The following is a 104,719-nucleotide window of genomic DNA, read 5'->3' as shown; positions in this document are numbered from 1 at the left end:
CAGGGAAGATGTTACAATTGATGGGAAGATGGATGGAGCCAAATACAGGACCATTCTGGAAGAAAACCTGATGGAGTCTGCAAAAGACCTGAGACTGGGACGGAGATTTGTCTTCCAACAAGACAATGATCCAAAACATAAAGCAAAATCTACAATGGAATGGTTCAAAAATAAACATATCCAGGTGTTAGAATGGCCAAGTCAAAGTCCAGACCTGAATCCAATCGAGAATCTGTGGAAAGAACTGAAAACTGCTGTTCACAAATGCTCTCCATCCAACCTCACTGAGCTCGAGCTGTTTTGCAAGGAGGAATGTGAAAAAATGTCAGTCTCTCGATGTGCAAAACTGATAGAGACATACCCCAAGCGACTTACAGCTGTAATCGCAGCAAAAGGTGGCGCTACAAACGATTAACTTAAGGGGGCTGAATAATTTTGCACGTCCAATTTTTCAGTTTTTGATTTGTTAAAAAAGTTTGAAATATCCAATAAATGTCGTTCCACTTCATGATTGTGTCCCACTTGTTGTTGATTCTTCACAAAAAAATACAGTTTTCTATCTTTATGTTTGAAGCCTGAAATGTGGCAAAAGGTCGCAAAGTTCAAGGGGGCCGAATACTTTCGCAAGGCACTGTATTTAGGCAGGTTACCTTAGTGTTCTTGGGCACAGGCACTATGGTGGTCTGCTTAAAACATGTTGGTATTACAGACTCGGACAGGGAGAGGCTGAAAATGTCAGTGAAGACACTTGCCAGTTGGTCAGCGCATGCTCGCAGTACACGTCCTGATAATCCATCTGGCCCTGCGGCCTTGTGAATGTTGACCTGTCTAAAGGTCTTACTCACATCGGCTGCGGAGAGTGTTATTACACAATCTTCCGGTACAGTTGGTGCTCTCATGCATGTTTCAGTGTTATTTGCCTCGAAGCAAGAATATAAGTAGTTTAGCTTGTCTGGTAGGCTCGTGTCACTGGGCAGCTCTCAGCTGTGCATCCCTTTGTAGTCTGTAATGGTTTGCAAGCCCTGCCACATCCAACGAGCGTCAGAGCCGGTGTAGTACGATTCAATCTTAGTCCTGTATTGGTACTTTGCCTGTTTGATGGTTCGTTGGAGGGCAGAGCAGGATTTCTCATAAGCTTCTGGGTTACAGTCCTGCTCCTTGAAACCAGCAGCTCTACCCTTTAGCTCAGTGCGGATGTTGCCTGTAATCCATGGCTTCTGGTTGGGGTATGTACGTATAGTCACTGTGGGGACGATGTCATCAATGCACTTATTGATGAAGCCAATGACAGATGTGGTGTACTCCTCAATGCCACTGAAGGAATCCCGGAACATATTACAGTCTGTGTGTAACGTCTGCTTCCAACTCACACTCTCAAACACATAGATCCCCTGAACGCAGCTCACTCTCCAGATCCCAATCACCTGAATTATGATCACCTGTTCACACACCTGTATGTCATTTACACACACTATTTAGTTCAGTTCTTTGCACCCCATCATTGTGAGGTATTGTTTGTTGTGATACACGTTCTATTCGTGGGCTCTGTTTATTTCCATATTAGTCCTCCCGTGTATCGTAGTTTTTGGCCATCCTCACTAACGATGCTTTTTTGCCTATTACCTGCCTGTACTTTTGCCAATCAGATTTCCTGTCGTTAATCTCTTGCCTGATCTCCTGGACTACGTTATTAGCCTTTTCCCTGCCTGTACTGTTACCTTGTTGGAGTCCCTGTGTATGACCTTCTGCCTGTCCCAAGACCCAGCTACCTGCCTCCTCCTGTGTATGACCTTCTGCCTGCCCCTGGACCCAGCTACCTGCCTCTTCCTGTGTATGACCTTCTGCCTGTCCCAAGACCCAGCTACCTGCCTCTTCCTGTGTATGACCTTCTGCCTGTCCCAAGACCCAGCTACCTGCCTCTTCCTGTGTATGACCTTCTGCCTGCCCCAAGACCCAAGACCTGCCTCTTCCTGTGGTCGTTTGCTAATAAACACCTGCTGCGCCTTGAAACCAGCACTCTGTCTCCCATCATATTCATTAGCCTAATAAATACGACGGGTCCCCAGGGAGATTTCTCCTGTACCTGTACATAGACCATCACCGCTCTGACTTCACCTCTGACAAAGACAGGGTGGACTTCGTCATCTCCCTACTCACAGGCAAAGCTCTTCCTTTTGTTCTGGAGGTTGATGCATCCAAGGTCTGTGTAGGAGCGGTTCTCTCTCAGCGGGCAGGGACACCTCCCAAATTACACCCATGTGGCTTATTTTCCAAGAAACTGTCACCCGCTGAGAGGAACTATGATGTCGGGAACTGAGAGCTCCTCGCCATTAAGCTGGCTATCGAAGAGTGGCGCCACTGGTTAGAGGGAGCTCTTCACCCATTCCTGGTCCTTACCGACCACCGCAATTTGGAGTACTTAAGAAGAAGTGCTAAGAGGCTCAACCCCAGACAGGTTTGCTGAGCACTCTTCTTCACCTGACTCAACTTCAACTTCACCGTCACCGATCTGCCAGGCAAGACAAATGTGAAGGCTGACTCCTTATCCCGTCTATTTGCCTCCCCTTCCTCTAACCCAGCTCCCGAGACCATCCTGCCTCCATATTGTGTCGTCAGACCCACACAGTGGGAAATCCAATCAGACGTCCAAGAGGCCCTACGCTCCGACCCAGCACCTCCCGATACCCCTACACGCAAGACCTACCTTCCGACGTCAAGACCCCAACTAATGCAGTGGTGCCCTACCTCGCTGAGTTCTGGCCATCCCAGGATCACCCGGACCACGGAGCTATTAACAAGCAAGTTCTGGTGGTCATCCCTAACAGCAGACGTACGAGATTATGTTATTTCCTGTCCCGTCTGTGCATGGGAAAAGATCCCTTGCCAACTACCTACCGGTAAATTCAAGCCTTTACCTACACCAGACCATGGTCCCACATTTCCATGATTTCCTCCCTGATCTGCCAGACGCTTCGGGCTGATATTTTTCTTTCACTAATTGATCTTTTGACCATTCAGATCAGCTCTCAAAAGATCTGATGTGAAAAGATCTGATGTGATATGTAAAAATATCAATTAGTGGGCAAAATATCAGAATTGGGCTGCCTGTGTAAACGTAGCCTCAGTGTACATTGTATAAACCCCCCCCCCCTACTCAATAGGTGGGCCGGACCCAGGACGGGGACAATGGGACTGCAGGTCCCGGCAAAACATTGTATATATTGTCAGGCTTCGACCACTGGTATCATAAAAATACACAAGACTTGGCAAGATGTGTAGAATTACAGCAAATTAGCATTAAAACTGCAGAACATGTCATTCATGTCGATTTTTTCAGATCTATCAATGTATTGTTTTACTGTCAAAATCTATCTTTCTCTCAAGACTGCAGATGAGTTTAAACTAACATGCCTAACCCCAGGCCACAATCAACTTGTCATGCTGTAAGTGAGTCCGTATGAATCGTTCTCAGGTTTTGCCGTGGCCAGTCTGAATCTAACCTGCATTTGAAACTAGAAAACACTGCTGCTGAGGCCCGCGTGGCAGGGATTGGGGACGTGCAAAATACTGGGTCTACCTTTTATAGGAAACTGCCCTACTGTCAAAGTTTTGATTAACAAGATACCTTTCGAGGGGCTCTTAGACACAGGCTCACAAGTGCCAATGATGAGACAGTGTGTGTTTGATCAAAATGTCCCTGCTGGTTCCATGGACACAGGAGAGTCCCCGAATAAATGAACATGAAGGCTTTGCAGTGACGGACTTTGAGGTAAATGGTGTACAGAGCCCTAGTAGAGGAATTGTGAGTATTAATGACCGAAGATGAAGTGCTCCACTACTCTTAAATGTCATTAACTCTTGCAGGAACACCCTGTTTAATGGGCCTGAGAGTCGTACGTAACCCTTTCCCAGGATGCAAAGACTAAACGGACCTGGATTCAGGCCAGAAAGTTGCTGCTGTCGAGGAGCCGGATGGCCACCGATCCGCATTTGAACCAGGAACTCTTTTCCCCTGTCCAAACAGCTTGCCCAGCTGTCCAGAGTGGAAACAACTGACATGCATGGAGAAAATAACCTCCGCTTGACGCCACAAGGGGATGGTGAAGATAGAAGCAGACCAGAGGTCTACACGGTGAAGGTGGAAGCAGACCAGAGGTCTACACGGTGAAGGTGGAAGCAGACCAGAGGTCTACATGGTGAAGATAGAAGCAGACCAGAGGTCTACACGGTGAAGGTGGAAGCAGACCAGAGGTCTACAAGGTGAAGGTGGAAGCAGACCAGAGGTCTACATGGTGAAGGTGGAAGCAGACCAGAGGTCTACATGGTGAAGATGGAAGCAGACCAGAGGTCTACATGGTGAAGATAGAAGCAGACCAGAGGTCTACATGGTGAAGATAGAAGCAGACCAGAGGTCTACACGGTGAAGGTGGAAGCAGCCAGAGGTCTACATGGTGAAGATGGAAGCAGACCAGAGGTCTACATGGTGAAGGTGGAAGCAGACCAGAGGTCTACATGGTGAAGATGGAAGCAGACCAGAGGTCTACATGGTGAAGATAGAAGCAGACCAGAGGTCTACATGGTGAAGGTGGAAGCAGACCAGAGGTCTACACGGTGAAGGTGGAAGCAGACCAGAGGTCTACACGGTGAAGGTGGAAGCAGACCAGAGGTCTACATGGTGAAGATAGAAGCAGACCAGAGGTCTACACGGTGAAGGTGGAAGCAGACCAGAGGTCTACACGGTGAAGATGGAAGCAGACCAGAGGTCTACATGGTGAAGATAGAAGCAGACCAGAGGTCTACATGGTGAAGATAGAAGCAGACCAGAGGTCTACATGGTGAAGATGGAAGCAGACCAGAGGTCTACACGGTGAAGATAGAAGCAGACCAGAGGTCTACACGGTGAAGGTGGAAGCAGACCAGAGGTCTACACGGTGAAGGTGGAAGCAGACCAGAGGTCTACATGGTGAAGATAGAAGCAGACCAGAGGTCTACACGGTGAAGGTGGAAGCAGACCAGAGGTCTACACGGTGAAGATGGAAGCAGACCAGAGGTCTACATGGTGAAGATAGAAGCAGACCAGAGGTCTACATGGTGAAGTTAGAAGCAGACCAGAGGTCTACATGGTGAAGATAGAAGCAGACCAGAGGTCTACATGGTGAAGATGGAAGCAGACCAGAGGTCTACACGGTGAAGGTGGAAGCAGACCAGAGGTTTACACGGTGAAGGTGGAAGCAGACCAGAGGTCTACATGGTGAAGATAGAAGCAGACCAGAGGTCTACACGGTGAAGGTGGAAGCAGACCAGAGGTCTACACGGTGAAGATGGAAGCAGACCAGAGGTCTACACGGTGAAGGTAGAAGCAGACCAGAGGTCTACACGGTGAAGATGGAAGCAGACCAGAGTTCTACATGGTGAAGATAGAAGCAGACCAGAGGTCTACATGGTGAAGGTGGAAGCAGACCAGATGTCTACACAGTGAAGATAGAAGCAGACCAGAGGTCTACATGGTGAAGATAGAAGCAGACCAGAGGTCTACATGGTGAAGATAGAAGCAGACCAGAGGTCTACACAGTAAAGGTGGAAGCAGACCAGAGGTCTACATGGTGAAGATAGAAGCAGACCAGAGGTCTACATGGTGAAGATAGAAGCAGACCAGAGGTCTACACGGTGAAGGTGGAAGCAGACCAGAGGTCTACACGGTGAAGGTAGAAGCAGACCAGAGGTCTACACGGTGAAGGTGGAAGCAGACCAGAGGTCTACATGGTGAAGGTGGAAGCAGACCAGAGGTCTACATGGTAAAGATAGAAGCAGACCAGAGGTCTACACGGTGAAGGTAGAAGCAGACCAGAGGTCTACATGGTGAAGATAGAAGCAGACCAGAGGTCTACATGGTGAAGATAGAAGCAGACCAGAGGTCTACATGGTGAAGATGGAAGCAGACCAGAGGTCTACATGGTGAAGATAGAAGCAGACCAAAGGTCTACATGGTGAAGATAGAAGCAGACCAGAGGTCTACATGGTGAAGATGGAAGCAGACCAGAGGTCTACATGGTGAAGATAGAAGCAGACCAGAGGTCTACATGGTGAAGATAGAAGCAGACCAGAGGTCTACATGGTGAAGATAGAAGCAGACCAGAGGTCTACATGGTGAAGATGGAAGCAGACCAGAGGTCTACACGGTGAAGGTGGAAGCAGACCAGAGGTCTACACGGTGAAGGTGGAACCAGACCAGAGGTCTACATGGTGAAGATAGAAGCAGACCAGAGGTCTACACGGTGAAGGTGGAAGCAGACCAGAGGTCTACACGGTGAAGATGGAAGCAGACCAGAGGTCTACATGGTGAAGATAGAAGCAGACCAGAGGTCTACATGGTGAAGATAGAAGCAGACCAGAGGTCTACATGGTGAAGATGGAAGCAGACCAGAGGTCTACACGGTGAAGATAGAAGCAGACCAGAGGTCTACACGGTGAAGGTGGAAGCAGACCAGAGGTCTACACGGTGAAGGTGGAAGCAGACCAGAGGTCTATATGGTGAAGATAGAAGCAGACCAGAGGTCTACACGGTGAAGGTGGAAGCAGACCAGAGGTCTACACGGTGAAGATGGAAGCAGACCAGAGGTCTACATGGTGAAGATAGAAGCAGACCAGAGGTCTACATGGTGAAGATAGAAGCAGACCAGAGGTCTACACGGTGAAGATGGAAGCAGACTAGAGTTCTACATGGTGAAGATAGAAGCAGACCAGAGGTCTACATGGTGAAGGTGGAAGCAGACCAGATGTCTACACAGAAATATAATATATGCCATTTTGCAGTGGCTTTTATCCAAAAGTGACTTAGTCATGCGTGCTAACGTTTGGGTGGTCCTGTGAACGTAGTCAACAGGTCAACCTAACGTTTGGGTGGTCCTGTGAACGTAGTCAACAGGTGTTTATTATCTATGCATAGTCACTTTACCCCAACCTACATGTACACATTGCCTCAACTAACCTGTACCCTCGCACACTGACTCTGTACCGGTACCCCCTGTATATAGCCTCCACATTGACTCTGTACCGGTACCCCCTGTATATAGCCTCCACATTGACTGTGAACCGGTACCCCCTGTATATAGCCTCCACATTGACTCTGTACCGGTACCCCCTGTATATAGCCTCCACATTGACTCTGTACTGGTACCCCTTGTATATAGCCTCAACATTGACTCTGTACTGGTACCCCCTGTATATAGTCTCTACATTGACTCTGTACCGGTACCCCCTGTATATAGCCTCCACATTGACTCTGTACCGGTACCCCCTGTATATAGCCTCCACATTGACTCTGAACCAGTACCCCCTGTATATAGCCTCCACATTGACTCTGTACCGCTAACCCCTGTATATAGCCTCCACATTGACTCTGTACCGGTACCCCCTGTATATAGCCTCCACATTGACTCTGTACCGGTACCCCCTGTATATAGCCTCCACATTGACTCTGTACTGGTACCCCCTGTATATAGTCTCTACATTGACTCTGTACCGGTACCCCCTGTATATAGCCTCCACATTGACTCTGTACTGGTACCCCCTTTATATAGCCTCCACATTGACTCTGTACCGGTACCCCCTATATATAGCCTCCACATTGACTCTGTACCGTAACACCCTGTATATAGCCTCCACATTGACTCTGTACTGGTACCCCCTGTATATAGCCTCCACATTGACTCTGTACCGGTACCCCCTGTATATAGCCTCCACATTGACTCTGTACCGGTACCACCTGTATATAGCCTCCACATTGACTCTGTACTGGTACCCCCTGTATATAGTCTCTACATTGACTCTGTACCGGTACCCCCTGTATATAGCCTCCACATTGACTCTGTACTGGTACCCCCTGTATATATCCTCCACATTGACTCTGTACCGGTACCCCCTGTATATAGCCCCCACATTGACTCTGTACCGGTACCCCCTGTATATAGCCTCCACATTGACTCTGAACCAGTACCCCCTGTATATAGCCTCCACATTGACTCTGTACCGCTACCCCCTGTATATAGTCTCCACATTGACTCTGTACCGGTACCCCCTGTATATAGCCTCCACATTGACTCTGTACCGGTACCCCCTGTATATAGCCTCCACATTGACTCTGTACTGGTACCCCCTGTATATAGTCTATACATTGACTCTGTACCGGTACCCCCTGTATATAGCCTCCACATTGACTCTGTACTGGTACCCCCTGTATATAGCCTCCACATTGACTCTGTACCGGTACCCCCTGTATATAGCCTCCACATTGACTCTGTACTGGTACCCCCTGTATATAGCCTCCACATTGACTCTGTACCGGTACCCCTTGTATATAGCCTCCACATTGACTCTGTACCAGTACCCCCTGTATATAGCCTCCACATTGACTCTGTACCGGTACCCCCTGTATAAATCCTCCACATTGACTCTGTACCGGTACCCCCTGTATATAGCCTCCACATTGACTCTGTACCGGTACCCCCTGTATATAGCCTCCACATTGACTCTGTACCGCTAACCCCTGTATATAGCCTCCACATTGACTCTGTACCGGTACCCCCTGTATATAGCCTCCACATTGACTCTGTACCGGTACCCCCTGTATATAGCCTCCACATTGACTCTGTACTGGTACCCCCTGTATATAGTCTCTACATTGACTCGGTACCGGTACCCCCTGTATATAGCCTCCACATTGACTCTGTACCGCTAACCCCTGTATATAGCCTCCACATTGACTCTGTACCGGTACCCCCTGTATATAGCCTCCACATTGACTCTGTACCGGTACCCCCTGTATATAGCCTCCACATTGACTCTGTACTGGTACCCCCTGTATATAGCCTCCACATTGACTCTGTACCGGTACCCCCTATATATAGCCTCCACATTGACTCTGTACCGTAACACCCTGTATATAGCCTCCACATTGACTCTGTACTGGTACCCCCTGTATATAGCCTCCACATTGACTCTGTACCGGTACCCCCTGTATATAGCCTCCACATTGACTCTGTACCAGTACCCCCTGTATATAGCCTCCACATTGACTCTGTACCGGTACCCCCTGTATATATCCTCCACATTGACTCTGTACCGGTACCCCCTGTATATAGCCTCCACATTGACTCTGTACCGGTACCCCCTGTATATAGCCTCCACATTGACTCTGTACCGCTAACCCCTGTATATAGCCTCCACATTGACTCTGTACCGGTACCCCCTGTATATAGCCTCCACATTGACTCTGTACCGGTACCCCCTGTATATAGCCTCCACATTGACTCTGTACTGGTACCCCCTGTATATAGTCTCTACATTGACTCGGTACCGGTACCCCCTGTATATAGCCTCCACATTGACTCTGTACTGGTACCCCCTGTATATAGCCTCCACATTGACTCTGTACCGGTTCCCCCTATATATAGCCTCCACATTGACTCTGTACCGGTACCCCCTGTATATAGCCTCCACATTGACTCTGAACCAGTACGTACCCCCTGTATATAGCCTCCACATTGACTCTGTACCGCTAACCCCTGTATATAGCCTCCACATTGACTCTGTACCGGTACCCCCTGTATATAGCCTCCACATTGACTCTGTACCGGTACCCCCTGTATATAGCCTCCACATTGACTCTGTACTGGTACCCCCTGTATATAGTCTCTACATTGACTCTGTACCGGTACCCCCTGTATATAGCCTCCACATTGACTCTGTACCGGTACCCCCTGTATATAGCCTCCACATTGACTCTGTACTGGTACCCCCTGTATATAGCCTCCACATTGACTCTGTACTGGTACCCCCTGTATATAGCCTCCACATTGACTCTGTACCGGTACCCCCTGTATATAGCCTCCACATTGACTCTGTACCGGTACCCCCTGTATATAGCCTCCACATTGACTCTGTACTGGTACCCCCTGTATATAGTCTCTACATTGACTCTGTACCGGTACCCCCTGTATATAGCCTCCACATTGACTCTGTACCGGTACCCCCTGTATATAGCCTCCACATTGACTCTGTACCGGTACCCCCTGTATATAGCCTCCACATTGACTCTGTACTGGTACCCCCTGTATATAGTCTCTACATTGACTCGGTACCGGTACCCCCTGTATATAGCCTCCACATTGACTCTGTACTGGTACCCCCTGTATATAGCCTCCACATTGACTCTGTACCGGTTCCCCCTATATATAGCCTCCACATTGACTCTGTACCGGTACCCCCTGTATATAGCCTCCACATTGACTCTGAACCAGTACGTACCCCCTGTATATAGCCTCCACATTGACTCTGTACCGCTAACCCCTGTATATAGCCTCCACATTGACTCTGTACCGGTACCCCCTGTATATAGCCTCCACATTGACTCTGTACCGGTACCCCCTGTATATAGCCTCCACATTGACTCTGTACTGGTACCCCCTGTATATAGTCTCTACATTGACTCTGTACCGGTACCCCCTGTATATAGCCTCCACATTGACTCTGTACCGGTACCCCCTGTATATAGCCTCCACATTGACTCTGTACTGGTACCCCCTGTATATAGCCTCCACATTGACTCTGTACCGGTACCCCCTGTATATATCCTCCACATTGACTCTGTACCGTAATATACTGTACATATACCAATACAGTCGGACAAATATGATGGAGATAACATTGTAAAAAAAAAAGTGGTTTACTTTTCAAGTGCAGTAGTCAGCCGTGTGTTCCTATAGTCAATAATTGTTGTTTACATAATCCCAAAACCATCCGTTTATAAATTACAATCTGGGTCAGGTGGGCATGATTTGAAAGCTTGGTCTATTGCCAACTAAAGTAGCTAAGTTATGAAATATGATCTCACAGGGGTTATGCTTTTATGACCTGATGTATAGCATGTTACTGGACAGCCTGACCGGATGTATAGCATGTTACTGGACAGCCTGACCTGATGTATAGCATGTTACTGGACAGCCTGACCTGATGTATAGCATGTTACTGGACAGCCTGACCTGATGTATTACTGGACAGCCTGACCTGATGTATAGCATGTTACTGGACAGCCTGACCTGATGTGTTACTGGACAGCCTGACCTGATGTATAGCATGTTACTGGACAGCCAGACCTGATGTATAACATGTTACTGGACAGCCAGACCTGATGTATAACATGTTACTGGACAGCCTGACCTGATGTGTTACTGGACAGCCTGACCTGATGTATAGCATGTTACTGGACAGCCTGACCTGATGTATAGCATGTTACTGGACAGCCTGACCTGATGTATAGCATGTTACTGGACAGCCTGACCTGATGTATAGCATGTTACTGGACAGCCTGACCTGATGTATAGCATGTTACTGGACAGCCTGACCTGATGTATAGCATGTTACTGGACAGCCTGACCTGATGTATTACTGGACAGCCTGACCTGATGTATAGCATGTTACTGGACAGCCTGACCTGATGTGTTACTGGACAGCCTGACCTGATGTATAGCATGTTACTGGACAGCCAGACCTGATGTATAACATGTTACTGGACAGCCAGACCTGATGTATAACATGTTACTGGACAGCCTGACCTGATGTGTTACTGGACAGCCTGACCTGATGTATAGCATGTTACTGGACAGCCTGACCTGATGTATAGCATGTTACTGGACAGCCTGACCTGATGTATAGCATGTTACTGGACAGCCTGACCTGATGTATAGCATGTTACTGGACAGCCTGACCTGATGTATAGCATGTTACTGGACAGCCTGACCTGATGTATAGCATGTTACTGGACAGCCTGACCTGATGTATAGCATGTTACTGGACAGCCTGACCTGATGTATTACTGGACAGCCTGACCTGATGTATAGCATGTTACTGGACAGCCTGACCTGATGTATAGCATGTTACTGGACAGCCTGACCTGATGTATAGCATGCTACTGGACAGCCTGACCTGATGTATAGCATGTTACTGGACAGCCTGACCTGATGTATAGCATGTTACTGGACAGCCTGACCTGATGTATATTATGTTACTGGACAGCCTGACCTGATGTGTGGCATGTTACTGGACAGCCTGATGTGATGTATTACTGGACAGCCTGACCTGATGTATAGCATGTTACTGGACAGCCTGACCTGATGTGTTACTGGACAGCCTGACCTGATGTATAGCATGTTACTGGACAGCCTGACCTGATGTATAACATGTTACTGGACAGCCTGACCTGATGTATAGCATGTTACTGGACAGCCTGACCTGATGTATAGCATGTTACTGGACAGCCTGACCTGATGTATAGCATGTTACTGGACAGCCTGACCTGATGTATAGCATGTTACTGGACAGCCTGACCTGATGTATAACATGTTACTGGACAGCCTGACCTGATGTATAGCATGTTACTGGACACCTTGACCTGATGTGTTACTGGACAGCCTGACCTGATGTATAGCATGTTACTGGACAGCCTGACCTGATGTATTACTGGACAGCCTGACCTGATGTATAGCATGTTACTGGACAGCCTGACCTGATGTATAGCATGTTACTGGACAGCCTGACCTGATGTATAGCATGTTACTGGACAGCCTGACCTGATGTATAGCATGTTACTGGACAGCCTGACCTGATGTATAGCATGTTACTGGACAGCCTGACCTGATGTATAGCATGTTACTGGACAGCCATTTCCAACCTGTGTACAGGTATGAGTGTAAAGGGTTAAGCAGAGAAGGGGGCACTCGTGTTTCTGGGATATGTATTGGAAAGGCATGTGACAGCAGGTGGTTGTGGGACCAGGACACAGCGATAAAAGACTATAAAGTAACAGGAAGTAGCTATGCAGATTCAGGAGGTGGTGATAGGAGTATAAATTAACAGGAAGTAGCTATGCAGATTCAGGAGGTGGTGATAGGAGTATAAATTAACAGGAAGTAGCTATGCAGATTCAGGAGGTGGTGATAGGAGTATAAAGTAACAGGAAGTAGCTATGCAGATCCAGGAGGTGGTGGGACCAGCACACAGTAAGATATAGGGGCTCCCGAGTGGCGCAGCGTTCAGGAGGCGTCACTACAGACCCTGGTTCGAATCCAGGCTGCATCACATCTGGCCGTGATAGAGAGTCCCATAGGGCGGCGCACAATTGGCCCAGCGTCGTCCAGGTTTGGCCCGGGGTAGGCCGTCAATTGTAAATAAGAATTTGTTCTTAACTGACTTGCCTAGTTAAATAAAGGTTAAATAAAAATAATATATATATATATATATATATATATATAAATATAGAAACATGTCCATCATGACTGTCAGGGCTAAACCAGACAAAAGGTGTGTCTATAGATTGGGATTAAACCTTAGGTCAGAGATGATATATATATATAAGACAATATCTTAGGTCAGAGATGAAGCAACTACTTTTCCACGTACAGACAGCCTGACCTGCCGTTTTATTGTGTGCAAAATGATGCGATATCAACACAATCCTGAACAATGTGTCATCTCAATACTTAACTGATTTCCAGTTATAAATTCTTACCCTGCACTGACTCTGACTGCTCAATAGAGGAGGGCATCAGTTGCAACACCATGAGATGGCGTCATCTCTTTTGGGATCTTCCCAAACTTTAGTCAGAAAGACCACAACCTCCATTTGTTCTCCGTCAACAAGCTCGCAACCAGTCACATACAGTGCCTTGCGAAAATATTCGGCCCCCATTGAACTTTGCGACCTTTTGCCACATTTCAGGCTTCAAACATAAAGATATAAAACTGTATTTTTTTGTAAAGAATGAACAACAAGTGGGACACAATCATGAAGTGGAACGACATTTATTGGATATTTCAAACTTTTATAACAAATCAAAAACTGAAAAATTGGGCGTGCAAAATTATTCAGCCCCCTTAAGTTAATACTTTGTAGCGCCACCTTTTGCTGCGATTACAGCTGTAAGTCGCTTGGGGTATGTCTCTATCAGTTTTGCACATCGAGAGACTGACATTTTTTCCCATTCCTCCTTGCAAAACAGCTCGAGCTCAGTGAGGTTGGATGGAGAGCATTTGTGAACAGCAGTTTTCAGTTCTTTCCACAGATTCTCGATTGGATTCAGGTCTGGACTTTGACTTGGCCATTCTAACACCTGGATAGGTTTATTTTTGAACCATTCCATTGTAGATTTTGCTTTATGTTTTGGATCATTGTCTTGTTGGAAGACAAATCTTTCTTCCAGAATGGTCCTGTATTTGGCTCCATCCATCTTCCCATCAATTTTAACCATCTTCCCTGTCCCTGCTGAAAAAAAGCAGGCCCAAACCATGATGCTGCCACCACCATGTTTGACAGTGGGGATGGTGTGTTCAGGGTGATGAGCTGTGTTGCTTTTACGTCAAACATAACGTTTTGCATTGTTGCCAAAAAGTTCAATTTTGGTTTCATCTGACCAGAGCACCTTCTTCCACATGTTTGGTGTGTCTCCCAGGTGGCTTGTGGCAAACTTTAAACAACACTTTTTATGGATATCTTTAAGAAATGGCTTTCTTCTTGCCACTCTTCCATAAAGGCCAGATTTGTGCAATAACAGTCTCCAGTATCCCTGCGTTGCTTTCAGGTCAATCGCTGGTCTCTCAGACGATCTTTTCAGCTGCAAATAATTTGATGACCGTTTTCCTTTTTAAAACAATAATACAAATAATGATTTGTGATGGACTAAATGGTAATTTGCAAGGGTATTACTTAAACCCTTTTGCTCTTTGGGGAGTGTAGGTCATACATGAACACACAGAGGCACACAATATAGCTGGGTCATCCCGTCACCTAGCATCTAAGAACGAGTTTCTGTTTGATAACAGTCTCCAGTATCAATGCGTTTCTGTTTGATAACAGTCTCCAGTATCAATGCGTTTCTTAGATGCTAGGTGACACGTGTTTTGTTTGATAACAGTCTCCAGTATCAATGCGTTTCTTAGATGCTAGGTGACACGTGTTTTGTTTGATAACAGTCTCCAGTATCAATGCGTTTCTGTTTGATAACAGCCTCCAGTATCAATGCGTTTCTGTTTGATAACAGCTGTTTGAATGCTAAATGACGAGACAGAGGCATTGATGCGAGTAACCAGTCTTGTTCAGTACATCACAACACATCCGGGTATCTCAAGCACCCCGGTAAAACACAAGAGTTGCAGTAATGAACATTTACCAACAGATGGCATCACTGTGCCATCTTCCACCCATAACATCTTCCCTTTAATAAAATAGGACAGTAGGTGTCAATTCACTAACAAAACAAACCTAGTAACAATTTCCAACATGAACAGTTTAGTATTTTTTTTTTTTTTTTTTTTTTTTTCCAGAACAACAACACATTTTGATATTCTCTTCACTTTTATCTCTGTCAACAATCCCTGATGGGAAACCTACAGATTAAGTATTTTTGGTGGCTGGGACAGACGCCCGCATCGTGAAAAAACAGGGGGCTTGTCTGCGAGGACTGCGGGTTTCCGCACAGGCGTGTCACCTGAATGTCTAAGGGGAGAATTGATGGGCGAGGGAGCGGCCGACCTGTGATCCCCTGGCTCTTCGCCCAGTGCCTGAGGCCCCATGTGACTTGCTGGGGTTCTGTCTTTTGTCATGCGACCCCTTTGACCATCAGGGTTCTGAGTAGGTGCTGGCTCAGCAATCCGAAGGTCAACCCTGTTACGACGGTACAGTGATCCATTCACTTCGACCAAGCAGGAGCGTGGTGCCACTTTCTGTACACAGGATCCGAGTCTCCAGAGGCCTGTCCGGTCCCCTGGTAGTGGCTTCATTCGCACCGTTTCACCCACCCTGAGCTCAGGTAAGTCTTTTGCTGATTTGTCGTAGATGAACTTGGAGACCTGTCTTCTGTGACGTAGCTTCACCAGCACGTCTGTCACCACACATGGCTCCAGGAGAGTGCTGGCTACTGGCAGAGCTGCTTTTAAGCGCCGTGCCATGAGGCGCTGTGCCGGGCTGCTGTCCATGCCTTCTGTCGGGGTATTGCGCCACTGCAGGATTGCTTTCCAGGCATCTTTGCCCTCTCGCAGAGCCTTTTTGCAGAGGTTCTTTGCGATTTTTACTGCGGACTCTGCCTTCCCATTAGCTTTTGGGTGTCGTGGTGATGAAGTGACGTGCTCGAATTCCCATCCTGCAGCAAATTTTCGGAACTCAACTCCGGAGAATTGGGGTCCATTGTCTGAAATTACCCTATCTGGCTGGCCATAGCGGGCAAACTGAGCCTTGCAGCGTTTGATCGTTGTCTCTGCTGAGAGGTCGGGGAGGAGGTCGATCTCCCAAAAGTCTGAGTAATGATCGACTACCAGCAGAATGTCTTTGCCACTGTGCTGGAAGAGATCTAGACTTACTATCTGCCAGGGGCGCATCGGTAGCTCGTGGGACATCATCGTCTCTCTCTGTTGCTCAATGGCATATTCATTGCAGATTGTGCATTTACTGACATAGTCTTTGATTTCACTCTGCATTCCTGGCCAATACAGTGTGTCACGTGCTTGTCTGTAACAGGCCTCACCTCCTATGTGACTTGAGTGCACACACGCCAACATCTCAGGGCGCAGAGACCGGGGAATAACAACTCTCTGACTCTTGAATATTACTCCGTTTTGAACACTGAGCTCCTCTTTGACTGGCCAATATTCTCTGACGGCTAAAGCAGTTTCTTCCCTGCAGTCGGGCCAGCCCATCAGAATCACAGACCTCAATGCCTGGAGTTGCCCGTCCCTGTCTGTGTGCTGTCTGATTTGTATAAGGCGCTGGTCCGTAACATTAAGGTAGTCAGCCTGGTTGATGTGTTCAACATCCACTTGCTCTGTTTGTAAGCTGCACACTGCGTGTTGTTCATGCATGGAGCGTGTGTGAGTGCCTGATGCAGTAGCCCTGCTGAGCGTGTCACTCACATACATCTCTGGCCCTGGCTTATACACCACCTTGAGGTTGTAGTTTTGTAGGGCCAGTAGCATGCTCTGCAGTCGTTTTGGGGCATTCAGGAGAGGCTTGCTGAATATAGCAATAAGGGGCTTGTGATCTGTCTCTGCGGTAATATTGTCGCGCCCGTACAGGTAGTGGTGGAAGCGTTGGCATGCAAACACAATGCTGAGGCACTCCTTCTCTATCTGGGCATAGTTCTGCTCTGTTGGGGTGAGTGCCCTAGAGGCGAATGCCACAGGCTGGCCCTCCTGCATGAGGCAACAGCCAAGTCCATACTGGCTTGAGTCACTCTGAATCGTGACAGATTTTGACACATTGTAGTATCGCAGTACAGGTGTCTGGGTGACCAGTTGTTTTATTTCCCTCACCGCTGCGTCATGTTTTGGGAGCCAATGCCAGATGGTGTCCTTGTCCATGAGCCTCCTCAGTGGCTCACACACTTCAGAGAGCCGCGGTAGGAATTTGGCCAGGTAGGTGACGAATCCGACGAAGCGCTGCACTCCCTTCACGTCAGATGGGTGGGGCATTTCCAAGACAGCCTTCACTTTTTCAGGATCCGCCTTCAATCCGGTGGAGGACAAGATGTGCCCATGAAAGAGGACCTCTGGCACTTTAAACTGAAGCTTTTTTATGCTTAGCCTTAGCTTGACCTGTCTGCATCTGACCATCAGGGCCAGCAGCTTGGCGTCATGGTCACATTCTGCCTCCTCATCACTGTCCCCACAGCCCACTACGAGGATGTCATCTGCTATGGGTTCCACGCCACTGAGTCCCATCAACAGCATGCTGTTTCCGCTGATACACCTCTGGAGCCACGGAGACACCAAACGGAAGCTTCAACCACCTCTTCCTGCCCCAGGGTGTCCAAAAGGTGGTCATGTAGCTGCTGGGCTCGTCAAGCTTGCACTGCAGGAAGGCATCTCTGGCATCCACGAGCGTGAAGACTCTGGCCTTTGGGAGCTTGTAAAGAACATCCTCCAACGTGGGCATAATGTAATGTGAACGTCGCAGAGCCCGGTTGAGGTGTTTAGGATCAATGCATATCCGTAGCTTGTCTGGTTTCTTGACGATAACCATATTACTTATCCAGTCCGTAGGCTCGGTGACGGATATGATGTGGCCATCTGCTTCGTATTTGTCAAGCTGAGCCTTCGTAGCTGCTTTCATGGCCACTGGTACATTGCGGGGTGCACACTGGACAGGCTGGATTGCTGCGTCCAACTCAAAGTGGACTTCCCCAGGAACTGACTCGACCGGTGCGTTGAAGACATCATGGTACTTGCTTAGGAGTGTCTCCTTGCTCAGGGGCCCAGCCTGGACTTTGTCTATAATGCTAAGATCAGCTGGGATGGTGAAGTTAATAAGTCCAAGGCGCTCGCATGTAGAACCTGACAGTAATGGCTGTTGACTAGCCTCAACTATTTCAAACTCAAGGGTGTATTTCTGGCCACGTAAAACACACTCTATCACAAACAGGCCTAAAGAGGTCATGAACTGGCCTGAATACAGTTTCAGCTTGGTGCTATTCTGTGTGAGTTTGTCTCTGGGCGTGAGCCTCCTTTTGTCTTTAAGGCTCATAACGTTGCATGTGGCCCCTGAATCTAGCTGGCATTGCTGTGGTTTATTATTAAGTAGCAGAGTGACAAACCACTTTTGTCCTTTTGCCCTCACTGCCCCTATGCACTCGCTAGCATATACATCCTCTGTGCTGTCGTTCCCTTCATCTGTGTTTGTTTCCATGGAGTGCACTTTACCCTCCTTTCTCTTGCTTTTCATGCAGACCCTTGCGAAGTGATTAGCTGTACCACAGGATTTGCATATTTTTCCATAGGCTGGGCAGTGTTCTTTTCCTCGTCCATGAGAAATGCCACAATATCGGCATGTATTGGGGTTGTCTACTGCAGAGTTGGCTGTAGTATTAGCATTAGCTGTTGCAAAGGGGAATTTCTTTACTGGCTGCCTGAATGTAGCATTGACATTGTCCGTATGTTGCCTTTCTAGCTCCATGGACCTTATCCGTATATCAGTAAGCTCTGCTGCACGGCATGTCTCCACTGCCAAGGCCAGCGTCAGGTCACGTTCTCTCAGCAAACGTCTGCGGGTGCCCTCATCCGTTATGCCAAGCACAATCTTATCTCTGATCAGTTCATCTCTTAAAGCACCATAGTCACCATAGTCACATGCAGCCTTTACCCTTAACCTAGTGACAAAGCTGTCAATGGACTCCCCGTCCTCCTGTTTGCAACGACCAAAAACATAACGGTGGCTGTTTAACAGTCTGATGGCCTTGAGATAGAAGCTGTTTTTCAGTCTCTCGGTCCCAGCTTTGATGCACCTGTACTGACCTCGCCTTCTGGATGATAGCGGGGTGAACAGGCAGTGGCTTGGGTGGTTGTTGTCCTTGATGATCTTTTTGGCCTTCCTGTGACATCGGGTGGTGTAGGTGTCCTGGAGGGCAGGTAGTTTGCCCCCGGTGATGCGTTGTGCAGACCGCACTACCCTCTGGAGAGCCCTGCGGTGCAATTCCCATACCAGGCGGTGATACAGCCCGACAAGATGCTCTTGATTGTGCATCTGTAAAAGATTGTGAGTGTTTTAGATGACAAAGCCACATTTCTTCAGCCTCCTTAGGTTGAATTGACGCTGATGCGCCTTCTTCACAACGCTGTCTGTGTGGGTGGACTATTTCAGTTTGTCCGTGATGGGAACTTAAAACTTCCCACCTTCTCCACTACTGTCCCGTCGATGTGGATAAGGGGGGGGATGCTCCCTCTGCTGTTTCCTCAAGTCCACGATCATCTGCCATTAATCTACGGTTTCTGGTTGGGGAAGGTTTTAATAGTCCCAGAGGTTATGACATCTCCGATGCACTTGCTAAAAAAACTTGCTCACCGAGTCAGCGTATACATCAACAAATGTTGTTGTCTGAGGCTATCCGGAACATATCCCAGTCCACGTGATCGAAGCAATCTTGAAGCGTGGAATCCGATTGGTCAGACCAGCGTTGTATTGACCTGAGCACGGGCGTTTCCTGTTTTTAGTTTCTGTCTATAGGCTGGGAGCAACAAAATGGAGTCGTGGTCAGACTTGCCGAAGGCGTGGCGGGGGAGGGCTTTGTATGCATCGCGGAAGTTTGAGTAGCAATGATCCAGAATGCTACCAGCTCGTGTCGCGCATTCGATGTGCTGATAGAATTTAGAAAGTATTGATCTTAGGTTAGCTTTGTTAAAATCCCTAGCTACAATAAATGCAGCCTCAGGATGTATTGTTTCCAGGTTACATAGAGTCCAGTGAAGTTCTTTCAGGGCCGACGAGGGATCTGCTTGGGGGGGATATACACGGCTGTGACTATAATCTAAGATAATTCTCTTGGTAGATAATGCGGTCGGCATTTGATTGTAAGGAATTCTAGGTCAGGTGAACAAAAGGACTTGAGTTCCTGTATGTTGTTGTGATTATACCATGAGTCGTTAGTCATAAGGCACACACCCCCGCACTTCTTCTTACCAGAGAGATGTTTGTTTCTGTCGGCGTGATGCGTGAAGAAACTGGGTGGCTGTACCAACTCTGACAACGTATCCCGAGAGAGCCATGTTTCCTTGAAACAGAGAATGATACAATCTCTGATGTCTCTCTGGAAGGCAACTCGTGCCCTAATTTCATCCACCTTGTTATCTAGAGATTGGACATTGGCGAGTAATATACTCGGAAGCGGTGGGTGGTGTGCTCGCCGTCTGAGTCTGACCAGTAGGCTGCTCCGTCCGCCTCTCCTGCGGTGACCGCGTTGTTTTGGGTCGGGTCTCTGGGATTAGATCCCACGTCCGGGGTTAAGGTCCGAACACGGGAAAGACGTGTTCCTGGTCATAATGATGGTTAGTTGTATTCCTGGTCGTAATGATGGTAAGTTGTATTCCTGGTCATAATGATGGTTAGTTGTATTCCTGGTCATAATGATGGTTAGTTGTATTCCTGGTCATAATGATGGTAAGTTGTATTCCTGGTCATAATGATGGTAAGTTGTATTCCTGGTCATAATAATGGTTAGTTGACATCACTTTTATATCCAATCGTTCTTCCCAGCTGTATGTAACAACACTTGAGATTTTCTGGGCTAACAATGTAAGAAATAACACATTAAAAAACAAATAACGGCATAGTTTTCTAAGGACCTGAAGTGAGGCGACCTTCTCTGTCAGAGCCATCTTCCTCTTCCAAGCCCAACAGTTCAGCTCAACCTTTAAAAGTTCATCATCTTTTGATAGTAACATCAGTGTTCCTGTTTTCAGAGGAGAATGAGAGATTGGTGAGATATTTTGATGAAAGACAAGAAGCAGAGGAAGTGGTAAGTACTATGACAGTCATGTAGTCAATGACTGGAACGAACTGCAAAAATCTCTGAAGCTGAAGACTCATATCTCCCTCACTAATTTTAAGCACCAGCTGTCAGAGCAGCTCACAGATCACTGCACCTGTTAATAGCCCATCTGTAAACAGCCCATCTATCTACCTCATCCCCATACAGTATTTATTAATTTATCTTGCTCCTTTGCAGCCCAGTATCTCTACTTGCACATTCATCTGCACATCTACCATTCCAGTGTTTAATTGCTATATTGTAATTGCTTCGCCACTGTGGCCTATTTATTGCCTTTACCTCCCTTATCCTACCTCATTTGCACACATTGTATATAGACTTTTTCTACTGTATTATTGACTGTATGTTTGTTTATTCCATGTGTAACTCTGTGTTGTTGTTTGTGTCGCACTGCTTTGCTTTATCTTGACCAGAGGTCGCTATTGTAAATGAGAACTTGTTCTCAACTAGCCTACCTGGTTAAATAAAGGTGTTCTCAACTAGCCTACCTGGTTAAATAAAGGTGTTCTCAACTAGCCTACCTGGTTAAATAAAGGTGTTCTCAACTAGCCTACCTGGTTAAATAAAGGTGTTCTCAACTAGCCTACCTGGTTAAATAAAGGTGTTCTCAACTAGCCTACCTGGTTAAATAAAGGTGTTCTCAACTAGCCTACCTGGTTAAATAAAGGTGTTCTCAACTAGCCTACCTGGTTAAATAAAGGTGTTCTCAACTAGCCTACCTGGTTAAATAAAGGTGTTCTCAACTAGCCTACCTGGTTAAATAAAGGTGTTCTCAACTAGCCTACCTGGTTAAATAAAGGTGTTCTCAACTAGCCTACCTGGTTAAATAAAGGTGTTCTCAACTAGCCTACCTGGTTAAATAAAGGTGATCTGGCCTACCTGGTTAAATAAAGGTGAAATAAATATAAAATAATAGGTTAATATCCAAATCAATTTTTTTAGCACGTAATCATTGATTTTCTACACCAGGGGGCACTAGTGAGCTGTAACGGTTCACTGATTTAACCTGGATTACATAGACCTGCTACTGGCATACAGGTTAAATTCACCTCTAACCAGTACTACCATTGAACTGAGTAGACATTTCACTTATGATTTGTTTAAATGGCACGTGTTTCTCATTGGTCAATCTCCATATCTGTATTGTACTGTATGTAGATGATGTGTCTACAGCATTTTCTCCTCAGAACGAACACAAGTGTGAGTCTACTGACTTTACATAGTGTATAGTGGGAGGTTGCCCCTAGACGCTGATCTGAGGGGTCAGTTTTGCAATTTTCCCACCACTAATGGTTATGGTTACAATTGGGGAAAGGGGAAGTTGATCCTAGATCTGTACCGAGGAGTAACGTACATGCACCATTCACCTTAACCCTACAGTACGATGAGTAGTGTAGGGTTAAGACAACGTTCCTGAAAGGGGACCCAATGAAGAACATATTCAGGGCTTACAGCTTATTGCACTTTCCATGCAGGTATTGATTGATTATTACTTGATTGATTTATATTATATTATCTGTTTGGTTTCAGACCTTTAGCTTCAGTCTCAGAGGGCCTTGCTGCTCCAGGGACACGAGCACCTGAACAACGGCAGTCAGAGTATAGAGAGGAGTTAGAGCATCGCCGCCGAGACAGACCAGATCGCTGCCGAGACAGACCAGATCGCCGCCGAGACAGACCAGATCGGCGCAGACATCATCCAAGAGCTGGGTAATCAGAGAGAACAGACGAAACCGCATCAGAGACAGAGTGAGTCAGTAGGAAGAGTCTGGAGACATAAGGCTCTGAGTGGGAAGGTATTGGGGAAGCTTCTCCTGGTAGGAGTGCTGATCTAGGATCAGTTTTGTATTGTATATCATAATGAATGAGATGATATGGACAGATCCTAGATCAGAATGAATGAGATGATATGGACAGATCCTAGATCAGAATGAATGAGCTGATAGGGACAGATCCTAGATCAGAATGAATGAGATGATATGGACAGATCCTAGATCAGAATGAATGGAAGATGATATGGACAGATCCTAGATCAGAATGAATGGAAGATGATATGGACAGATCCTAGATCATAATGAATGAGATGATATGGACAGATCCTAGATCAACACTCTTACTTTGAGATGCTTTGTGGATATGGGCCTATGTGTCAGAACTATGGCAGCCTGGTCTCGAGTCTCTCCTAGCCTGGTCCCGAGTCTCTCTCAGCCTGGTCCCGAGTCTCTCCTAGCCTGGTCCCGAGTCTCTCCTAGCCTGGTCCCGAGTCTCTCCCAGCCTGGTCCCGAGTCTCTCCTAGCCTGGTCCCGAGTCTCTCTCAGCCTGGTCCCGAGTCTCTCCTAGCCTGGTCCCGAGTCTCTCTCAGCCTGGTCCCGAGTCTCTCCTAGCCTGGTCCCGAGTCTCTCCTAGCCTGGTCCCGAGTCTCTCTCAGCCTGGTCCCGAGTCTCTCCTAGCCTGGTCCCGAGTCTCTCCTAGCCTGGTCCCGAGTCTCTCCTAGCCTGGTCCAGAGTCTCTCCCAGCCTGGTCCCGAGTCTCTCCCAGCCTGGTCCAGAGTCCCTCCCAGCCTCCTCCACTACACTATCTGTCTATCTAGACCTCCTCCACAACACTGGTTATTGTAAGGACCGACGCCGGCCATGAGAAGCAGGTACAGGGAGTCAAACATTTAATCAGGAACAGACATAAAACAAGACAGGAACAACGTCAGTACGCGGGAAAACAAGGACATAGGACAATCAATGCTGCAGCAGGGAACAGAACGGGGAACCAGACAGATATAGGGGAGGTAATGACAGACGTTATTGAGTCCAGGTGAGTCCAATAATCGCTGATGTGCGTGACGAGGGGAAGGCAGTTATGGGTAATGATGGCAGGAGGGCGCAATGCAGGTTAGCCTGGCGCCCTCGAGCGCCAGGGGGGAAGTGCGGGAGCGGGCGTGACAGCACCCCTCCCTCTAGCGGTGCCATCTGGGCGAGCCTGACGAGCCGGCTGGGCGGGAAACCTTGACGAACTGGCAGAGGCGTCAAAACCTGACGATCCGGCTGAGTCAAACGGGGCAAGAAACCTCTTAAGCCAACAAGGGCGTGACAGCCCCACAAGCTGGCTTAGGCAACCCCGGTTGCATCGGTGTCGAGCCCCGTCTCCGACGTCACCACCAACCAGAATGTCAGCACACCCCGATGTTTCGTATGGTGGCTACTGCTTTCTGTAAGGACCGACGCCGGCGATGAGAAGCAAGGACATAAGACAGTCAATGCTGCAGCAGGGAACAGAACGGGGGAACCAGACAGATATAGGGGAGGTAATGACAGACGTTATTGAGTCCAGGTGAGTCCAATAATCGCTGATGTGCGTGACGAGGGGAAGGCAGTTATGGGTAATGATGGCAGGAGGGCGCAATGCAGGTTAGCCTGGCGCCCTCGAGCGCCAGGGGGGAAGTGCGGGAGTGACAATTATATCTGTCTATCAAATCAATTCAATTCAAGGGGCTTTATTGGCATGGGAAACATATGTTAACATTGCCAAAGCAAGTGAGGTAGATAATATACAAAATTGAAATAAACAATAAAAATTAACAGTTAACATTACACATACAGAAGATTCAAAAGAATAAAGACATTACAAATGTCATATTATGTATATCTATCTAGACCTCCTCCACAACCCTGGTTATATCTGTCTACCTAAACCTCCTCCACAACCCTGGTTATATCTGTCTACCTAGACCTCCTCCACAACACTGGTTATATCTGTCTACCTAGACCTCCTCTACAACCCTGGTTATATCTGTCTACCTAGACCTCCTCCACAACACTGGTTATATCTGTCTACCTAGACCTCCTCCACAACACTGGTTATATCTGTCTACCTAAACCTCCTCCACAACACTGGTTATATCTGTCTACCTAGACCTCCTCCACAACACTGGTTATATCTGTCTACCTAAACCTCCTCCACAACACTGGTTATATCTGTCTACCTAGACCTCCTCCACAACCCTGGTTATATCTGTCTACCTAGACCTCCTCCACAACACTGGTTATATCTGTCTACCTAGACCTCCTCCACAACACTGGTTATATCTGTCTACCTAGACCTCCTCCACAACACTGGTTATATCTGTCTACCTAGACCTCCTCCACAACACTGGTTATATCTGTCTACCTAGACCTCCTCCAATGAAGTCATTGTATCGTGGTTACAAATACAACAGGGGCGTGGTGTGGATAACAGCATGTTGTGTTGTTAACAACACCTGTTACTATCCAATGACTTCCCACACGTGGCTGATCAGTTATTATTTTGTGTGTTTTTCCATTCAGCGTCACTCCCAGGGAAATATAGTTTAGAGATACAAACTAACTCCCTTTAATAAATATGAACACGAATGACTGTATTAAGGAAGTAATTCAAATACGGAGCTATAATGTATGCTCAAAATATTTGGCAAATGATATTATTTTATACTAATACAATTGCTCAGAGAAATATATTTTGTTTAGGGGAGAGTGGGGGTAAATTGAACCAAAGGTGTTAAGTTAAGCCCCCTTGAACCGTTCTCATCCGATGGGTTTTGAAGAGGCGGCAAGGATTTTTACCATGGTCTTCTCACGATTCCTTGTGTCCTTTACTTGAAATCCTCTCCTTGCTTCCTACTGAAGTTGAGAGAGAAATGCGGGGAGAGGACAGATGGAAAGACTATATAATGACAGTCTTTAGAGTATGTGATTATTCCAGAACATATCGGTGCCTTGTAGCCTCATGAAACCAGACTGGGCACACTGAACACTCCATATATAGACCTGGTTATATAAGACTGAACATTATATAATAGAGTAAAACCAACTAGATTTGCTCTGCCAGTCATAAAGCCACGCGTCTCCGCGGTAACTAGTAATGAACACACATCTCCGTGGTAACTAGTAATAAACACAGACTGACGTCGTTGTGGAAAGACTAAATTACTTTATTTAAAATACAGATTTAGTGGTCACATCAAAAGGCATGTTTTTACATTTAGTAAATAAAATAATATTACTTCACTCTTATCAGCATTTACCATATCCATTACGTACAGTACTTTTAACTGATATAAATTTACTGGAGAAAAGCGTTACCTAGTCATTTAAAACTGACAAATGTATAAACATACAGTAAATATATAAACATGGATTCATAAGTGATTATTCAATGTAAAACTACAAAACACAATACTTCTAATACAATGTGTCAAAACCACATCTGGTCCAAAAGTGCAAAAGCATCCCTACGACAACTCAACTGGCACAGCATCCCTACCAACTGGCACAGCATCCCTACCAACTGGCACAGCATCCCTACCAACTGGCACAGCATCCCTACCAACTGGCACAGCATCCCTACGACAACTCAACTGGCACAGCATCCCTATCAACTGGCACAGCATCCCTACCAACTGGCACAGCATCCCTACCAACTGGCACAGCATCCCTATCAACTGGCACAGCATCCCTACGACAACTCAACTGGCACAGCATCCCTACCAACTGGCACAGCATCCCTACGACAATTCAACTGGCACAGCATCCCTACGACAATTCAACTGGCACAGCATCCCTACCAACTGGCACAGCATCCCTACGACAACTCCACTGGCACAGCATCCCTATGGCAATTCAACTGGCACAGCATCCCTACCAACTGGCACAGCATCCCTACGACAACTCAACTGGCACAGCATCCCTACGACAACTCAACTGGCACAGCATCCCTACGACAACTTTAACTGGCACAGCATCCCTACGACAACTTCAACTGGCACAGCATCCCTACGACAACTCAACTGGCACAGCATCCCTACGACAACTTTAACTGGCACAGCATCCCTACGACAATTCAACTGGCACAGCATCCCTACGACAACTCAACTGGCACAGCATCCCTACGACAACTCAACTGGCACAGCATCCCTACGACAACTCAACTGGCACAGCATCCCTACGACAACTCAACTGGCACAGCATCCCTACGACAACTCAACTGGCACAGCATCCCTACGACAACTCAACTGGCACAGCATCCCTACGACAATTCAACTGGCACAGCATCCCTACGACAACTCAACTGGCACAGCATCCCTACGACAACTCAACTGGCACAGCATCCTTACGACAACTCAACTGGCACAGCATCCCTACGACAATTCAACTGGCACAGCATCCCTACGACAACTCAACTGGCACAGCATCCCTACGACAATTCAACTGGCACAGCATCCCTACGACAACTCAACTGGCACAGCATCCCTACGACAATTCAACTGGCACAGCATCCCTACGACAATTCAACTGGCACAGCATCCCTACGACAACTCAACTGGCACAGCATCCCTACGACAACTCAACTGGCACAGCATCCCTACGACAACTCAACTGGCACAGCATCCCTACGACAACTCAACTGGCACAGCATCCCTACGACAACTTTAACTGGCACAGCATCCCTACGACAACTTTAACTGGCACAGCATCCCTACGACAACTCAACTGGCACAGCATCCCTACGACAACTTTAACTGGCACAGCATCCCTACGACAACTCAACTGGCACAGCATCCCTACGACAACTTTAACTGGCACAGCATCCCTACGACAACTTTAACTGGCACAGCATCCCTACGACAACTCAACTGGCACAGCATCCCTACGACAACTCAACTGGCACAGCATCCCTACGACAACTCAACTGGCACAGCCACTTCGTATTTTAGCTGAGGTATATGTCCAAACCAAACAGTGTCTGGGGTAATAATAACAGTCTGCACCTAAACGTAGTTTTGAGGCAGTTTCATGCTTGTCGTTGTGTCCGGCTTCATACAACCCCATTACAGAACTGCAGGGTCAAGTCGTCAGCAACTAGCCGGCAGCAGGCGGCCTAGTGGTTAGAGCGTTGGACTAGCAACCGTAAAAGTTGCAAGTTCATATCCCCCGAGCTGACAAGGTACAAATCTGTCGTTCTGCCCCTGAACAAGGCAGTTAACCTAGGACGTCATTGAAAATAATAATTTGTTCTTAACTGACTTGCCTAGTTAAATAAAGTGTATGGCATACCGCTGATCACTATGTCTATGGCATACCGCTGATCACTATGTCTATGGCACACTGCTGATCACTATGTCTATGGCACACCGCTGATCACTATGTCTATGGCACACTGCTGATCACTATGTCTATGGCATACCGCTGATCACTATGTCTATGGCATACCGCTGATCACTATGTCTATGGCATACCACTGATCACTATGTCTATGGCACACTGCTGATCACTATGTCTATGGCACACTGCTGATCACTATGTCTATGGTATACCGCTGATCACAGTCAAATACAGTCAACATTTCCCTAGTGGAGCTAGGGAGGCTGTCTTTCCAAAGGCCAGGGAGACCAGCTGATCACATCAATTACAGTTGACATTTTAGATGAGAGCTTTCTATAGCCTGGGTACCAGTCTGTTTGTGTGACTATTTTGTGCGATTCCTTGTCCTGCCAAACAGATGATATGATAGCAAAGATCTGGGCCCAGGCTAAGTTTTTCAAGTCATCTTAGTAAATAAGGCGTATAAAGCCTTTAATTGGGCTTATTAGTTATTATAAGTTCAGTCATGATTGAAGTTTGACTGTCTGTTGGACAGGTTGCCATACAGCACCATACACACAGAAGATGTAACAAAACACTTTCCAACTACTGCATCAGTGTGTGTATGTAAAGTCTTTTAGAATTCAGGAATGCCAAGTGGTCACATGTTGAAAGTTCTTAGTCTTCTAGAAGCTGTGTGTTCCAGAAGCTGTGTGTTCCAGAAGCTGTGTGTTCCAGAAGCTGTGTGTTCCAGAAGCTGTGTGTTCTAGAAGCTGTGTGTTCTAGACGCTGTGTGTTCTAGAAGCTGTGTGTTCTAGAGCCGGAGCTGTTCCGTGTCCTCTTTAAGCGTTTGTGACTCCTGAGTGATGGGACCTCCCTCGCGGGTCTGCCCTAGGGCGGATGCGATGACGTCCACCGCCATGGAAGCAGTGCTCTCCACCGCCTCACGACTCGCCCCCAGGTCTGGGTTGACCTCAACAAGGTCCATCACTGACAACAACCCTGGAGATTAAACACAATCTATTAGTTTCAGTTCCTTTGGTAGAACGTTGCAGACAGAAATCAGAAATTTTACTTCAAACAAAGAAACTGGACGTCGAACAATGTTTCAGATCGAAATGTTACTTCCTAGACAACGTTTATATTCTCATCGTACCACAAGTATAAATATAATAAAGGTTACGTACCCACTATTCTCATCCTACCAAGAGTCGGCCATAACCTAGAGGAACTAAATCAAACATTCTAAACTCCTTGCACACAGAACTCCCAGCTGGTGATATAACCGAGTAGAACAATCCTTCTACACCAGACTGACAACATTACCTACATCCTTCATCCACAGAACACCCAGCTGGTGAAATAACGGAGTAGAACAATCCTTCATTCCTACTTGAAGAAACTTCTCCAAGTTTAACGACAGACCTTCCCTCCTTATTTCTTCTGAATGTGTTTGTGTGACAGTTTCTTTGTTTGAAGTAAAAATTTCTGATCATTATCCATGTATTTCAGTGTCTATGTGTAACAGTTTAGACCTTACGTCCGTCCCCTCTCCCCGACCCGGGCGCGAACCAGGGACGCTCTGCACAAGTCAACAGTCACCCCTCGAAGCATCGTTACCCATCGCTCCACAAAAGCCGCGGCCCTTGCAGAGCAAAGGGGGAACCACTACTTCAAGGTCTCAGAGCGAGTGACGTCACCGATTGAAATGCTATTAGCGCGCACCACCGCTAACTAGCTAGCAATTTCACATCGGCTACGTATGGCTGCCATGTGAATATATATATTTTTTAAACTCCCTCTTCTCAAAACAGAATAATTATAGCCCTAACATACCTGTGTTGTGGATCATTATAGCCCTAACATACCTGTGTTGTGGATCATTATAGCCCTAACATACCTGTGTTGTGGATCATTATAGCCCTAACATACCTGTGTTGTGGATCATTATAGCCCTAACATACCTGTGTTGTGGATCATTATAGCCCTAACATACCTGTGTTGTGGATCATTATAGCCCTAACATACCTGTGTTGTGGATCTCCTCTGTGATCCAGATTCCTTCTCTGTAGGTCAGTCCTCCGTTCACTGGTGTTCCTGTGGCGGGGGCCAAAGACGGGTCCATCGCATCAATGTCAAAACTCAGATGGATCGGCCGCTGCTTCCTGTTGGACAAGAGAAGAAAACGGGTTCGGAATACAGTTCGGCGAATCAACTTTCAACTCAAATTCAACTGTCAACTGAATGCATCCAAATTGTCAACTAAATACATCCAAACGATCAACCACAATGGCTAAATACATCCAAACTATCGACCACAATGGTATGGTGTAATTAAATGACCTTGACAAGAGGTGGTGGAAAGTGACTTCCATGACTCTCTGGATGCCGAGCCTGTCGATGTCTCTCATTGTGAAGTACTGGACACCCAAGTCCTTCAGGATGTCGCTGTGAGGAGAAAGGAGAGTAGAATGTCATTAGTATCATGTCTGGAAGTATATTTGGATGTAAATAAAAAATAAGTCAATTCATATTTGAGTCAGTTAGCAGACAATCTTATCCAGATCAACTTTACTATCAGAATACAGAAACACAAAGACGAAACCAAGTGACTGTGGTTTACCTGTGGTATGACTGGTATGTGGTTGTCCCACCTAGCTACCTTAAGTTGAATGCACTGTGAGTCACTCTGGATAAGAGTATCTGCTAATGACTAAAATGTAATGGAAGTGTATACTACTGCTACAATACACTACAGCTATAAGTTTGTTTGTTTGTTTATTTGCATTGTTTGTAACTTATTATTTTTTTAAACTTATTTTGTACATAATTTTGCCACTACCGTCTCTTATGACCGAAAATAACTTCTAGACATCAGGACTGCGATTACTCAGCATGGACTAGCAGAATCATTTTTTGCCTTTAATGAGTCTGACGAGCCCGACGCGAACAATATACTGCTTTCTCGGGAACAGGCCCAGATCCCCGTGATTTGCGTGAAGAGGAGGAAGAGAAAAAGGGGCAAGAAGGCAGGCTGCCATCTGAGAATTCCTAGGCGATTGAATAAACCGCCACTTCCTTCCATTCTGCTAGCAAACGTTCAATCTTTGGAGAATAAAATAGAAGACCTACGTGGAAGATTAAACTACCAACGGGACATTCAAAACTGTAATATCTTATGCTTCACAGAGTCGTGGCTGAACGACGACATTATCAACATACAGCTAGCTGGCTGTTATACACTGTCTCGGCAGGATAGAACAGCGGCGTCTGGTTAGACAAGGTGCGGCGGACTATGTATTTTTGTAAATAACAGCTGGTGCACGATATCTAAGGAAGTCTCGAGCTATTGCTCACCTGAGGTAGAGTTTCTCATGATAAGCTTTAGACCACACTATCTACCTAGAGAGAGTTTTCATCTGTGTTTTTTGTAGCTGTCTACATACCACCACAGACTGAGGTTGGCACTAAGACAGCATTGAATGAGCTGTATTCCGCCATAAGCAAACAAGAAAACGCCCATCCAGAGGCGGCAAACCATCATTGACTACAGCTCAGCGTTCTACACCATAGTGCCCTCAAAGCTCATAAATAAGCTAATGATTTTGGGACTAAACACCTCCCTCTACAACTGGATCCTGGACTTCCTGACGAGCCGCCCCCAGGTGGTAAGGGTAGGTAACAACACATCCGCCACGCTGATCCTCAACACAGGGGAACCCTCAGGGGTGCGTGCCCAGTCCCCTCCTGTACTCCCTGTTCACTCATGACTGCACAGCCAGGCACGACTCCAACACCATCATTAAGTTTGCAGACGACACAACAGCCTTATCACAGACAACGACGAGACAGCCTATAGAGAGGAGGTCAGAAACCTGGCAGTGTGTTGCCAGGACAACAACCTCTCCCTCAACGTGATCAAGACAAAGCAGATGATTGTGGACTACAGGAAAAGGAGGACCGAGCACGCCCCCATTCTCATCGACAGGGCTGCAGTTGAGCAGGTTGAGAGCTTCAAGTTCCTTGGTGTCCACATCACCAACAAACTATCATGGTCCAAGCACACCAAGACAGTCTTGAAGAGGGCACGACAAAATCTATTCCCCCTCAGGAAACTGAAAATATTTGGCATGGGTCCTCAGATCCTCAAAAGGTTCTACAGCTGCACCATCGAGAGCATTCTGACAGGTTGACTATTTTCATCCCCCCCCCCCTTATTTTACACCACTGCTGCTCTCTGTTATCATCTATGCATAGTCACTTTAATAACTCTACCTACATGTACATATTATCTCAACTAACCGGTGCCCCCGCACATTGACTCTGTACTGGTACAACCCTGTCTATAGTCTCACTATTGTTATTTTACTGCTGCTCTTTAATTACTTGTTACTTTTATCTCTTATTCTTATCTGTATTTTATTTAAACTGCATTGTTGGTTAGGGGCTTTTCAGAAATCATTTCACTGTACGGTCTACACCTGTTGTAATCGGCTATACTACTATACTACTACTTAAACCAAGGGTTTAACTGTGTGTTATAATCCAGATTATTGTACTTAGTAGTGTACAGAGAAGTGTACTTACTACTCTCCCGGGTCTACGTCTCTCAGGCCAATGTAGACCAGGTCTTTAGCCGACAGGAAGGGCTTCACCCAGGAGAACCCTGGGAGCTCTGGCATCTACAGACAACAATAACAAGGAGGTGAGTATCAGGGCAGAGGAGTTTTACTGTCGTAAAGTGTAGCATTGTTGTAGTGAGAATATATCCTGCTCCCAGAACATGACATGCCAATAGGAGTAGGTTATACAGCACAAACAGATCTGGGAACAGGCTTGTCCTGAGACATGGCTGTAGACTCCTATGGTATCTAAAAGAAGGTTATGCAGCACAAACAGATCTGGGACCAGGCAGATAGTTATAATAGTCTACAGGCATGTCTCAGGGGAAGAACCAGGCTAGTGAGAATGCCCCAAGGCCCCGTTCTCTGACCTTGTTCTGCAGCTCTTTGAGCATGAAGGCCACCGACTGTCCGTGGAGGTTGCCTGAGGGAGAGGTGAAGGGCGTGTTTATGTCAGCGTGGGCGTCGACCCAGATCAGACACAGGTCAGGACACTGCTTGGCGTGGCCTTCCACTGAACCAATGGCTAGGCTGCGAGGAGAGAGATCAGGAAGTGAGTTAGTATCCAATCACCATTATTCGACCCTCCTTGGGAACACTGACCTATATGTTGTCCCTATCATAAAGAAGCTGCTTACCCAGTTTACTCTCGCTGTGTCTAGGGTCCTAAGCCTAATACTTCATTTCCTAACACTGTCAACGTTGACAGTTCTATAAGTCGCTGTTGCTAAAATAACCACAGTGTTCTCCGAGAACATGAAGGGTTGTTGTTCTGATGTGTACCTGTGGTCTCCTCCCAGCATGATGGTAGTGTGTCCGGCTCCCACCGCGTTGCTGACGGCCCCTGACAGCAGTTTGTTAGCTCTGCCCACAGTGCGAGGGAAGGGGACGTGCATGTAGGGCTCGTCCTTCTCCAGATACTGGAAGCTCAGGTCTCCGAAGTCATGCACTGGGTAATCTGCACAATGAAATCACATAAATGTCTGATGAAGAAATTAAAGTTATTTTTTATATTCATTATTGTTTTTAAAAAATAAAAACTGGATTAATTTAACAGCAAATGGAGGAACATTGTTCATGGCTAAGTGCATAACTGATGGATTCCTGAGACCTAGAAGGATCTAGATCCCAGATCGAGAAACAGGCCTTGGCTTTTCTGGGTTTGTTGGACGGACGCTGCTTTCAGAGCTTGTTGTGTTGAAGGGAAGTGAGTTTGTGGCCCAGACGGTTGTGGCAGAATTTTCACTGTCACATTAAGCTACACACACACATACATACATATATACTTACATACATATATACACATATACAGTTGAAGTCTGAGGTTTTTCAACCACTCCACACATTTCTTATTAACAAACTATAGTTTTGGCAAGTCGGTTAGGACATCTACTTTGTGCATGACACAAGTCATTTTTTCCAACAATTGTTTACAGACAGATTATTTCAATTCCAGTGGGTCAGAAGTTTACATACACTAAGTTGACTGTGCCTTAAACCAGCTTGGAAAATTCCAGAAAATTATGTCATGGCTTTAGAAGCTTCTGATAGGCTGAGTCAATTGGAGGTGTACCTGTGGATGTATTTCAAGGCCTACCTTCAAACTCAGTGACTCTTTGCTTGACATCATGGGAAAATCAAAAGAAATCAGCCAAGACCTCAGAAAAAAATTGTAGACCTCCACAAGTCTGGTTCCTACTTCGGAGCAATTTCTAAACGCCTGAAGGTACAAACAATAGTACGCAAGTATAAACACGATGGGACCAAGCAGCCGTCATACCGCTCAGGAAGGAGACGTGTTCTGTCTCCTAGAGATGAACATACTTTGGTGTGAAAAGTGCAAATCAATCCCAGAACAACAGCAAATGACCTTGTGAAGATGCTGAGGAAACAGGTACAAAGTATCTATATCCACAGTAAAACGAGTCCTATTTCGACATAACCTGAAAGGCCGCTCAGCAAGAAAGAAGCCACTGCTACAAAACCGCCATAAAAATGCCAGACTTCGGTTTGCAACTACACATGGGGACAAAGATCGTACTTTTTAGAAAAATGTCCTCTGGTCTGATGAAACAAAAATGGAAAAGTTTGGCCTTAATGACCATCGTTATGTTTGGAGGAAAAAGGGGGAGGCTTGCAAGCCGAAGAACACCATCCCAACCGTGAAGCACGGGGGTAGCAGCATCATGTTGTGGGGGTGCTTTGCTGCAGAGGGGACTGGTACACTTTACAAAATAGATGGCATCACGAGGCAGGAAAATTATGTGGATATATTGAAGCAACATCTCAAGATATCAGTCAGGAGTTAAATCTTGGTCGCAAATGGGTCTTCCAAATGGACAATGACCCCAAGCATACTTCCAACGTTGTGGCAAAATGGCTTAAGGACAACAAAGTCAAGGTTTTGGAGTGGCCATCACAAAGCCCTGACCTCAATCCTATAGAACATTTGTGGGCAGAACTGAAAAAGCGTGTGCGAGCAAGGAGGCCTAGAAACCTGACTCAGTTACACCAGCTCTGTCAGGAGGAATGGGCCAAAATTCACCCAACTTATTGTGGGAAGCTTGTGGAAGGCTACCCGAAACTTTTGAGCCAAGTTAAAGAATTTAAAGGCAATGCTACCAAATACTAATTGAGTGTATGTAAACCTCTGACCCACTGGGAATGTGATGAAAGAAATAAAAGCTGAAATAAATAATTCTCTACTATTATTCTGACATTTCACATTCTTAAACTAACGTGATCCTAACAGACCTAAGACAGGCAATTCATTTTTAATAGGATGAAATGTCAGGAATTTTGAAAAACGGAGTTTAAATGAATTTGGCTAAGGTGCATGTAAACTTCTGACTTCAACTGTATATATATATTTTTTACCTTTATTTAACTAGGCAAGTCAGTTAAGAACAAATTCTTAGTTACAATGACGGCCTACAGGGGAACAGTAGGTTAACTGCCTTGCTCAGGGGAAGAACGATAGATTTTTACCTTGTCAGCTCAGGGATTCGATCCAGCAACCTTTCGGGTTACTGGCCCAACTCTCTAACCACTAGGTTACTCGCCACCCCAAAGGGTCTTTCTCCAGGCTCTGATGTCCAACCCCCTCTACCCTTGCTCTCTTTACACCCCCTCCCCCTCTCATAGCATCTCTGATTGCCCGAGACGGAGTCATTCAAGCTGTAGCTGGAACCCCTGTATGTCTGACTGGGCACTACTTTCCACGTGTCCCATTTCCCATGTGTGTCCTCTCAGGTTTCTCCAAGACAAGATCACCTCCCTGCTACCACTGCTACGGTTGCGACGAAATTGAGTTGCAATGCACCCCAATCTACTAGTATCGGCACCTCGGACTAATGACTTACGAGTTGAAGTAAACAAGGGATTTGAAACAACATCTGTGGGTGACAATATTCCACTGGATTGGTGGGTGTAGAGTTACTTTGCTGATCAAGACCAATGTGGTACCTCGTTATGTCTAACACACCCCCATGTTACCATCTTAGACCGCTGGACAGGAATAGCTGAATCCTGTACTCGGGAGGGGGTGGGGGGGGGGCATCTCTGTTCATGCAATCATGATCTAATACAGTATGTATTTACACTTGACACAACGTCAGTGATATTCAATGCAGTTCAAAGGGATGTTTCCCCATCTTGAAAAGTGCACAATGACTGAACATCTCAGTCTTCAATGACTGAACATCTCAGTCTTCAATGACTGAACATCTCAGTCTTCAATGACTGAACATCTCAGTCTTCAATGACTGAACATCTCAGTCTTCAATGACTGAACATCTCAGTCTTCAATGACTGAACATCTCAGTCTTCAATGACTGAACATCTCAGTCTTCTAGATATTAAAAGGAGGATTTTCATTTTTTAGTCTCCTTGTTGCCAAATTAGCATCAGAAAAAAAGTTAATTTACTTTTCATGCTTTTTGTTTTTAATAAACGTCTCATCTCAGCAGTTTAAGTCCCCCTTTTTCAAACAACTGAAATAGCACTATATTACATAGCAAGTGAATGATTTTACAAGAGATCATGAGTCATATCAACAAGGCACGTGCTTGGACACAGCAGGAGATGAACAGAGCATTGTTCTCAAAGATTGACTAAAGGCCTTAAGGATGAGTAAACCGGAACATTTTCTTCCCAATGAGCTGCAAGTTACAACAGAGGTCACAAATACTTATAAATGTACCAGTAGTCTGGGCTCATATAAAACTAAAAATAAAAGCACTTAAATGCCATAAAATCCACTTGGATTCGTGTATTTAAAAATGTTGGTGTTTCTTATGGGGTTTGATGTCTTGTTAAAAGTATGCCAGTGGTCCACATCCGACAACAGAGAGAGAGAGAGAAAACACACCATCTAAAGATAGGCTTCTCATATTACACCACAGACCGTCTCTGGGAATGGTTGACTGGGTGGGACGGTTGATTGGGTAACTGCCCAAAAAAAAAGCACCATGAGTGCAAGCTGTTGATCTGTCCCACAGCTGAGTGCTCAGGGATGAGATGAAGCTAAGATTACAGGAAATGACTTGCACATTCCAGAACTGAACCTGGCGTTCTCTACACTGGAACATTTGTGTCTCACTTAAACGTTTACACTCAACTAGGCTTGCTGCACTTCATTCAGCTGTGTTGTGTGTGCTGAGAATTTGCCATTCTCTGGGACATCATAGGACTCGCTATTTATGACCTGACAATAATCCCATTGGTTAAGAAGTGGAATCATCTTGTCTGAGGAAATGAATGAGCCTCTGCTAAGACCCGGTCCATATAGTGTCCTTAGGCAGACAAGTAGCCTCACACATGGACAATGTTCTACGATTTACCAATTTACTGCTCTACTGTTTTGCTGAGAAAAACTCGTTCTGTGTGGCCTAGCCTAGCCTGTGTAGATTATTTTATCTTTTCACAATTAAGATCTGACCCTTTTAATTATTTAATTATTAAGTATTTGGAAGTGTAAGAATATTGTCTGAGGCAATTTGTGACCATGGTTTACTCTGGATTGGAACACAGTCTGTATATTACCAAAGACATTAACGTTACAGTATGCAGTCACGTGGAGCCGGATGGGTGATATAATCTCACTGTTAGGTTTACACAAACTTTTTTCGTTTCATCTTTCAAACATTCAAGACAGCGATAGGGCCTCCAATTAATCTATTATAGTCGCGAGCGTACAAAGGGAGAGCTGTAGTCCTACATGGGAGGAGAGAGTTCGCTTTTTCGGGGAAGGTTCTGTATGTGCGTAAGGCGTGACGACAGCAGAGACTTGCTCATTCTTTCTCGCCCATGTGGCCCAATAAAACCGCTCTTTTACCGTTTTATTTACGAGATAATAATCGTTTTAGATTAAAAATAAATAAATACATCTGTTTAGATCGCCAGCATTCAAGGTCTAAACAATATCCTAAATATGATTGTTTTCTTTGTTTGGCAACATTAGCTTAGACCCATTTATTGTAACAGACTGATGTAATACATAATGCTTTTACTTCCCGTAATAGAAGGAAAAGAGGAAGCAGCTCTCACATTAAACATTAACCTATTTCAAGGTTAGAATACGTTTTATACACAATTATTTTAATCCACCAGTACATTTCTAAGTTTGTTTTATAATTTTAAGATTTTCCATCACTTACCCAGATGTGAAAGTCTCTCGATCAGACCAGCATCTCTGATGGCTTTGGGTCCATTTTCCACCCCTCCCCTTTTCTAAAAGAAAAAACGACAACGTTCAATAATTCTGGTAAACGAAATAGCCCAATCAAATAATCATTAAATAAATTAATCCTAATAGTATATGAGCTTTTTCCTTACCTGTCCTTTTGAGAATGGTGCTCCTAAAACAGCCACAGAATGCGCTCTGCTCTGACAGGTATTGTTGAGTTGCGTCCGTAGGAGACGACACAGTGGCCCTCTTAAAGTCATGTTTAAATCCTATTTAATTTATCCGTTAACTTCAAAATAATTGATAACAGCCGTTTAACGACCAAGGCTGCGATTCAAAAGGTCTTCTGTAAGATCCCCCCCTCTCTCTTATGATGTTGATGCTCTACCGGGGGCTGGTCTTATGCTCCCCTTTGATCTCATTAATATTCATGAGAGGATGCCAAGAGCACGATCAACTGAAATGTGTAATCCTTCATTTGTTTCTAAGCATCACTGGGCAGTATAATTATAATTATTATTATTTTTAAACCACAAATCATGATTGAACCTTTATTTAATTAGGCACGTCAGTTAATTAAGAACAAATTATTATTTACAATGACGGCCTACACAGGACAAACCTCATTGGGGAACGTGCGTCAATACCGCATGCCACACCTTCGCACAAGCCAATGAGATGAGTCCAATAGATGGGTTTGTTCCGAAGGAGTGTCTTGTGTTTCTGAAACGCACCCATGATCCCGCAATTTCGCAGGGGCGGAAATTTCCACCAACACAGCAAACTGCGGTTGACAAACATGTTGCTTGACCTCGATGTCTGCTTTCCATAGTTGTGAAAAACATATTAGATATCAGTCTGTACCCTCTGTTTACTTACAGTGGAGTGCGACCGATTGACCATATACCAATTTGCTCTTTCAATAAGCCAGTTTTTTTTTTGGGGGGGGGGGGGGGGGGCTAGGATAGGCTTATTAAAGTAGCAAATAGGTATATTTTTATTATGGGCTATACAGTAAAAGTCAACCATTGTTTTATTTTGTGGAAATACAATAATTTAGATGAATTGTGTTGTTGTTATTGAAGAACATAATGTAACAGAACGTTGCCCATGGGTACAGCTTCTCATCACCTAAACACAGTGGTTTGTGTCTGTTCCGTTGACATGTTATGGAGCAAAAACATGAAAAAAACTAAACGGGGGTATTTTGGACCGGTATGTACCCCTGTCGCCCCCAAGTGTTGAAAAATTGTAAACTTTTTAATTTATGTTTCAATGGCATATCCCATAATGCATTGCAAAAAACACAGGTCCTTGTTAGAGGCATAACGTAGCTAGCAAGTTAGCTATTGAAAGACCGATCAAATATCGTTCATATAGTAATTTAGACTGACTTATATGAAAACAGATATAATACGTTGATTACAAGAGTACATTGTGTGCACGACGCCTGTTTTCAGGTATGTTAACACTAAACTATTTTAGTATATAGTCCATAACGTTAGCTAGCTAGCTAACTTGCGTGGTAGCGGTGGTATCTACCAGCCAGCAGGGAATGTGAACTAGCAGGGAATGTGAAATCAATGTTGTTGTATTGATTAGCTAACCAGCCAGTATGTAGAATTTAACCTTCTATGTGGAATGTTTAAATGCATGGCTTTTTTTTTAGGTTGTGTAGGCTAACCAAATACCTAAGGATAGCAGTAACATAAGCTAGCCGGTATAGCCAGCCTAGCTAGTTTATCCCCGCAGGCCAGAATCTATCCATGGGTACCCCCATGGTAGTCCCTAAACCTGTGCGTCTCTTCTTGTTCCCCCAGGTCACTCCACCTCCCAAGATGTCGTACCCCCCTCACCTAAACCGCCTCCCCCAGTTGCCCCCCGGGATTCGCCCTCCCCACTTCGCAGGGTTCCCCCAGGGAGTCCCAGCAGGTGGGTTAAAGTCTAGTAGAGCTGGGCAATATGGACAAATATCCATAGCGCAAATAATTGCCTGAATTGATGCGATAACGATACATGGAACGTTTATAACATTAATGTGCACCACCGTAAAAAATAATAATATATATTTCAAACAACTAGTTTGTTGTAGTCATTTTTATTTATTTTACCTTTATTTAACTAGGCAAGTCAGTTAAGAACAAATTCGTATTTTTCAATGACGGCCTAAGAACAGTGGGTTAACTGCCTTGTTCAGGGGCAGAGCAACAGATTTGTACCTTGTCAGCTCGGGGGTTTGAACTTGCAACCTTCCGGTTACTAGTCCAACGCTCTAACCACTACCGCCCCTCATCAATTGTCCCATTAACAATCACCCATATTAGCAAACATATTTCATTAAATATCAGAACATTCTTCGTCCACTTTAAGGGATATTGACATTCAGCTCTACCGAGGGGAGAGTTTGAAGGTGATAGATTATGATGATGTCTCTCGGTTTTCTTCCAGGTACACCCATGATTCCAGTCCACATGGGGATAATGACCTCTGCACCTACGGTGAGCTTGAACTGTTATTAACACACACACACACACACAGGTATACGTTCATCACACTGGCTGGCAGACAACTCTATTTCCTAATGTGTGTATTGTGTTGTAATGCAGGTCCTGGTTCCTACCACAGTGTCTATGGTCCAGAAGCCTCCTGCTCAGAGGAAAGAGCTGAACCCAGTCAGAGCCAAGGAGAACCAGGAGGGGGGAAGTGGTCCCACCACCACAGTGTTTGTAGGGAACATCTCCGAGAAGGCTTCAGACATGCTGGTCAGACAGCTGCTAGCGGTAAGCAAGCCTGGGATTGGAAACACGGGTTAGAATTTTATATAGAAATAATACTTTTGTTCAGCTTAACCAAGTCTCACACACGGGGGTTAAAGCTCTCAGTCACACAGAGGGGGGGGTGTGGAGATCACACAGAGGGGGGGTGTGGAGATCACACACGGGGGTTAAAGCTCTCAGTCACTGTGACGGATTTCCGTCATATGGATTCTGGAGAGGTCGTTTTTGAGATCACACAGAGGGGGGGTGTGGAGATCACACAGAGGGGGGGTGTGGAGATCACACAGAGGGGGGTGTGGAGATCACACAGAGGGGGGTGTGGAGATCACACAGAGGGGGGGGGTGTGGAGATCACACAGAGGGGGGTGTGGAGATCACACAGAGGGGGGTGTGGAGATCACACAGAGGGGGGGGTGTGGAGATCACACAGAGGGGGGTATGGAGATCACACAGAGGGGGGTATGGAGATCACACAGAGGGGGGTATGGAGATCACATAGCCTAATACAGAAGCATGTCTGTTCTACAAAATATATTCCTGAATAAATATATTCCCTTTATTAAACATATTCCGAAATAAATATATTCCCTTTATTAAATATATTCCCGAATAAATATATTCCCTTTATTAAATATATTCCCTTTATTAAATATATTCCTGAAATAAATATATTCCCTTTATTAAATATAATCCCGAATAAATATATTCCCTTTATTAAATATATTCCCTTTATTAAATATAATCCCGAATAAATATATTCCCTTTATTAAATATAATCCCTTTATTAAATATAATCCTGAATAAATATATTCCCTTTATTAAATATAATCCTGAATAAATATATTCCCTTTATTAAATATATTCCCGAATAAATATAATCCCTTTATTAAATATAATCCTGAATAAATATATTCCCTTTATTAAATATAATCCCTTTATTAAATATAATCCTGAATAAATATAATCCCTTTATTAAATATAATCCTGAATAAATATATTCCCTTTATTAAATATATTCCCGAATAAATATATTCCCTTTATTAAATATATTCCCTAATGTGTTCTCAAATATGAAATTTTCTCTGTTACGCTGTGTGCACGGCACTGACATGCATGATTGTTGCTGACACTCCGATGTTCAGATGAAAGGAATCAAACCATCTGTAATGCTTACCACGCGGCGCTCCACTCAGACAGTGGTGTGTAGCCTAATGTAGCCTGCTGGCAAAGTCATTCAAAGCCTCTACTTTATCACTCAGGTCTCAGGATGTACCTTTCCAGTCGACTATATTTTTGCATGTAATGTTGTTATTAAGAACAAACTCGGCCAACCCTATAGAATAGTTGGCCTGTTTACTTAGTCGACTTGTTCAATGCCAGATAAAGGCTGAAATTCCTATCGAGGAGCATTGAAGTTGCAAGAGCCAACCCTGTTTCTGGAGAGAGACTCTCCTGTAGGTTTACATCTATCTAGGCAAGGGCTCTCCAACCCTGTTCCTGGAGAGATACCTACTGTAGGTTTACAACTATCTAGTCCAGGACTCTCCAACCCTGTTCCTGGAGAGATACCTACTGTAGGTTTACATCTATCTAGGCAAGGGCTCTCCAACCCTGTTCCTGGAGAGATACCATCCTGTAGGTTTACATCTATCTAGTCCAGGACTCTCCAACCCTGTTCCTGGAGAGATACCTACTGTAGGTTTACATCTATCTAGGCAAGGGCTCTCCAACCCTGTTTCTGGAGAGATACCTACTGTAGGTTTACATCTATCTAGTCCAGGACTCTCCAACCCTGTTCCTGGAGAGTCCCTCCTGTAGGTTTACATCTATCTAGTCCAGGGCTCTCCAACCCTGTTCCTGGAGAGAGACCTACTGTAGGTTTACATCTATCTAGTCCAGGGCTCTCCAACCCTGTTCCTGGAGAGATACCCACTGTAGGTTTACATCTATCTAGTCCAGGGCTCTCCAACCCTGTTCCTGGAGAGAGACTTACTGTAGGTTTACATCTATCTAGTACAGGGCTCTCCAACCTTGTTCCTGGAGAGATACCTACTGTAGGTTTACATCTATCTAGTACAGGGCTCTCCAACCCTGTTCCTGGAGAGATACCTACTGTAGGTTTACATCTATCTAGTCCAGGGCTCTCCAACCCTGTTCCTGGAGAGATACCCTCCTGTAGGTTTGCATCTATCTAGTCCAGAGCTCTCCAACCCTGTTCCTGGAGAGATACCCTACTGTAGGTTTACGTCTATCTAGTCCAGGGCTCTCCAACCCTGTTCCTGGAGAGATACCTGGAGAGCTGCCTACTGTAGGTTGACATCTCTCTAGTCCAGGGCTCTCCAACCCTGTTCCTGGAGAGAAACCCTCCTGTAGGTTTTCGGGCCAACCCCAGTTGTTACAAACCTGATTAATCTTGTCAACCAGCTAATTATTAGAATCAGGTGCACTAGATTAGGGTTGGAGCAAAAACCTACAGAACGGTAGCTCTCCAGGTACAAGATTGGAGAACCCTGGGCTATATTATTTTAATTTAATTTAACCTTTATTTAATTAGGCAAGTTGGTTAAGAGCAAATTCTTATTTACAATGACACCCTACACTGGCCAAACCCGGATGACGCTTGGCCAATTGTGCGCAGCCCTATGGGACTCCCGATCACGGCCGGTTGTGATACAGCCTGGATTCGAACCAGGGTGTCTGTAGTGGCGCCTCAAGCACTGAGATGCAGTGCCTTTAGACCCCTGCGCCACTCGGGAGCCCCATATCCATGGTCCAATATTTAAAAATAATTTTTACCAATATGTTATTGGGCTCATTTCTAGAGGTGAAAAATGATAGTTTTGATGATGTCAGCATAATAAATAAAATAAATTCATTATAGAGAAGAGAATCCCCCGGAGTCCTTCAGCAACGGGACTGGAATTGGTCAAACTCGCAAAATGTACAAAATGATCCTCTTTCCCTAAAAACATGACGGTCATGACTTTCTGACATGAAAGGGTTAACTTTGGCCCCAGACAATCCATCTGAGATCAATATGAGTTTCAGTCATATTACTGTAAACCCCACACATAATGTATCTTCAAGAAAATGACCCATTTCTAGTTTGTGTTTGTTCTGGTTCTTCTTGCGTTTTATTTTTCCTTTGGGCACTTTTCTTCTGCCTGTTCTTTGGGTTCTAGTCCGTGTTAAAATGTAAAACACTTTGTGACAACCGTTTTACATAAAAAGGGCATATATTAAGTAGAGGTCGACCTCTAATATTAAGTAATGTGATTGAATGATGATGGATCACTCTGACATTGGTGTTTAGTCTCAGATGAGGTCCCCTCCTTTCCTCCATCCTGTAGAAATGTGGCCTGGTCCTGAGCTGGAAGAGGGTCCAAGGGGCTTCTGGGAAACTGCAAGGTAAAAACAAAACAGGTACAATACTTCTACTATACTTTCCCCCCTTTCCTTGTTGTGTTGTTACCGTGTTGTTACCTCCAAGCCCGTGTTGTTACCGTGTTGTTACCTCCAAGCCCGTGTTGTTACCGTGTTGTTACCGTGTTGTTACCTCCAAGCCCGTGTTGTTACCGTGTTGTTACCGTGTTGTTACTGCCAAGCCCGTGTTGTTACCGTGTTGTTACCCGCCAAGCCCGTGTTGTTACCGTGTTGTTACCGTGTTGTTACCTCCAAGCCTGTGTTGTTACCTCCAAGCCTGTGTTGTTACCGCCAAGCCTGTGTTGTTACCTTGTTGTTACCTCCAAGCCCGTGTTGTTACCGTGTTGTTACCTCCAAGCCCGTGTTGTTACCGCCAAGCCCGTGTTGTTACCTTGTTGTTACCTCCAAGCCCGTGTTGTTACCGTGTTGTTACCGTGTTGTTACCGCCAAGCCCGTGTTGTTACCGTGTTGTTACCTCCAAGCCCGTGTTGTTACCGCCAAGCCCGTGTTGTTACCGTGTTGTTACCGCCAAGCCCGTGTTGTTACCGTGTTGTTACCTCCAAGCCCGTGTTGTTACCGTGTTGTTACCTCCAAGCCCGTGTTGTTACCGCCAAGCCCGTGTTGTTACTGTGTTGTTACCTCCAAGCCTGTGTTGTTACCGTGTTGTTACCGCCAAGCCCGTGTTGTTACCTCCAAGCCGGTGTTGTTACCGTGTTGTTACCGTGTTGTTACCGCCAAGCCCGTGTTGTTACCGTGTTGTTACCGCCAAGCCCGTGTTGTTACCGTGTTGTTACCTCCAAGCCTGTGTTGTTACCGTGTTGTTACCGCCAAGCCCGTGTTGTTACCTCCAAGCCTGTGTTGTTACCATGTTGTTACCTCCAAGCCTGTGTTGTTACCGTGTTGTTACCGCCAAGCCCGTGTTGTTACCGTGTTGTTACCTCCAAGCCCGTGTTGTTACCGCCAAGCCCGTGTTGTTACCGTGTTGTTACCGCCAAGCCCGTGTTGTTACCGTGTTGTTACCTCCAAGCCCGTGTTGTTACCGTGTTGTTACCTCCAAGCCCGTGTTGTTACCGCCAAGCCCGTGTTGTTACTGTGTTGTTACCTCCAAGCCTGTGTTGTTACCGTGTTGTTACCGCCAAGCCCGTGTTGTTACCTCCAAGCCGGTGTTGTTACCGTGTTGTTACCGTGTTGTTACCGCCAAGCCCGTGTTGTTACCGTGTTGTTACCGCCAAGCCCGTGTTGTTACCGTGTTGTTACCTCCAAGCCTGTGTTGTTACCGTGTTGTTACCGCCAAGCCCGTGTTGTTACCTCCAAGCCTGTGTTGTTACCGTGTTGTTACCGCCAAGCCCGTGTTGTTACCGTGTTGTTACCGCCAAGCCTGTGTTGTTACCGTGTTGTTACCGCCAAGCCCCGTGTTGTTACCACCACGTCTCTAGAATGTCATGGTTGACCAGCCTCATGATGACTGTTTACATAGTGAGGTGATGAGACCAGCTTCATGTTTAGTTAAGGAGTTGGCTCTGGTTCTGTACAACAGATGGTTTTTAGAAACAAATGCACTTTTTTTTTTGATCGCTGATGTTCGGTACTCTTGTCCTGTCTTTTCCCCACCTGAGTGTACACTAGTAACCACTCTCTGTTTGTAACGTTAGTGACATCTTCCATGTCTCTCTCTCTCTCTCTCTCTCTCTCTCCCCCCGTCTCCATCTTCCCCTCCCCCCTCTCTCTTTCACTCTCTCTCTCTCTTTCTCCCTCGCTCCCTTCTCTCTCTCTCTCTCTCTCTCTCTCTCTCTCTCTCTCTCTCTCTCTCTCCGTCTCCCCCTCCCCCCTCTCTCTCTTTCACTCTCTCTCTTTCTCCCTCGCTCCCTCCTCTCTCTTTCACTCTCTCTTTCTCCCTCGCTCCCTTCCTCTCCCTTCCTCTCTCTTTCACTCTCTTTCACTCTCTCTCTTTCTCCCTCGCTCCCCTCCTCTCTTTCACTCTCTCTCTTTCTCCCTCGCTCCCCTCCTCTCTCTTTCACTCTCTTTCTTTCTCCCTCGCTCCCTTCCTCTCTCTATCGCTCGCTCTCTTTCTCCCTCCCTCTCTCCCTTCCTCTCTCTATCGCTCACTCTTTCTCCCTCGCTCCCTTCCTCTCTCTATCGCTCGCTCTCTTCCTCCCTCGCCCCCTTCCTCTCTCTTTCGCTCTCTCTTTCTCCCTCGCTCCCTTCCTCTCTCTATCGCTCGCTCTCTTTCTCCCTCGCCCCCTTCCTCTCTCTTTCGCTCTCTTTCTCCCTCGCTCCCTTCCTCTCTCTTTCGCTCTCTCTCTTTCTCCCTCGCTCCCTTCCTCTCTCTTTCGCTCTCTCTCTTTCTCCCTCGCTCCCTTCCTCTCTCTTTCGCTATCTCTCTTTCTCCCTCGCTCCCTTCCTCTCTCTTTCGCTATCTCTCTTTCTCCCTCGCTCCCTTCTCTCTTTCGCTCTCTCTCTTTCTCCCTCGCTCCCTTCCTCTCTCTTTCGCTCTCTCTCTTTCTCCCTCGCTCCCTTCCTCTCTCTTTCGCTCTCTCTCTTTCTCCCTCGCTCCCTTCCTCTCTCTTTCGCTCTCTCTCTTTCTCCCTCGCTCCCTTCCTCTCTCTTTCGCTCTCTCTCTTTCTCCCTCGCTCCCTTCCTCTCTCTTTCGCTCTCTCTCTTTCTCCCTCGCTCCCTTCCTCTCTCTTTCGCTCTCTCTCTTTCTCCCTCGCTCCCTTCCTCTCTCTTTCGCTCTCTCTCTTTCTCCCTCGCTCCCTTCCTCTCTCTTTCGCTCTCTCTCTTTCTCCCTCGCTCCCTTCCTCTCTCTTTCGCTCTCTCTCTTTCTCCCTCGCTCCCTTCCTCTCTCTTTCGCTCTCTCTCTTTCTCCCTCGCTCCCTTCTCTCTTTCGCTCTCTCTCTTTCTCCCTCGCTCCCTTCCTCTCTCTTTCGCTCTCTCTCTTTCTCCCTCGCTCCCTTCCTCTCTCTTTCGCTCTCTCTCTTCTCCCTCGCTCCCTTCCTCTCTCTTTCGCTCTCTCTCTTTCTCCCTCGCTCCCTTCCTCTCTCTTTCGCTCTCTCTCTTTCTCCCTCGCTCCCTTCCTCTCTCTTTCGCTCTCTCTCTTTCTCCCTCGCTCCCTTCCGCTCTCTTTCGCTCTCTCTCTTTCTCCCTCGCTCCCTTCCTCTCTCTTTCGCTATCTCTCTTTCTCCTTCGCTCCCTTCTCTCTTTCGCTCTCTCTCTTTCTCCCTCGCTCCCTTCCTCTCTCTTTCGCTCTCTCTCTTTCTCCCTCGCTCCCTTCCTCTCTCTTTCGCTCTCTCTCTTTCTCCCTCGCTCCCCTCCTCTCTCTTTCGCTCTCTCTCTTTCTCCCTCGCTCCCCTCCTCTCTCTTTCGCTCTCTCTCTTTCTCCCTCGCTCCCTTCCTCTCTCTTTCGCTCTCTCTCTTTCTCCCTCGCTCCCTTCCTCTCTCTTTCACTCTCTCTCTTTCTCCCTCGCTCCCTTCCCCTCTCTTTCACTCTCTCTCTTTCTCCCTCGCTCCCTTCCTCTCTCTTTCACTCTCTCTCTTTCACTCTCTCTATCTCCCTCGCTCCCTTCCTCTCTGTCTGTGTCTCTGTAGCGTTTGGTTTCTGTGAGTACAAGGAGCCAGAGTCCACCCTGCGTTCCCTTCGTCTGCTACATGAGCTGTTGCTGGGAGACAAGAAGCTGCTGGTCAAGGTGGATGCTAAGACCAAGGCCCAGCTTGAAGAATGGAAAGCTAGGAAGAGGAACTCCAACGGGGTGAACACACACACACACACAGAACATGGGGTGATCAGTAGACCTATGTCCTGTCTATCATCAGAGGTGATGAAGGACCGACTCAGATTTAATTACATATTTAATTTAACCTTTTATTTAACGAGGCAAGTCAGTTAAGAACACATTCTTATTTACAATTACGGCCCTACCACCGGCCAAACCCGGGAAGAAGCTGGGCCAATTGTGTGCCGCCCTATGCGACTCCCAATCACGGCCGGTTGTGATACAGCCTGGATTTGAACCAGGGTGTCTGTAGGGACGTCTCTAGCACTGAGATGGAGTGCCTTAGACCGCTGCACCACTTGGGATACAACCTATGATTCCATTTACAGCCAAGGTAAATATCATATCCTTTAGAAATGGGAATTCATAATGAGAACCATCCGTCTCCGCTTTCTGTTTCTGTCTCATAGGGAGCCATGTCAGAGGACGGGCTCAAGGAGGAGGAAGAGGAAGAGGAGGAGGAGGATCTTGATGAGGACACAAAGCGCCGTGACCAGATAGTGAAAGGGGCCATCGAGGGGTTGATCCGGGAGTACGGCAGTGAGCTCAACGCCCCTTCTCAGGACGGAGACAACCAGCCCCGCAAGAAGAAGAGAGAGAAGAAAGAGGAGGTAGTAGCGTCCGTTCCGCCGGAGAGAGGAGGTAGTAGCGTCCGTTCCGCCGGAGAGAGGAGGTAGTAGCGTCCATTCTACTGGAGAGAGGAGGTAGTAGCGTCCATTCCGCTGGAGAGAGGAGGTAGTAGCGTCCGTTCCACTGGAGAGAGGAGGTAGTAGCGTCCGTTCCACTGGAGAGAGGAGGTAGTAGCGTCCGTTCCACTGGAGAGAGGAGGTAGTAGCGTCCGTTCCGCTGGAGAGAGGAGGTAGTAGCGTCCGTTCCTCCGGAGAGAGGAGGTAGTAGCGTCCGTTCCACTGGACAGAGGAGGTAGTAGCGTCCGTTCCACTGGAGAGAGGAGGTAGTAGCGTCCGTTCCACTGGAGAGAGGAGGTAGTAGCGTCCGTTCCGCTGGAGAGAGGAGGTAGTAGCGTCCGTTCCGCTGAACAGAGGAGGTAGTAGCGTCCGTTCCACTGGAGAGAGGAGGTAGTAGCGTCCGTTCCTCTGGAGAGAGGAGGTAGTAGCGTCCGTTCCACTGGAGAGAGGAGGTAGTAGCGTCCGTTCCACTGGAGAGAGGAGGTAGTAGCGTCCGTTCCACTGGAGAGAGGAGGTAGTAGCGTCCGTTCCTCTGGAGAGAGGAGGTAGTAGCGTCCGTTCCACTGGAGAGAGGAGGTAGTAGCGTCCGGTCCTCCGGAGAGAGGAGGTAGTAGCGTTCGTTCCGCTGGAGAGAGGAGGTAGTAGCGTCCGTTCCGCTGAACAGAGGAGGTAGTAGCGTCCGTTCCGTTGGAGAGAGGAGGTAATAGCGTCCGTTCCGCTGGAGAGAGGAGGTAGTAGCGTCCGTTCCGCTGAACAGAGGAGGTAGTAGCGTCCGTTCCACTGAACAGAGGAGGTAGTAGCGTCCGTTCCACTGGAGAGAGGAGGTAGTAGCGTCCGTTCCTATGGAGAGAGGAGGTAGTAGCGTCCGTTCCGCTGGAGAGAGGAGGTAGTAGCGTCCGTTCCACTGGAGAGAGGAGGTAGTAGCGTCCGTTCCGCTGGAGAGAGGAGGTAGTAGCGTCCGTTCCGCTGGAGAGAGGAGGTAGTAGCGTCCGTTCCGCTGAACAGAGGAGGTAGTAGCGTCCGTTCCACTGAACAGAGGAGGTAGTAGCGTCCGTTCCACTGGAGAGAGGAGGTAGTAGCGTCCGTTCCACTGGAGAGAGGAGGTAGTAGCGTCCGTTCCGCTGGAGAGAGGAGGTAGTAGCGTCCGTTCCGCTGGAGAGAGGAGGTAGTAGCGTCCGTTCCGCTGAACAGAGGAGGTAGTAGCGTCCGTTCCACTGAACAGAGGAGGTAGTAGCGTCCGTTCCACTGGAGAGAGGAGGTAGTAGCGTCCGTTCCTATGGAGAGAGGAGGTAGTAGCGTCCGTTCCGCTGGAGAGAGGAGGTAGTAGCGTCCGTTCCACTGGAGAGAGGAGGTAGTAGCGTCCGTTCCGCTGGAGAGAGGAGGTAGTAGCGTCCGTTCCGCTGGAGAGAGGAGGTAGTAGCGTCCGTTCCGCTGGAGAGAGGAGGTAGTAGCGTCCGTTCCACTGGAGAGAGGAGGTAGTAGCGTCCGTTCCACTGGAGAGAGGAGGTAGTAGCGTCCGTTCCTATGGAGAGAGGAGGTAGTAGCGTCCGTTCCACTGGAGAGAGGAGGTAGTAGCGTCCGTTCCACTGGAGAGAGGAGGTAGTAGCGTCCGTTCCACTGGAGAGAGGAGGTAGTAGCGTCCGTTCCTCTGGAGAGAGGAGGTAGTAGCGTCCGTCCACTGGAGAGAGGAGGTAGTAGCGTCCGTTCCTCCGGAGAGAGGAGGTAGTAGCGTTCGTTCCGCTGGAGAGAGGAGGTAGTAGCGTCCGTTCCGCTGAACAGAGGAGGTAGTAGCGTCCGTTCCGTTGGAGAGAGGAGGTAATAGCGTCCGTTCCGCTGGAGAGAGGAGGTAGTAGCGTCCGTTCCTCCGGAGAGAGGAGGTAGTAGCGTTCGTTCCGCTGGAGAGAGGAGGTAGTAGCGTCCGTTCCGCTGAACAGAGGAGGTAGTAGCGTCCGTTCCGTTGGAGAGAGGAGGTAAAAGCGTCCGTTCCGTTGGAGAGAGGTGGTAGTAGCGTCCGTTCCACTGGAGAGAGGAGGTAGTAGCGTCCGTTCCACTGGAGAGAGGAGGTAGTAGCGTCCGTTCCACTGGAGAGAGGAGGTAGTAGCGTCCGTTCCGCTGAACAGAGGAGGTAGTAGCGTCCGTTCCGCTGGAGAGAGGAGGAAGTAGCGTCCGTTCCGCTGGAGAGAGGAGGTAGTAGCGTCCGTTCCGCTGGAGAGAGGAGGTAGTAGCGTCCGTTCCACTGGAGAGAGGAGGTAGTAGCGTCCGTTCCACTGGAGAGAGGAGGTAGTAGCGTCCGTTCCACTGGAGAGAGGAGGTAGTAGCGTCCGTTCCGCTGGAGAGAGGTAGTAGCGTCCGTTCCGCTGGAGAGAGGAGGTAGTAGCGTCAGTTCCGCTGGAGAGAGGAGGTAGTAGCGTCCGTTCCGCTGGAGAGAGGAGGTAGTAGCGTCCGTTCCTCTGGAGAGAGGAGGTAGTAGCGTCCGTTCCTCTGGAGAGAGGAGGTAGTAGCGTCCGTTCCTCTGGAGAGAGGAGGTAGTAGCGTCCGTTCCACTAGAGAGAGGAGGTAGTAGCGTCCGTTCCTCTGGAGAGAGGAGGTAGTAGCGTCCGTTCCACTGGAGAGAGGAGGTAGTAGCGTCCGTTCCACTGGAGAGAGGAGGTAGTAGCGTCCGTTCCACTGGAGAGAGGAGGTAGTAGCGTCCGTTCCACTGGAGAGAGGAGGTAGTAGCGTCCGTTCCGCTGGAGAGAGGAGGTAGTAGCGTCCGTTCCGCTGGAGAAAGGAGGTAGTAGCGTCCGTTCCGCTGGAGAGAGGAGGTAGTAGCGTCCGTTCCGCTGGAGAGAGGAGGTAGTAGCGTCCGTTCCGCTGGAGAGAGGAGGTAGTAGCGTCCGTTCCGCTGGAGAGAGGAGGTAGTAGCGTCCGTTCCGCTGGAGAGAGGAGGTAGTAGCGTCCGTTCCGCTGGAGAGAGGAGGTAGTAGCGTCCGTTCCTCTGGCGAGAGGAGGTAGTAGCGTCCGTTCCACTGGAGAGAGGAGGTAGTAGCGTCCGTTCCACTGGAGAGAGGAGGTAGTAGCGTCCGTTCCACTGGAGAGAGGAGGTAGTAGCGTCCGTTCCACTGGAGAGAGGAGGTAGTAGCGTCCGTTCCACTGGAGAGAGGAGGTAGTAGCATCCGTTCCACTGGAGAGAGGAGGTAGTAGCGTCCGTTCCTCTGGAGAGAGGAGGTAGTAGCGTCCGTTCCACTGGAGAGAGGAGGTAGTAGCGTCCGTTCCACTGGAGAGAGGAGGTAGTAGCGCCGTTCCACTGGAGAGAGGAGGTAGTAGCGTCCGTTCCTCCGGAGAGAGGAGGTAGTAGCGTCCGTTCCTCCGGAGAGAGGAGGTAGTAGCGTCCGTTCCGCTGGAGAGAGGAGGTAGTAGCGTCCGTTCCGCTGGAGAGCGGAGGTAGTAGCGTCCGTTCCGCTGGAGAGAGGAGGTAGTAGCGTCCGTTCCGCTGGAGAGAGGAGGTAGTAGCGTCCGTTCCGCTGGAGAGAGGAGGTAGTAGCGTCCGTTCCGCTGGAGAGAGGAGGTAGTAGCGTCCGTTCCGCTGGAGAGAGAGGAGGTAGTAGCGTCCGTTCCGCTGGAGAGAGGAGGTAGTAGCGTCCGTTCCGCTGGAGAGAGGAGGTAGTAGCGTCCGTTCCGCTGGAGAGAGGAGGTAGTAGCGTCCGTTCCGCTGGAGAGAGGAGGTAGTAGCGTCCGTTCCGCTGGAGAGAGGAGGTAGTAGCGTCCGTTCCGCTGGAGAGAGGAGGTAGTAGCGTCCGTTCCGCTGGAGAGAGGAGGTAGTAGCGTCCGTTCCTCTGGAGAGAGGAGGTAGTAGCGTCCGTTCCACTGGAGAGAGGAGGTAGTAGCGTCCGTTCCACTGGAGAGAGGAGGTAGTAGCGTCCGTTCCTCTGGAGAGAGGAGGTAGTAGCGTCCGTTCCACTGGAGAGAGGAGGTAGTAGCGTCCGTTCCACTGGAGAGAGGAGGTAGTAGCGTCCGTTCCACTGGAGAGAGGAGGTAGTAGCGTCCGTTCCACTGGAGAGAGGAGGTAGTAGCGTCCGTTCCACTGGAGAGAGGAGGTAGTAGCGTCCGTTGCACTGGAGAGAGGAGGTAGTAGCGTCCGTTCCACTGGAGAGAGGAGGTAGTAGCGTCCGTTCCACTGGAGAGAGGAGGTAGTAGCGTCCGTTCCACTGGAGAGAGGAGGTAGTAGCGTCCGTTCCACTGGAGAGAGGAGGTAGTAGCGTCCGTTCCGCTGGAGAGAGGAGGTAGTAGCGTCCGTTCCGCTGAACAGAGGAGGTAGTAGCGTCCGTTCCGCTGGAGAGAGGAGCTAGTAGCGTCCGTTCCGCTGGAGAGAGGAGCTAGTAGCGTCCGTTCCGCTGGAGAGAGGAGGTAGTAGCGTCCGTTCCGCTGGAGAGAGGAGGTAGTAGCGTCCGTTCCGCTGGAGAGAGGAGGTAGTAGCGTCCGTTCCGCTGGAGAGAGGAGGTAGTAGCGTCCGTTCCGCTGGAGAGAGGAGGTAGTAGCGTCCGTTCCGCTGGAGAGAGGAGGTAGTAGCGTCCGTTCCGCTGGAGAGAGGAGGTAGTAGCGTCCGTTCCGCTGGAGAGAGGAGGTAGTAGCGTCCGTTCCGCTGGAGAGAGGAGGTAGTAGCGTCCGTTCCGCTGGAGAGAGGAGGTAGTAGCGTCCGTTCCGCTGGAGAGAGGAGGTAGTAGCGTCCGTTCCGCTGGAGAGAGGAGGTAGTAGCGTCCGTTCCGCTGGAGAGAGGAGGTAGTAGCGTCCGTTCCGCTGGAGAGAGGAGGTAGTAGCGTCCGTTCCGCTGGAGAGAGGAGGTAGTAGCGTCCGTTCCGCTGGAGAGAGGAGGTAGTAGCGTCCGTTCCGCTGGAGAGAGGAGGTAGTAGCGTCCGTTCCTCTGGAGAGAGGAGGTAGTAGCGTCCGTTCCACTGGAGAGAGGAGGTAGTAGCGTCCGTTCCTCTGGAGAGAGGAGGTAGTAGCGTCCGTTCCACTGGAGAGAGGAGGTAGTAGCGTCCGTTCCACTGGAGAGAGGAGGTAGTAGCGTCCGTTCCACTGGAGAGAGGAGGTAGTAGCGTCCGTTCCACTGGAGAGAGGAGGTAGTAGCGTCCGTTCCACTGGAGAGAGGAGGTAGTAGCGTCCGTTCCACTGGAGAGAGGAGGTAGTAGCGTCCGTTGCACTGGAGAGAGGAGGTAGTAGCGTCCGTTCCACTGGAGAGAGGAGGTAGTAGCGTCCGTTCCACTGGAGAGAGGAGGTAGTAGCGTCCGTTCCACTGGAGAGAGGAGGTAGTAGCGTCCGTTCCACTGGAGAGAGGAGGTAGTAGCGTCCGTTCCGCTGGAGAGAGGAGGTAGTAGCGTCCGTTCCGCTGGAGAGAGGAGGTAGTAGCGTCCGTTCCGCTGAACAGAGGAGGTAGTAGCGTCCGTTCCGCTGGAGAGAGGAGCTAGTAGCGTCCGTTCCGCTGGAGAGAGGAGCTAGTAGCGTCCGTTCCGCTGGAGAGAGGAGGTAGTAGCGTCCGTTCCGCTGGAGAGAGGAGGTAGTAGCGTCCGTTCCGCTGGAGAGAGGAGGTAGTAGCGTCCGTTCCGCTGGAGAGAGGAGGTAGTAGCGTCCGTTCCGCTGGAGAGAGGAGGTAGTAGCGTCCGTTCCGCTGGAGAGAGGAGGTAGTAGCGTCCGTTCCGCTGGAGAGAGGAGGTAGTAGCGTCCGTTCCGCTGGAGAGAGGAGGTAGTAGCGTCCGTTCCACTGGAGAGAGGAGGTAGTAGCGTCCGTTCCGCTGAACAGAGGAGCTAGTAGCGTCCGTTCCGCTGGAGAGAGGAGGTAGTAGCGTCCGTTCCGCTGGAGAGAGGAGCTAGTAGCGTCCGTTCCGCTGGAGAGAGGAGGTAGTAGCGTCCGTTCCGCTGGAGAGAGGAGGTAGTAGCGTCCGTTCCGCTGGAGAGAGGAGGTAGTAGCGTCCGTTCCACTGGAGAGAGGAGGTAGTAGCGTCCGTTCCGCTGGAGAGAGGAGGTAGTAGCGTCCGTTCCTCTGGAGAGAGGAGGTAGTAGCGTCCGTTCCACTGGAGAGAGGAGGTAGTAGCGTCCGTTCCACTGGAGAGAGGAGGTAGTAGCGTCCGTTCCACTGGAGAGAGGAGGTAGTAGCGTCCGTTCCTCTGGAGAGAGGAGGTAGTAGCGTCCGTTCCACTGGAGAGAGGAGGTAGTAGCGTCCGTTCCACTGGAGAGAGGAGGTAGTAGCGTCCGTTCCACTGGAGAGAGGAGGTAGTAGCGTCCGTTCCACTGGAGAGAGGAGGTAGTAGCGTCCGTTCCACTGGAGAGAGGAGGTAGTAGCGTCCGTTCCACTGGAGAGAGGAGGTAGTAGCGTCCGTTCCACTGGAGAGAGGAGGTAGTAGCGTCCGTTCCACTGGAGAGAGGAGGTAGTAGCGTCCGTTCCACTGGAGAGAGGAGGTAGTAGCGTCCGTTCCACTGGAGAGAGGAGGTAGTAGCGTCCGTTCCACTGGAGAGAGGAGGTAGTAGCGTCCGTTCCGCTGAACAGAGGAGGTAGTAGCGTCCGTTCCGCTGGAGAGAGGAGGTAGTAGCGTCCGTTCCGCTGGAGAGAGGAGCTAGTAGCGTCCGTTCCGCTGGAGAGAGGAGCTAGTAGCGTCCGTTCCGCTGGAGAGAGGAGGTAGTAGCGTCCGTTCCGCCGGACAGAGGAGGTAGTAGCGTCCGTTCCGCCGAACAGAGGAGGTAGTAGCGTCCGTTCCGCTGGAGAGAGGAGGTAGTAGCGTCCGTTCCACTGGAGAGAGGAGGTAGTAGCGTCCGTTCCACTGGAGAGAGGAGGTAGTAGCGTCCGTTCTACTGGAGAGAGGAGGTAGTAGCGTCCGTTCCACTGGAGAGAGGAGGTAGTAGCGTCCGTTCCACTGGAGAGAGGAGGTAGTAGCGTCCGTTCCACTGGAGAGAGGAGGTAGTAGCGTCCGTTCCACTGGAGAGAGGAGGTAGTAGCGTCCGTTCCACTGGAGAGAGGAGGTAGTAGCGTCCGTTCCTCTGGAGAGAGGAGGTAGTAGCGTCCGTTCCACTGGAGAGAGGAGGTAGTAGCGTCCGTTCCACTGGAGAGAGGAGGTAGTAGCGTCCGTTCCACTGGAGAGAGGAGGTAGTAGCGTCCGTTCCACTGGAGAGAGGAGGTAGTAGTATGACTGGTCTATTAACTAATTCACCGCCTGGTGATGTCACAGTGGAACGACAAAACTCCATCCCACCAAAACAGGTAGACATTTCTGTTTGTTCTTTTCAAACAGCTCTTACACTAAATGGGCATGATCATAATTTTCGCAATTTCACAGTATTATTTTAACCTATTAGTGTGGAAATATATATCAAACACAGGATATCACATTTTAAATGCGCTGGCCCTTTAAATTCTTGAGTCACCATTTTGTGAGAGATTGTCATCTTATCAATCTGATTTGCATACGGAGTGTGTTTGTTTGTTTACTTACTTGAACCTTGAAAAAGTATTCATCCCCCTTGGCGTTTTTGGGGTGAATAGTTATGCTCAAGATTTCAGTTTTTTTATGTCTTATTTGTTTTGTTTCACAAAAAAATGTTTTGCATCTTCAAAGTGGTAGGCATGTTGTGTAAATCAAATGATACATCCTCCCCCAAAAATGTATTTTTAATTCCAGGTTGAAAGTGCAACACAATAGGAGAAATGCCAAGGGGGGGTGATTACTTTCGCAAAGCGCTGTATGTTCCAGGAGGACATCGACGCCGTAGAGATGAAATGAAGTTGGTCAATGTAAATAAGTGTATTAATTCAGCCCGACTGAGAGCTACCAACAAATGCTACTACTATTAGTGATTCTGGTTGACCTGAAATCATAAAGGTGTTCTCACCCCATTGGTCAAATTTAAATACTAGCGAGTTGCCATTTTATGGCGAGAGAATGCCATCTTATCAAACTCATTTACATACATTTACCGGTACACTCATTCAAATTAGTGGGTTTTGGATATTTCAGCCACACCCGTTGCTGAGAGGTGTATAAAATCGAGTACGCAGCCATGCAATCTCCATAGACAAACATTGGCATATCGGCAGTAGAATGGCCCTTTACTGACGGGCTCAGTGACTTTCAACGTGGCACCGTCGTAGGAAGTCACCTTTCCAACGAGTCTGTTCGTAACATTTCTGCCCTGCTAGATCTGCCTCGGATCAACTGTAAGTGGTGTTATTGTGAAGTGGAAACGTCTAGGAGCAACAACGGCTCAGCCGCAGAGTGGTAGGCCACACAATCTCACAGAATGGAACCACCGAATTCTGAAGCGAGTAGCGCGTAAAAATCGTCTGTCCCCGGTTGCAACACTCACTACTGAGTTCCAAACTGCCTCTGGAAGCAACTTCAGCACAAGAACTGTTCGACGGGAGCTTCATGAAATGGGTTTCCATGGCCGAGCAGCCGCACACAAGCCTAAGATCACCATGCTGAATGCCGGGCGTCGGCTGGAGTGGTGTAAAGCTCGCCGCCATTGGACTCTGGAGCAGTGGAAACACGTTCTCTGGAGTGATGAATCACACCTTGCCATCTGGCGTTCTGACGGACGAATCTGTCAGGTGGCCACGTACTTTTGGGAATGTTAGTGTATGTACAGTAGTCCGTTTCGTGACTTGTCTTCCTGTACTGTATTACCTCCAGCTATTGGATAACCTGTTTCGTGACTTGTCTTCCTGTACTGTATTACCTCCAGCTATTGGATAACCTGTTTCGTGACTTGTCTTCCTGTACTGTATTACCTCCAGCTATTGGATAACCTGTTTCGTGACTTGTCTTCCTGTACTGTATTACCTCCAGCCATTGGATAACCTGTTTCGTGACTTGTCTTCCTGTACTGTATTACCTCCAGCTATTGGATAACCTGTTTCGTGACTTGTCTTCCCGTACTGTATTACCTCCAGCCATTGGATAACCTGTTTCGTGACTTGTTTTTCCCAGGAGGACATCAATGTGATGGAGATGGAGGATGACAAAAGAGACCTGATATCCAGAGAGATCTCTAAGTTCCGGGACACTCACAAGGTAACACAGCCCACTGTTCTCTTACCTTACCACTCACATTAGGCTTTGGAGAGAAAAGAACTACAATACCCACATCTACACTACACCTAGTGTAGTTTCAACATCCTGTTACCTATTGGACTTCAAATTCATGTATTGAACACCCTTCCTAAGATCATTCATTCATATTGTCAACAACATTAGTTGATATTTCCTCATTTTGTGCATTAGATCAATTGAACTTATAATATATAATATAATATTTTATAAACAATATGTATCCATCAGTCGACAATGTCCTGCTATTTCAGTAGCCCCAACATCGTAGGATCAACTGTTAACTAATAGTGACTTGAGATGAAACTACGCAGTAGAACTACCAGCTAGAGAGTAAGGTGGATGTAATGTAATGGTTCTTTTAAATCTATTGATTATAAACCCCCAACCATTATGGTAGACGATATATTGATGAATCTCAGAGCTTTGGGGATGATGTAAGCATCATCTTTTAATTCCTCCTCTCTACGTCTCGGGCGTTCCTTTCTGGAGGACTTGCGTAGGGGCAGCTGGCTCTGAGACTGTTACTGCACTATATATATATATATATATACGCTATGCACCCGACGCTGGTCAAAAGGAGTGTAATATGTTTATTATATCTTCATTTAACAAGTCAGTTAAGAACAAATTCTTATTTTCAATGACGGCCTAGTGGGTTAACTGCCTTGTTCAGGGGGCAGAACGACAGATTTGGACCTTGTCAGCTCGGGGATTCGAACTTGCCACCTTTCGGTTACTAGCCCAACACTCTAACCACTAGGCCGCCTCCATGTAGGGAATAGGAATGTGAACCCTCACCCCAGTCTGAGGTCCTGAGCGCTCTGGATCCTTGGTTTTCATCAAGGATTACTCTGTACTTTGCTCCGTTTATCTTCCCCTCGATCCTGACTGGTCTCCAAGTCCCTGCCGCTGAAAAACATCCCCACAGCATGATCCTGCCACCACCATGCTTCACCGTAGGGATGGTGCCAGGTTTCCTCCAGACGTGACGCTTGGCATTCAGGCCAAAGAGTTCAATCTTGGTTTCATCAGACTAGAGAATCTTGTTCCTCATGGTCTGAGAGTCTTTAGGTGCCTTTTGGCAAACTCCAAGCAGGCTGTCATGTGTCTTTTCCTGAGGAGTGGCTTCCATCTGGCCACTCTACCATAAAGGCGTGATTGGTGGAGTGCTGCAGAGATGGTCGTCCATCTCCACAGAGGAACTCTGGAGCTCTGTCAAAGTGACCATCGGGTTCTTGGTCACCTCCCTTACCAAGCCTCTTCTCCCCTGATTGCTCAGTTTGGCCGGGTGGCCAGCTCTAGGAAGAGTCTTGGTGGTTCTAAACTTCTTCCATTTAAGAATGATGGAGGCCACTGTGTTCTTAGGGACCTTCAATGATGCAGACATGTTTTGGTACCCTTCCCCAGATCTGTGCCTCCACACAATCCTGCCTCAGGAGCTCAACGGGCAATTCCTTCAACCTAATGGTTTGGTTTTTGCTCTGACATGCACTGTGAACTGTGGGACCTTATATAGACAGGTGTGTGTGCCTTTCCAAATAATGTACAATCAATTGAATTTACCACAATTACAATCAAGTTGTAGAAACATCTCTAGGATGATCAATTGAAAGGGGATGCACCTGAGCTCAAATTCGAGACTAATAGCAAAGGGTCTGAATAGTTATGTAAATGTATTTCTGTTTTAATACATTTGCAAAAACCTATTTTTGCTTTGTCATTATGGGTATTGAGTCAATGTGGGGTATTGAGTCAATGTGGGGTATTGAGTCATTGTGGGGTATTGAGTCATTGTGGGGTATTGAGTCATTGTGGGGTATTGAGTCATTGTGGGGTATTGAGTCATTGTGGGGTATTGAGTCATTGTGGGGTATTGAGTCATTGTGGGGTAAAGAGTCATTGTGGGGTAAAGAGTCATTGTGGGGTATAGAGTCATTGTGGGGTATAGAGTCATTGTGGGGTATAGAGTCATTGTGGGGTATAGAGTCATTGTGGGGTATAGAGTCATTGTGGGGTATAGAGTCATTGTGGGGTATAGAGTCATTGTGGGGTATAGAGTCATTGTGGGGTATAGAGTCATTGTGGGGTATTGAGTCATTGTGGGGTATTGAGTCAATGTGGGGTATTGAGTCATTGTGGAGTATTTTGTGTAGATTGATGAGGACCATTTTTAAAATTCAATCTATTGTAGAATAAGGCTGTAACGTAACACAATGTGGACACAGGGGAAGGGGTCTGAATACTTTCCAAATTCACTGTATAAATCAAATCACATTGTGTTGGTCACATACACGTGTTTAGCAGATGTTATTGCGGGTGTAGCGAAATGCTTGTGTTCCTAGCGCCAACATTGCAGTTGTATCTAACAATTCACACATCTAAAAGTAAAAATAATGGAATGAATTAAGATATAGATATTAAATCGAGCAATGTCGGAGTGGCATTAACTAAAACTGAGTATGTACATATGAGATGAGTAAAGCAGTATGTAAACATTATTAAAGTGACTAGTGACATGTCTATGTATGTAGGGCAGCAGCCTCTTAAGGTGCAGGGTGGATGCCGGCTAGGGATGGCTATTTAACAGTCTGATGGCCTTGAGATAGGAGCTGTTGCGTAGGGAGGTGTTCAGTCCCAGGGCTGTGAGCATTGTGGTGAGTTTGGTAAGTCGATGTACAGCATCCTCACTAATGCATTCCTTTTGTCCAGGTGGGTAGTGGGCATCGTCCGTAGGGATGTTGGGATACTGAACAGTTTCCTAGACCCCAATGCGTGCATTCCTTACAATCGAGTCCAGTTCAGGTGTCACATGGGCCTCTGGAAGCAACTTCGGCACAATACCTGTTTGTCGGGAGCTTCATGAAATGGGTTTCCATGGCCGAGCAGTCGCACACAAGCCTCAGATCACCATGCTCAATGCCAAGCGTCAGCTGGAGTGGTGTAAAGCTCGCCGCCATTGGACTCTGGAGTGATGAATCACACTTCACCATCTGGCAGTCCGACGGACGAATCTGGGTTTGGCGGATGCCGGGAGAACGCTACCTGCCCCAATGCAGAATGCCAACTGTAAAGTTTGGTGTAGGAGAAATAATGGTCTAGGGCTGTTTTTTCATGGTTCAGGTAGCTTGTTCTCTCTCTCGCTGTATTGACTGTGTTGTCTATGGGGGATACAACAGTAGAGTGACTAACACGGGTACTCCTCTTCTTCCCGTAGAAACTGGAGGAGGAGAAGGGAAAGAAAGAGCAGGAACGGCAAGAGATCGATAAGGACAGGAGGGAGAGGGACAAAGAGAGGGAGCGAGAGAGGGAGCGCCGGGACCGCGAGAGGGAGAAGGAGAAGGAGAGAAACGACAACATCAAGGAGAGAGAGCGGGACAGAGACCGGGACCGGATCGATCGGGAACGTGAACGGACGAAGGAGAGAGAAAGGGAGAGGGGAGAGAGGGAACGAGGAGAGAGGGAACGAGGAGAGAGGGAACGAGGAGAGAGGGAGCGAGGAGAGAGGGAACGCGTGAAGGAGCGGAGTCGAGAAGTCAGCAAAGACCGCAGTAAATCCAGGTTGGTATGAGGTCCCTAGTTCAGCACTCTGAGGCGCTGGTCAGCTGTCCAAGTGGCGAGTGTTTGAACTCACGTCTCTGCCTGTAGAGAACGGAGCCGCGATGAGAAGAAACACGACCGCGAGGAAGATCAGGAGGAGGCGTACGAACGCAGGAAACTGGAGAGGAAGATGAGGGACAAGGAGACTGCTTACCAGGAAGTAAGTTTGACATGTAGTCCATGTTTGACGAGGCTGAATTTATACCCTATGCAAGTACACAACGTAAGAACTACATTACCCACGGAGGAATGGTGGTAGTTCTGTGACGTTGCAAAAATACACAAACACGATTAACATTCTTATTTGCTAACAGCTTTCTTGCATCACATACGTGTGTGTGTGTAGGGTAAATTAGGCTTTACTTTAGGCACTACTGCAATATACTGTCGTAGCATGAGAACACAACCAGTCTGACAACTCTTTTCTGATTCCCTCAGGCTTAATTAAGGCACTTAGGCATCTGTTCCAAATGGCACCCTGTTCCCTATATAGTACACTACTTTAGACCAGAGCCCTATGCCACCCTATTCCCTATATAGTGCACTACTTTAGACCAGGGCCCTATTCCACCCTATTCCCTATATAGTACACTACTTTAGACCAGAGCCCTATGCCACCCTATTCCCTATATAGTACACTACTTTAGACCAGAGCCCTATGCCACCCTATTCCCTATATAGTGCACTACTTTAGACCAGGGCCCTATTCCCTATATAGTGCACTACTTTAGACCAGAGCCCTATTCCCTATATAGTGCACTACTTTAGACCAGAGCCCTATTCCCTATATAGTGCACTACTTTAGACCAGGGCCCTATTCCCTATATAGTGCACTACTTTAGACCAGAGCCCTATTCCCCATATAGTACACTACTTTAGACCAGAGCCCTGTTCCCTATATAGTGCACTACTTTAGACCAGACCCATATTCCCTATATAGTGCACTACTTTAGACCAGGACCCTATTCCCCATATAGTGCACTACTTTAGACCAGAGCCCTATGCCACCCTATTCCCTATATAGTGCACTACTTTAGACCAGGGTCCTATTCCCTATATAGTGCACTACTTTAGACCAGGGCCCTATTCCCTATATAGTGCACTACTTTAGACCAGAGCCCTATGCCACCCTATTCCCTATATAGTGCACTACTTTAGACCAGGGTCCTATTCCCTATATAGTGCACTACTTTAGACCAGGGCCCTATTCCCTATATAGTGCACTACTTTAGACCAGAGCCCTATGCCACCCTATTCCCTATATAGTGCACTACTTTAGACCAGGGCCCTATTCCCTATATAATGCACTACTTTAGACCAGGGCCCTATTCCCTATATAGTGCACTACTTTAGACCAGAGCCCTATTCCCTATATAGTGCACTACTTTAGACCAGAGCCCTATTCCCTATATAGTGCACTACTTTAGACCAGAGCCCTATGCCACCCTATTCCCTATGTAGTGCACTACTTTAGATCAGGGTCCTATTCCCTATATAGTGCACTACTTTAGACCAGAGCCCTATTCATGATATAGTGCACTACTTTAGACCAGGGCCCTATTCCCTATATAGTGCACTACTTTAGACCAGAGCCCTATGCCACCCTATTCCCTATATAGTGCACTACTTTAGACCAGGGTCCTATTCCCTATATAGTGCACTACTTTAGACCAGAGCCCTATTCCCTATATAGTGCACTACTTTAGACCAGAGCCCTATTCCCTATGTAGTGCACTACTTTAGACCAGAGCCCTATTCCCTATGTAGTGCACTACTTTAGACCAGAGCCCTATGCCACCCTATTCCCTATGTAGTGCACTACTTTAGACCAGAGCCCTATGCCACCCTATTCCCTATATAGTGCACTACTTTAGACCAGAGCCCTATTCCCTATGTAGTGCACTACTTTAGACCAGAGCCCTATTCCCTATATAGTGCACTACTTTAGACCAGGGCCCTATTCCCTATATAGTGCACTACTTTAGACCAGACCCATATTCCCTATATAGTGCACTACTTTAGACCAGAGCCCTATTCCCTATATAGTGCACTACTTTAGACCAGGGCCCTATTCCCTATATAGTGCACTACTTTAGACCAGACCCATATTCCCTATATAGTGCACTACTTTAGACCAGAGCCCTATTCCCTATATAGTGCACTACTTTAGACCAGGGCCCTATTCCCTATATAGTGCACTACTTTAGACCAGAGCCATATTCCCCATATAGTACACTACTTTAGACCAGAGCCCTATTCCCTATATAGTACACTACTTTAGACCAGAGCCCTATTCCCTATATAGTGCACTACTTTAGACCAGAGCCCTATTCCCTATATAGTGCACTACTTTAGACCAGAGCCCTATTCCCTATATAGTGCACTACTTTAGACCAGGACCCTATTCCCCATATAGTGCACTACTTTAGACCAGAGCCCTATTCCCTATATAGTGCACTACTTTAGACCAGGGCCCTATTCCCTATATAGTGCACTACTTTAGACCAGAGCCCTATTCCCTATATAGTGCACTACTTTAGACCAGAGTCCTATTCCCTATTCCCTATATAGTGCACTACTTTAGACCAGGGCCCTATTCCCTATATAATGCACTACTTTAGACCAGGGCCCTATTCCCTATATAGTGCACTACTTTAGACCAGAGCCCTATTCCCTATATAGTGCACTACTTTAGACCAGAGCCCTATTCCCTATATAGTGCACTACTTTAGACCAGCGCCCTATTCCCTATATAGTGCACTACTTTAGACCAGAGCCCTATGCCACCCTATTCCCTATATAGTGCACTACTTTAGATCAGGGTCCTATTCCCTATATAGTGCACTACTTTAGACCAGAGCCCTATTCATGATATAGTGCACTACTTTAGACCATGGCCCTATTCCCTATATAGTGCACTACTTTAGACCAGAGCCCTATGCCACCCTATTCCCTATATAGTGCACTACTTTAGACCAGGGTCCTATTCCCTATATAGTGCACTACTTTAGACCAGAGCCCTATTCCCTATATAGTGCACTACTTTAGACCAGAGCCCTATTCCCTATGTAGTGCACTACTTTAGACCAGAGCCCTATTCCCTATATAGTGCACTACTTTAGACCAGAGCCCTATGCCACCCTATTCCCTATATAGTGCACTACTTTAGACCAGAGCCCTATTCCCTATGTAGTGCACTACTTTAGACCAGAGCCCTATTCCCTATGTAGTGCACTACTTTAGACCAGAGCCCTATTCCCTATGTAGTGCACTACTTTAGACCAGAGCCCTATGCCACCCTATTCCCTATGTAGTGCACTACTTTAGACCAGAGCCCTATTCCCTATATAGTGCACTACTTTAGACCAGAGCCCTATTCCCTATGTAGTGCACTACTTTAGACCAGCGCCCTATTCCCTATATAGTGCACTACTTTAGACCAGAGCCCTATGCCACCCTATTCCCTATATAGTGCACTACTTTAGACCAGGGCCCTATTCCCTATATAATGCACTACTTTAGACCAGGGCCCTATTCCCTATATAGTGCACTACTTTAGACCAGAGCCCTATTCCCTATATAGTGCACTACTTTAGACCAGAGCCCTATTCCCTATATAGTGCACTACTTTAGACCGGAGCCCTATTCCCTATGTAGTGCACTACTTTAGACCAGAGCCCTATGCCACCCTATTCCCTATATAGTGCACTACTTTAGATCAGGGTCCTATTCCCTATATAGTGCACTACTTTAGACCAGAGCCCTATTCATGATATAGTGCACTACTTTAGACCATGGCCCTATTCCCTATATAGTGCACTACTTTAGACCAGAGCCCTATGCCACCCTATTCCCTATATAGTGCACTACTTTAGACCAGGGTCCTATTCCCTATATAGTGCACTACTTTAGACCAGAGCCCTATTCCCTATATAGTGCACTACTTTAGACCAGAGCCCTATTCCCTATGTAGTGCACTACTTTAGACCAGAGCCCTATTCCCTATATAGTGCACTACTTTAGACCAGAGCCCTATGCCACCCTATTCCCTATATAGTGCACTACTTTAGACCAGAGCCCTATTCCCTATGTAGTGCACTACTTTAGACCAGAGCCCTATTCCCTATGTAGTGCACTACTTTAGACCAGAGCCCTATTCCCTATGTAGTGCACTACTTTAGACCAGAGCCCTATGCCACCCTATTCCCTATGTAGTGCACTACTTTAGACCAGAGCCCTATTCCCTATATAGTGCACTACTTTAGACCAGAGCCCTATGCCACTCTATTCCCTATGTAGTGCACTACTTTAGACCAGAGCCCTATGCCACCCTATTCCCTATGTAGTACACTACTTTAGACCAGAGCCCTATGCCACCCTATTCCCTATATAGTGCACTACTTTAGACCGGAGCCCTATTCCCTATGTAGTGCACTACTTTAGACCAGAGCCCTATGCCACCCTATTCCCTATATAGTGTACTACTTTAGACCAGGGACCCTATTCCCTACAGTGCCTTGCGAAAGTATTCGGCCCCCTTGAACTTTGCGACCTTTTGCCACATTTCATGCTTCAAACATAAAGATATAAAACTGTATTTTTTTGTGAAGAATCAACAACAAGTGGGACACAATCATGAAGTGGAACGACATTTATTGGATATTTCAAACTTTTTTAACAAATCAAAAACTGAAAAATTGGGCGTTTAAAATTATTCAGCCCCTTTACTTTCAGTGCAGCAAACTCTCTCCAGAAGTTCAGTGAGGATCTCTGAATGATCCAATGTTGACCTAAATGACTAATGATGATAAATACAATCCACCTGTGTGTAATCAAGTCTCCGTATAAATGCACCTGCACTGTGATAGTCTCAGAGGTCCGTTAAAAGCGCAGAGAGCATCATGAAGAACAAGGAACACACCAGGCAGGTCCGAGATACTGTTGTGAAGAAGTTTAAAGCCGGATTTGGATACAAAAAGATTTCCCAACCTTTAAACATCCCAAGGAGCACTGTGCAAGCGATAATATTGAAATGGAAGGAGTATCAGACCACTGCAAATCTACCAAGACCTGGCCGTCCCTCTAAACTTTCAGCTCATACAAGGAGAAGACTGATCAGAGATGCAGCCAAGAGGTCCATGATCACTCTGGATGAACTGCAGAGATCTACAGCTGAGGTGGGAGACTCTGTCCATAGGACAACAATCAGTCGTATATTGCACAAATCTGGCCTTTATGGAAGAGTGGCAAGAAGAAAGCCATTTCTTAAAGATATCCATAAAAAGTGTTGTTTAAAGTTTGCCACAAGCCACCTGGGAGACACACCAAACATGTGGAAGAAGGTGCTCTGGTCAGATGAAACCAAAATTGAACTTTTTGTCAACATTGCAAAACGTTATGTTTGGCGTAAAAGCAACACCCTGAACACACCATCCCCACTGTCAAACATGGTGGTGGCAGCATCATGGTTTGGGCCTGCTTTTCTTCAGCAGGGACAGGGAAGATGGTTAAAATTGATGGGAAGATGGATGGAGCCAAATACAGGACCATTCTGGAGGAACACCTGATGGAGTCTGCAAAAGACCTGAGACTGGGACGGAGATTTGTCTTCCAACAAGACAATGATCCAAAACATAAAGCAAAATCTACGATGGAATGGTTCAAAAATAAACATATCCAGGTGTTAGAATGGCCAAGTCAAAGTCCAGACCTGAATCCAATCGAGAATCTGTGGAAAGAACTGAAAACTGCTGTTCACAAATGCTCTCCATCCAACCTCACTGAGCTCGAGCTGTTTTGCAAGGAGGAATGGGAAAAAATTTCAGTCTCTCGATGTGCAAAACTGATAGACATACCCCAAGCGACTTACAGCTGTAATCGCAGCAAAAGGTGGCGCTACAAACTATTAACTTAAGGGGGCTGAATAATTTTGCACGCCCAATTTTTCAGTTTTTGATTTGTTAAAAAAGTTAGAAATATCCAATAAATGTCGTTCCACTTCATGATTGTGTCCCACTTGTTGTTGACTCTTCACAAAAAAATACAGTTTTATATCTTTATGATTGAAGCCTGAAATGTGACAAAAGGTCGCAAAGTTCAAGGTGGCCGAATACTTTCGCAAGGCACTGTATATAGTGCACTACTTTAGACCAGAGCCCTATTCCCTATATAGTGCACTACTTTAGACCAGAGCCCTATTCCCTATGTAGTGCACTACTTTAGACCAGAGCCCTATGCCACCCTATTCCCTATGTAGTGCACTACTTTAGACCAGGGCCCTATAGAATCCTATTCCCTATGTAGTACACTACTTTAGACCAGAGCAGGGTTATTTTTGAGACACAACCACTGTGCTCTGTCTTCAGACAACTCAATTGAACACCTGTCTATGTGTAGATGCAAATTACAGTTGGTTTTGGATGCTGATTGGCTGAAACAGCATTCCGTGTGTGTGTGTGTGTGTGTATATATATCAGATGCTGTTGCTCTTCTTCTCAGCGTCTGAAGAACTGGGAGATCAGGGAGAGGAAGAAGGCTCGGGACTACGACAAAGAGAACCAGAGAGAGGAGGAGAGACGCCATGAGATGGTCAGAGAGATGATTCTATACAGTGGGGCAAAAAAGTATTTAGTCAGACACCAATTGTGCAAGTTCTCCCACTTAAAAAGATGAGAGAGGCCTGTAATTGTGGCTAAGCTTGTGTTTGAATATATTTATTTTATTTCATTTGCGATTTTCTTGAATAGGAAAAGTTGCGTTATGCTAATGAGCTTGAGGCTATGATTACGCTCCCGGATAATACGGGTTTGCTCGTCCCAAGAGGTTAAAAATCCTACAATGTGATTTTCTGGATTTTTTCCCCTCATTTTGTCTGTCATAGTTGAAGTGTACCTATGATGAAAATTACAGGCCTCTCTCATCTTTTTAAGTGGGAGAACTTGCACAATTGGTGGATGACTAAATATTTTTTTGCCCCACTGTATATGTATACTTATTGAAAGCAATCTTCCCGACTCTGTCAACCTGTAACTGTCATGTCCTGACCATAGAAAGCTTTTATTTTCTATGGTAGAGTAGGTCAGGGCGTGATGGGGGGGTTGTTCTAGTTTATATTTTCTATGGTAGAGTAGGTCAGGGCGTGACGGGGGGTTGTTTTAGTTTATATTTTCTATGGTAGAGTAGGTCAGGGCGTGACTGGGGGGGTTGTTCTAGTTTATATTTTCTATGGTAGAGTAGGTCAGGGCGTGACTGGGGGGGTTGTTCTAGTTTATATTTTCTATGGTAGAGTAGGTCAGGGTGTGACTGGGGGGGTTGTTCTAGTTTATATTTCCTATGGTAGAGTAGGTCAGGGCGTGACTGGGGGGGTTGTTCTAGTTTATATTTTCTATGGTAGAGTAGGTCAGGGTGTGACTGGGGGGGTTGTTCTAGTTTATATTTTCTATGGTAGAGTAGGTCAGGGCGTGACTGTGGGGGGGGTGTTCTAGTTTATATTTTCTATGGTAGAGTAGGTCAGGGTGTGACTGGGGGGGGGGGGTTGTTCTAGTTTATACTTTCTATGGTAGAGTAGGTCAGGGCGTGATGGGGGGGTTGTTCTAGTTTATATTTTCTATGGTAGAGTAGGTCAGGGCGTGACTGATGGGGGGTTGTTCTAGTTTATATTTTCTATGGTAGAGTAGGTCAGGGTGTGATGGGGGGGTTGTTCTAGTTTATATTTTCTATGGTAGAGTAGGTCAGGGTGTGATGGGGGGGTTGTTCTAGTTTATATTTTCTATGGTAGAGTAGGTCAGGTCGTGACTGGGGGGGGGGTGTTCTAGTTTATATTTTCTATGGTAGAGTAGGTCAGGGCGTGACGGGGGGGGGGGGTGTTCTAGTTTATATTTTCTATGGTAGAGTAGGTCAGGGCGTGACTGTGGGGGGGTTGTTCTAGTTTATATTTTCTATGGTAGAGTAGGTCAGGGCGTGACGGGGGGGGGGGGGGTGTTCTAGTTTATATTTTCTATGGTAGAGTTGGTCAGGGCGTGACTGGGGGGGGTGTTCTAGTTTATATTTTCTATGGTAGAGTAGGTCAGGGCGTGACTGTGGGGGGGTTGTTCTAGTTTATATTTTCTATGGTAGAGTAGGTCAGGGTGTGACGGGGGGGGGGGGTGTTCTAGTTTATATTTTCTATGGTAGAGTTGGTCAGGGCGTGACTGGGGGGGGGGGTGTTCTAGTTTATATTTTCTATGGTAGAGTAGGTCAGGGCGTGACTGTGGGGGGGGTGTTCTAGTTTATATTTTCTATGGTAGAGTAGGTCAGGGCGTGACTGTGGGGGGGTTGTTCTAGTTTATATTTTCTATGGTAGAGTAGGTCAGGGCGTGACGGGGGGGGGGGTGTTCTAGTTTATATTTTCTATGGTAGAGTTGGTCAGGGCGTGACTGGGGGGGGGGGGTGTTCTAGTTTATATTTTCTATGGTAGAGTAGGTCAGGGCGTGACTGTGGGGGGGGGGGGGTGTTCTAGTTTATATTTTCTATGGTAGAGTTGGTCAGGGCGTGACTGGGGGGGGGGGTGTTCTAGTTTATATTTTCTATGGTAGAGTTGGTCAGGGCGTGACTGTGGGGGGGGGTGTTCTAGTTTAGATTTTCTATGGTAGAGTAGGTCAGGGTGTGACGGGGGGGGGGGGTGTTCTAGTTTATATTTTCTATGGTAGAGTTGGTCAGGGCGTGACTGGGGGGGGGGGGGTTCTAGTTTATATTTTCTATGGTAGAGTAGGTCAGGTTGTGATGGGGGGTTGTTCTAGTTTATATTTTCTATGGTAGAGTAGGTCAGGGCGTGACTGGGGGGGTTGTTCTAGTTTATATTTTCTATGGTAGAGTAGGTCAGGGCGTGACTGATGGGGTTGTTCTAGTTTATATTTTCTATGGTAGAGTAGGTCAGGGCGTGACTGGGGGGTTGTTCTAGTTTATATTTTCTATGGTAGAGTAGGTCAGGGTGTGACGGGGGGGTTGATCTAGTTTATATTTTCTATGGTAGAGTAGGTCAGGGTGTGACGGGGGGGGGGGGGTGTTCTAGTTTATATTTTCTATGGTAGAGTAGGTCATGGCGTGACTGGGGGGGTTGTTCTACTTTATATTTTCTATGGTAGAGTAGGTCAGGGTGTGACGGGGGGGTTGATCTAGTTTATATTTTCTATGGTAGAGTAGGTCAGGGCGTGACTGGGGGGTTGATCTAGTTTATATTTTCTATGGTAGAGTAGGTCAGGGTGTGACTGGGGGGGGGGGGGGTTCTAGTTTATATTTTCTATGGTAGAGTAGGTCAGGGTGTGACGGGGGGGGGGGGGGGGGTGTTCTAGTTTATATTTTCTATGGTAGAGTAGGTCAGGGCGTGACTGGGGGGGTTGTTCTAGTTTATATTTTCTATGGTAGAGTAGGTCAGGGTGTGATGGGGGGGTGTTCTAGTTTATATTTCCTATGGTAGAGTAGGTCAGGGCTTGACTGGGGGGGTTGTTCTAGTTTATATTTTCTATGGTCTAGTTGGTCAGGTAGGTCAGGGCGTGGGGTGTGTTCTAGTTTATATTTTCTATGTGGGGTTCTAGGTATGATTTTCTACGTTGGTGATTTGTATGATTCCCAATTAGAGGCAGCTGGTTATCGTTGTCTCTAATTGGGGATCATACTTAAGTAGCATTTTTTTTTCCCACCTGTGGGTGATGGGATATTGTTTATGTTTCGTTGCCTGTTCGCTCTGCATTGTCGTCACGGTTCGTTTATTGTTTTGCTTTTTCTAAGTTTCACTCTCTAATAAATAACGTGGAACTCTACGTACCTTGGTCCGTCTATACTAACGAACGTGACAGTAATGCGACGTACATGTTATCCGTTTAGTTGCCTCTGATTCTGTCCTAAATCTGTGATGTGTGGAGACTTAGAGTTAGTATGTCATCCAGTGTTCTTCCTCTTCCTCCAGACCAAAGAAGGCAAGCGTCTGAAAGAGTTCCTGGAAGATTATGATGATGACAGAGATGAGTCAAAATACTACAGGTGAGACGAGTCAAAATACTACAGGTGAGACGAGTCAAAATACTACAGGTGAGACGAGTCAAAATACTACAGGTGAGACGAGTCCAAATACTACAGGTGAGACGAGTCAAAATACTACAGGTGAGACGAGTCAAAATACTACAGGTGAGACGAGTCAAAATACTACAGGTGAGACGAGTCAAAATACTACAGGTGAGACGAGTCAAAATACTACAGGTGAGACGAGTCAAAATACTACAGGTGAGGCGAGTCAAAATACTACAGGTGAGATGAGTCAAAATACTACAGGTGAGACGAGTCAAAATACTAAAGGTGAGACGAGTCAAAATACTACAGGTGAGACGAGTCAAAATACTACAGGTGAGACGAGTCCAAATACTACAGGTGAGACGAGTCCAAATACTACAGGTGAGACGAGTCCAAATACTACAGGTGAGATGACACCGTTTATAACAGAGATGAGTCAAAATACTACAGGTGAGACGAGTCAAAATACTACAGGTGAGACGAGTCAAAATACTACAGGTGAGACGAGTCAAAATACTACAGGTGAGACGAGTCCAAATACTACAGGTGAGACGAGTCCAAATACTACAGGTGAGACGAGTCAAAATACTACAGGTGAGACGAGTCAAAATACTACAGGTGAGACGAGTCAAAATACTACAGGTGAGATGACACCGTTTATAACAGAGATGAGTCAAAATACTACAGGTGAGACGAGTCAAAATACTACAGGTGAGACGAGTCAAAATACTACAGGTGAGACGAGTCCAAATACTACAGGTGAGACGAGTCCAAATACTACAGGTGAGACGAGTCCAAATACTACAGGTGAGATGACACCGTTTATAACAGAGATGAGTCAAAATACTACAGGTGAGACGAGTCAAAATACTACAGGTGAGACGAGTCAAAATACTACAGGTGAGACGAGTCAAAATACTACAGGTGAGACGAGTCCAAATACTACAGGTGAGACGAGTCCAAATACTACAGGTGAGACGAGTCAAAATACTACAGGTGAGACGAGTCAAAATACTACAGGTGAGACGAGTCAAAATACTACAGGTGAGATGACACCGTTTATAACAGAGATGAGTCAAAATACTACAGGTGAGACGAGTCAAAATACTACAGGTGAGACGAGTCAAAATACTACAGGTGAGACGAGTCAAAATACTACAGGTGAGACGAGTCAAAATACTACAGGTGAGACGAGTCAAAATACTACAGGTGAGACGAGTCCAAATACTACAGGTGAGACGAGTCAAAATACTAGCTGTAGGAACTGGTCTGTGGAAGCCACAAACAAAGGAGCCTGCTGTTCCAATGCTATTTTAAATCATTTCATAAACTCAAGTTGGGCTTGATTTTGAGTTTGTGTGGTGTAAAACAAATAGCAAACCCCGCCCATCTGGCGCTATAGGCAGCCTAAAGCAAATGCTAAGTATTTGAATGATTACAAATAGTACTTGAACCCAGGTCTGTAATGTTAGTCTGTATGACTGACTGTCTCTCTGTCCCCCTCCCCTCAGGGGTAGTGCTTTACAGAAACGTCTGAGAGACCGTGAGAAGGAGACGGAGCTGGATGAGAGAGACCGGAAGAGGGAGAAGGAGGAGCATGATCAGATCAGACAGAGACTGTTAGCTGAGGGACACCCAGACCCTGAGGCCGAGCTGCAGAGGGTATGTCTGTCTGTCTGTTGTAGAAGAGGAGCCAGAGGGTATGTCTGTCTGTCTGTTGTAGAAGAGGAGCCAGAGGGTATGTCTGTCTGTTGTGGAACAGGAGCTGCAGAGGGTATGTCTGTCTGTCTGTTGTGGAACAGGAGCTGCAGAGGGTATGTCTGTCTGTTGTAGAACAGGAGCTGCAGAGGGTATGTCTGTCTGTTGTAGAACAGGAGCTGCAGAGGGTATGTCTGTCTGTTGTAGAACAGGAGCTGCAGAGGGTATGTCTGTCTGTCTGTTGTAGAACAGGAGCTGCAGAGGGTATGTCTGTCTGTCTGTTGTAGAACAGGAGCTGCAGAGGGTATGTCTGTCTCTGTCTGTCTGTTGTAGAACAGGAGCTGCAGAGGGTATGTCTGTCTCTGTCTGTCTGTTGTAGAACAGGAGCTGCAGAGGGTATATATGTCTGTTGTAGAACAGGAGCTGCAGAGGGTATGTCTGCCTATCTGTTGTAGAACAGGAGCTGCAGACGGTTTGTCTGTCTGTTGTAGAACAGGAGCTGCAGAGGGTATGTCTGTCTGTTGTAGAACAGGAGCTGCAGAGGGTATGTCTGTCTGTTGTAGAACAGGAGCTGCAGAGGGTATGTCTGTCTGTCTGGCTGTTGTGGAGCTCCTATATGACCAAGGTCGTGTTCAGAAGGGCATATCGTAACAATGCGTTTTGCGAGGGAAAACGTCTCCTGTGTGTCTCCTGTGTGTTTCCTGTGTGTCTCCTGCCTGTCTCCTGTCTGTCTCTCATGCGTCTCCTGTCTGTCTCTTGTGCGCCTCCTGTCTGTCTCCTGTACTACAGAGTAAAATCAGCCAGCTGGTTAACTTTGGCACAGTAACAGAAAGGAGAAATGTTGATCAGTGTGTATTGTACCTGTCCAATGGGGACAATACACACTAATCAACAAGGCACATTCATGACAGTTTGTTTTTCTTTATTTTCATTTGTAAAAGTGTGTTGAGACTTTAAATAAATAGTGATTTGATTTTAAACCAAGATGGAGGAGGAGGCAGAGCGGAGGCGGCAGCCCCCAGTGAAGCCGGAGGAGGAGGTGCAGCAGGAGAAACCACACAGGGAGAGGGAGCACAGGGAGCACCGAGAGAGGGAGCACCGAGAGAGGGAGCACCAAAGGGACAGGAGAGGAGGAGGAGGAGGAGGAGGAGGTGCAGACAGGCCTCCTCCCGAACACCCTCAGACCCAATCAGAGGATGACGTGGAGGATGGAGAGGAGCTTGACGATCGTGACGGGGACGACTCGTCAGACGCCAGGACACACCCACACCTCAAGCCCACACTGCGGCCAATCACGTCGGCACCCTCTGTGTCGTCGGGCAGCGGCGGCGCCACGCCCAACTCCCCTGGCAACGAGTCTCCGTGTGGCATCATCATTCCTCATGAGAACTCTCCAGACGCCCATCCCACAGATGAACACCGGCCCAAGATAGGCCTCAGCCTCAAACTGGGTGAGTTAGAACTATTCTGAATGGGCCGGGTAGAACTGGTCCGACTGGGCCGGGTAGGACTGGGCCGGGTAGAACTGGTCCGACTGGGCCGGGTAGGACTGGGCCGGGTAGAACTGGTCCGACTGGGCCGGGTAGGACTGGGCCGGGTAGAACTGGTCCGACTGGGCCGGGTAGGACTGGGCCGGGTAGAACTGGTCCGACTGGGCCGGGTAGGACTGGGCCGGGTAGAACTGGTCCGACTGGGCCGGGTAGGACTGGGCCGGGTAGAACTGGTCCGACTGGGCCGGGTAGGACTGGGCCGGGTAGAACTGGTCCGACTGGGCCGGGTAGGACTGGGCCGGGTAGAACTGGTCCGACTGGGCCGGGTAGGACTGGGCCGGGTAGAACTGGTCCGACTGGGCCGGGTAGGACTGGGCCGGGTAGAACTGGTCCGACTGGGCCGGGTAGGACTGGGCCGGGTAGAACTGGTCCGACTGGGCCGGGTAGGACTGGGCCGGGTAGAACTGGTCCGACTGGGCCGGGTAGGACTGGGCCGGGTAGAACTGGTCCGACTGGGCCGGGTAGGACTGGGCCGGGTAGAACTGGTCCGACAGGGCCGGGTCGGACTGGGCCGGGTTGAACTGGTCCGACTGGGCCGGGTAGGACTGGGCCGGGTAGAACTGGTCCGACTGGGCCGGGTAGGACTGGTCCGACTGGGCCGGGTAGAACTGGTCCGACTGGGCCGGGTAGGACTGGTCCGACTGGGCCGGGTAGAACTGGTCCGACTGGGCCGGGTAGAACTGGTCCGACTGGGCCGGGTAGAACTGGTCCGACTGGGCCGGGTAGAACTGGTCCGACTGGGCCGGGTAGGACTGGTCCGACTGGGCCGGGTAGGACTGGTCCGACTGGGCCGGGTAGGACTGGTCCGACTGGGCCGGGTAGGACTGGTCCGACTGGGCCGGGTAGAACTGGTCCGACTGGGCCGGGTAGAACTGGGCCGGGTAGAACTGGTCCGACTGGGCCGGGTAGAACTGGGCCGGGTAGAACTGGTCCGACTGGGCCGGCCAGGACTGGGCCGGGTAGAACTGGTCCGACTGGGCCGGCCGGGTAGAACTGGTCCGACTGGGCCGGCCGGGTAGAACTGGTCCGACTGGGCCGGCCGGGTAGAACTGGTCCGACTGGTAGAACTGGCCCGGCCGGGTAGAACTGGGCCGGCCGGGCCGGGTAGAACTGGCCCTGCCGGGTAGAACTGGTCCGGCCGGGTAGAACTGGTCCGGCCGGGCCGGCCGGGTAGAACTGGTCCGGCCGGGCCGGCCGGGTAGAACTGGTCCGGCCGGGCCGGCCGGGTAGAACTGGTCCGGCCGGGTAGAACTGGTACGGCCGGGCCGGCCGGGTAGAACTGGTCCGGCCGGGCCGGCCGGGTAGAACTGGTCCGGCCGGGCCGGCCGGGTAGAACTGGCCCGGCCGGGTAGAACTGGGCCGGCCGGGTAGAACTGGCCCGGCCGGGTAGAACTGGGCCGGGTAGAACTGGCCCGGCCGGCCGGGCCGGGTAGAACTGGCCCGGCCGGCCGGGCCGGGTAGAACTGGCCCGGCCGGCCGGGCCGGGTAGAACTGGCCCGGCCGGCCGGGCCGGGTAGAACTGGCCCGGCCGGCCGGGCCGGGTAGAACTGGCCCGGCCGGCCGGGCCGGGTAGAACTGGCCCGGCCGGCCGGGCCGGGTAGAACTGGCCCGGCCGGCCGGGCCGGGTAGAACTGGCCCGGCCGGCCGGGCCGGGTAGAACTGGCCCGGCCGGCCGGGCCGGGTAGAACTGGCCCGGCCAGGCGGGCAGGGTAGAACTGGCCCTGCCGGGTAGAACTGGCCCTGCCGGGTAGAACTGGTCCGGCCGGGCCGGCCGGGTAGAACTGGTCCGGCCGGGCCGGCCGGGTAGAACTGGGCCGACCGGGCCGGCCGGGTAGAACTGGGCCGACCGGGCCGGCCGGGTAGAACTGGGCCGACCGGGCCGGCCGGGTAGAACTGGGCCGACCGGGCCGGCCGGGTAGAACTGGGCCGGCCGGGCCGGCCGGCCGGGTAGAACTGGGCCGACCGGGCCGGCCGGGTAGAACTGGGCCGACCGGGCCGGCCGGGTAGAACTGGGCCGGCCGGGCCGGCCGGCCGGGTAGAACTGGGCCGACCGGGCCGGCCGGCCGGGTAGAACTGGGCCGACCGGGCCGGCCGGCCGGGTAGAACTGGCCCGGCCGGGTAGAACTGGGCCGGCCGGGCCGGGTAGAACTGGCCGGCCGGGCCGGGTAGAACTGGCCGGCCGGGCCGGGTAGAACTGGCCGGCCGGGCCGGGTAGAACTGGCCGGCCGGGCCGGGTAGAACTGGCCGGCCGGGCCGGGTAGAACTGGCCCGGCCGGCCGGGCCGGGTAGAACTGGCCCGGCCGGCCGGGCCGGGTAGAACTGGCCCGGCCGGCCGGGCCGGGTAGAACTGGCCCGGCCGGCCGGGCCGGGTAGAACTGGCCCGGCCAGGCGGGCCGGGTAGAACTGGCCCTGCCGGGTAGAACTGGCCCTGCCGGGTAGAACTGGTCCGGCCGGGCCGGCCGGGTAGAACTGGTCCGGCCGGGCCGGCCGGGTAGAACTGGCCCGACCGGGCCGGTCGGGTAGAACTGGGCCGACCGGGCCGGCCGGGTAGAACTGGGCCGACCGGGCCGGCCGGGTAGAACTGGGCCGACCGGGCCGGCCGGGTAGAACTGGGCCGACCGGGCGGGCCGGCCGGGTAGAACTGGGCCGACCGGGCCGGACGGCCGGGTCGAACTGGGCCGACCGGGCCGGACGGCCGGGTCGAACTGGGCCGACCGGGCCGGACGGCCGGGTCGAACTGGGCCGACCGGGCCGGCCGGCCGGGTAGAACTGGGCCGACCGGGCCGGCCGGCCGGGTAGAACTGGGCCGGCCGGGCCGGGTAGAACTGGGCCGGCCAGGTGGGCCGGGTAGAACTGGCCCGGCCGGGTAGAACTGGGCCGGGTAGGTAGAACTGGGCCGACTCAGACCTGTAGCTGCTGTCAAAGCCTATACTACATCACCATGTGGTAAATTGGTTAATAGACCAATGACAGAGTTCCAAACCTCTCTGCCAATAACAACTAGTTTCCAGTATTCCTCTACCCAATCAGACCACTCCCAGACAGTCCTAGTTAAATTCTTCCTTGAGAAATGGCTCTGTTGATTGTAATGGAAATCTATTACAGTAAGGTACTTAATTGGTGTATGAATGGGTGGGGGGGGGAGGTCGCAATTGTAAATGAGAACTTGTTCTCAACTAGCCTACTGGGGTGTGGGAGGAGTGATTGGGTGTGGGGGGAGAGGGGCGGTATGAATGGGCGAGGGGGGGGGGGTATGGGGGGGGAGTGAGGAGGGGGGTAGGAATGGGAGTGTGGTGGTGTGTAGTAATGGGTGTGTGGTGGGGGGTAGGAATGGGTGTGTGTGTGGTGGGGGGAAGGAATGGGTGTGTGTGTGGTGGGGGGTAGGAATGGGTGTGTGTGTGGTGGGGGGTAGGAATGGGTGTGTGTGTGGTGGGGGGTAGGAATGGATGTGTGTGTGGTGGGGGGTAGGAATGGGTGTGTGTGTGGTGGGGGGTAGGAATGGGTGTGTGTGTGGTGGGGGGTAGGAATGGGTGTGTGTGTGGTGGGGGGTAGGAATGTGTGTGTGTGTGGTGGGGGGTAGGAATGGGGGTGTGTGGTGGGGGGTAGGAATGGGGGTGTGTGTGGTTGGGGGTAGGAATGGGGGTGTGGTGGGGGTAGGAATGGGGGTGTGTGTGGTGGGGGGTAGGAATGGGGGTGTGTGTGGTGGGGGGTAGGAATGGGGGTGTGGTGGTGTGTAGGAATGGGGGGGTGTGGTGGGGGTAGGAATGGGGGGTAGGAATGGGGGTGTGTGTGGTGGTGTGTAGGAATGGGGGTGTGTGGTGGTGTGTAGGAATGGGGGTGTGTGGTGGTGTGTAGGAATGGGGGTGTGTGGGGTGGGGGGTAGGAATGGGGGTGTGTGGGGTGGGGGGTAGGAATGGGGGTGTGTGGGGTGGGGGGTAGGAATGGGGGGGGTGTGGGGTGGGGGTAGGAATGGGGGGGGGTGTGTGGTGGGGGTAGGAATGGGGGGGTGTGTGGGGGGTAGGAATGGGGGTGTGGTGGTGTGTAGGAATGGGGGTGTGGTGGGGGTAGGAATGGGTGTGTGGTGGTGTGTAGGAATGGGGGTGTGTAGGAATGGGGGTGTGTGGTGGTGTGGAGGAATGGGGGTGTGTAGGAATGGGGGTGTGTGTTGGTGTGTAGGAATGGGATTGTGTGGTGTGGGGTAGGAATGGGGGTGTGGTGGTGGGGGGTAGGAATGGGTGTGGTGGTGGGTTTAGGAATGGGGGTGTGTGGTGGTGTGTAGGAATGGGGGTGTGTGGTGGGGGTTAGGAATGGGGGTGTGTGTTGGTGTGTAGGAATGGAGGTGTGTGTTGGTGTGTAGGAATGGGGGTGTGTGGTGGGGGTTAGGAATGGGGGTGTGTGGTGGGGTGTAGGAATGGGGGTGTGTGGTGGGGGGTAGGAATGGGGGTGTGGTGGTGTGTAGGAATGGGGGTGGGTGTGGTGGGGGTAGGAATGGGTGTGTGGTGGTGTGTAGGAATGGGGGTGTGTGGTGGGGGGTAGGAATGGGGGTGTGTGTTGGTGTGTAGGAATGGAGGTGTGTGTTGGTGTGTAGGAATGGGGGTGTGTGGTGGGGGTTAGGAATGGGGGTGTGTGGTGGGGTGTAGGAATGGGGGTGTGTGGTGGGGGGTAGGAATGGGGGTGTGGTGGTGTGTAGGAATGGGGGTGGGTGTGGTGGGGGTAGGAATGGGTGTGTGGTGGTGTGTAGGAATGGGGGTGTGTGGTGGGGGTTAGGAATGGGGGTGTGGTGGTGTGTAGGAATGGGGGGGTGTGTGTGGTGGGGGTTAGGAATGGGGGTGTTCATAGATAAAACAAAAGTCCTTTATTAAAATGTCCAACCTCGTCTCAGCCAAATTATAATAGTACCAACTCAATGGAGTTCAAACAACAACAAACGGGCAGCAACCTCCCTTTAACTGAGATGCCCAGATACGTCTGGCAGGGCAATGACAGTCCAGCAACACTTAACATCAAAGGTAGAGGTCGACCGATTAGGATTTTTCAACGCCGATACCGATTATTGGAGGACCAAAAAAGCCGATACCGATTAATCGGCCGATTTTTTAAATTTTTTTTAAATTTATTTTTAATTTTATTTGTAATAATGACAATTACAACTTAATATAATACAACAATAAAATCAATTTAGCCTCAAATAAATAATGAAACATGTTCAATTTGGTTTAAATAATGCGAAAACAATGTTTTGGAGAAGAAAGTAAAAGTGCAATATGTGTCATGTAAGAAAGCTAACGTTTCAGTTCCTTGCTCAGAACATGAGAACATATGAAAGGTGGTGGTTCCTTTTAACATGAGACTTCAATATTCCTAGGTAAGAAGTTTTAGGTTGTAGTTAATATAGTATTTATAGGACTATTTCCCTCTATACCATTTGTATTTCATCAACCTTTGACTATTGGATGTTCTTATTGGCACTTTAGTATTGCCAGTGTAACAGTATAGCTTCCGTCCCTCTAGTTGGCGTGCACTAACTAGCTAGCCATTTCACTTCAGTTACACCAGCCTCATCTTGGGAGTTGATAGGCTTGAAGTCATAAACAGCGCAATGCTTGACGAACAACAAAAGCTGCTGGAAAAAACGCACGAAAGTGTTGTTTGAATGAATGTTTACGCGCCTGCTTCTGCCTACCACCGCTCAGTCAGATACTTGTATGCTCAGTCAGATTATATGCAACACAGGACACGCTAGATAATATCTAGTAATGTCATCAACCATGTGTAGTTAACTAGTGATTATGATTGTTTTTTATAAGATACATGTAATGCTAGCTAGCAACTTACCTTGGCTTACTGCATTCGCTTAACAGGCAGTCAGTCTCCTTGTGGAGTGCAACGAGAGAGAAGCAGGTCGTTATTGCGTTGGACTAGTTAAATGTAAAGTTGCAAGATTGGATCCCCTGAGCTCCCCTGTCGGTGAGAGAACGGTGTTGACCTGTTGACCTCCTGCCTTGTAATTCCACCTGTTGACTTCCTGCCTTGTAGTTCCACCTGTTCACTTCTTGCCTTGTAGTTCCACCTGTTGACTTCTTGCCTTGTAGTTCCACCTGTTCACTTCCTGCCTTGTAGTTCCACCTGTTGACTTCTTGCCTTGTAGTTCCACCTGTTGACTTCCTGCCTTGTAGTTCCACCTGTTGACTTCCTGCCTTGTAGTTCCACCTGTTGACTTCCTGCCTTGTAGTTCCACCTGTTGACTTCCTGCCTTGTAGTTCCACCTGTTGACTTCCTGCCTTGTAGTTCCACCTGTTTACTTCTTGCCTTGTAGTTCCACCTGTTGACTTCCTGCCTTGTAGTTCCGCCTGTTGACTTCCTGCCTTGTAGTTCCACCTGTTGACTTCTTGCCTTGTAGTTCCACCTGTTGACTTCTTGCCTTGTAGTTTCACTGACTGTCCGTCGGATACACCTGGTGGTTGGTTGGTTGGTTTGTTTGTCGTAGCTTCACAACGATGTTGCTACCACTCCATGCGATCGATGACCCCGGAGCGGTCCCAACAGATAACCACGAGCTAGAGCGCTAACACAGGGCCATCGACTTAAACATTTCACAAGCTAAACACGCTGAAAATTAACAAGACTTCTACAGAGTTGCACAAACTGTCGAACTGCCAACTGATACAGTGCCTTGCGAAAGTATTCGGCCCACTTGAACTTTGCGACCTTTTGCCACATTTCAGGCTTCAAACATAAAGATATAAAACTGTATTTTTTTGTGAAGAATCAACAAGTGGGACACAATCATGAAGTGGAACAACATTTATTGGATATTTCAAACTTTTTTAACAAATCAAAAACTGAAAAATTGGGCGTGCAAAATTATTATTCCTTAAGTTAATACTTTGTAGCGCCACCTTTTGCTGCGACTACAGCTGTAAGTCGCTTGGGGTATGTCTCTATCAGTTTTGCACATCGAGAGACTGAATTTTTTTCCCATTCCTCCTTGCAAAACAGCTCGAGCTCAGTGAGGTTGGATGGAGAGCATTTGTGAACAGCAGTTTTCAGTTCTTTCCACAGATTCTCGATTGGATTCAGGTCTGGACTTTGACTTGGCCATTCTAACACCTGGATATGTTTATTTTTGAACCATTCCATTGTAGATTTTGCTTTATGTTTTGGATCATTGTCTTGTTGGAAGACAAATCTCCGTCCCAGTCTCAGGTCTTTTGCAGAATCCATCAGGTTTTCTTCCAGAATGGTCCTGTATTTGGCTCCATCCATCTTCCCATCAATTTTAACCATCTTCCCTGTCCCTGCTGAAGAAAAGCAGGCCCAAACCATGATGCTGCCACCACCATGTTTGACAGTGGGGATGGTGTGTTCAGGGTGATGAGCTGTGTTGCTTTTACGCCAAACATAACGTTTTGCATTGTTGCCAAAAAGTTCAATTTTGGTTTTATCTGACCAGAGCACCTTCTTCCACATGTTTGGTGTATCTCCCAGGTGGCTTGTGGCAAACTTTAAACAACACTTTTTATGGATCTTTAAGAAATGGCTTTCTTCTTGCCACTCTTCCATAAAGGCCAGATTTGTGCAATATACGACTGATTGTTGTCCTATGGACAGAGTCTCCCACCTCAGCTGTAGATCTCTGCAGTTCATCCAGAGTGATCATGGGCCTCTTGGCTGCATCTCTGATCAGTCTTCTCCTTGTATGAGCTGAAAGTTTAGAGGGACGGCCAAGTCTTGGTAGATTTGCAGTGGTCTGATACTCCTTCCATTTCAATATTATCGCTTGCACAGTGCTTCTTGGGATGTTTAAAGCTTGGGAAATCTTTTTGTATCCAAATCCGGCTTTAAACTTCTTCACAACAGTATCTCGGACCTGCCTGGTGTGTTCCTTGTTCTTCATGATGCTCTCTGCGCTTTTAACGGACCTCTGAGACTATCACAGTGCAGGTGCATTTATACGGAGACTTGATTACACACAGGTGGATTGTATTTATCATCATTAGTCATTTAGGTCAACATTGGATCATTCAGAGATCCTCACTGAACTTCTGGAGAGAGTTTGCTGCACTGAAAGTAAAGGGTCTGAATAATTTTGCACGCCCAATTTTTCAGTTTTTGATTTGTTAAAAAAGTTTGAAATATCCAATAAATGTCGTTCCACTTCATGATTGTGTCCCACTTGTTGTTGATTCTTCACAAAAAAATACAGTTTTATATCTTTATGTTTGAAGCCTGAAATGTGGCAAAAGGTCGCAAAGTTCAAGGGGGCCGAATACTTTCGCAAGGCACTGTAGTTCTCCACAAAGAGCCGAAGGAGCGATCTTTTTCCCCCTGTGTCAACGCACGGTACTTCATTTCGCCACAGTTTTATATGTGGGGTACAGAGATGAGGCAGTCATTCAAAAATCTTGCCAAACACACTTATTGCCTACGCTGTCCATGCGCCAACTTAGTATGTGATCAGATTAAAGGAGATTTCTACTCCTGAATGTATTGAGGCTTGCCATAACGAAAGGGGTCGAATACTTTATTGACTAAAGACATTTCGGCTTTTCATTTGTAAAGTATTTCTAAAAACATGATTCGACTTTGACGTTATGGGGTTGTGTGTGTGTGTGTGTGTGTGTGTGTGTGTGTGTGTGTGTGTGTGTGTGTGACCCGATCTTTAATATCAAGCTGTAACAAAATGTGGAAAAAGTGAAGTGGTGTGACTACTTTCTGAAGGAGTTAAACATGTTAAAGGATTCATCACTTTTCTTCTAATAGATTTAAAAGTTAATAGTTGTCATCTTCATTTCTCAGCCTTATCGATTTGGCCCTTCATTCACACACTTTCATTCCGTTTCTCTCTCTCTCCTTCCCCACTAACTCGCTCTCTCGCTCTCCTTCCCTCTTTCTCTCTCTCTCGCTCTCTCTCGCCCTCCTTCCCTCTTTCTCTCTCTCTCGCTCTCCTTCCCTCTCTCTCGCTCTCTCTCGCTCTCCTTCCCTCCCTCTCTCGCTCTCCTTCCCTCTCTCTCTCGCTCTCCTTTCCCCTCTCTCTCGCTCTCCTTCCCTCTCTCTCGCTCTCTCTCTCCTTCCCTCTCTCTCGCTCTCTCTCTCCTTCCCTCTCTCTCTCGCTCTTCTTCCCTCTCTCTCTCGCTCTCCTTCCCTCTCTCTCGCTCTCCTTCCCTCTCTCTCTCGCTCTCCTTCCCTCTCTCTCTCGCTCTCCTTCCCTCTCTTTCTCGCTCCTTCCCTCTCTCCTCGCTCTCCTTCCCTCTCTCTCTCTCCTTCCCCACTATAACCCACTGTTTCTCTCTTGTTCCCCCTCTCCCGTCTCCAGGAGCCGGCGCCAGCCCCAGCCATCAGGTCCACACTGGGAGTAAACGTAAGAAGCTTGCCAACGTCGACAGCGTCTTCAACAAGTTCGGCGAGGAGGAGGCCGACGAGGCGCCTCGTAAACGTAAGCTGGTTCCGCTGGACTACGGCGAGGATGATAAGAGTTTGGGTCTGGACGGGGCAGAGGTACCCGGAGGGAAAGGAGGACAAAACACAGAGGAGAAACGGAAACACATCAGGAGTCTCATTGAGAAGATCCCTACAGCCAGACCGGAGCTGTTTAACTACCCTCTGGACTGGACTGCTGTGGACTCGGTAAGGATGAAGAGGAGGGCAGTGGAGAGACTATAGGACCTGGTCTTATGGATAGATTACTGAGATTTACATCAAACAGACTGCTGTGGACTCATTAAGCATGAAGAGGGGGCAGAGAGACTTTAGGACCTGGTTTTATGGATAGATTACTGAGATTTACATCAACAGACTGCTGTGGACTCATTTAGGATGATGAGGAGGGCAGTGGAGAGACTATGGGACCTGGTCTTATGGATAGATTACTGAGATATACATCAAACAGACTGCTGTGGACTCATTTAGGATGATGAGGAGGGCAGTGGAGAGACTATGGGACCTGGTCTTATGGATAGATTACTGAGATATACATCAAACAGACTGCTGTGGACTCATTTAGGATGAAGAGGGGTTGTGGAGAGACTATATGACCTGGTCTTATGGATAGATTACTGAGATTTACATCAAACAGACTGCTGTGGACTCATTTAGGATGAGCTCTTCTAGCCTGGTATCTGGTATGTTTCATTTCAACTCCCAATAGATGATAGCACAAACAGACCCAGGCTAGAGCTCTCTTCTCTAAATATAGAGTGATGGATTCTAACTCCCACACTTGAAATAGGGTGAATTATCAGGTATTCTATTGAATTATTGAGTGCTATGGTTTAGAGTGTGTACACCAGAGGTTAATGGGGTATCTGTAGGAGGAAGGTATATAGTGTGTGTGCAATTAAGCTTGGGAGTGTTAGAGAGGACGATCACATGTGGCAGGCATTGATAAGGGGAGAGAGTCATGTATTAGTGATGAAGAGGGGCGGGGTCGAGGTCAGGTCACGTTTAATTAAGGGGCGGGGTCGAGGTCAGGGAGAAGGAACAGTTTGTTGTCCGTATCACTTTAGTTTCCTGCCTAGCAATAAAGATGCAATGATTTAGCGAGGAGGAGGAGGAGACTCCGCCCAAAGTGGGGTACATATACCACCACTATTGTAAACATGTTTTTGTCGACTCAGCTTGTTCGATAGCGAAGTAGAACCTGAATGTTGTGTTGTAATCTCTCTTAGCTATGTTTTGTAGGAGTGGATTTATACTTAGTCGCCCCGAGGTCTGGAATAAAGTCTCTCGTTTTGTAAATTAGAGTTCGGTTGCAGCCGGAATGAGCCATGAATGCCTCTTTTCATTATTTATTTTTTTCATCTTGTCCCGGGGAATCTTGTTGGAGATGTGCTCTCTCCCTTTTACATTTCCAAGGCGCCGCGGCTAACCGTTTAATCGCGCCGGTAGGAATTTGGGCGTGTGTGTGTACGTTTTATAAGGGGGGTAAACGTTCCTGTGTCGTTCCTGTGTCTCTTTTTAAAACACCAAATCTGCCACCTTTTTGTTCTTCTCCTCAGACTCTGATGGACCGTCGCATCAGACCCTGGATCAACAAGAAGATTATAGAATATATCGGCGAGGAGGAAGCTACGCTAGTCGACTTTGTTTGTTCGAAGGTGAGTTGTACCTGTCTTTCTGCACTAACTGTAATCGGCTCAGAGAGTCTGTTAAATGACTCACTACTGTAGTGGCTCTGGATCAGAGAGTCTGTTAAATGACTCACTACTGTAGTGGCTCTGGCTCAGAGAGTCTGCTAAATGACTCACTACTGTAGTGGCTCTGGATCAGAGAGTCTGTTAAATGACTCACTACTGTAGTGGCTCTGGATCAGAGAGTCTGTTAAATGACTCACTACTGTAGTGGCTCTGGATCAGAGAGTCTGTTAAATGACTCACTACTGTAGTGGCTCTGGATCAGAGAGTCTGCTAAATGACTCACTACTGTAGTGGCTCTGGATCAGAGAGTCTGTTAAATGACTCACTACTGTAGTGGCTCTGGATCAGAGAGTCTGTTAAATGACTCACTACTGTAGTGGCTCTGGATCAGAGAGTCTGCTAAATGACTCACTACTTTAGTGGATCAGAGAGTCTGTTAAATGACTCACTACTGTAGTGGCTTTGGATCAGAGAGTCTGTTAAATGACTCACTACTGTAGTGGCTTTGGATCAGAGAGTCTGTTAAATGACTCACTACTGTAGTGTCTCTGGATCAGAGAGTCTGCTAAATGACTCACTACTGTAGTGGCTCTGGATCAGAGAGTCTGTTAAATGACTCACTGCTGTAGTGGCTCTGGATCAGAGAGTCTGTTAAATGACTCACTACTGTAGTGGCTCTGGATCAGAGAGTCTGTTAAATGACTCACTACTGTAGTGGCTCTGGATCAGAGAGTCTGTTAAATGACTCACCACTGTAGTGGCTCTGGCTCAGAGAGTCTGTTAAATGACTCACTACTGTAGTGGCTCTGGATCAGAGAGTCTGTTAAATGACTCACTACTGTAGTGGATCAGAGAGTCTGCTAAATGACTCACTACTGTAGTGGTCATGTCTCACGGTGTGATGTCTGACCAGCTTGTTATGTTATCTCCTAAAGGTCATGTCTCACGGCACACCGCAGGGGATCTTGGATGATGTTGCCATGGTGAGTAGATCATTAGCCAATCATTAAACATGGTCATTAGAACGATCTTCAAGGCTGAACCACTAATAGTGATTGTATGTTCACACGTATGAGCTACTTCTAGCTTGTTCCACTCGTTCAGACTTTCTACGACTAGAGATGTGTAGTTGTCTCACCTCAGTTATTTTTAAGATGACTGCACTCAACTGTAAGTCGCTCTGGATAAGAGTCTGCTAAAGGACATGTAAATCCTACATTTGAGTTGGCTATAAAAGTGTTAAGAGACGAGATCACTAACTAACTTGACTGAATGATGTACTGTACCTGCAGGTTCTGGACGAAGAGGCCGAGGTGTTCATAGTTAAAATGTGGAGGCTGTTGATCTACGAAACGGAGGCCAAGAAGATTGGCCTGGGGAAATGAAGACTAGTATTACTACAGTACTACTATCTAGTACTACTACAGTACTACTATCTAGTACTACTACAGTATTACTGCTGTCAAGGACAGTTTTTTTTCTCCCTCTGGCTTCAAGTCTCTTTATGTCTCTGACTGATCGACTGATCACACGGACACCTCTCACTCAGTAGGGTGTCGAGACTATGAACATGGGCCTGTTACCAGTCCTCTACCCCCCCAACCACCCTCTACCGCTCCCCGACCCCCTCTACCCCCTCTCTACCTCTCCCCAACCCCCTCTACCCCAATCCCTCCCTACCCCCCTATACCTCTCCCCAACCCCCCTCTACCTCTCCCCAACCCCCCTCTACCACGCATCAAACCCCCTCTACCGCTCCCCAAACCCTCTCTACTGCTCCCCAAACCCTCTCTACCGCTCCCCAAACCCTCTCTACCGCTCCCCAAACCCTCTCTACCGCTCCCCAAACCCTCTCTACTGCTCCCCAAACCCCCTCTACCGCTCCCCAAACCCCCTCTACTGCTCCCCAACCCCCTCTACCTCTCCCCAACCCCACTCTACCACACATCCCTCCTCCACTACGCACCAAACCCCCTCTACCACGCACCAAACCCCCTCTACCACGCACCAAACCCCCTCTACCACGCACCAAACCCCCTCCACCACGCACCAAACCCCCTCCACCACGCACCAAACCCCCTCCACCACGCACCAAACCCCCTCTACCACGCACCAAACCCCCTCTACCACGCACCAAACCCCCTCTACCACGCACCAAACCCCCTCTACCACGCACCAAACCCCCTCTACCACGCACCAAACCCCCTCTACCACGCACCAAACCCCCTCTACCACTCATCCCCCTCTACCACTCCCCAAACCCCATTCCATCAGTAAAAAACAACAACAGCTGCTGTGTGTGTGTGTGTGTGTGTGTGTGTGTGTGTGTGTGTGTGTGTGTGTGTGTGTGTGTGTGTGTGTGTGTGTGTGTGTGTGTGTCTCTGTGTGTGTGTGTGTCTCTGTGTGTGTGTGTGTCTCTGTGTGTGTGTGTGTCTGTGTGTGTCTGTATGTGTGTGTGTCTGCAAGAGAGAGCTTGACTGTGTTGAATGTGAAAGTGCCCACAAGCCCACTGCATGGTATCCAAATGGTTTTGTTTCTAAGCTGGTGTGAGAGAGCCTGTCAAAGCTCAGCTCAGCTGTGTGTTTTTATCCATGATTATTTTTGTCTGCTCCGCTGCGTCTCACTGACACATTGGGCTTTATGGTTTAGTATTGTCAGGAAGGTATCTCTTATCTCGTTGGTACCGTCTGATTGGAGGATTCGCTCCACTGTGTGATCTAATGATGATGAAATTAAAGAAGCTTTTAAAAATAAAATAAAGTGGTGCAGTTTTGTTCAAACTGAAATAAGAAGTCAATACTGGAAGTAATTATTTAGTTTTCTGTTTTTCACTAAAGGAGTTGGGAATGAACCTCGTAATATTACACCAATACCCTAGTTACCTACCTTTAATGACTCCAATACCCTAGTTACGTACCCTTAATGACTCCAATACCCTAGTTACGTACCCTAGTCACGTACTCTTAATGACTCCAATACCCTAGTTACGTACCCCTTAATGACTCCAATACCCTAGTTACGCACCCTTAATGACTCCAATACCCTAGTTATGTACCCTTAATGACTCCAATACCCTAGTTACGTACCCCTTAATGACTCCAATACCCTAGTCACGTACCCTTAATGACTCCAATACCCTAGTTACGTACCCTAGTCACGTACCCTTAATGACTCCAATACCCTAGTTACGTACTCTTAATGACTCCAATACCCTAGTTACGTACTCTTAATTTCTCCAATACCCTAGTTACGTACCCCTTAATGACTCCAATACCCTAGTCACGTACCCTTAATGACTCCAATACCCTAGTTACGTACCCTAGTCACGTACCCTTAATGACTCCAATACCCTAGTTATGTACCCTTAATGACTCCAATACCCTAGTTATGTACCCTTAATGACTCCAATACCCTAGTTACGTACCCTTAATGACTCCAATACCCTAGTCACGTACCCTTAATGACTCCAATACCCTAGTTACGTACCCCTTAATGACTCCAATACCCTAGTTACGTACCCTTAATGACTCCAATACCCTAGTTACGTACCCTTAATGACTCCAATACCCTAGTTACGTACTCTTAATGACTCCAATACCCTAGTTACGTACCCTAGTTACGTACCCTTAATGACTCCAATACCCTAGTTACGTACCCTAGTCACGTACCCTTAATTACACCAATACCCTAGTTACGTACCCCTTAATGACACCAATACCCTAGTTACGTACCCTTAATGACTCCAATACCCTAGTTACGTACCCTTAATGACTCCAATACCCTAGTTACGTACCCCTTAATGACTACAATACCCTAGTTACGTACCCCTTAATGACTCCAATACCCTAGTTACGTACTCTTAATGACTCCAATACCCTAGTTACGTACCCTAGTCACGTACCCTTAATGACTCCAATACCCTAGTTACGTACCCTAGTTACGTACCCAATATTACACCAATACCCTAGTTACGTACCCTTAATGACTCCAATACCCTAGTTACGTACCCAATATTACACCAATACCCTAGTTACGTACCCTTAATTACTCCAATACCCTAGTTACGTACCCTTAATGACTCCAATACCCTAGTTACGTACCCAATATTACACCAATACCCTAGTTACGTACCCTTAATGACTCCAATACCCTAGTTACGCACCCTTAATGACTCCAATACCCTAGTTACGTACCCTTAATGACTCCAATACCCTAGTTACGTACCCCTTAATGACTCCAATACCCTAGTTACGTACCCTAGTCACGTACCCTTAATGACTCCAATACCCTAGTTACGTACCCTTAATGACTCCAATACCCTAGTTACGTACCCCTTAATGACTCCAATACCCTAGTTACGTACCCTTAATGACTCCAATACCCTAGTTACGTACCCTAGTCACGTACCCTTAATTACACCAATACCATAGTTACGTACCCCTTAATGACTCCAATACCCTAGTTACGTACCCTTAATGACTCCAATACCCTAGTTACGTACCCCTTAATGACTCCAATACCCTAGTTACGCACCCTTAATGACTCCAATACCCTAGTTATGTACCCTTAATGACTCCAATACCCTAGTTACGTACCCCTTAATGACTCCAATACCCTAGTCACGTACCCTTAATGACTCCAATACCCTAGTTACGTACCCTAGTCACGTACCCTTAATGACTCCAATACCCTAGTTACGTACTCTTAATGACTCCAATACCCTAGTTACGTACTCTTAATTTCTCCAATACCCTAGTTACGTACCCCTTAATGACTCCAATACCCTAGTCACGTACCCTTAATGACTCCAATACCCTAGTTACGTACCCTAGTCACGTACCCTTAATGACTCCAATACCCTAGTTATGTACCCTTAATGACTCCAATACCCTAGTTATGTACCCTTAATGACTCCAATACCCTAGTTACGTACCCTTAATGACTCCAATACCCTAGTCACGTACCCTTAATGACTCCAATACCCTAGTTACGTACCCCTTAATGACTCCAATACCCTAGTTACGTACCCTTAATGACTCCAATACCCTAGTTACGTACCCTTAATGACTCCAATACCCTAGTTACGTACTCTTAATGACTCCAATACCCTAGTTACGTACCCTAGTTACGTACCCTTAATGACTCCAATACCCTAGTTACGTACCCTAGTCATGTACCCTTAATTACACCAATACCCTAGTTACGTACCCCTTAATGACACCAATACCCTAGTTACGTACCCTTAATGACTCCAATACCCTAGTTACGTACCCTTAATGACTCCAATACCCTAGTTACGTACCCCTTAATGACTACAATACCCTAGTTACGTACCCCTTAATGACTCCAATACCCTAGTTACGTACTCTTAATGACTCCAATACCCTAGTTACGTACCCTAGTCACGTACCCTTAATGACTCCAATACCCTAGTTACGTACCCTAGTTACGTACCCAATATTACACCAATACCCTAGTTACGTACCCTTAATGACTCCAATACCCTAGTTACGTACCCAATATTACACCAATACCCTAGTTACGTACCCTTAATTACTCCAATACCCTAGTTACGTACCCTTAATGACTCCAATACCCTAGTTACGTACCCAATATTACACCAATACCCTAGTTACGTACCCTTAATGACTCCAATACCCTAGTTACGCACCCTTAATGACTCCAATACCCTAGTTACGTACCCTTAATGACTCCAATACCCTAGTTACGTACCCCTTAATGACTCCAATACCCTAGTTACGTACCCTAGTCACGTACCCTTAATGACTCCAATACCCTAGTTACGTACCCTTAATGACTCCAATACCCTAGTTACGTACCCCTTAATGACTCCAATACCCTAGTTACGTACCCTTAATGACTCCAATACCCTAGTTACGTACCCTAGTCACGTACCCTTAATTACACCAATACCATAGTTACGTACCCCTTAATGACTCCAATACCCTAGTTACGTACCCTTAATGACTCCAATACCCTAGTTACGTACCCCTTAATGACTCCAATACCCTAGTTACGTACCCTTAATGACTCCAATACCCTAGTTACATACCCTTAATGAATCCAATATCCTAGTTACGTACCCTTCCGGCGCCGACAGAGATGGCCGCCTCGCTTCGCGTTCCTAGGAAACTATGCAGTTTTTTGTTTTTTTACGTGTTATTTCTTACATTAGTACCCCAGGTCATCTTAGGTTTCATTACATACAGTCGAGAAGAACTACTGAATATAAGATCAGCATCAACTCACCATCAGTACGACCAAGAATATGTTTTTCGCGACGCGGATCCTGTGTTCTGCCTTACAAACAGGACAACGGAGTGGATCCTATGCAGCGACCCAAAAAAACGACTCCGAAAGAGAGGGAAACGAGGCGGTCTTCTGGTCAGACTCCGGAGACGGGCACAGCGCGCACCACTCCCTAGCATTCTTCTTGCCAATGTCCAGTCTCTTGACAACAAGGTTGATGAAATCCGAGCAAGGGTAGCATTCCAGAGGGACATCAGAGACTGTAACGTTCTTTGCTTCACGGAAACGTGGCTTACTGGAGAGACGCAATCCGAAGCGGTGCAGCCAACAGGTTTCTCCACGCATCGCGCAGACAGGAAAAAACATCTTTCTGGTAAAAAGAGGGGCGGGGGCGTATGCCTTATGACTAACGTGACATGGTGCGATGGAAGAAACATACAGGAACTCAAATCCTTCTGTTCACCTGATTTAGAATTCCTCACAATCAAATGTAGACCGCATTATCTACCAAGAGAATTCTCTTCGATTATAATCACAGCCGTATATATCCCCCCCCAAGCAGACACATCGATGGCTCTGAACGAACTTTATTTAACTCTCTGCAAACTGGAAACAATTTATCCGGAGGCTGCATTCATTGTAGCTGGGGATTTTAACAAGGCTAATCTGAAAACAAGACTCCCCAAATTTTATCAGCATATCGATTGCGCAACCAGGGGAGGAAAGACCTTGGACCATTGTTACTCTAACTTCCGCGACGCATATAAGGCCCTGCCCCGCCCCCCTTTCGGAAAAGCTGACCACGACTCCATTTTGTTGATCCCTGCCTACAGACAGAAACTAAAACAAGAGGCTCCCACGCTGAGGTCTGTCCAACGCTGGTCCGACCAAGCTGACTCCACACTCCAAGACTGCTTCCATCACGTGGACTGGGAGATGTTTCGTATTGCGTCAGATAACAACATTGACGAATACGCTGATTCGGTGTGCGAGTTCATTAGAACGTGCGTTGAAGATGTCGTTCCCATAGCAACGATTAAAACATTCCCTAACCAGAAACCGTGGATTGATGGCAGCATTCGTGTGAAACTGAAAGCGCGAACCACTGCTTTTAATCAGGGCAAGGTGTCTGGTAACATGACCGAATACAAACAGTGCAGCTATTCCCTCCGCAAGGCTATCAAACAAGCTAAGCGCCAGTACAGAGACAAAGTAGAATCTCAATTCAACGGCTCAGACACAAGAGGCATGTGGCAGGGTCTACAGTCAATCACGGACTACAGGAAGAAACCCAGCCCAGTCACGGACCAGGATGTCTTGCTCCCAGGCAGACTAAATAACTTTTTTGCCCGCTTTGAGGACAATACAGTGCCACTGACACGGCCTGCAACGAAAACATGCGGTCTCTCCTTCACTGCAGCCGAGGTGAGTAAGACATTTAAACGTGTTAACCCTCGCAAGGCTGCAGGCCCAGATGGCATCCCCAGCCGCGCCCTCAGAGCATGCGCAGACCAGCTGGCCGGTGTGTTTACGGACATATTCAATCAATCCCTATACCAGTCTGCTGTTCCCACATGCTTCAAGAGGGCCACCATTGTTCCTGTTCCCAAGAAAGCTAAGGTAACTGAGCTAAATGACTACCGCCCCGTAGCACTCACATCCGTCATCATGAAGTGCTTTGAGAGACTAGTCAAGGACCATATCACCTCCACCCTACCTGACACCCTAGACCCACTCCAATTTGCTTACCGCCCAAATAGGTCCACAGACGATGCAATCTCAACCACACTGCACACTGCCCTAACCCATCTGGACAAGAGGAATACCTATGTGAGAATGCTGTTCATCGACTACAGCTCGGCATTCAACACCATAGTACCCTCCAAGCTCGTCATCAAGCTCGAGACCCTGGGTCTCGACCCCGCCCTGTGCAACTGGGTACTGGACTTCCTGACGGGCCGCCCCCAGGTGGTGAGGGTAGGCAACAACATCTCCTCCCCGCTGATCCTCAACACTGGGGCCCCACAAGGTTGCGTTCTGAGCCCTCTCCTGTACTCCCTGTTCACCCACGACTGCGTGGCCACGCACGCCTCCAACTCAATCATCAAGTTTGCGGACGACACAACAGTGGTAGGCTTGATTACCAACAACGATGAGACGGCCTACAGGGAGGAGGTGAGGGCCCTCGGAGTGTGGTGTCAGGAAAACAACCTCACACTCAACGTCAACAAAACTAAGGAGATGATTGTGGACTTCAGGAAACAGCAGAGGGAACACCCCCCTATCCACATCGATGGAACAGTAGTGGAGAGGGTAGCAAGTTTTAAGTTCCTCGGCATACACATCACAGACAAACTGAATTGGTCCACTCACACAGACAGCATCGTGAAGAAGGCCCAGCAGCGCCTCTTCAACCTCAGGAGGCTGAAGAAATTCGGCTTGTCACCAAAAGCACTCACAAACTTCTACAGATGCACAATCGAGAGCATCCTGGCGGGCTGTATCACCGCCTGGTATGGCAACTGCACCGCCCTCAACCGTAAGGCTCTCCAGAGGGTAGTGAGGTCTGCACAACGCATCACCGGGGGCAAACTACCTGCCCTCCAGGACACCTACACCACCCGATGTCACAGGAAGGCCATAAAGATCATCAAGGACATCAACCACCCAAGCCACTGCCTGTTCACCCCGCTATCATCCAGAAGGCGAGGTCAGTACAGGTGCATCAAAGCTGGGACCGAGAGACTGAAAAACAGCTTCTATCTCAAGGCCATCAGACTGTTAAACAGCCACCACTAACACTGAGTGGCTGCTGCCAACACACTGACACTGACTCAACTCCAGCCACTTTAATAATGGGAATTGATGGGAAATGATGTAAATATATCACTAGCCACTTTAAACAATGCTACCTTATATAAATGTTACTTACCCTACATTATTCATCTCATACGCATACGTATATACTGTACTCTATATCATCGACGGTATCCTTATGTAATACATGTATCACTAGCCACTTTATACTATACTATGCCACTTTGTTTACATACTCATCTCATTTGTACATACTGTACCCGATACCATCTACTGTATCTTGCCTATGCTGCTCTGTACCATCACTCATTCATATATCCTTATGTACATATTCTTTATCCCCTTACACTGTGTACAAGACAGTAGTTTTGGAATTGTTAGTTAGATTACTTGTTATTACTGCATTGTCGGAACTAGAAGCACAAGCATTTCGCTACACTCGCATTAACATCTGCTAACCATGTGTATGTGACAAATAAAATTTGATTTGATTTGATTTGATTTGATTTAGTTACGTACCCAATATTACACCAATACCCTAGTTACGTACCCTTAATGACTCCAATACCCTAGTTACGTACCCAATATTACACCAATACCCTAGTTACGTACCCTTAATTACTCCAATACCCTAGTTAAGTACCCTAGTTACGTACCCAATATTACACCAATACCCTAGTTACGTACCCTTAATGACTCCAATACCCTAGTTACGTACCCAATATTACACCAATACCCTAGTTACGTACCCTTAATGACTTCAATACCCTAGTTACGTACTCTTAATTACTCCAATACCCTAGTTACGTACCCTTAATGACTCCAATACCCTAGTTACGTACCCTTAATGACTCCAATACCCTAGTTACGTACCCTTAATGACTCCAATACCCTAGTTACGTACCCAATATTACTCCAATACCCTAGTTACGTACCCTTAATGACTCCAATACCCTAGTTACGTACCCTTAATGACTCCAATACCCTAGTTACGTACCCTAGTTACATACTCTTAATGACTCCAATACCCTAGTTACGTACTCTTAATGACTCCAATACCCTAGTTACGTACTCTTAATGACTCCAATACCCTAGTTACGTACTCTTAATGACTCCAATACCCTAGTTATGTACCCTTAATGACTCCAATACTCGAGTTACGTACCCTTAATGACTCCAATACCCTAGATACATACCCCTTAATGACTCCAATACCCTAGTTACGTACTCTTAATTTCTCCAATACCCTAGTTACGTACCCTTAATGACTCCAATACCCTAGTTACGTACTCTTAATTTCTCCAATACCCTAGTTACGTACTCTTAATGACTCCAATACCCTAGTTACGTACCCTTAATGACTCCAATACCCTAGTTACGTACTCTTAATGACTCCAATACCCTAGTTACGTACTCTTAATGACTCCAATACCCTAGTTACGTACCCTTAATGACTCCAATACCCTAGTTACATACTCTTAATGACTCCAATACCCTAGTTATGTACCCTTAATGACTCCAATACCCTAGTTACGCACCCGTAATGACTCCAATACCCTAGTTATGTACTCTTAATGCCTCCAATACCCTAGTTACTTACTCTTAATGACTCCAATACCCTAGTTATGTACTCTTAATGACTCCAATACCCTAGTTACGTACCCCTTATTGACTCCAATACCCTAGTCACGTACCCTAGTTACGTACCCCTTAATGACTCCAATACCCTAGTTACGCACCCTTAATGACTCCAATACCCTAGTTATGTACCCTTAATGACTCCAATACCCTAGTTATGTACTCTTAATGACTCCAATACCCTAGTTACGTACCCCTTAATGACTCCAATACCCTAGTTACGCACCCTTAATGACTCCAATACCCTAGTTATGTACCCTTAATGACTCCAATACCCTAGTTACGTACCCCTTAATGACTCCAATACCCTAGTCACGTACCCTTAATGACTCCAATACCCTAGTTACGTACCCTAGTCACGTACCCTTAATGACTCCAATACCCTAGTTACGTACTCTTAATGACTCCAATACCCTAGTTACGTACTCTTAATTTCTCCAATACCCTAGTTACGTACCCCTTAATGACTCCAATACCCTAGTCACGTACCCTTAATGACTCCAATACCCTAGTTACGTACCCTAGTCACGTACCCTTAATGACTCCAATACCCTAGTTATGTACCCTTAATGACTCCAATACCCTAGTTATGTACCCTTAATGACTCCAATACCCTAGTTACGTACCCTTAATGACTCCAATACCCTAGTCACGTACCCTTAATGACTCCAATACCCTAGTTACGTACCCTAGTCACGTACCCTTAATGACTACAATACCCTAGTCACGTACCCTTAATGACTACAATACCCTAGTTACGTACCCTTAATGACTCCAATACCCTAGTGACACCCTTAATGACTCCAATACCCTAGTTACGTACTCTTAATTACTCCAATACCCTAGTTACGTACCCTAGTTACGTACCCTTAATGACTCCAATACCCTAGTTACGTACCCTAGTCACGTACCCTTAATGACTACAATACCCTAGTCACGTACCCTTAATGACTACAATACCCTAGTTACGTACCCTTAATGACTCCAATACCCTAGTGACACCCTTAATGACTCCAATACCCTAGTTACGTACTCTTAATTACTCCAATACCCTAGTTACGTACTCTTAATTACTCCAATACCCTAGTTACGTACTCTTAATTACTCCAATACCCTAGTTACGTACCCTAGTCACGTACCCTTAATGACTACAATACCCTAGTCACGTACCCTTAATGACTACAATACCCTAGTTACGTACCCTTAATGACTCCAATACCCTAGTGACACCCTTAATGGCTCCAATACCCTAGTTACGTACTCTTAATTACTCCAATACCCTAGTTACGTACCCTTAATGACTCCAATACCCTAGTTACGTACCCTTAATGACTCCAATACCCTAGTGACACCCTTAATGACTCCAATACCCTAGTTACGTACTCTCAATTACTCCAATACCCTAGTTACGTACTCTTAATTACTCCAATACCCTAGTTACGTACCCTAGTCACGTACCCTTAATGACTCCAATACCCTAGTGACACCCTTAATGACTCCAATACCCTAGTTACGTACTCTTAATTACTCCATTTCCCTTGTTACCTACTCTTAATTACGCCTCTCTCGGACAATCTGAAGTCTCATCTGTGATGATTCAAATGCAGCGTTATTTCACGACTGTTTGAGAATAAACATCACAGTGTTTAAACCCTATCTACGGGGACTAAAGATCACAAGGTGTTTAAACCCTATCTACGGGGACTAAAGATGCAGTTTCCAGTTGCTTGCCTGAGATCCCCCCCCCGCCCCCCCCCCCCGGCCACTACTAACAGTTCATAATATAGGTCACGCACGTGCAAGCTTTCAAACACACTGAAACAGAAGCATACCAGACAGTACTGAACATAAACAACATAAGTCCTATAACTATAACTCTATATTCACTTGTTTTTTATGTAATAAAGAGTAGAATTCACTGTTTGAAACACATTTATTGAACACTGACCATCAGTAGTTTCACAAACATGAGGAATAAAATAAACACTGTCCCCTGTGATCATGGTGTGTAATGATGTATGATCCAGGGAGGAGAATTCTGTCATCCAGAAGGGGGCGCTGTTCTGTGCTCAGTGACTAGAAAGACAGGGAAACAGACCACCACCCAATATCATGTTGTTGTTAGTTGTCTGTGTTGTCCGTCTGAGGAATGATGCTTTCAAATTTATTCACAGAGCTATGGATGCAAGGACTGACCATCCATGATGTCACAATTATAGTTTTAACCATCTTTTGAGGCTACACAGCATTTACAATGACATTGTTTACAAACAAGGGGTCCAAGTTGGGGCCCTGTGGAGGGGAAAGGTTCAGGTTGGGGCCCTGTGGAGAGGAAGGGTCCAGGTTGGTGCTCTGTGGAGGGGAAGGGTCCAGGTTGGGGCTCTGTGGAGGGGAAGGGTCCAGGTTGGGGCTCTGTGGAGGGGAAGGGTCCAGGTTGGGGCCCTGTGGAGGGGAAGGGTCCAGGTTGGGGCCCTGTGGAGGGGAAGGGTCCAGGTTGGGGCTCTGTGTAGGGGAAGGTTCCTGGTTAGGGTCCTGGTTGGGGCCCTGTGGAGGGGAAGGGTCCAAGTTTGGGCCCTGTGGAGGGGAAGGGTCCAGGTTGGGGCCCTGTGGAGGGGAAGTGTCCAGGTTGGGGCCCTGTGGAGGGGAAGGGTCCAGGTTGGGGCTCTGTGGAGGGGAAGGGTCCAGGTTGGGGCCCTGTGGAGGGGAAGGGTCCTGGTTGGGGCCCTGTGGAGGGGAAGGGTCCAGGTTGGGGCTTTGTGGAGGGGAAGGGTCCAGGTTGGGGCTCTGTGGTGGGGAAGGGTTGAGGTTGGGGCCCTGTGGTGGGGAAGGGTTGAGGTTGGGGCCCTGTGGAGGGGAAGGGTTGAGTTTTGGGCCCTGTGGAGGGGAAGGGTTGAGGTTGGGGCCCTGTGGAGGAGAAGGGTCGAGGTTGGGGCCCTGTGGAGGGGAAGGGTTGAGGTTGGGGCCCTGTGGAGGGGAAGGGTCGAGGTTGGGGCCCTGTGGATGTGAAGGGTTGAGGTTGGGGCCCTGTGGAGGGGAAGGGTCGAGGTTGGGGCCCTGTGGAGGGGAAGGGTCGAGGTTGGGGCCCTGTGGAGGAGAATGGTTGAGGTTGGGGCCCTGTGGAGGGGAAGGGTCGAGGTTGGGGCCCTGTGGAGGAGAATGGTTGAGGTTGGGGCCCTGTGGAGGGGAAGGGTTGAGGTTGGGGCCCTGTGGAGGGGCAGGGTTGAGGTTGGGGCCCTGTGGAGGGGAAGGGTTGAGGTTGGGGCCCTGTGGAGGGGAAGGGTCGAGGTTGGGGCCCTGTGGAGGAGAAGGGTTGAGGTTGGGGCCCTGTGGAGGGGAAGGGTTGAGTTTGGGGCCCTGTGGAAGGGCACTAGTATAAAACCTGGAACACTTGGAGCCCGTTTCCGGCATTCAGATTAAAAGCCCAGTGCTGCATGGACTAAAAACACTTTCAATTTATAATCTCTTTTTCAGTCCAGGACTGGTCTTAATTAACCTGGGTCTGGGAAACTGGCCCCTTAACTCTGAACCGCCAAACAGCCCTTAGGTCTTCAGCATCTATGGAAAAGGACTGTCGTCATGTCTCAATCATTCACTGTGTAAAAATCGATGGGACTATCATCAAGAATCAAAGGGGTTGTCGTCAAGAATCAAAAAGACTGTCATCATGAATCAAAGGGACTGTCATCATGAATCAAAGGGGTTGTCGTCAAGAATCAAAAAGACTGTCATCATGAATCAAAAGGACTGTCATCATGAATCAAAAGGACTGTCATCATGAATCAAAGGGGCTGTCATCATGAATTAAAGGGGCTGTCGTCATGAATCAAAGGGACTGTCATCATGAATCAAAGGGACTGTCATCAAGAATCAAAGGGGTTGTCGTCAAGAATCAAAGGGGTTGTCATCAAGAATCAAAGGGACTGTCATCAAGAATCAAAGGGGTTGTCGTCAAGAATCAAAGGGGTTGTCGTCAAGAATCAAAGGGACTGTCATCAAGAATCAAAAAGACTGTCATCATGAATCAAAGGGACTGTCATCATGAATCAAAGGGGTTGTCGTCAAGAATCAAAAAGACTGTCATCATGAATCAAAGGGACTGTCATCATGAATCAAAGGGGCTGTCATCATGAATTAAAGGGGCTGTCATCATGAATCAAAGGGACTGTCATCATGAATCAAAGGGACTGTCATCATGAATCAAAGGGGCTGTCATCAAGAATCAAAGGGGTTGTCGTCAAGAATCAAAAAGACTGTCATCAAGAATCAAAGGGGTTGTCGTCAAGAATCAAAAAGACTGTCATCATGAATCAAAGGGGTTGTCGTCAAGAATCAAAGGGACTGTCATCATGAATCAAAAGGACTGTCATCATGAATCAAAGGGGCTGTCATCATGAATCAAAGGGGCTGTCATCATGAATCAAAGGGGCTGTCATCATGAATCAAAGGGGCTGTCATCAAGAATCAAAGGGGTTGTCGTCAAGAATCAAAAAGACTGTCATCATGAATCAAAGGGACTGTCATCATGAATCAAAGGGGCTGTCATCATGAATCAAAGGGGCTGTCATCATGAATTAAAGGGGCTGTCGTCATGAATCAAAGGGACTGTAATCAAGAATCAAAGGGGTTGTCGTCAAGAATCAAAAAGACTGTCATCAAGAATCAAAGGGGTTGTCATCAAGAATCAAAGGGACTGACTATGTTTGCCTGCATCTGTTCAGATAGAGCTGTATAATCTAGATCATGCTTTTGTTCAGGGAATGTACTATACTGTACTGTACAAGAGTGACTGGTTGTTGTGGAACTAAGAGGGACTGGTTGTTGTGGAACTAAGAGGGACTGGTTGCTGTGGAGCTAAGAGGGACTGGTTGCTGTGAAACTAAGAGGGACTGGTTGTTGTGGAACTAAGAGGGACTGGTTGTTGAGGAACTAAGAGGGACTGGTTGTTGTGAAACTAAGAGGGACTGGTTGTTGTGAAACTAAGAGGGACTGGTTGTTGTGGAACTAAGAGGGACTGGTTGCTGTGGAACTAAGAGGGACTGGTTGCTGTGGAACTAAGAGGGACTGGTTGTTGTGGAACTAAGAGGGACTGGTTGCTGTGGAACTAAGAGGGACTGGTTGCTGTGGAGCTAAGAGGGACTGGTTGTTGTGGAACTAAGAGGGACTGGTTGTTGTGGAACTAAGAGGGACTGGTTGTTGTGGAACTAAGAGGGACTGGTTGTTGTGGAACTAAGAGGGACTGGTTGCTGTGGAACTAAGAGGGACTGGTTGCTGTGGAACTAAGAGGGACTGGTTGCTGTGGAACTAAGAGGGACTGGTTGCTGTGGAACTAAGAGGGACTGGTTGCTGTGGAACTAAGAGGGACTGGTTGCTGTGGAACTAAGAGGGACTGGTTGCTGTGAAACTAAGAGGGACTGGTTGTTGTGGAGCTAAGAGGGACTGGTTGTTGTGGAGATGAGGGACCCCCCCCTCCCCTCCCACAGAGACACAGGCATCTGTGAGGTCAGGGCTCTTCTTTCCTTGTAGTCAGCTACAGGTCGATTTTTATTTAAACTGAGTCAATTCAACAGCCACTCCATTGTTCTTCCACTGACAAATTGTCTTCCTGCTGTACCAGATAAACTCCACTCTTAATCGCTGTTGCTGCTGTATCGTATTGACTCATTTGGTTAATTTTTGTTTCATTCTACTGTTTGTAATTATTGGGATTAATAAAAAATTTGATTTTGATTAAATATGTTGTGGCCGAGTCTATCAGAACCTCTTGAACAATGCCTCTTGACTCTCACCAAGTCCCTACAGAATAGTCATCAGCTTGAAGAACTCAAGATGCTCCATAGGAAGCATTGGCAGTAAAGAAAATAGGCCATACCATCATGACCACTAGAGGTCAGGCTAAACCTGAGACCACTAGAGGTCCGACTAAACCTGAGACTGGTGTACTACCACTCATAACCACTAGAGGTCAGGCTATGCTCCTGAGACTGGTGTACTACCACACATAACCATTAGAGGTCAGGCTATGATCCTGAGACTGGTGTACTACCACTCATAATCAGTACAGGTCAGGCTAAACCTGAGACTTGTGTACTACCACTCATAACCACTAGAGGTCAGGCTAAACCTGAGACTGGTGTACTACCACTCATAACCACTAGAGGACATGCTAAACCTGAGACTGGTGTACTACCACTCATAACCACTAGAGGACATGCTAAACCTGAGACTGGTGTACTACCACTCATAACCACTAGAGGTCAGGCTATGATCCTGAGACTGGTGTACTACCACTCATAACCACTAGAGGTCAGGCTAAACCTGAGACTGGTGTACTACCACTCATAACCACTAGAGGTCAGGCTATGATCCTGAGACTGTTGTACTACCACTCATAATCAGTACAGGTCAGGCTAAACCTGAGACTTGTGTACTACCACTCATAACCACTAGAGGTCAGGCTATGATCCTGAGACTGGTGTACTACCACTCATAATCAGTACAGGTCAGGCTAAACCTGAGACTTGTGTACTACCACTCATAACCACTAGAGGTCAGGCTAAACCTGAGACTGGTGTACTACCACTCATAACCACTAGAGGACATGCTAAACCTGAGACTGGTGTTAACACTGGATCTGTTACGTGTGTGTGTACACCCACTTTAGTATTACTTTGAGATGGTTTTTAAACGTGGTGGTGACACCTGTAGTTTCCACTTTTTCAGTCATTTTTACAGGAACCAATCATGAAGTTGCCCACTCTTCTTTTCTTTCAGTGTGAGTTTAACCGTCCACCGGGTCCCCCAGATAGCACATTAACATGCCATAAGTCATGAAATAAATGTTTAGAATAACAGGAAATTAACATTAAAACTGCAGATTTTTCTCTGTCTCATTTCAAAATGTGTAGAATAGCAGGAAATTAGATCAGAGAATCTTGAAAGTCAAGACAATCCTTGTCCGGCATGGAAAATATATTTTTTTATAGAGAATATACTTGTTTTGGGAATTTTCTAAATACATTGAATGTTATTTATTTCCATGTCAGTCTGGAAATGCCCTTGTTTGGAGCAAAGGATCCCAATTTCAAACTCTCCAAAAAAGTATATATATATTTAAAAAAATGTCAGTAATATCCAAAAATTATCTGATGTAGTTTCTTACAATAGCTCTCTGTGACTTTCTGGTCTGTCTGGTACTGTCTGGTCTGTCTGGTACCCTCTGGTCTGTCTGGTCTGTCTGGTCTGTCTGGTACTGTCTGGTCTGTCTGGAACCCTCTGGTCTGTCTAGTACTGTCTGATCTGTCTGGTACTGTCTTGTCTGTCTGGTACTGTCTGTCTGGTCTGTCTGGTACCCTCTGGACTGCCTGGTACTGTCTGGTACTGTCTAGTACTGTCTGGTACTGTCTGGTATTGTCTGGTGTGTCCAGTACTGTCTGGTCTGTCTGGTACTGGCTGGTA

At 47.7% G+C, this 104,719-nt stretch overlaps 3 protein-coding genes across 6 annotated transcripts; 1 reads left to right on the top strand and 2 right to left on the bottom strand.

The window, feature by feature from the left end:
* Window positions 1–26,307: 26,307 nt before the first annotated feature.
* Window positions 26,308–39,168, bottom strand: LOC139419131 (arginase-2, mitochondrial-like). Of its 4 annotated transcripts, none has more exons than XR_011635382.1 (9): window positions 38,932–39,168; window positions 38,754–38,826; window positions 33,880–34,054; window positions 33,468–33,627; window positions 33,062–33,156; window positions 30,818–30,922; window positions 30,503–30,639; window positions 27,931–29,476; window positions 26,308–27,811 (listed from the first exon to the last, which is right to left on the bottom strand). XR_011635382.1 is itself a non-coding variant. In XM_071169087.1 (8 exons), exons 1-8 carry the CDS (start codon window positions 39,040–39,042, stop codon window positions 29,289–29,291), a joined length of 1,044 nt encoding a protein of 347 aa, XP_071025188.1. In that variant the 5' UTR covers window positions 39,043–39,168; the 3' UTR covers window positions 26,308–29,288. The 4 variants fall into 4 exon arrangements, 1 of the variants encoding a protein (XP_071025188.1); XR_011635383.1 differs by having other exon boundaries at window positions 26,308–27,203; window positions 27,994–29,476; XR_011635384.1 differs by having other exon boundaries at window positions 26,308–27,629; window positions 28,084–29,476.
* Window positions 39,169–40,101: 933 nt separating this feature from the next.
* Window positions 40,102–88,127, top strand: LOC139419133 (RNA-binding protein 25-like). Its single transcript, XM_071169088.1, has 18 exons — window positions 40,102–40,242; window positions 40,603–40,714; window positions 41,231–41,280; window positions 41,389–41,562; window positions 44,910–44,967; window positions 48,568–48,728; window positions 49,163–49,363; window positions 58,393–58,476; window positions 61,730–62,073; window positions 62,161–62,272; window positions 68,611–68,700; window positions 72,056–72,129; window positions 73,668–73,818; window positions 74,840–75,305; window positions 84,721–85,031; window positions 86,402–86,500; window positions 87,475–87,522; window positions 87,832–88,127. The coding sequence occupies exons 2-18, from the start codon at window positions 40,621–40,623 to the stop codon at window positions 87,922–87,924; spliced, it is 2,610 nt and encodes an 869-aa protein (XP_071025189.1). The 5' UTR covers window positions 40,102–40,242; window positions 40,603–40,620; the 3' UTR covers window positions 87,925–88,127.
* Window positions 88,128–99,502: 11,375 nt separating this feature from the next.
* On the bottom strand, window positions 99,503–100,672 carry LOC139419335 (proline-rich protein HaeIII subfamily 1-like). The gene has a single exon (XM_071169277.1). The coding sequence runs from the start codon at window positions 100,670–100,672 to the stop codon at window positions 99,503–99,505; it is 1,170 nt and encodes a 389-aa protein (XP_071025378.1).
* Window positions 100,673–104,719: the final 4,047 nt, after the last annotated feature.

Source organism: Oncorhynchus clarkii, chromosome 10, assembly GCF_045791955.1.
Source record: "Oncorhynchus clarkii lewisi isolate Uvic-CL-2024 chromosome 10, UVic_Ocla_1.0, whole genome shotgun sequence".
In the NCBI taxonomy this organism is placed as follows: Eukaryota; Metazoa; Chordata; class Actinopteri; order Salmoniformes; family Salmonidae; genus Oncorhynchus; species Oncorhynchus clarkii.
Note: the sequence above shows the minus strand (reverse complement) of the source record. Positions and strands in the feature narration are given on the sequence as shown.

Coding starts and splice junctions, on each gene's coding strand:
- LOC139419131 (XM_071169087.1), bottom strand. CDS start 39,042: ATGACTTTAAGAGGGCCACTGTGTCGTCTCCTACGGACGCAACTCAAC. Junction 33,157..33,467: donor TCAAAGAGCTGCAGAACAAG/GTCAGAGAACGG, acceptor TGTTGTCTGTAG/ATGCCAGAGCTCCCAGGGTT. Junction 30,640..30,817: donor TTCCACCACCTCTTGTCAAG/GTCATTTAATTA, acceptor CTTGTCCAACAG/GAAGCAGCGGCCGATCCATC.
- LOC139419133 (XM_071169088.1), top strand. CDS start 40,621: ATGTCGTACCCCCCTCACCTAAACCGCCTCCCCCAGTTGCCCCCCGGG. Junction 62,074..62,160: donor AAAGACCGCAGTAAATCCAG/GTTGGTATGAGG, acceptor CTCTGCCTGTAG/AGAACGGAGCCGCGATGAGA. Junction 86,501..87,474: donor TCGACTTTGTTTGTTCGAAG/GTGAGTTGTACC, acceptor TATCTCCTAAAG/GTCATGTCTCACGGCACACC.
- LOC139419335 (XM_071169277.1), bottom strand. CDS start 100,672: ATGCCGGAAACGGGCTCCAAGTGTTCCAGGTTTTATACTAGTGCCCTT.